This window comes from Ammodytes marinus (genome assembly GCF_949987685.1).
Source record: "Ammodytes marinus genome assembly, chromosome: 12".
Classification (NCBI taxonomy): Eukaryota; Metazoa; Chordata; class Actinopteri; order Uranoscopiformes; family Ammodytidae; genus Ammodytes; species Ammodytes marinus.
In genome coordinates this window covers 13,892,981-14,037,159 of record NC_137216.1, presented here as the reverse complement: position 1 = coordinate 14,037,159, position 144,179 = coordinate 13,892,981, and the positions used below count along the sequence as shown (strand labels likewise).

Here is a 144,179-nt window from a genome sequence, read left to right as displayed (position 1 = left end):
AGTGGACACGGCAGAGAGAAATCAATAGCCGGGACCTGTGTATGTAAATGAGACGGGACTGAAGCCTGGGAGTGTAGTAGGCTATGCGACGTCGATCGTGTTTAAAGCTCACTATTTGATATCCATTTAGTAATGAGGTAAAGAATGTCAGATGGGGTAAACAGGCCCAGCTTGCTTTAGCTGTATTTGCTGTGTATTGGGTTAATGATAAAGAAGGGGTTCATGAATGAAGACGTCAGGTCTAAATGCTCTCACACATGATCTCACATGGAATTAGAGCTCAATATGATCCAGCAGCTAGAGATGTTACTATTCTACAACAACAAAAAATGGCATGGTGATTATGTCAATGACAATCATTCACAAAAATGTGGCTTTAATTTGTGTGAGCAATTTGCAATATGACTCAGCACCTGTATTGCACCCCTCTCATTTTAATCATTTGTCAGCCTAGGTCAGGTTATCAATCACTAGCCTAATATCTTTCAAAATTGTCTTATCAACTATTATTATTATTTGTTTATTTTATTTTTTTACACAGTGACCTCATGTTATAGCGTTATTATCTAATCTCCCTAGACTAGACTGGTCAGCCTGGTAGCATTGCACTGCCACCGCAGCCACACAGGTTCCCGCAGTGACCGCAATAGGAACAGGCTTAAGTAGCACAATGCAGACATTATCCTTTCAACCCGTCATAAACAAAAAATCATTCAAGTGTGTAATTGGATAAACAATACCGAAAACCAAATCAATAAGGCTTACCTATCTCAGGAGATTTAGCCCCTAGATCTGTTGCTCGGCAGTGATTTCATACGAGAATAATTCCGCAACACAAAGCTCACCAAAAACCTGGCTGAAAAACAAGAGATGAGACAGCACGGGACTCGTCAGAACCCAGACCCAGTCCTCCTGTAGACGAACAATGCGTCCTTTCTCCATCCACACAGAGAGGGGCACCTCATCATTTCAGCCTCACCGCTTTCTCAAATGATAATTCGCTGTCGGGAGAAAGGAAGACTCCCTCTGACCGCCATTACCTCAAGCTTTTGTTGTCATTGCAATACATACACATTAATTTCTATAAGGCTGATAAGAGAAATTAAGAAGTAAATGTGTTTTTACCTATTCGGCGCAGTGTCTTTCAGTGCAACTCCGGGTCTGTCAGGCAGAGGCTCCGCAGCCTGCATTTACCGTAATGACGGTAATAGTCGCGCCGTTACATTGCTGCGGTGCCCCAGTAATTACGGTGCTATGCTCCATTATAGTTTTTCTTATTTAAGATTAAAGGCTGAATAAAATAAAATAAAGCATTATTTACATTAATCTCAATCTTGGAGTCAATTAGTATAATGGGAACGTAAATTCAACTAGCTTATTTTCACTTCAGCAGCAGAAGCCAGAAGCTCGCTAAATTATCCTGTTTTAACCTGATCCAAATTCCGCAAGAACAGTGAAACAAAGTCATGCAAGTATTCTGTCTGGTCCTGTTCAGCTTCTTGTTGGCCATGGAAAGTAAACCATGGCTTTTACATGATACCCCATGCTTCATTGTCGTTTAATAGTTGACCACAATGCCTAAATGGTTATGTTATTATATTATTGCTGTTAACTTGCGGTATAGAGTTAGCATCCAAATATAAGCTACACTAGCTAGCTCTTAGCATTCTCCAGGACGCCGTTCCTTCCTACTTTTGTACAGTTGTTTCGGCTTTACCCATTTGACTACGATGTTTACGTATTTATTTATTTGATATATTATCTTTGGTATTCATACATATTCTTCGAGTTTATTATTTTAGTTTTATGAATTAAGTATTATATTATTATTATTATTGGTAGTAGGCTAGTAGTAGTAGTGTTGTTAGTAGGCTATTATTATCAGATTTGTTTTGTTTTTTTGGGGGGGGGTGAAAAAAAAAATAGGCTGTTACTTTGGTAAAATGCCAAATGACCTGGCCAAAAAAAGAAGTTTTATCTGTCTGAATCATAGATAGTATATAAAATCTGAATGTCATTTGCCACCACAGGGGATTGTGTTTATGCTGCTCATATCTTTGAAAAAGAAAAAGTAATAGCAGTCTATTTCTCTCTCCGACAGTGAACTATTTCCATTGGTTCTACTCATATAAATTGTATTTCATTTTCCACATTAAGTGGACATTCCAAAATTGATGCAATTAACCTATGCTGGGATGCAAGGGTTTCTGGATTATTTAAATTGTAGTGTAGGCCTACTTTTAAGTGTAGCTTTTCATTTCACCTTCCATATCAACGTACCACTATTATTACTACAGTAATACAATGCAACAGTATACAATCACTTGTAAAACAGTATTGTAGTTATAGTTTTAAAAATTAATCTGCATCCAATGTTTGGTTAATATTTGTCTCATGTAAGAGCGCCCTCCTGAGGGCAACTGCTGTAGTTACATCCATCTATTCAAAATAATTTCAATTGAAGGAATACTTATTTTCCTACAATGTTTCACAATTGTATTGTGTTTAAGTTCAATTAATAATAATAATTGCTTGAGGGATATTCTGAGTTAATGTTGTTAACTGAAGCAGGCCTCTAAGGAGCATTATGGCCCCCATGGGCTAATCCTGCCTACCAGCCATCAGGATGAGACAGATGTGTCCTGGCATTAAGGTGGACCACCTACAGGAGAGGTGAGGCTGCTGGCTCAGATTCACACAGAGATTATATTGACCCAAGCAGAAGATGAGGGGAAGAAACCACCTGTTCATATAAGGTGTTGGCTTGTTGGCAGTATTGAACATTTACATCCCCCCCAGTAAATATGCATTTTCCAAGAACCCAGGAAATACGTACGTTGAATATGAACAGGGAGGGCATCCAGAACTGATTAGCTCGATTAACAGCCAAATCCTACATACTGAAATCAGATAATTACTATCTGCAAATTAATTTTTATATGATTGAGTTTCTAATTCTGTGCACCCAGTCCCTGATCACTGGTATAAAGCAACTGACACACATACACTGAGATGTGAAGGACGACCTTGACCACCATCTGCCCATTAGGCCTCCCGCTAGCTTTGAAGGATATTATAACAGGAGGTTATGCATACGGGACCAAAGAATGAGCTGCTTCAATGGGACTGTGGTGGCCCTAAAAAGCAGTGACCTCCATAAGCCTTAATCATCCAAATCACTGAAACAACCTTCCATTAGTTTGTTAGCCTGTATAAATGACATCTTAAATACACTTGGCATGGTGCTGCATTGGAATTGCACATGACCACAGAGCTTCTGACTGATGAGTGTCTTTGCTTAATGTGTGTAATTGTGTTGCATGTCTAAAAGGCACATCAAATAATATTATAATAATGATAGGCTTTAAATGTGGAACCAGCGATCCCGGAGAATGTTTGTTGTCAGAATCACCTTTTGTCCAAGCAGTTATCTCCTCACGATCCGTAACCTGTCAGTACGGTGTGCGCCCTGAAACGGTGTTGATACACCGCCTAGGGTCTGTAAACTGGTATGTAAAAAAAGGGGCCCACCGTAGCTGGTAACATACCAGTTTACAGAGCCTGGGCTGTATATTAACACTGGATTTAGTTTTCAGCGCACACATTTTTGACAGCAAGCATCCTCCAGAATTGCCGACTTCACCTTAAAGCTCCAATATTGTGCAAATGCACTTTTCCGATGTTTTTGAACATAATTATGGGTCTACGTGTGCCTACAGACTGCCAAAGTATCAAAAAAAGAAAGCTCTCTCCTTTTCTCACTCTCCCCTTTTCTGAAACCCTCCACCTCTCCACCCAATATACTCCAGTCAGAATTCTCCCCGTTTCTGACGTCAAAAACTGGAAAGCAAGAAGCTTCCACTGTGCAGTCCACCCCCCTATTTCTTATTGGTCCACGGCCCCGAGATCCTCTCGAAAAATATTCCTTCACCCCCATGTTGTTTGCTTGTTGCTAAGCGACAAGATGCCTGTAATATGGCAAAACATGATGAATGTTGCATAATCCACTAATTTATCTTAACCACAGCAGCCTCGTTTGGGAGCTACTTGTGCTTTTTTTCAAACAGTGAAACTGAAATAAATGTTTTTATTGGTATTTTTGCCTGACTGGTGTATAGCTATTAGCTTTGGGACAAGCATTCAGCTTTTGCTCATAAAAACATATTTCTATTCCCCACACCAGTCTGGAAATGCCTCGTTTTTAACAGGACAAAGGATTGGAAGGTATACTGAAGAAGTCTGACTTTGAGGATAATTTTTTCACTGATTTTAGTGGTATTGTTAGCGGCTAGCTCCCGAGCTAGCTTCGCAGTAGCCACCATCTTTTGCAGCATTTTTATTGTGAACATGCCGTTTCCATTAGCTTGTGGCTGTCAGTGCATCTGTATGAACATAGTCTTTCATGTAGACAAGGATAGGTCATGTCAAACTGTTCAAAGTGCGTTACTAGCACTAGACTTGGTTCTTCTCATGGGTAGGCTAAACCTAACTGTGCTAACAGGCTATACGTCATCATTGTTTACAAACAGACAGAGGGCGAGGCGTATCTGGCTTCGCTTCCGGACAGGGGGAGGGGGGAGCTCAAAGATTGTATATTTACGAGGGGAGCTGCAGCAAAATAGGCCATTGTGAGATTAGCTGAACATCAGCATAGTACAATAAATTATCTGAAAGTTGTTTTTAGCAAAAAATGTAAGAAAAACTTATTAGGTACCACTAAGACCAAATAATATGGTGTATAATAGAACCGAAAAGTGTATAATATGGGAGCTTTAAGACTTTCAATCATTTAAGCCGTATTCACACATATTTCTTCTATTCTATCCCCAATTTAAAATGAAAAAAGTCCCTGTACTGATGTGTGGAGTGCAAATAGCCTACTTTTCCAAAAGGACTGTCAAATAATCCCAAACCACCGAAATGAAGAGGGAATCAACACAAAAATAGGAGTCAAGGATGTGATCCCTCCAGCGCTTCCCCAGTATAGTGAAGATTTACACGATTGTTAGAGCTACTGTACGCACATGACAGATGAACGCTGGAAGTAATCAGTGGAGAGTGTTCTCACCCAGTGTCAGCTACTTGCCCTGTGCTTGTAACCATTTCAATTAGCAATCAGAAAACAATAAGGTATGAATTCAAGCCATCACATTAAGTGTACTACTGTCAGTGTTTACTGATCACTTTTCTTTAAAAAAACAAACAAAAATGACAGCGTCAACAAACAAAAACAAAACATTAAAATAAAAAATTCACATAGAGGTCAAGTAAAAGTAACATAAATATATGTATATTTTTCGATACAGACTTTTTTAAGACAACTGTGGTAATAAATAGCAACTAAAAACAGAATACAAACCTGAGACTACAATGTGTCTGTGCTGGTTTATGTGTTTTTACATACGGTACCTTTAGTACATTAAAAACCTGGAAACGTAGGAGAATCTACAGTAGTTAGTTTTAACTATTGAGACACAAGTTACAAATATTTAAAAAATTAACACTATTGCTTTACAGTATGGAGCAAATAACATCAAGTCACTGCACTCGTGGAATGTTTTCCCATTGAAGTTCTCCGGAGGACTTTTTTTTCTCTGATCTAGAGAGGAGATAATACAATAATGAATTCATTTAATTAGAACAATTTGAACTTAGGATCAAACACACACCTATGCATTGACCTTTAATGTTTGATTAGATTAAATGACTTAAATTCATAAATTACTATGACTGAACTAATTAATCAATGATGCTTTTGTTAACGACTAGTACATCAATCAATCAATAAAAAAAATATATGTCTCAAAATACGAAACCAGAAATCCAATAGCAAACCAATAAAAAGGGCTATGAATCTAAATAAACATATTAATAAATCACTGCTGGAACACATGGCACATTTACTTTTGGAAATTGGCTTATTAATAAATGCCTTAAAACTGATTAAATTAATAACTTTGAACAGAAATAATATTAACTAAACACTAAATGAATTATGAAAAATCCTCCTTTTCACAGCATCTTCAAGGACTATATATTGAACATACTAGTAAACAAGGAATTCACTGGATTTCCCAACTCACATGCACTGCAGTAAGACACTGCCTTCTCAGCTGCCGTTCGGCGTGGTGCTCTGGCTTTGTCCACCGGGCGGCAGTGTAGCACCAGACGGCCGAGCTGGGGAGGGGAGATGGGAGTTGGAGTTCTTTGATGTGAAGGAGACAGAGCTCCACTCAGACCAGCCTGATGGGACTCTTTCTATGTCCTCAGAGAGCATGGCATCTTCCTCATTCTCGTCCAGAGGAAACACTCGATGCTCCCACGGTGTTTGAGGCTGCCAAAGGACAAAGGGGGTATCATGATAACTGAGCATCTGGAAATTGAAAATGTCTGACAACAAGTGCGACGTGTTTTGGAGTTTGGAGTTCCAAACACGCCACACTTTATTTGGATGGTTGCACAGTTAATATCTGTGCAACCTTCTAAAGACACAGGGAATAAATCAATAAGTCAAATATTGTACTGAGCCTTACATTGACGTAACATGTAAAGCTATAGTGCGTTACTTTTTAATATTAATGAATGATGGTTACATTCAGGCCATTGCCAAATGAGATGACACAAGGTTGATTAAGCCTATCTGCTCCACAAAACTGTCTCTGTATTTCTTAGTATGACAGCGTTTACAAACTAGTGTCGCCCCCCGTCACTGGCGCTCAAGAAGCGCCAAGTAAATGTTTCAGTTGTTGATACTACTGCTAAGAAAAAACCTGGACGTAGAGTAGAAGAAATAAAATCCATTTGCGATCACCGAAGACTTACCTCTTAAATGTGCCAGCAGTGTTGTTGTAATTCCTCAGAATGCCTCATGGGGGCGACAGAAGTTACGCACTATAGCTCTACGCTACATAAAACATTTTACAAATACATAGAGAAATAATGTCTGAAGCCCTTCAAATTGTTCTTCCCATATCAGTCCCTTCAGTGAATGAAGACTTTGAAGCTTGTATCGCAGGTGTGCAAGACTCTGATGCTTGTTTAAATTATAAAATGTGCTTTGATCAGGGTTTGCATGGGCGCTGGAGTGCAAAAGAACTGCAAAGCGGTGAAGTAGCAGATATTTGTAGTGTAGAGAAGGGTTGATTAGGACGGTCTCATTCCTTCTCCAATCAAAGCACAGTGGTTCAGAGCACTGCACTCATAAAATCATCAACATCATCGACAAGTGTCTGTGTGGGCTCTTCAGGATCTAGGCTTACGAGTCACAACTCACCCAGCACTACTCTGAGAATATTGATTAGTCTGCGACCAATTTTGGCCACTGAATTCTCTGCTTACAGTCTCATATTTTTGACTGGAATGTTACAGGAATGATCCTTTTACGCAACATTGAAGGGTTGAAAACATTATCATCTAAGAGTAATATACCGGTACTACCCAATCTCCTCTTTATCATGACTGTAAAGAAAGGGAATTCTTTTTCTTATTTTCTTACAGCTTTGTAAGAAATCCTGCAATGGGTTATTCTGTTTCTCATTTGTTCTTACCGAACTTGCATAAATGACCATGTGAAATAGAGCCACAATGTTGGAGATACAAGTGAATCAATGGTTTGATGGTATTAGATAAGAGCCCATGGGAAAACTGCTGGTAGAGCACGAGTCCCCTCCAGTTATAGTCTATATATTATATTCAAAGTTTGTTTTGGGGGATGTGGGGTGCCAGCTGTGGTGCGTTTGATCTTACCAGCCACTCCTCCGAGCTTTGCTCTTCGTCAGCGTCCAGCTGAGCACAACTGAACTCTACAGAGCTCTCCTCTTCTCCTGATGAGCACATCCCGCCCCCACTGCCCGACAACCTGCTGCCAGATCTGGAGTGAGAAAACAAGCAGACCCCATGAAATTCAAGCAACATTCCACTTTCACACGGACTATATTTACATGCACAGAGGTGAACGCACTAAGTCTGCACTTTGTGAGTGCAGAATGTCAGTTTTGTTTTAAATATTGTTGTATTGTAATAACAGTACATTAACAAAGTAAGTAACAATATTTGGGGAAATGTGTTTGTTTGTGTGTGTGTTTCTACCTATTAGGTCGCCTGCAGCATTTCCTCTTTCCCCAGGATGACCAGCGCAATTTCTCTCTCTGCTCTAAAGCCAGGTGTCTCTGGGCAAAGACTTCAGCAGAAAGATCCTCCACCTGAAACACACAAACACGGGAATAAAAATGATATTTTCTTTATAAAACACAATGAAGTCCCAAAAGGGATGAAACCCTACCTGCTCTTCCTCAATGTCCTCCTCCATCTGTGCATCCCTGTCAATCAGAGATGATGTGTCAACCACCCGCCAACTGCAAAGAAATACGGCCATATAAAAATATATCAGATATGCGTTGTTGTTTTTTACATGAATAATAATTTGTCAATGACTAACTATACAGTCATACATGTACAGTCCTTTCTAAATCAAAAGTTGCTACAGATTGAACAACAAAATCCAAACTGGCTGCAGTAAATTGAAGTGAAAATGTGTGTGTTTCTTTCGTCATGTCATTTTGTAGCTCAAGTTAACACTGTACAAACTGGAAACACAATTCAAATACTTTCCATGTGCTTTAAGTCTGACAATTAGTTTTTGAAAGACTCTTTCACAGGCCAACGTACAAAGACCAAGACCTTAAAAGAAAACTATGGGGACTCCTTGAGAGGCCGTTTTGTTCCATACCTGGGTGTCAGGATGTCTTTGTACTCCAGCTTTTCCACTTTAGCCCCCGACATGGGGATGACAATGTTGTTGATGTTGTACACACTCTCTCCCTGGCGTTTGCGAACAAAGCCCTAAAAATGGAAACACAGCCAAGTTGTTGACAGTTCACACCAATGATTCCGAAGTGTTCACAACTTCTAAGTCATTCTACATCACCGCGTCGCACTGATACAAAGGTTCTCTGTAGAGTGACCAGCATTGAACTGTTGTTTAAGAATTTTTTTTTTTTGCATTAACATATGTACAAGTTTTAAGGCCTTCACCAAAAAAGCCAGTTTTAGGATCAAGGAAGGCTGGTAAGGCTAAGGTTAGGGTTTGATGGATATAACTGTTTATCAAAAGGTTTTCATAAGTATACAAATTCAAAAATACCCGTGAGGCCTGCTTGCGTGAAACCTGCATGTAGCTCTCCCGCAGAACATCATCTGAACTGTCCTCTTGGTCACAGAGCTGGTACAGGACATCTTCCTCATCTGAGTATAACACATACAAACAGGGAGGAGTCCATTGAATATATATATATATATATACAGTATATATATATGTGTTTAAAAAATACATGATATATTTATAGATGTTATTTTGATATGTTTCACCCATAGTAACTGAATGGAATATTTTAGGAATATAATGGTTTAGGATGGCTGTGGTTTACCCGTTCTACTCTTTAGGATCAAGAGCCTTCCCTGTGGCCATTTAATAACAGTGACTGATTTACTGTAAGCTGGGTGAACATACAGTCGCAGGGACACACCTTCTATGAGTCTGTTGATGTGCCTTCTCTTCCTCCTCCTCCGATTGGCTCTCATGTTCTGACTCCGAGCAGAGCCTTCCATCTCTATCGGTGACAGACCCATAACTCTGCTTTTATGATGCCTCGCACGCCGCTTGTATTTGTGACCTACAAAGCAATGCACACACACACACACACACACACACACACACACACACACACACAGTGAGTGAATACACCACAGGAATTTCCTTTCATTCCAGTCTTCCCTTCAGTTCCGCAGGGATTTTACGCTTTGGTTGAAGTTTACAAAAGCTAATCCTTAACCATCAGTCCTATTATTTTGGCAGGGGACTGCCTCTCAGCTTTCTGTTCCATGCTCGCAGCAACAGCTTCTTTCTTCTTTTTTTTATTTTACAGGAAATGACAAGATGAAACAATGCTGCAACCAAGTAAAGAAACTCAAGATTCAGATTATTACTTTTTTACTTGCAGCATTTAGGTTTGTTGTTCCTGTGTGGCAGCTTATCATTTAAGGTGACGTGTACTTGACAGATCATTCTTTTCTGCTATTGACTAAAAGGAGAACAAGATCATTCTAGCTGACAGGAAATCAACAAGAGTGCTGGGTGAGTGACGTCTCCATCAATTTCCAATTTGCCTCCTTTGTGTCTCCTCCTTTACTCTCTCAGTCCCCACTGCTGCTACATCAGTGGTTGTCTCTTTTGTTCAGGTCACCTCACTGTTGTATTTAACACAAAAAAGATTAAATGTCCATCTAAAAGTGGTTTCAGTCAACCCTCAACAGGTGAAAAAGGGACAATTCTACAATCAACTAATTATTGGTTGTTTTGGATCAGCCGTCTACATTTTTGAGTGAAAGGCCACCAAAGCTGCCAGAGGCATGTGAATGCTGGGATAAATGAGTATTAATGAGCTTCAGGCTAACAAACAAGGCTGCATATTGACATTGTTGATTTCAATTCCTTTCTGCTCAGCTGGAGGCCTCATACAGACCCAGCAGGGTATCTGACATGCCAGTTAGTATGGGGAGATAACAAGTAGACACAGCGGTCCATTTTGAAGCAGACATTTTGTATGTGGTGATATTGTTTGTTTTTCACTGAATATGACACACAATTAGATAATCGCCTACACAAGATTGTTATTTTATTATGATTATTCATACATGATGTATAGAAACAATGTAAACGTAAAAAGCCATACACCTATTAGAATTAGAATATGTTTTGAACATACAGTATCTCACAAAAGTGAGTACACCCCTCACATTTCTTCAAATATTTCATTTTATCTTTTCATGGGACAACACTGAAGAAATGACACTTTGATACAATGTAATGTAGTCAGTGTACGGCTTGTATAACAGTGTAAATTTACTGTCCCCTCAAAATAACTTGACACACAGCCATTAATGTCTAAAGTGCTGGCAACAAAAGTGAGTAGGCCTACACCCCTAAGTGAAAATGTCCAAATTGCGCCCAAAGTGTAAATATTTGGTGTGGCCACCATTATTTTCCAGCACTGCCTTAACCTTCTTGGGCATGGAGTTCACCAGAGCTTCACAGGTTGCCACTGGAATCCACTCATTCATGACGACATCACGGAGCTGGTGGATATTAGAGACCTTATGCTCCTCCACCTTCGGTTTGAGGATGCCCCAAAGATGCTCAATAGGGTTTAGGTCTGGAGACATGCTTGGCCAGTCCATCACCTTTTTAGCAAGGCAGTGGTCGTTTGGAGGTGTGTTTGGGGTCGTTATCATGTTGCAATACTGCCCTGCGGCCCGGTTTACGAAGGGAGGGGATCATGCTCTGCTTCAGTATGGCACAGTACATGTTTGCATTCAGTGATCTGTAGTTCCCCAGTGCTGGCAGCATTCATTTAGCCCCAGACCATGACACTCCAACCACCATGCTTGACTATAGGCAAGACACACTTGTCTTTGTACTCCTCACCTGGTTGCCGCCCCATACACTTGATACCATCTGAACCAAATAAGTGTATCTTGGTCTCATCAGACCACAGGACATGGTTGCAGTAATCCATATTCGTAGTCTGCTTGTCTTCAGCAAACTGTTTGCGGGCTTTCTTGTGCATCATCTTTAGAAGAGCCTTCCTTCTGGGACGACAGCCATGCAGACCAGTATGATGCAGTGTGTGGCGTATGGTCTGAGCACTGACAGGCTGACCCCCCCCCCCCACCCCTTCAAGACCTGCAGCAATGCTGGCAGTATTCATAGATCTATTTTCCAAAGCCAACCTCTGGATATGACCCTGAGCAAGTGCACTCAACCTTCGTAAAGGGGTGTACTCACTTTTGTTGCCAGCACTTAGACATTAATGGCTGTGTGTCAAGTTCATTTGAGGGAACACTGTTATACAAGCCGTACACTGACTACTTTACATTGTATCAAAGTGTCATTTCTTTAGTGTTGTCCCATGAAGAGATATAATGAAATATTTGAAGAAATGTGAAGGGTGTACTCACTTTTGTGAGATACTGTATACAACTAAGATTATAGTTTTTAAATGATATTCTAACAACATCTGTGAGTGAAAAATAAAAAAAATTATCTAAGTAGTTCCATTTATTCTCATTATTCCGTGCTATGCCAAATCAAATCAGGACAGAACCACAAGTAGCAGTGAGTCAGTATTAAATTACACAGCAGAGAGTAGTGGATCAAAAGCTTGTGAGGCTCCTATCCGTCACATGAACAACAACATCCTAAATGCAGGTGCAGTATTTAAACATCCTGTCATATTACTCATCAGTTGCATTGCTACAAAGTCAAGTCCATGTAGAGAAAAGAAAAGTAGGCTAAGCAGATCGGAACAGGGGAGGGTGCCATAGAACAGACCAGGGTGTGTGTTATGAAAATAGGCAAAGGGCAGGGGATCTTACTGTTGTGCAGTGGTGTGGAGCTGCGTCTGTTGTAGTGTGCCGGGCTGGATGGTTGGATGTTGACCATCAGAGGCCTTTGGGACCATTCTTCTCTGGCCGTGGCCCTCTTTAAGTGGTGGGATAGTGGGGTGTCTGGAAGTAGACCACTCAATTTTCAGTATTTGGCCAAAAATAATTAGACATTTCTTATAATTACTCAGCACGTTTCGAATACAACTACATACTCAAGGGCAACAAAAACCGGCAGTGTATGACGTGCATCAAAGCAACCACATGCATTTTTTTCTATGCAGGCCCACACTCCAGCACCGGGATTCACCTTTTATATCGACGATACAGAACATGGTGTGTGCCTGTGCTTTACTGTACAAACAGCTACCATAGTTAACTATTAATTAAGGTACGTCGACAGTCATTATTCTACACGTCATTTGTCCATATTTCCATTTCCTGATGGTTTCTTACTGTTAATGTAGTTTAATATTACTTTAACTGCAATAAGAGCTTTGACGCTGTGTGCCAGCTTGTTCTTTTAGGTGACGTTTAACTTGACAGACCGTCGTCTCCTGCTATTGACAAAAAGGAGAACAAGATCATTCCAGCTGACAGGAAATCGACAAGAGAGGCCAGCTGAGTGACCTCTCCATCAATTTTAAATCCACATCCTTTGTGTCTCTTCCCTCACTCTCTCCCTACTTCTGCTACATCACTCCAGTCAATTTTTTTCTATCTAACATTTAAAACAATGTAAGTGTTTTATTAAATTAAAAAACATGCTGATTAGTCATCCTTCCATAGGTAAACAGAGACAATTCAACAATCAACCAATTGATGATTGTTTTGGGGCAAATGACCCAACATGGCTGGTGTGGGTTGCACCTCAGTTAGTAGGTATACCATGGCAAATATGAACTACAGTAGAAGAATCAATGTTACACTGTTGTTTTAAAAGAAAGGAATACAAACAAAATGGCTTAGCAAACAAGTGTTTTCTCCTACCAAATGAGAGAGACAGCACAGGGTGAGGAGCAGTGCTAGAGGCCCTGCAGTCTGGACCAGAGCACAGGGCCACGGGGTCACAAGACGAACAACAGGAACAAGACGAGGAGGAGAGAGAAGAGCGCAGGGTACACGTGGACTTTCCAGAGTTCTGAAGCACAAAGCAGAGAGAGCAAGAAGGGAAATAAAAAGAAATTAGTTTTCACATGATACTGAATGCTCAAAGGAGTTTTCTTTAACTGCTTTGCTTTTCTCTTTGTGATCAGAGTTTGAGTCGTGTGTATTTGAGGGCCCTATTCTCGGCTTGATTAGAGTCATTATGTGGTAAAAAAAAAGAAAAAAAAAGCTTTCACATAATAGTGGTGGCTCTGTGTGTGCTGCCTCTTCGTATAATAGATACTATCCATTCCCCTTTAAGTTCTGTTTAAGTCTTTTCAATTGTTGCTAAGTTTGGATGTCTGATATTTGGGCAGCCTTTGTAAGAATTGTCACTAAGATGAACCCCTTTGACATTACACCAGGTGACGAGCCACTGTTAAAGATAGAGATGAAGAGGTCTCAAAAAGTGGTAATTTTGGTAATGATACTGTATATAATTTCATGAGATCATATAATTCCTTAATAGTGGAACTGCACTGCATAAAGCCAAGCAGTGCCAACCACTTGACACACACCACCTTCCCTGCCCCCTAATTCTACTGGCAGTAAGAACAATGTCGCCTGGCTAAATAAAGGAGAGGGATTTAAAAAGATCACATGCACTTGTTCATTTGAAGCAAATCCAAAAGATATTATAGTTTAATTAAAAGCAGGTGTTCGGCTTTAAACATTAATTCCCCTTTAAATTGAGGAACTATTTTTAGTGATATGGTACTCCATCACTGAAGCAGTTGCTTTGAAGCTACATTTAACATGAATATTTGATTATTTAACTAAAAACACACACACACACACACACACACACACACACACACACACACACACACACACTTTCATAAGCTTTTTAACCTTTATTATAAAACCCAAAATGGGTCTTCAAGTGGGATTTATAAGTGGTGAATTGTAATGTAGTCCACAGAAATACATGCAATTAGGCAAGGTGCTAGTCTCCTCTTTTTAAGTGTCCTCACTGTCACGTCTTCAGAATTTTTAGCATCTATCCATTATCTACACTCGCTCACATTGCAAAGGGACATGATGAATAGACACACATGTATTCCACCGGAGAAATTGATTTGTTTCAGAAGCACAGAGTGAGAGCAAGATAAGAATAATCATATAGTGAGAATTGAGGAGTAAATATAAGTAATAATAAAAACTGGACACACTGCAAAAGGATGTTAACATACAAGTTAATTACTGTTCAGAATATTCCTGCATCACAACCTTTACTTGAAGAGAAATGTGTAGAAAGTGAGCAATGAGCATGTCTCTAAAAACCTTGTTGAGCTGCTCGATTAAAGGACTGCTTTTTTTTAAATTTTGTTTAGAATTTTTATTATTTTTTATCTTATTATGTTATCATACAAGTTTATATAGAATATTCTATATGTTGTTGAAAACATAAAAAGATTGTGTTAAGCTGGGAACATTAGTTTTTAATTTTTTTTACCCAGACATTTCAAAATAACACATTTGAGAGCTGTAATTACAATACTGTGATATCGTGAATTTGCTTAAGGTTATCATACCCATGGCTAATAGGTCACTGCATGTTGGGCCTACCTGTGAAGTGCTGGGGTTGTAGTTAAACAGTCTGGGCTTGTGGTAGGTGACCAGCGGGCGTGTCCGGGCGCACACACACGACATGTCGGCTTTGAAGAGCCTCCTGGTCCCCAGTCTCCTTCTCTTAGAGCTCCCGGGAGCAAAGACATCGCCTCCACTCTGAGCGCTGCGAGGAAGACATGAGACGAGGTCATGGAAAGTGTCAGGGATACATGTCAAGATCACAAGTACTAGCAAGGCAAGTCTTTTCAGGGTGGTGTTCCTTTTAGAGCTTGTTGGCAAATAACTACGTACACATAAACAAGCAGAATGTTTGTTTGTTTGCCTGCTTGTCTTTCATGTGGCTTTCATCTTTACAGCCAGACAGAGAGTTGAGAAGGCAGCAGGAAGGAAATACATGAAGGGATGATTCAAATCAGGCCAGATGGTGGGGTGACTAGGCTCTTTCACTGGTTTATATTACAAACAGCCTCTTGCTTTCTAAGTGATTATCCCCCCGACTTAGGCCAGTGAAAACCACTGATCTCAAGAATACACAAAGAAAAACTGACTGGGTGAACTAATAATTTTTCTGTAACCTGTAACCCAAGACAGATGCGGAATATCCCATTTTAGTGTGTGTGTGTGTGTGTGTGTGTGTGTGTGTGTGTGTGTGTGTGTGTGTGTGTGTGTGTGTGTGTGTGTGTGTGTGTGTGTGTGTGTGTGTGTGTGTGTGTGTGTGCTCTACCTTGTGAAGGCCCTCTTGCCTTTCCAGGCTTGTTGTTGTTTTGATAGCGGGGAAAAGCTGAGAGGAGCCATTAGACTGTTGACAATCTGGCTGAGCTGAGCACTCTGCGATGGGAGACATGATTGAAATACAAGTCACTCTCTGAAGTAGAAGCAAGTGAGTAAGCACTACTACTAGGAAGCCTACCTTTAAACAGCACATAATTACAGTCAATGTATGATGAACACAAATGAAGACAGTCTGTGCTGTGTTGAATTAACAGACGAATATCAGCATGGTGTCACCCACTACAGCTGGAAGGATGAATAAGGTATTTCCCTCTTGAGTAGATTAAATATCCTTAGGCTTCATAAAGCAGCAGGAAATCATTGCATTCCATCTGCAGTCTAATTTAGCGCTATAACACACGGGTCAAACAGCTTGCATAATTCACGATTCATTAGGTTACTCATCTTAGTCTGGCACCTGGGTATAAGATAGGCAGCCTTGACTGATAAGCTGAACGGATTTAAAATGGGAATCCTCCTAACATGGTGTTGATTCTGGACTTTCCACACACCCCTGGTATTATAGAGCAGTAGATGTGTTTGAGTTGCTCCCTCCTACCTGTCTCTCTATGTTGTGCAGAAGGCGTGTGGGGCTGCATGGTTCAGCGTCTGCGTCGGAGGCCGTGCAGGATAACCCAGCCATCTCTCTGAACAGGGTCTGTTGGATCTGTCTGTCAGTCAGTGGCTGGGACTCTGCAAGCACCACACCGCCCTAAAACAAACACACACACACATACACACACACCTGAATTAAAGGAGCAGTAAGTGATATGGTCCTTTTAGCTAACTTCCTGTCAGTGACTAGTTAGCAATCCCCTCCCTCGTCCCTAAGTCACCACCACATGAACACACAGCCGTCTTCATCAGATAGTGTTGCGATGGAGAGCAGTAAGTCATTGTTCACGGGCACAGAGACCCGCCTCTCTATAGCGCTCTGTCTCCTGATTGGATAAAAAACAGCGGGATACTCTAAATTTTAACTGGCAATTACTGCCAAGCTGAATGACTGGGAGACCTGTGTTGTGAACTGTGCATACTGTTTAAGTGATTTCTGAATGAATATACAGTGATTTAACACGTATGTTAATACGTATAGTCGGCCATGCATGGTACCTTGAATATACAAAAAGTACATTACAGGCTATTTTTACTTAAAAATGACCATAATGCAGAAAGACAAGAAACTAATGCATATAGTGTTCACATTCTTGCATCTTTACTAGCAGTCCATGACAGATGTTGCTAACCCTTGCCAATTGGTACATTTAGATAACTGTTTATTGAAACTTTTTTTTTCTTGGTACCTTGTTGGAGCGGATGTGCTTGTGGAGCCCCACCAGTTGTTGCATCCTCCCTTCCAACTCTGCCAGACGCAGCTGCAACCAACTCCATCTGCTGCACAGCTCCGCTCTCTCCTCCAGCCATCGCCTCTCACAGCTGCTGCTGCTGCTGGCAGGACGGGCAAGGGAATGGAAGCCAGAGAGGCACAGTTAGACACGTTCTTTTTTTTTTTGTATGAAGTTGTAAGCACGAGAAACATTGTGTGTGTGTGTGTGTGTGTGTGTGTGTGTGTGTGTGTGTGTGTGTGTGTGTGTGTGTGTGTGTGTCATAGAGAAAAGGAACACAAAAGTAATAAAAAAAACGAGGAGGAGGACCGAGCTTTGACAGACCATTTGTCAATTCACACATTCGCACTGTGGCGCTGTCACCATAAGACCTATTTCACAAAGTGTGTCATTTGGTTAATAGTGTTCTTAGAGCACGGGGTACGGTGGGTTTGCTAAAGCACAAACGCTCTTTCTAGACCACTGACTAAAACACTGCTGTCTAACAATCTATAGTGGGTTCCCATGGCACTAGCCTGTGCAGTTGGCATTTATTTATCTTCTGTATTGTTTGTTTGTGTGTGTGTGTGTGTGTGTGTGTGTGTGTGTGTGTGTGTGTGTGTGTGTGTGTGTGTGTGTGTGTGTGTGTGTGTGTGTGTGTGTGTGTGTGTTTTGTCGGCTGGCCTCAGCAGGGCAATAGTTGCTATGGCAGTGCTCTTGGACCTTGGCTAGGACACAGAGGGACTCTCCCCACTTCAAACAATCTGCTGCAACACACACAGTTTACCGTCAGTGCCCTGCTGCCCATTTTGTATTACTAGGAAGTAATATCAGTGTGTTACAACAAATACAAAAAATACACCCAGACTGTGTCCATATGAAGGAGGACATTGCAAATGAGAACAAGGCCATTGATTGGTTAATGATGGCTTATGAAACAGAACGTTAGACTGATATCTGTCTGTGAAGGAGTAGTCTCCATTTGATTTCCTCCAGAGACAATGAGCAGACCTGGCTGCCCTGCGGCTCTTTCCGACTGTATAATGAGAACATTCCTGGCATACTTGCCAAGCATTTAGGCGAGTCAGGAGGAAAGTACAGGAGATAAAAAGGTTGCTTAAACTGTTAGAGTGCAAGTCAGATCACAAACCACATACTTGCATAAATATTTTTTTAATCAAGGTCTAGCAACCCACTGGCTCCCCTCTGCAGTGAGAATGTCGGAGTTTTTCCAAATCCTGACCGAATATAAGTCCAGCCCCAGCCCAGGGGTCCGGGTTTACAAATTCTCCTGCTTGAATAGCATTTTCTAGGCTCTGGCAGAGGCACTGGGATTTTTGGGCTTGGGTGTGTCCTGTACTTCCAACTTTCCAACAGACTCTGCCTTTCACAAATACTCCCATTCAGTATATTTGAAATTACAGACATACCCAAGGCTGAAAATGAGCAACAGCTGGGTGGTGTGAGTGAAGGACTGCTGCCGATGCAGAAAATGTGAGTGGACACGGTGGTTTCACATGAAAAGTCAAACCATGCCACTGATTTACAGGCTCGTAATAAGAATGTTAAAATGCCAACTGTTTTTTCACATTTTCTTAAAGGAGCGTGACGACCTGCCCCTTCTCCAACAAGGAGATATCCTCTTCAAGGAGGAACCTGCCATAAAAACTCCACGGGGGAATTGAACTGACCAAACGCAGAGCATTGTTCAACAGACGAGTACAAAAGGCAGGCTGACACTTCCAGGACAACTGAAGCTGGCCAAATACAAAAGACACACACACACACACACACACACACACACACACACACACACACACACACACAGCACATAAACACCCGTTCTCATTCCTGTTCTCTGTGCAAAGTAACACTTTTGTACATGGCTCTTAGGGAACCATAGGAAACAAACTGAAGTGTTGAAGAACTCTGTTTGGTAGAAATAAACAGTACTGCACTGAACTTATTAAACAGACATGAACTTATAAACCAGACATGAACTTGAGTCCAAAATGATTAATTGGGTCTCAACAGACTAAAAGCCAAGACCAGCACATTGCCCCTCCTGTGCTAAGGCTGAAGCCACACTGACGTCTACACATTAACCACAGAGCATCTAAAAGAATTAAACCTACCATTTACACAGGTCAAAGAACAGGCACCTTGACAATTGTTCTGGGTTCTTGTCTGTCCATCCGTCTATGTACATCTGTCCGTCCTGGCCATTCTTGTGAACATGATATCTCATGAATTGTTTAAGGGATTTTCTTTAAACTTTGCTCAATGTTCACTTTAATTTAATGATAAACTGATTAGATGTATTAGGTCAAAGGTCAAGGTCACTGTGACCTCATGACTGAAGAGCACTCATCAAATCAATCACAGATGCAGTATTACTGCAAGTATTACTTAACCACTGTCAACATGTTTGAAGTGTTCTGTCTTGTAGCTTGTTCGCACCCTTCAAAAAACACACACATTCAAACAAGATACATTTTTTCATTTTATCCTGTGGCTAAACACACCCCCTTTGAGGAAGGCCACAAGAACAGCAGCGCTGTCCATCCAAACCACGCACTGGCGCAGAGTCAGACGCACTTCAAAAGCATTTTTCACTGGGAAGAGGAGCAGCACAACAGCTCACAAAGCCTGGCATGTTACAGGCTTGCTGGTGTGTGTCTGTGTTTATTTCCTATAGCTAGTGGGTGTAAAGGAACTGACCAGCCTGTTGGATGTGCAACGGCTACAACATGGAAAAAGAATGTGTGTGTGTGTGTGTGTGCAATGGCTAAAAAATGTAATCATCCTCTCCACAGCTGGGAGGACAAGACTTGTGCTTATGACAGCCACACTGGAAACTTCCATGGAGGGCCAAGCAAAATACCGCAGAGGCACAGTGGACATCAGCGAAAAAGCACACACACTCCAAAACCAATAACGTCATCCTGAAATCAGCTGTGGATCTCTTGCGTCATCCTTGACATTTATAGATGTGTTTTAACGGCACCTATTCAAAGCATGTTTAACCTCCTTTAAACTAGTTCCCTTTTACTTTGTTTGTAGTGTCTTCATTGCCCTGAACTGAAGGTTGCCCAGAGAGCGATTATCAGTCTACTTCTTTGTGCTCCCCACAGCCTGAATTTAAAAACCAGGCAAATGGCACCAGCCAGCGTGTGAGCCACAGCTGGGTTCTGGCAAATAGATCCCCGAAAACTAAGCAAAGCAAATGGTTTGGCAGTAAGACAGACTGCAGAGAAGTGTGTGTTTTTTTATTGGTTGTTTTTCTTCAACAGTGGCTTGTAAACTTCAAACTTGAGACAACGTGTGAAAAGCTGTGATTCCCCTCCACTTGATAAGTAAAATACGAGGTTCTTCTGGGCATTTCTAAAGCCTTTCTTTTCGTAGCTTGTTTATTTAGCTGTAACTGTCTGTTGTGAAAGCTTCTGCGCACTTTGGCTCTTAGAAATACACAAAGTTCAAAATGAGAAACAGGCCTTTAAAAGGCAAAACCACGACTCAGGAACTCAAATTTTGAATGTAACAATAAATGAATTAAAAGGGTCTTTTCACTGTCTTCCTGTTCAGAATGTGTTTTGGAACAACAAGCAATACAACCCACTCAACAACCATGATGGGTTTATAAACAAGTGCCGCAAATCAGTTAATGGATGAGTCACACTAAACAGTATATGGCCGTGTCAGTTGTTGCCATTGTGTTTTGAAGAGCATTCAACAATGTTTTCTATAGCATTTGTATGCAATTACTTTCGTTCCTTTCACAGAACACATACAATATATTTAAGTGGCTACAGAGAAATTTCTGTTTTTGTTTATTCTAGCGGCACCATTAGAAAAAAGCAGTAGTGTTTAAGGAAGCAAGTGAAATAGAGAGACACAGGATGCACCGCGATGAGGTTATGTATTTGTATGTGACTAATATGTAAGATTAATAATGGTAATATGGCGATGGTGAACTGATCAAACCTTGATTTAGAACCGTTCGGGAAACACAGGATGCTCCGGTCTGCCTGCCGTAAATCGTTTTATATGTTCCCGTGAAAAATCCCTCCTGTGCAAAGGCATTCATAACAACAACTACATAAAAGTAGCGTTCTTTTCACTGATGGTCTCGTTTGCTGTTTACGGGTCATTTATAATCATCAAAGGAATAATTAAGACTGTTTCGGAAAGATTTAAAAGTTCCTCGTAGTAGGAGCCGGTTTAACTACTTCCACATGCTGTAAAATACTCACACAGGTGCATTCTTGTCTTTGCCTGCACTCCTCTGGTGCCCCTCTAGCTCTTCATCTGAGCTGCTGCTGGCCGTGGCCTCTGAGTCCAGAGCCTCCTGCAGGCTCCTGAGCACCGCCTGGCTGGAGCGGCTGAAGTCACGCAGCTCAGTGAAGGAGGACGACCAGGCTGACCAAGACTCCAGACCGGGGAAATGGGACTCGCTGAAGCCTCCCAACTGTGGAGGCGGCGGTGCACCGGCTTGAGTGGAGGAGTCTGCGGTGCCGCCGCCGCTGTGCCGACTAGAAAGCCCCCCCAGCTGACAGTGCCTCTGCAGCCCCTCCAGCTGCTGGTTGCAGTGCAGTAGAGCGTGTTCTCCCAGCACGGCCTGCAGCCTTCTCTGCAGCCCCTGAGCCCGGCAGTGCAACCCCTGCTGCCTGGAGACGCTCTCCTTCAGAGCCTCCCCGAACACGGCCCTGGGGACCGAAGAAGACGGAGGAGGAGGACGGCCCGTCACTTTGGCCTGTGTCAATGTAGGGTGGTGGTGGTGGTGGTGGTGCGGGGGTGCAAAGAAAGGAGTGGAGCCCTGTTGGTACTGCGTCTCCCTGTGGGAATATGAAGGAGGAGGAGCAGCACTCGTAAGGCCATCACCACCATCTGGCCCACGTCGGGGAGCGGCGCCGCGGCCGTGCAGCAGACAGGCCTCTTGGCTATTGTACTCGGGCAGAGGGACTAGAAACATGTCGGGTACACCTGGGAAGACCACCTGCTGATGGGGATCTCTGAGGCCCCTGTTGAAGGACAGGAGGCTGAGGAGGGAAGCCGGGCTGGGGAGAAGCAGCGTCTCCTGGCCGGCAGACGACGCCTGCAGACACGGTGCAGGGTTGAGGACAGCAGGGAGGTCCACGCCGCCGGGGCTCATGGGAAGACAGCAGTCCAGACCGGGAAACAAGGAGAGGTTGAGCCACATCTTCTGGAGGTCGGCTTCGTCCATGGTCGTCAACCGGCTCAGCTGCTGCGACTCCGAGTCCATTCTGACGGAGGCAGGGGGAGAGGACAGGTGGATCCCGTGGCCATCTTTCAGGATTTTGGTCAAGGCCGGGGCCATAACCTACCCTCTTTTCAGAAACCACTGATGATCCAGGAAGCCAAGGCAACAGAGCTCACAAACCACCTGACAGTGTGGGAGAGGGGAGAAAAAACACAAGATGCTAATTCAGAACCTTAAAAAAGTAAAGTTATCCTACACAGATACGTAAAATAGTGTTAGTCCAGGAACACGAATTAATTACTGAGACAATAGAAGTAAAACGTTGTAGGATAAGATATTTTTATTCTTAACTTAAAGGTAAAGTAAGTTTTTTTTTTGCCATATTTGGGTTTATAATTACCCCCCACCCTCACTTTTACTTTATTTTGCTTTTTACTAGCTATAACGTTTACCTAACTAACGGATAAACGCTAACCGACTAGTTAGCTAGTTGACGTAGTAGCGCTGCTGTTTTCACCGCACGTTCGTCTTTATAAAAGTCAAGTAATAAAACAGCTATGAAGGGAAAGGGCTGGAAGTTACGTTACTACCAATAAGTTGACAAAACAGTGACACACGTTGACTGACCAGGTAGGAGTCGGGAAACGGCGGGTTTTACACACCGCTATGCTCATTCATCACTGGTTAAACGCTAAAAGTACGCTTAGTTAGTTGAAATTTCACGGTCACTTAAACTGTGTGAATGTGGGAGAGCCAGACCAAGCCGTGTCCAGTAGACGGACGCAGCCGTGGTTAACGCTCCATAAAGTCCCCTCGAAGTGAATCTAACGCCATAACGTTGACATTTTAGCCTACTCACCTGACCGAGAGGTAAACCGTTGATTTGACATCGTTTATTCCAGTAAGATTTACGGATGGATATGTCAAATTAATTATTCTTCCTCTGTTGATCGTTTCAGAAGATCAAATCGGTTTGGTTTATCTGGCTGTCCAAGTTATTCAACGGTGACATTTTCTATATATTTTGCCCGGAATAACGATATAAAAGCTGCTGTCTCTCTCTTTTGTAACTGGTACTCTTCTACCTCCTTCACTGTCTCTTCATCAACTGCCGAGAAGACGAAACACATCTGAGCGAAGAGGGGGCGGGACTGGACTACAGTCGTGATGCCTTCAAGACCTCTGCAGAGACTCAGATTTGTGAGCTTCATTTCCCCAAATGCCTACGGCAAGAACAATACGGTGTGATTGTGCCTGGACCAGCCCATTTGTGCTCTAAATTGTGTTATTTAATGTTTCTATTTGGTTGGATACGTATGTTATGTAGGTGACAAGTGCACTGCATTGGACACATTGAAATAAATAAATAACTTGCAATTGAGCAATTAGGGACTTTAATTTCAAAATGATGGCAAAACAACTTAAATGTCAGACTTGCCTACTATATCTCGTTATCATGAAAATGCAGATCTCATTATTATGATAAGGGTAAGTCATCTCCTGGTCTCACTTTGTCAGACATAGGCTTTATCATAGATTTGTAATTCTTTATTCATTGTGTGTCATCATAATAACAAGATAAAGACCGTAATTGTGACATTTTTAAACTGAATTATGTGATAGAGATAACCTACGGTAATAACACAACACAAGAAGTCACACACAAAAAAGGGAAAAATGTTGAACAAGATCAAGGCTAAAAAGAAGCAAAAAACTGTAGCACTTAAGCCTACTGTATGTACAGCATATACAATTATATAAAACAATTGAAAAAATACCTTTGCCGCTTGTTCAAATAGTTTGAACAGATCAGCACACACACAAATTGTGTGTGCTTTTTTCATACATTCTGTGAGTTGTTGGTGACAGTTTAGTCTGCACTGCAACATTTCTGAATGATCATGAAGGTAACATCTTAGCATTCGACCTCTGCCAACATCAAAGGGCAAAATCATTTTAACATAACCTGAGAAGCATGTCGTCACAAATATATCATAAGTGTAAATAAGACCTAGATTAATATTATGCCAGAGTTAACAGAAATATGTCTCACAAAAATAGCAAACAATTATAAATACAGTAAACCAAATATCAAATTGTCTGTTGCAAAAAAGTTATGATGAGGAAATGAGAAAATGTACAGCACTTTGATTAGTAAAATTCAAAAGAATCCAAGCCTCGGTTGAATCAGTAACACCTTACCAGTTTCCTACTGTTCTGGTTAAGGCATCATTGTCATCCATTCCTACTCAGACTGGACTTTAGGTGTGTGTCAGCAGATTGTTACAGAAGCCAAATCCATCAAAAGAAATGTCTAAAAAGCTGGAAGTAATTCAAACAAACTGAGTCTCTCTGAAGTGGACGTACCATGCAAAATAATTATGTAAAATGCTATAGCCCCTCGAAATAGTGAGAGGCTCATCAAGTCAGACACATTCTTTCAAATGTATTCTGATTCACATAGCCTATTAAAAGCATAAATCAAGCGTTTGCAGAGCAAAGAAAATATATTGGGATCATTACTGGGATAGCCAATCTAAATAGTCAATTTTGCCCTTTTGAGTCCACCCAAAATAACATGATTAAGATAACTGAATACAAACAGAGATATCTGTTATTGCAAAATAATAACCCTTAGTGAGAGTGAAAAACAGTATTGTCTGCTATTATCCTGCAATAATTGCATCTTATGGAATTTATTCTTAATGATAATTAGATGAACGGTAGGACAAATTACGGTTACACTGACATAGTTTTTGTTGCGTCAGTCCGGCAGATACAAGCTCACAGTTTATCGTAGTTATCATATCAAATCAAATCAAAAACCTTTTTATTTGTATCGCGCTTTTCATACTGTAGCTCAAAGTGCCTTACAAAGATTAAAAACAACAACAGAAAAATAAAAACAGCAAATAAAGTGAAGAGAAGAAAATCAAAAGAACCAAACCCTCCCACCCCCACAGACATGCACAGAGACATATACAAATACATACACACTCATACACACACTCACACATAGACACGCAGACACACAAACTCACACACTCACACTCTCACATACACTAGCTGTCACTAAAGAGACATGGCTGGGCAGCGAGACCTGAGATGTGGAGGAAGCTTCCTTTGGGAGGCCAACCACACTGAGAGCGATCCCGGTCCAATTGGCTGCAGAGAGCGCCGCCACAGGGATATGTCCCATCTGTGTCCCCCTCTTATGTCAGTCATACTGACAGAAAAACAAATCCACATTTTCCTCTTGACCACATTTTGGGTTGATTGTAATTCATAAAGGGCAAACGGCGTACATTATGTGCCTGCACTGTTTTCTTGGTCCAAATCTGAATTTTCTTTTGTACGTATGTTTTTTTTTTGTGTGTTTTTTGTCCCCACATAGTATAACCTGAATCATGTGCACAGATTTATAAATCTGGCCCCTGGTTTCCTGTTCTAGCTTCAGTATCATCCTCCTTGCTCTGGCCTTTGCAGAACTGAGACGCTCTGAGCCAGAGGTCTGCGGCTCTCTTCCTGAATACACTCTGACCCACACCCAGGCTGAACGTGGTGCCTGCCATGTAGAAGTTGAAGACAGTGAAATCAAGGCATGACATCAGTACCGTAGAGGTAAGTTGCTCAAACAACGTATTTAAAGTCCACACAGCACAGATCACATACAGGACTCCCTGCAGGATGCCAGTGACAGTGACCCTCACCTGGCTCCTTAACTGTGGACAGGTGAGAGGCAGTCCATTTGCTGCCATGTGACGCATGTGTCTGCACAAATAGACTACAGTAGAACCGCTGGACATCACCATAACGCACAGACAACAAATGTATTGGGCCCTCAGCATGTGAGGTGCAAAGTCATACACAAATGGTGTTTGTGAATATACCGTGTCATCATGATGCATTGTGAAATTGTAACTGAAACCAACAACGAATGGATTTAAAATATCATTGAAATACATATATTCTGTTACCACCATACAAATATCTAACAACCTCTCACAAAGGCAAATGCTGTAGATGATGGGTTTGATATTTGTCTTAATCCAGATGAAGAGAGCTGTCTGTGCCGGTACAATCTGGGTGTAGTAGAAGAAGTTCAGCCAGACAGAAGAAGTCAAACTAGTGGACAAACACCAGGCAGACACCAAACTTATGGCTAGTATGAACCTCAAGTTGTTAAGATAGGTCACCAAGATAGCTGACACCATGAAAGTTATCGTGCAGCAAATCAAGGACCAGAGGAGAATCTTCAGAGGTTGCTTGATCCTTTCTCCATGAAGTGGTTGGACCATGCAACAGATGAAACATACATTAGCCACGATGTTAAGAATAACAAGAGGCCCGTTAATCAGTCCACATGTTAGATGGTCCATAATTGTTTTTACACTGATTCGTTCAGCAGTGATGTTGAAAAGTTGGTTTTGTTTGCACTATCAAAGGCTGCAGATCGGTCGGTGTGCCCCAGTCCTTTTTTTCACTCGACGTTTGCTGTCGTTGTTCTGGTTCCTTGCACTTGATTCGACTTCTCTTTGTTGGAAGATGCAAACAGCACAACAATTTTAATCCATCTTAAGTCTGTGTGCTGTGTCCACTTCTGTATCCTCTAGCCTTGTGGAGCTCTCACAGACAAAACCTGGGAGGTAATCCAACTTTAGCAAATCTGACGTATTTGCATCCCATGCAAATAAAGCCATATGAAACGCAAATAAAAAGCTATAAAGACATCACCATGTTTTCACGCCATGTGTTAATCATCTTTCACATCATGATAATATCATTATTTGGCTCAATGCTGAGTTGCTCGTGTGTTGCGCTTTTATAGAGTTGGGGAATTCACAGAAGATAGATTTGGTTAATGCATGGTCAGAATCAAAGCAGCAGAGGCAGAGATGTCCAGATGCCATGATCTGCTGAATACATTATAGAACTGTTTGCACAAACTGAGTTGGACTCCTCATGATTAAAAAGAAACTGATAAACTGATCTCCAAAGGAGGAGAAGAGGTCAGAACGGTGGAGACAGTTTATAACAATAATATATCATTTAGATCTGTACATATCGCATCCATTCTCCCAGTTTACAGTATTCTCCTTCATGTAGCCTACAGTATTTCACTTCTTTACAATTATATTAATTTTAGATTTTTTTTTATATAGGGTAGAACGGGGTAATCTGAGCCACTTTTTACATTTGCTCCCCTCTAAGGGAGCTAAAATGATTTATCACTCAAATTTACACATTTCCCATTAATTCAGGATGTTTCCTAGAAACGGGCATTAGCAGAATTTTTTAAAGACAAAGGGCAGTGAAAATATGATTGTTTTAAAAAAAGTTGTCATGTGGCTCACTTTACCCCAGCTGTGGGGTAAACTGATCCACTTACTTTTTCCACTCTGAAACTACCATAACAACACATATTGTAACAGTAAGAATCCTGAAAGCTAGCCACACATTCCAGAACTAATGTTGGACTAGTAAAAGAATGATGGGGTTTGGTCAATTAAGCAAAGCACATTTTCTAAACACTTGAAAGTAACTCTGAACAAAATCAAATACAATATATTATAATTCAAAAGGTTTTAATACGATTCAAATGACAGATAGAACCAGTTAGATTAGAACACAGTCTGGGGGTCAGAAAACAGGACCCTTAGAGCCAGCTAGTGTCTGGGGGTCAAAGCATAGGAAAATCAGAACCAGCGAGAACAGCCTGGGACTCAGAACACAGGAGAAGACCCAACTGGATTATAACATCAGCCTGTCATACTCTACAACTAGGCCTACTCTACATTCCAGCCCTGAAGGTTACAGGGAAAGATGAGAAGGTGCTCTTTCTGTGTGGTTGCCCCAGGTCGTCTTCCTGGTGTATTTCCTTGGCATGATGGCTTTTCTACAATGTGTATGACATTAAAATAAAACATATGTTATGTAATATTACATTAAAATATGTTTAAGACTAAACTTAACTTGTGCCTCATGGTGGGGGAAAGTGAGACAGTGTCTCACTTTCCCCCACAGCATTTGGCTCACTTTCCCCCACCACCACAATTTGAGAAAAAACTACCTCTCTTAGCATTTCAGGCTAATCTTCAGTTATCAGCATCACATGGTTTCATATGTTGGTAGTTCATCAACACGTATGATAGAAGTTTTTCTACGTGAATACATTTGCTTAGCACCATGAGGTCCTCTCTTTCAGGGCCAAGGGGAAATGAGAGGGGCTTGAAAACATATATCTCACATGACCACAAATGTTTTCCGTTGCCTAGATACAGGGGGTGGCTCACATTACTCGATGCCTCAGATTCCCCCGTTCTCCCCTATATTTTTTTTAAATATTTTAGCTTTACAATTTAAATTGTATTTGCACTATGTCTCTATTGTGCTATGTACTGTGTTGAGTTTATTTAGGATTCAGTTGGCTCTCTCCACTTCTGCATTCGTCTTCATACATTTTTCTTTTCTTTCTTTTATGTTCCATTATTGAAGGGAGCCGGAGACTCAAGAATGGCATTGCCGACAACTGCTCCTGTCCTTGTGCATATGAAAAATATTTTATTACTTTTGAAAGGGCATCTGACATTGTATAACATAACCTGTGTGAGGTATATTCTCTCTTATAAATCAGTTGTGTAAATAAGACCTACAGTAAAAATGTGCCTGAGTAAACACAAGCATGGTCAAATTAATTAAAAAAAATTAAATTGTTAAGAATGTTGCAGTTCAATTTGTGTCGGCAAGAAAAATTATAGGAAAAATTTACAGTTCTCTAATATGTAAATAACAAAAAAAATCCTGATTAAATTCATCATTATTTTATGTGTGCAGGTTTCAGGGGTAGCTTGCACTCATTTAGGTTCATAAGAACAGTTCTTGTATGTCATGCACAGTATTACCACTTTTTGAATCTGATCCAACTCTGAATGTATAAATAAAGCATTTTACTGTGACATTTCCCTTAATAAAATAGTGCAGACATTACTCTGTGTTTTTGATGGATTGATAATGTTTTACAGCATTATTTGTGACTCTTTTCACAAAATATGAAAAGTTAAAAAAATGCAAAAACAATTCATAACATAAATCAGTGAAAACTAACAATAGCAGAGTAATTTGAGTTTCAAGGGCCAACATCAGGCAAATGACCAGTATTTGGTGCCTTAGTCTGAGTGGTTTTGGCACCTAAAGGTGACAGGAATAGCAATAAAATAATAAAATAAATGTTGACTAAAGCAGGAGCTTGTAGTTATAGGTTTATTAAGTACACATGTAACACAAAAAATTGAACGTCAAAGAATGAGGATACATATGAATCAGACATGTTATCAATGCTAAGTTACATCTTATATGTTATCATTATATCCATTGCAATTTTTCCAAGATGTTGAAGGATTTTACGTGTTTGCATCAAAGGGTAAAACCATTGACATAAGGGTTTGGTATTGTTAGCATTCTTGATTGTTTACCCTTAGATTGCTTTAAATGTGATTTGGAGGATTTGCCAGCAATAACCAAGACCTTATGAATGATTATAAGCAGTGGAAGTCTGACTATTATGTCTAAAAGACATTCCGGTAACATTATTTATTCAGCATAAATAAGCATTATTCAAACATTTAATACAAAGTTTATAACACACTAGTAGTACTTCAGACATACAAGGTACTTTTAAATATTCACTAGTGTACATTATTTGTAAACAATTATAAAAATGAAGGAATGGTTTATATTGTTATAAATGTGTTAACTAAATTGTCCTTCATCATCTTCTACACCGGCTGAACTTCCATTCATGGATGCCCAGTTGAGGATTTATAGTTATTGACACATCAATAAAACATTTAGTAGCCTATATCTCTCTACAAATACATTACAGTGGGTTGGAAGCTCATTACACACTGTTTACAAATGCTAAAATACATAGCATACTTACATGTTATGGACCATCTACCTAACATTACACAATCACTCATATACATCTAAGGTGTAAATAATGAAATCACACATATTTTTCTGAGTAAATACAAAAATGGCATAGATAATGTGATCAACAGAAAGTGAGATAAGGTCAACATGAGTAAATATTTTAGATATATTAAATAAAAGCATGGTCTACAAAAACAACTATATAGATTTTCGTTGTAGAAAATGTACAGTATTTTATTTGGCAGTGTTTTTGGTTTTGACCTAAAGTACAAAGTACCAAATAATCTATGGTTATATATCATTTTAATAATAAAGCTAGTTTGACCTTCAAAGCATGAAAGCATAATTGTCTCAGAGCTACCATAATATGCCAAGTGCCGCCGGGATCCAAATTTACCCACTAGTGGATGTTTGCTGCCCTTGTCTTTGCTCCTTGCATCTGATTCAGCTGCTCTTTGATGGAAGATGCAAACAGAACATTTTATTAATCCATCTCCATTTTAAGGGGTGTTTCCATCTCTGTAACGCCTCCCTCTAAGATCTCTTACAAAGCCTATGGAGTAAACCAACTCTAAGCATTGTAGCAAATCTTACTTATTTGCATCACATGCAAATAAAAAATGCAATTAAAGCGTATTGGTGTGGAAGCACATAGAAAAAGTTATACAGACATTACTGTGTTTTTGTACAAAATAAAGAGATACATGATGATATAGATTACATATATCGACATTACCCAACTGTTTGCACAGACCGAGTAGTTCTCTTCGAGATAAGTAAACTGACCTTCACATTAAAACCACATTCGAATGCTCTTTTAAGGATACACAAACAGCATTTTTTTCACACCACCTCAATCAATCTCCACACCTGCTCACAATCTGATCCTCATCCATTTAAAAAAAAAAATTGATCCTGTACAATATATGTGTTTACATGCCATCACTGCAATAACTGTTAACTGCTGAGAATGTTTTTTCAAAATACAACATATTGGATTCAAACGTTAAAATGTTTTGGTTATTCCACAAACCATAAAACATATTAAAATGAAACTTCACACGGTAAAATGATGTCAAGAAAAACAACTTTTTCATACAGTCAGTACAGTCAGTCCAGTTACAATGATGACATTTGAATTTCAACAGTTTGAGCAATTTCACCTGATGTCGTCTGGCTGGAACGTATTCTCACATCATGTGTTACCCTGCCAACACCTAAGAGCGCTTTAAGTGTCTTCCAGATATGGGCTGCCCTTCGCCTGAATATTGCCTGACCGATGCCCATGTTGACCGTGGTGCCTGATATGTACAGCGTGGTGGCCGTGAAGATGACCCAATAGCTCAGGTAAAAGTGAGGGGAATAAAATAGGCTGAATGAATCAAACATATAGAAAGTTTCATAGAGGAAGTAGAGCACTCCTTGAGAGATCCCACTGATGGTGACTCTCATCTGACTTTGAATCCTTGGAGTTGAGAAGCACTTGCGAGCCTGTGCCAAACTTTGTATGTGTTTATGCAAGTAGTGCACTGTGGAAAAGCTAGAAACCGTCATTATACACAGACAGAGGAAGATGTGCACTCTGAGGATGTAAAAACAGATGATGTTTGACCAGTTCAGTGCATCGCTGGTTTGTTCAATCCATGTGCCATTGAAATAAATACCGGAAGTTGAAAATATTTCATACGCAATATTTATGGAAGTATTGAGGGATAAAAGCATCCCGTCAAGAATCAAAGCCGTGTAGATGACAGACCTGATGTTCTTCTTGATCCAGATGAAGAGAGCTCGCTGTGCAGGGACAATCTGGATGTAGTAGTAGAAGAAGAGCCAAACGGAGCACGTCATGCTGTTGTGCAAGAAGATCAGAACTATCACCAATGTTACAGAAAACATTACGTCGCTTGTCTGTTCGTTGATCGCCTGATAAATTAAAGACAAAGAGATGCAATACATAATTGAGCATGCGACAATAATGCCCAGTAGCATCTTTAAAGGCTGCTTGAGTCTTTGTGTGTTCCGCAGGGGGAAGATCAAGCATAACGCATAGAAGATGTTTGCAGCGATGTTGAGGAAGACCAGAGGACCGTTGATTATTAAGAAAGCCTGCTCACTCATATCAATGACTTGTCGTTCCATTGTTGGTTTAGAGCACAAAAGTGCCTCAGTGTCTGTGCTCAGGTCTGAGGTTGAGAAAAGCAATGAAAATAGATGTAATTGTAACCCAAATGTCCTGTCGCTTCTCCACACACCCTTGGACACTGTGAAGGGTTTCTTGTGTGATGGGGTGTTATGCCGAGTGTTTAGACGCCCCTGACACTTCATTGGCTCCTGTTTTGAACTCAAAACTCGTGCAAGGTTTTCTAAATTTGAGGGTACGTATTTCCATATTCCATTATGTAAGTATGCTTGTTAATGTTTTGTTTTTAGGAAAAGATTTCCAGGGTAACTGGAGCCAGCCTGCACTGGTTCGTACCCAAGTACCCAAATGTAGTGGTGAGCCATATGTTGCTTAGCCAATGGCTACACATCACCCTACACTGTAGGGGTGTCAAACTCATTTTCACAAAGGGCCACTCTTCGATATGATAATCACACTAAGGGTCAGACTGACATACCTTTTAATCGAAAAAAAAATAACATATCTAAGTATTTGTATTTGTATTTTATTGGGATCTCCATTAGCTGAGGCCATAGCCAAAGCTATTCTTCCTGGAGTCCACACAACACCTTTGCATCTATACACTGCAGTGCATAATTACATTAAATAATGATCACCATGACAAAACAGTGATAACGGAAATGGTAACAAAAGTAATAAAAATAACTCTACAACAGTCAAAATTAAATAAAATAAAAATAATACAAAATTAACAAAACACAGGACCTAAATTATTCACAGAAACATAGAGATAAACTTATATAAACATGACAGGTGTAATTGATGGTCAGACCAGACAAAAACATATATAAACAGAAACAATTAATGATGATTATACTGATGGGAGTGGCATCATTGGTTAGATATTAGCCACTGCAGAGAGCTGCTCGACTAGTAGATGTTTTTTAAGTAATAGTTTGAATCGATTTTTGCAATTTTCTTGAATAATATGTCCAGGCATGGTGTTCCATTTACTCATGGCTCTATATAATGCTGTACTCTTCGCTCTGTTTGTTTTCACCTTAGGTAGTGTGAATCTTCCTTCCATCGCATGCCTGGTGTTATAATTGTGTTTATCAGAACTGAAACTTAAACATTTATACAATACCCTCGGCAATTTAGTCACTGAAATTTTCCTCGTAAAATTAAGCAAAGAGGCAGTAAATCTATTCTTAACACTTAACCAGGATAGAAAGTTGTGCATTATTTTCACATTACTCCTATAGGAACACCTTAATAAACAGCGTGCAGCCTTATTCTGAGCAATTTGCAATTTTTTTATATGTGACATGGCAGCTCCTGACCAAACCTCTGAGCAATAGTCCAGATGAGCTAAGACAATTGTTTTAATGACATTTCCCATTATATTCTTTGGTAAAAAATGTGAACATCTCCGTATAACTGAGAGACCTCTGCCCATTTTAACTACCACCTTACCAATGTGTTGAGCCCAGGATAAATTACTGTCTACAATTATGCCAAGAAGTTTGGTCTTTTGAACTTGTTCAACTGCCATACCCTTAATGTACAAATTCAACTTGGGATCATTTGATAACAGATGTTTTGTCCCAAATACAAGGCTTTTTGTTTTAGAAACATTAAGAACTAGTTTGTTATGTGTTACCCAGTCCAATACTAACTGCAATTCATTGTTCAAGACATTATTAAGCATTTCAATTGTGGACTCTGACACATATATTGTTGAATCATCAGCATACATCGCTATTTTTGCATTTGTTACAGTTAAAGGTAGTTCATTTGTAAATACAGAAAATAGCAGTGGTCCCAGGCAACTTCCTTGTGGAATTCCACAGTTTAATGATTTGAACTCAGAGAAATGTCCGTTGAAGTACACTGTCTGTTTCCTATTAGCTAAGTAATTTCCTAGCCAGAGTATTGCAGTTGAATTGAAACCATATCCTTTAAGTTTTTGCAATAGCAGATTGTGATCAATTATATCAAAAGCTGCACTGAAATCTAACAGTACAGCACCTACTAAATTCTTGTTATTGATTTCTCTATGCCAATCATCAGTCATTTGAATAAGGGCTGTGCTAGTGGAATGCCCGCCTCTATAAGCAAGTATATAAACTGTGTACAATGGCTAGTTTTCGCTTCAACATTTTCGGGGAAAAATTATATGTGGGGGGTATGGGGTACTCCCCCTGAAATTTTTGAATGTCAAACACTTAATTTCCTGCATTCTGGTGGATTTTTATCCACCGATCTGTGCCTTTTCGGCATAAATTTATGGTGGAAATGTCTTAATTTTTGTAAAGGAAAAGACAAGATTCAGGTTCCTGGTGAAACAATTATAAAGGACTATAATGCAGTAAGGCTTTCAGGCATTCTGGATTGAGTCACAATATTTATTCTCCTGGATTTTTCAAAACTTTCTGCACATTCAAAACATATCACGTTTTGTTTTTTTTAGGAATCATGACGCAGCACCAGTGTTAGCTATTTATGACACTTTACATTGGTAATGAAATGCCAAGCCACCATTGGAAACGAAAGGGGCTAGCTCAGCAGCTAGCTAACGTTAGCTAGTTGGCTATATTGTAACTTAAAGCAAAAGTTAGAAACCAGATGATTTTGGCATTTATCCTTAGACACTTGACACAATCAGTCATCAATATTAGCATGCTATTTAGCCACATATATTGGCCTATTTACAGCCCTCAGAAAACTGACAGCTCTTCTTAGATGCAAGTTCATCAATTCATGGCTTAAAATCCTGAGCTGTGGAACTTTCAGCAGACATTCCTAGCTGTAAGCCATGTAAGTTTCCTAACAGTTGGGAGTGTATGCGACGTGCGGATATGGCACAGGCTCCTTGAATTTTTTTTATTATAATTTTTTTTTTCAGAATTGATTCAAATCGGCCGAATTGATTTGCGGGCCGGATCAAAACGTGTCGCGGGCCAGACAGGAAACAAATGTTAATGGTCCAGAATAAGGACACATAGAACATTGGAAAAAGCTTGCCTGGACTGATGACACTCGATTTCAGTTGCGACATTTAGATGGTAGGGTCGGAATTTGGCGTAAACAACATGAAAGCATAGATCCATCCTCCCTTGTATTAACGGTCAAAGCTGGTGATGTAAATGTGTGGGGGATATTTCCTTGGCACACTTTGGGCCCCTTAGTATGAGCATTGTTTAAATGCCACAGCCTACCTGAGTATTGTTGCTGACCGTGTCCATCCCTTTATGAACACAGTGTACCAACCTTTTTATAGCTATTTCCAGCAGGATAATGCACCATGTCACAAAGCTCAAATCATCTCAAACTGGTTTCTTGAACGTGATCATGAGTTCCCTGTAGTCCAATGGCCTGTACAGTCACCAGATCTCAACCCAATTAAGCCCCTTTGGGATGTGGTTGAATGAGAGATTCGCATCTTGGATGTGCAGCCGCCAGATCTGCAGCAACTGCGTGATGCTATCATGTCAATATGGACAAGAACCTCTGAGGAATGTTTCCAACACCTTGTTGAAAGTATGCCACAAAGAATTAAGGCAGTCCGGAAGGCCAGACGAGGTCCTAACTGGTACTAGCAAGGTGTACCCAATAAAGTGGCCGGTGAGTGTATTTGCCAGAGGTTAATTTTGGAGTACATCAAGGATCTTTTCTTGATCCTCTGTTTTTCTCTTTATGTATCTCACCTCTTGGACAAATTATAAGCATTTAATTTATACTTCTACGCCGATGACACACAGCTGTGCGCCTGTACAGCCAGACAATCATATTCAAATTGCTAATTTAGAGACCTGTTTGTCCGGTGTGAAATGTTATGTAACTTTCTGATCCATAATTCTGATAAAACTCAAACTTGGGTTATTCTTGGCCCTGCTCGACAAAGTACCAGTTTGATCAGCCAACAGTAACTCCTGCCAGCTGGGTTATACCCCTATGGCTGCATGGCTTTCTCTTATCCAGCTCATTTCCTTTGGAATAATGTACCTGCATATGTCTGCATTCTGACTGTTGAGATTGTCAAACCTAAACTTAAAACTCCTCTTTTTGCCTTGATATTCATTTAGTGCTTATTCTTTGATACTTGTTTGACTCCCGGAGGGATGGTCTCTGGATGTGTGTAACCACAGTACAAACATGATGACAATCTGTAACTTATCTGATTTTGATACATTTATACGGCAAGCTATGTGTGTCTATGATGTGTTTGACTCACTGGTTGTCCATCTGTAACAAAATAACAAATCATTTCCATTCATTTACCTCCTCTTATGAGCATTTTTTATATCAATTGCTCCTGTCCTTGTGCATATGACGAATATTTTATTACTTTTGAAAGGGTATCTGACATTGTATAACATAACCTGTGTGAGGTATATTCTCTTTTATAAATCAGTTGTGTAAACAGGACCTACAGTAAAAATGTGCCTGAGTAAACACAAGCATGGTCAAATTAATTTAAAAAAAAATTGTTAAGAATGTTGCAGTTACATTTTTGTCTGCAAGAACAATTATACAGAAATGAGAAAATGTACAGTTCTTTAATATGTAAATCAGAAAACAAATCCTGTGTTATGGTTACGATGCTGGACCCAAGAGCAGACAGAGACGAAGTAGGATTTATATAAAAAAGGTTTATTATATATATGGTGAGGGGAAGCAGGTAGTGGGTGAGGGAGCCAGGGGGAGACCAAAGCCGGGAAGCTGGAGAGAGTGGTCCGGATACACGGTAGCGCATAGGGCGATCCGGCGCCAACAGCAAGGAATCCACGGGTTATGAAGGGGAGTTGATTGGAGGTGAAGACCAGGTGAGCATGATTGCAGATGAGGACCAGGTGTGAAGTGAGACAGACAGGGGGAGTGGCAGATACAGACGAGGAAAACACAGCGGGCTGCTGTGACCACAACAGTACCCTCCCCTCAATGGACGCCTCCAGGCGGCCTAAGCTTCTCTGGATGAGCCAGATGGAAATCCCGGATGAGGGAGGGGTCGAGAATGAGACCCCGCGAAACCCAGCTCCTTTCCTCAGGACCGTAACCCTCCCAATCCACGAGGTACTGATGCCCTCTGCCCCGACGCCGAATGTCCAGCAACCGCCGGACGGTGTATGCTGGGTGGTTGTCAATCACCCGGGGAGGAGGGGGGGCAACGGCCGGGGGGGAGAGAGGGCTGGTGGAGACTGGCTTTAGACGAGAGACATGGAAGGTTGGGTGGACGTGCATGGCTGGGGGCAGCTTGAGTGTGACCGCAGAGGGGTTGATGACGGAGACAATAGGGAAGGGCCCCACAAAACGAGGGGTTAACTTCTTAGAGCCAGTCTGTAAGGGAAGGTCCTTGGAGGACAACCACACCTGCTGACCCACCCGATAGGCAGGAGCGGGAGCCCGGTGGCGATCAGCCGTGCGCCGGTTCTGCTCAGCGGAGCGCAGCAGAGCGGTGCGCGCGCCCTTCCACACCCTGCGGCAGCGGCGGAGATGGTGCTGTACTGAGGGAACGGAGATGTCGTCCTCCTGAGCCGGAAACAAGGGCGGTTGGTACCCCAGGGAACATTCAAACGGGGACATGCCGGTGGCTGCACAGGACATGGAGTTGTGGGCATACTCGATCCAAGAGAGATGGTCGCTCCAGGCAGAGGGGTTGCGGGCAGCCACACAACGCAGCGCGGTTCCAAGATCCTGATTCGCTCTCTCCGCCTGCCCATTAGTCTGCGGCTGGTACCCTGATGACAGGCTGACAGAGGCCCCCAGCGCACGGCAGAAGGCTTTCCACACCTGGGAGATGAATTGGGGGCCGCGGTCGGAGACGAGGTCCATGGGAATCCCGTGGAGGCGGAACACATGCTGCACGAGCAGCTGGGCAGTCTCGGTGGCAGAGGGGAGCTTTGGGAGGGCAATGAAATGAACAGCCTTAGAGAACCTATCCACAACTGTGAGGATGACTGTATGGCCATTAGAGGGGGGAAGACCAGTGACGAAATCCAGGCCAATGTGAGACCAGGGCCGACCAGGAACAGGAAGCGGGCGAAGCAGGCCGGCAGGGGGTTGATGGGAGGACTTGGCCCGAGCACAAACCGTGCAGGCCAGCACGAAAGCCCGGGTGTCAGCGTCCATCGCTGGCCACCAAAAGTACCTCTTAAGGAGTGACAGGGTGCGACCCACGCCAGGGTGACAGGCAAAACGCGATGTGTGACCCCACACCAGAACCTGGGAGCGCACCGAACTGGGGACAAAGAGGCGGTTAGGAGGGCCGTTGCCCGGGTCTGGTTCAGTGATTTGGGCCTCCCGGATGAGGGACTCTATCTCCCAGGTAACCGCAGCCACCCTGAGACAGGAAGGAGAGAGGATGGTGTCAGGGGGACCCGGTGTGTCCACAGTGCCAAACTGGCGGGAGAGGGCGTCTGGTTTGACGTTACGGGAACCGGGCCGGTAGGTGAGGGAGAAATTGAAACGCCCAAAAAACAGGGACCACCGGGCTTGGCGGGAATTCAATCGCTTGGCTGTCTGGATGTAAGACAAATTCTTGTGGTCAGTCCATACCACGAACGGCTGTTCTGACCCCTCAAGCCAGTGCCGCCATTCCTCCAACGCCAGTTTCACAGCCAGCAGCTCTCTGTTACCCACATCATAATTCCGCTCAGCAGGAACCAGCCGGCGAGAGAAAAAAGCGCAGGGGTGAATTTTCTCATCAGAGGCCGAGCGCTGGGACAGGACCGCCCCCACCCCAGTGTCAGATGCATCAACCTCCACAATGAACTGCCTGGAGGGATCCGGTTGGATGAGAATGGGGGCAGACGAAAAAAGCTCCTTAAGCCTAGAGAAGGCAGCCTCCGCTTCAGGCGTCCAGGCAAAAGGGCGGGCAGGGGAGGTGAGATGAGTGAGAGGGGCTGCCACCCTGCTGTAGTCCCGGATGAACCTCCGGTAAAAATTGGCAAACCCCAGAAACTGCTGCAGTTTCTTGCGGGAATCGGGGATGGGCCAGTCAGTCACTGCAATGACCTTCTCGGGGCAGGTCCTCACTTTCCCGCTCTCAATGATGAACCCCAGGAAGGATACAGAGGTGACACTGAACTCACACTTCTCGGCCTTCACATATAGCTTGTTCTCCAACAGCCGTTGAAGAACTTGCCGGACATGCTGGACGTGTTCCTTCTGATTGCGGGAAAAAATCAGGATGTCGTCTAAATAGACAAAAACTGAGCGGTTGAGAAAGTCCCGGAGGACGTCGTTAACCAGGTTCTGGAACACAGCAGGGGCATTAGTTAGGCCGAAAGGCATGACGAGATACTCAAAATGGCCGAGGGGGGTGTTAAAGGCCGTCTTCCACTCATCGCCTTCACGGATGCGCACCAGATGATAGGCATTACGTAGGTCCAATTTGGAGAAGACTGTGGCGCCCTGCAGTGGCTCGAATGCGGAACTGATGAGGGGCAACGCATACTTGTTCTTCACAGTAATGTTATTGAGACCCCTGAAATCATCACATGGGCGAAGTGACTTGTCCTTTTTGGCCACAAAAAAGAAACCTGCACCAACAGGAGAAGAGGAGGGTCTCATGAGGCCAGCCGAAAGAGAATCCTTAATGTACTTCTCCATGGCCTCCCTCTCAGGACGGGACAAGTTATAAAGGCGACTACTGGGCAAAGGGGCGCCGGGGAGGAGATCAATGGCACAGTCATAGGGGCGATGAGGAGGCAGGGTGAGCGCACGACACTTACTAAATACCTCTCCCAGGTCATGATAAATTTGGGGAACCAAGGAGAGGTCGGGAGGTTCCTTGGGCAAGAGAACATCTCCCACTGCCGGAGACAGGGCAGACTGTAAGCAGGTGGAATGACAAAACGTGCTCCAACTCACCACCTTGCCAGAAGACCAGTCAAATTGGGGATTGTGAAGCTTGAGCCAGGGGTACCCCAGCACCAGGGGAGTGAGGGGAGACAGGATGACATGAAACTGAAGTATCTCGTGGTGATTGCCAGAAACAATTAATTCAAGGGGCTTAGTACGGTGGGTAATAAGGGCCAGGTGACGGCCGTCTAAGGCGTTAGCATTTAAGGGAGAGGGTAATTGTTCCAATTTAATGCCAACCTGAGACGCGAAGCCCGCATCAATGAAGTTCTCATCCGCTCCAGAATCCACCAGGGCTGACACAGGAAAGGAATGCCCGAGGGACAGGAGAGTGGCATCCAGCAGTGAGCGAGAACAGTGAGAATCGGGGACGGAGGGGGCGTGGCTCAGCAGGGCCCCGAGCCTCACTGCCGAGCCCTGTCTTTTGGCAGTGACGGACAGGTGGAGATGAGATGCCCGGGCAGCGCACAGTACAGACACACTCCGGTCTTAATCCGATGAAGCCGCTCTGCCTGGGTGAGACGTGTGCGACCCAGCTGCATGGGCTCCTCTTCAGTGACAGCACGCGTCACGGGGGCAGAGAGGGCAGTCTTAGGGAAGAGTGGGGAACAGGAAGCAGCGAAAACCGGAGGCACGGAGCTGCCCGCCTTCTCCCTACGCCGCTCGCGTAGGCGATTATCCAGCCGGATAGAGAGGGAAATTATTTCATCGAGAGTGTCAGCTTCCTCCCTAGTAGCCAGCTCATCCTTGATTGTCTCACTGAGACCGGAAAGAAAAAGCCCACGTAGTGACTTGTCGTTCCAGCCTGACCTGGCTGCATAGGTCCTGAACTCAACGGAGAACTCAGCTACACTGCGGGAGCCCTGACGTAAAGAAATAAGCCGCTTGGCGGCGTCCCCTCCCTCTACTGGATGGTCAAACACTTTCCTCATCTCTGCTACAAAAAGGTCAAAATTGTCATTAGCTGGGGAATCACTGTCCCATAATGCTGAAGCCCACGCTAGTGCATTACCCTTAAGTGACCCCATAATGTAAGCGATCTTAGCCTTTTCTGTGGGATAGGTGAGAGGCTGCTGACTGAAAACTAGGAAACACTGAATCAAAAAGTCTCTGCACGTACCCATGTCCCCAGCATAGCGCTCTGGCGCAGGAATAAATGGCTCACGAGCTCGTGGCAGGTGTAACGGGGAAGTGAGAGCAGGCGGGGGTGCCGCTGGTAGTGGAGGCGCTGTGGTGGGAGGTACCAGTAAGTCCAATTGGTCACCCATCTGTGTGACTCGGGTAGCGAGATTCTTAAAAGCCTCCATAGCGTCCCGGAGAGCTTGGCTGTGCTCCGCCACCTGAGTGCCTTGGGCGGCGAGAGCTCCACGAATGTTTCCGATGTCCGCTGGGTCCATCTTGGCCGGATCGTTCTGTTATGGTTACGATGCTGGACCCAAGAGCAGACAGAGACGAAGTAGGATTTATATAAAAAAGGTTTATTATATATATGGTGAGGGGAAGCAGGTAGTGGGTGAGGGAGCCAGGGGGAGACCAAAGCCGGGAAGCTGGAGAGAGTGGTCCGGATACACGGTAGCGCATAGGGCGATCCGGCGCCAACAGCAAGGAATCCACGGGTTATGAAGGGGAGTTGATTGGAGGTGAAGACCAGGTGAGCGTGATTGCAGATGAGGACCAGGTGTGAAGTGAGACAGACAGGGGGAGTGGCAGATACAGACGAGGAAAACACAGCGGGCTGCTGTGACCACAACATCCTGATCCTGATCCTGAATTGATCATTATTTTACCGCGTGCAGGTTTCAGGGGTAGCTTGCACTCATTTAGGTTCATAAGAACATTTCTTGTAGTCATGCACAACATTACCAGTTTTTGAATCTGATGCAACTCTGAATGCATAAATAAAGCATTTTACTGTGACATTTCCCTTAATAAAATAGTGCAGACATTACTCTGTGTTTTTGATGGATTGATAATGTTTTACAGCATTATTTGTGACTCTTTTCACAAAATTTGAAAAGTTTAAAAAATGCAAACATTGTCCATAACATACATCAGTGAAACTAACAATAGCAGAGTACTTTGAGTTTTAAGGGCCAACATCAGGCAAATGCCTTAGTCTGAGTGGTTTTGGCACCTAAAGGTGACAGGAATAGCAATAAAATAATAAAATAGATGTTGACTAAAGCAGGAGCTTGTAGTTATAGGTTTATTAAGTACACATGTAACACAAAAAAATTGAACGTCAAAGAATGAGGATACATATGAATCAGACATGTTATCAATGCTAAGTTACATCTTATATGTTATCATTATATCCATTGCAATTTTTCCGAGATGTTGAAGGATTTTACCTGTGTGCATCAAAGGGTAAAACCATTGACATAAAGGTTTGGTATTGTTATCATTCTTGATTGTTTACCCTTATATTGCTGTAAATGTGATTTGGAGGATTTGCCAGCAATAACCAAGACATTATGAATGATTATAAGCAGTGGAAGTCTGACTATAATGTCTATAAAAGACTATAATTCCGGTAACATTATTTATTCAGCATAAATAAGCATTATTCAAACATTTAATACAAAGTTTATAACACACTAGTAGTACTTCAGACATACAAGGTACTTTTAAATATTCACTAGTGTACATTATTTGTAAACCATTATAAAAATGAAGGAATGGTTTATATTGTTATAAATGTGTTAACTAAATTGTCCTTCATCATCTTCTACACCGGCTGAACTTCCATTCATGGATGCCCAGTTGAGGATTTATAGTTATTGACACATCAATAAAACATTTAGTATATCTCTCTACAAATACATTACAGTGGGTTGGAAACTCATTACACATTTACTGTTTACAAATGCTAAAATACATAGCATACTTACATGTTATGGACCATCTACCTAACATTACACAATCACTCATATACATCTAAGGTGTAAATAATGAAATCACACATATTTTTCTGAGTAAATACAAAAATGGCTTAGATGATGTGACCAACAGAAAGTGAGATAAGGTCAACATGAGTAAATATTTTAGATATATTAAATAAAAGCATGGTCTACAAAAACAACTATATAGATTTTCGTTGTAGAAAATGTACAGTATTTTATTTGGCAGTGTTTTTGGTTTTGACCTAAAGTACAAAGTACCACATAATCTATGGTTATATATCATTTTAATAATAAAGCTAGTTTGACCTTCAAAGCATGAAAGCATAATTGTCTCAGAGCTACCATAATATGCCAAGTGCCGCCGGGATCCAAATTTACCCACTATGGACGTTTGCTGCCCTTGTCTTTGCTCCTTGCATCTGATTCAGCTGCTCTTTGATGGAAGATGCAAACAGAACATTTTATTAATCCATCTCCATTTTGAGGGGTGTTTCCATCTCTGTAACGCCTCCCTCTAAGATCTCTTACAAAGCCTATGGAGTAAACCAACTCTAAGCATTGTAGCAAATCTGACTTATTTGCATCACATGCAAATAAAAAATGCAAATAAAGCGTATTGGTGTGGAAGCACATAGAAAAAGTTATATAGACATTACTGTGTTTTTGTACAAAATAAAGAGATACATGATGATATAGATTACATATATCGACATTACCCAACTGTTTGCACAGACCGAGTAGTTCTCTTCGAGATAAGTAAACTGACCTTCACATTAAAACCACATTGGAATGCTCTTTTAAGGATACACAAACAGCATTTTTTTCACACCACCTCAATCAATCTCCACACCTGCTCACAATCTGATCCTCATCCATTAACTGTTAACTGCTGAGAATGTTTTTTCAAAATACAACATATTGGATTCAAACGTTAAAATGTTTTGGTTATTCCACAAACCATAAAACATATTAAAATGAAACTTCACACGGTAAAATGATGTCAAGAAAAACAACTTTTTCATACAGTCAGTACAGTCAGTCCAGTTACAATGATGACATTTGAATGTCAACAGTTTGAGCAATTTCACCTGATGTCGTCTGGCTGGAACGTATTTTCACATCATGTGTTACCCTGCCAACACCTAAGAGCGCTTTAAGTGTCTTCCAGATATGGGCTGCCCTTCGCCTGAATATTGCCTGACCGATGCCCATGTTGACCGTGGTGCCCGATATGTACAGCGTGGTGACCGTGAAGGTGACCCAAGCGCCCAGGTAAAAGTGAGGGGAATAATAATAGCTGAATGAATCAAACATATAGAAAGTGTCATAGAGGAAGTAGAGCACTCCTTGAGAGATCCCACTGATGGTGACTCTCATCTGACTTTGAATCCTTGGAGTTGAGAAGCACTTGCGAGCCTGTGCCAAACTTTGTATGTGTTTATGCAAGTAGTGCACTGTGGAAAAGCTAGAAACCGTCATTATACACAGACAGAGGAAGATGTGCACTCTGAGGATGTAAAAACAGATGATGTTTGACCAGTTCAGTGCATCGCTGGTTTGTTTAATCCATGTGCCATTGAAATAAATACTGGAAGTTGAAAATATTCCAGACGCAATATTTATGGAAGTATTGAGGGATAAAAGCATCCCGTCAAGAATCAAAGCCGTGTAGATGACAGACCTGATGTTCTTCTTGATCCAGATGAAGAGAGCTCGCTGTGCAGGGACAATCTGGATGTAGTAGTAGAAGAAGAGCCAAACGGAGCACGTCATGCTGTTGTGCAAGAAGATGTTAACTATCACCAATGCTATAGCAAGCATTACGTCGCTTGTCATTTCATTGAACACCTGATACAGTAAAGACAAAGAGGTGCAATACATAATTGAGCATGCGACAATAATGCCCAGTAGCATCTTTAAAGGCTGCTTGAGTCTTTGTGTGTTCCGCAGAGGGAAGATCAAGCATAACGCATAGAAGATGTTTGCAGCAATGTTGAGGAAGACCAGAGGACCGTTGATTATTAAGAAAGCCTGCTGACCCATATCAATGACTTGTTGTTCCATTGTTGGTTTAGAGCACAAAAGTGCCTCAGTGTCTGTGCTCAGGTCTGAGGTTGAGAAAAGCAATGAAAATAGATGTAATTGTAACCCAAATGTCCAGTCGCTTCTCCACACACCCTTGGACACTGTGAAGGGTTTCTTGTGTGATGGGGTTTTATGCAGAGTGTTTAGACGCCCCTGACACTTCATTGGCTCCTGTTTTGAACTCAAAACTCGTGCAAGGTTTTCTAAATTTGAGGGTACGTATTTCCATATTCCATTATGTAAGTATGCTTGTTAATGTTTTGTTTTTAGGAAAATATTTCCAGGGTAAGTGGAGCCAGCATGCACTGGTTCGTACCCAAGTACCCAAATGTAGTGGTGAGCCATATGTTGCTTAGCCAATGGCTACACATCACCCTACACTGTAGGGGTGTCAAACTCATTTTCACAAAGGGCCACTGTACGATATGATAATCACACTAAGGGCCAGACTGACATACCTTTTAATCGAAAAAAAAACAACATATCTAAGTATATAAACTGTGTACAATGGCTAGTTTTCGCTTCAACATTTTCGGGGGAAAATTATATGTGGGCGGTATGGGGGTACTCCCATACCCCCCCACATAAGAAATGTTTGAATGTCAAACACTTAATTTCCTGCATTCTGGTGGATTTTTATCCACCGATCTATGCCTTTTCGGCATGAATTTATGGTGGAAATGTCTTAATTTTTGTAAAGGAAAAGACAAGATTCAGGTTCCTGGTGAAACAATTATAAAGGACTATAATGCAGTAAGGCTTTCAGGCATTCTGGATTGAGTCACAATATTTATTCTCCTGGATTTTTCAAAACTTTCTGCACATTCAAAACATATCACATGTTTTGTTTTTTTAGGAATCATGACGCAGCACTAGTGTTAGCTTTTTATGACACTTTACATTGGTAATGAAATGCCAAGCCACCATTGGAAACGAAAGGGGCTAGCTCAGCAGCTAGCTAACGTTAGCTAGTTGGCTATATTGTTACTTAAAGCAAAAGTTAGAAACCAGATGATTTTGGCATTTATCCTTAGACACTTGACACAATCAGTCATCAATATTAGCATGCTATTTAGCCACATATATTGGCCTATTTACAGCCCTCAGAAAACTGACAGCTCTTCTTAGATGCAAGTTCATCAATTCATGGCTTAAAATCCTGAGCTGTGGAACTTTCAGCAGACATTCCTAGCTGTAAGCCATGTAAGTTTCCTAACAGTTGGGAGTGTATGCGACGTGCGGATATGGCACAGGCTCCTTGAATTTTTGTTATTATTATTATTTTTTTCAGAATTGATTCAAATCGGCCGAATTGATTTGCGGGCCGGATCAAAACGTGTCGCGGGCCAGACAGGAAACAAATGTTAATGGTCCAGAATAAGGACACATAGAACATTGGAAAAAGCTTGCCTGGACTGATGACACTCGATTTCAGTTGCGACATTTAGATGGTAGGGTCAGAATTTGGCGTAAACAACATGAAAGCATAGATCCATCCTCCCTTGTATTAACGGTCAAGGCTGGTGATGTAAATGTGTGGGGGATATTTCCTTGGCACACTTTGGGCCCCTTAGTATGAGCATTGTTTAAATGCCACAGCCGTATTGTTGCTGACCGTGTCCATCCCTTTATGAACACAGTGTACCAACCTTCTTATAGCTATTTCCAGCAGGATAATGCACCATGTCACAAAGCTCAAATCATCTCAAACTGGTTTCTTGAACGTGATCATGAGTTCCCTGTAGTCCAATGGCCTGTACAGTCACCAGATCTCAACCCAATTAAGCCCCTTTGGGATGTGGTTGAACGAGAGATTCGCATCTTGGATGTGCAGCCGCCAGATCTGCAGCAACTGCGTGATGCTATCATGTCAATATGGACAAGAACCTCTGAGGAATGTTTCCAACACCTTGTTGAAAGTATGCCACAAAGAATTAAGGCAGTCCGGAAGGCCAAACAAGGTCCTAACTGGTTCTAGCAAGGTGTACCCAATAAAGTGGCCGGTGAGTGTATTTGCTAGAGGTTAATTTTGGAGTACATCAAGGATCTTTTCTTGATCCTCTGTTTTTCTCTTTATGTATCTCACCTCTTGGCCAAATTAAATTATAAGCATTTAATTTATACTTCTACGCCGATGACACACAGCTGTGCGCCTGTACAGGCAGACAATCATACTGTTTGTCCGGTGTGAAATGTCATGTAACTTTCTGATCCATAATTCTGATAAAACTCAAATTTTGGTTATTCTTGGCCCCGCTCGACAAAGTACTAGTTTGATCAGCCAACAGTAACTCTTGCCAGCTGGGTTATACCCCTATGGCTGCATGGCTTTCTCTTATCCAGCTCATTTCCTTTGGAATAATGTACCTGCATATGTCAGACATCTGACTGTTGAGATTGTCAAACCTAAACTTAAAACTCCTCTTTTTGCCTTAATATTCATTTAGTGCTTATTCTTTGATACCTCAGTGCTTGTACATGTTTGACTCCCGGAGGGATGGTCTCTGGATGTGTGTAATCACAGTACAAACATAATGACAATCTGTAACTTTTCTGATTTTGATGCATTTATACGGCAAGCTATGTGTGTCTATGATGTGTTTGACTTACTAGTTGTCCATCTGTAACAAAATAACAAACCATTTCTATTAATTTACCTCCTCTTATGAGCATTTTCTGTAGCTGTCAACTGCATTGTCTTCATCACTGTGCAACATTTTTTTTTAAATTTAAACTAAAACACATAGGGGAGAGTGGGGTGAGTTGTGCCAGTGGGGAAGTTGTGCCACCCCTTGTTTCTATAAAACCATAGAAGAAATTGGAAATGTGACCACATATTTAGAAGAGCCATCCATGTGACTCATCCTGTAAAGAAGGGAGAAAAATGGAATAAGATGTTGCACATTTAAGCTCAAAAAACAGTTTTTTGCCTTTCAAAGTAAAATTTCCATGTTCAAGGTTTTTTGATTATTGTGTCTGAGCAATTATAGACACGTTTGAAAACATTTGACACATGTTTTAGTGCTTTAGTATGCTACACTTTGTGTCTAGATAGTTAGCACAATGTCAGCCCTAAACTGCTGCATCATGCTTGTTATCCAAAACTCTGGGGTTGGGTTGATTTGTGCCAGTTAGTTAATGGGGAGGAAAAACCAGGATGTACAGATGGGTTTTGAGCCTTGATTTAAAGGAAAAATGGAGGGGGAATCGCATATGCCAGGTGGCAGTTGGTTCTACAAGGGCGAAGAAGCTAGTGCAAAGTAACTTTCTGAGAGTTGTGCCATTGGCATGGCTGTATACGCTGGTCACCAAAAGAAAGTGATTGTCTACAGTAGCTCAAAAGAGACTGACATTTCCATTCCACTTAACGACACCACTGATGAGAGTTCAGATGGCCAGAAAGATGATGATGGTGACTTTGTCATTGTGAGCTTTGCAGGTAAAACCATTAAATCTGCTAGGCCTTGCTTTAAGAAAATGGTCCTTCAATCTTTGTAAAATATTTACTTTATATAAACCTTAAATAAGTGGAGTTGTCTTGCATTACAGTTTATGAGATATATATCAATGGCACAATTTACCCCATGGTATTCTCTCTTGTGGCACAACTTACACCACACCGGGGGCAAGTCGTGCCACAAGACAACTTTTTTTCCAAAAGCTATATTTCTTAAACAGTTTATTTCAGATCCAAAGTTATTGTTGCCAGGGATGCACAACACCCTGAAATATATGTACATATTTGAGTTGGAGACTTTACTGTCAAGGCCTCACTTTAAAGTCACTTTGAGTAAAAAAAGAGAGTTCAGATGGCCAGAAAGATGATGATGGTGACTTTGTCATTGTGAGCTTTGCAGGTAAAACCATTAGATCTGCTAGGCCTTGCTTTAAGAAAATGGTCCTTCAATCTTTGTAAAATATTTACTTTATATAAACCTTAAATAAGTGGAGTTGTCTTGCATTACAGTTTATGAGATATATATCAATGGCACAATTTACCCCATGGTATTCTCTCTTGTGGCACAACTTACACCACACCGGGGGCAAGTCGTGCCACAAGACAACTTTTTTTCCGAAAGCTATATTTCTTAAACAGTTTATTTCAGATCCAAAGTTATTGTTGCCAGGGATGCACAACACCCTGAAATATATGTACATATTTGAGTTGGAGACTTTACTGTCAAGGCCTCACTTTAAAGTCACTTTGAGTAAAAAAAGAGAGTTCAGATGGCCAGAAAGATGATGATGGTGACTTTGTCATTGTGAGCTTTGCAGGTAAAACCATTTTATCTGCTAGGCCTTGCTTTAAGAAAATGGTCCTTCAATCTTTGTAAAATATTTACTTTATATAAACCTTAAATAAGTGGAGTTGTCTTGCATTACAGTTTATGAGATATATATCAATGGCACAATTTACCCCATGGTATTCTCTCTTGTGGCACAACTTACACCACACCGGGGGCAAGTCGTGCCACAAGACAACTTTTTTTCCAAAAGCTATATTTCTTAAACAGTTTATTTCAGATCCAAAGTTATTGTTGCCAGGGATGCACAACACCCTGAAATATATGTACATATTTGAGTTGGAGACTTTACTGTCAAGGCCTCACTTTAAAGTCACTTTGAGTAAAAAAAGAGAGTTCAGATGGCCAGAAAGATGATGATGGTGACTTTGTCATTGTGAGCTTTGCAGGTAAAACCATTAGATCTGCTAGGCCTTGCTTTAAGAAAATGGTCCTTCAATCTTTGTAAAATATTTACTTTATATAAACCTTAAATAAGTGGAGTTGTCTTGCATTACAGTTTATGAGATATATATCAATGGCACAATTTACCCCATGGTATTCTCTCTTGTGGCACAACTTACACCACACCGGGGGCAAGTCGTGCCACAAGACAACTTTTTTTCCGAAAGCTATATTTCTTAAACAGTTTATTTCAGATCCAAAGTTATTGTTGCCAGGGATGCACAACACCCTGAAATATATGTACATATTTGAGTTGGAGACTTTACTGTCAAGGCCTCACTTTAAAGTCACTTTGAGTAAAAAAAGAGAGTTCAGATGGCCAGAAAGATGATGATGGTGACTTTGTCATTGTGAGCTTTGCAGGTAAAACCATTTTATCTGCTAGGCCTTGCTTTAAGAAAATGGTCCTTCAATCTTTGTAAAATATTTACTTTATATAAACCTTAAATAAGTGGAGTTGTCTTGCATTACAGTTTATGAGATATATATCAATGGCACAATTTACCCCATGGTATTCTCTCTTGTGGCACAACTTACACCACACCGGGGGCAAGTCGTGCCACAAGACAACTTTTTTTCCGAAAGCTATATTTCTTAAATTATTTAAGAAATATGTGTTTTATTAATAAATATATTTCAGTTTATTTCAGATCCAAAGTTATTGTTGCCAGGGATGCACAACACCCTGAAATATATGTACATATTTGAGTTGGAGACTTTACTGTCAAGGCCTCACTTTAAAGTCACTTTGAGTAAAAAGTGGCACATCTCACCCCACTCTCCCCTATTTAAAAAAAAGATAATTAACTCAGAAAAATCTTTATTTACTTTTTCCTTAATAAATGATATTCAAATCTAATTCTGTAATAACAGACTTAGATTCAGGCTCAAACTGTCAAATAAAACAAATTGTGTCTCAATTTGAAGAAGAATAAAAAAACTTCCAGGGATAGGTAACACTGTTGTGCAAAGTTTTTATTTAAATAAGCACGTCTGACTAAAACGCCAGAATCAACAGATCATATTAACACAAAGAAAGAAAAGAGTCACATAAAAATAATACTCCATGTCAGATAAAGCAAACTAATTATGATACATCTTTACATTCAAACAATCATTGGCAGTTAAGGTCCTTCTGGTTAGACAGATAGTTACTCCTCAAAACATATACACACACACCTCTCTCACACTCACACACACACACTTAAAGCCATAGGTTTATCCCTCTTACATATGCCAGAGTGTTTGCATGAGATGCATGAGTCCATTATGCTACAAGTCAAGAACTCGGACATACAGGGAATAAATAAACGTTGGCATCAGACTTCAGAGTCATTCCTCAGTTTCTATTGGCATAGAACTGAACTTTGTGCTTCCTACAGTGGTTTGCTATTGTCTTGTTCCATCAATACCTTATTTTCAAACTATTATCTATAAAGAAACTGGTTATTTTCAATAATCACAGCAGTGGCACGCACATTCATATTTCAGCACTTAAAAGGAACATATTAATGTGTTTTTTTGCATGTTCTAGCCTTGTTTTGCTCCAGATCACACATGATGTCATGGATGGACTACCTCGAGCTCGTTTCTGGCGTCCGCAATTTGTTTCTCGTCACACAATGGGGTAAACGAGGATCCGGTGCTGTGCGGAGAGGCACGAAAAAACATTAGCAAAGTCTTTAATGCATGTAATGTGTGAGCTGAAGCAAAAACATGCAAAAACACAGATATGGTCGCACAAGAAACACTGTCAGAAAATATTTTACTTGCAAAAATGGCCACATCCATAATATGCAGGCAAGCAGGCACACACACACACACACACACACACACACAAACACAGACGCACACACATTTACATAAATAATGTGCAGCCCTGAATGAAGATGGTCAAATGGGCTCTCCGAAACAGTGCGGCTCACACATTAGCATCTTCACTGTGACGGAAAAAGCGTCATTAACACATCACAGTTGTCAGCAGAAGAGACGGTAAGGCATGTTTGTTCACTTAGAAGTAGTCTCTTCTTCGTGAATCATCACTGATGAAGGAAGGGTTCCACTGGGCCGGGTAGATGCATGAGTGGCGAGAGCCCGGCAGGCCTGTGAACGGGTACAGGCCGTTCCTCTCCAGGTCTGAGTTCCGCAGTGCAGGCTAAAGGAAAGGACATTGGAAGAGAGAGAAAATGTATTTATCAAGATGTATTTCAATTAGCATTCTTCCACCTGCCTTACATAGACATGTTACACATAGAACACGGCCTTAGCGTGAACAATGAAGGACAAATGGAGGAGTGCATGTCTCCTTACAGAGTAGTAAATGTCAGTCATCTGCAGCAGGTTCTTGGTGCTGCCGTTCTCCTGCATCTCTATGGTCTCCCTGCCCCACTCCGTGGATATGCGGTTGCTTTTGGGGAAGTCTGCGTACGGGGACATCTGCAAGTCTCCGCTCTTGAAGATGATCTTGTTGATGTCATTCTTGTCCCTCCTTAGAGATCAAACATAAAATTAAATTTAAAAAAAAATAGTGAGGACATTGTGTTGGTGAACTGATACTTGCTCTTTAAATGTTCTGCCAACAGACAAATACATTTTTTTGTAGTCAAAGTTTATTTTTATTTTTTTAAGGATTACTGCACTGATACCAACAATAGCAGCAGCCTTACTTGCAGCAGGTGACAATGAGAGCGATGACGAGGATAAGGAGCAGAGCGCCCCCTGCAGGCGACACCACCACTGCGATCAGCTTGTAAACTGCAATGTCAAAACAGCATCAGAATCACAAGTAGCACATTTAGCAGCATATGTCTACTGAATGTGTCATTGTGTGAGTGTTCAGGTCTTTTTCATGGCCACTTACAATTTCCGCAGTTGAATCCTCCAAATCCAAACATGCACCTGAAAAATACAGTAGAGAGCGGATGTGAATTTAGAATGTCGTCTAAAACCTTTCAGTGTAGCTGGGTTAATACTGTAAGCAAGGAGGAAAAAACATATATAATTTTGTTGCACTTACGGAACACAGGTGTTATTTTCCAGCTTGTAGCCGTCCCCACATTCTGAAATTAGAGATTTTGTTCAGAAATTGTAAGACATTTGCCGTTAAATATAGAAGAAAATCTGCTTTTGGTGAAGGTCTTCTGTAACACCTATTATTTTTAATGTGTAAACATTTCAATCAGGTAATCAGTGGCTGCTGTATTCAGTCATTGGACAGTTGTCTGAGCCAGCAGCACCCTTTGCGAAACAAAACCACACACGTACCTAAGCAGGACAGGTCCTCAGGGTTGTGTTTGTAGTATCCTTGAAGACACTGGCAGTTGGCTGTGCCGCTGCTGTCTGTGCAGGTGGAGCGCTCTGAATCACACTGAGTCTTCTGGGCAACGCACAGACTTTCCACTGGAACACAGCGCGGACACAGTTAGTCATGAGTATAAAAACACAGGACTCTGGGTCATGACTTGGACAATATGATTAAATCAAGATGTCAAGGAAATGACAAAACATTTGTTTTGTTTCCCTCAATTTGCTATCAGGTTTTAATCTCAGTAGGGAAGAGGACTTTTAACTAAACTCAGGTTCACAACAGTAAAATCCCTACTGCATGTGCGTTCATGGTGATCTTATTGTAGTGTTTTAATGGAATATAGAGGCTTGATGATGAAGTTGTTGAGTTATGTAATGATGAAACTGTGTTATATTGTCACACGTCAACGCTGCACCTTTCATGAGGAAAGCATTTATGGCTAAATTGGGACCTCTAGTGGCTGTAAACAGAATCACAGCTATTTGTGTTAGTCTGAAAGTAGGTTAAAAACTATATTAAATTAGATTATTATGAGAGAAATAGACATGCTGACGTTCATTCTGATCCCTTGCTGTTATGTATCTACCATGATAAGTGAGCTGGTGGTGCAGGACCATGCGGCAGTGGGCCAACGAGGAGCTGCAGTTGGTGAGAGTCATCTGAATGCTGTTGTAGACCTCGGTGTGCGTCACATCGGAGGAAATGGAAAACATGTTGACAGCTAAGATGTGAGCCCCGTCCTCTCCTCTGTGAGGGAAAGAGGTCAGAGGTCAATAGAGAGGTTGACGCTGACAAAATGTCCATCAGCCTAAAGCGTATGGCAAAAAAAAAATCCAGCCCTTTTCACATTTAAGTTTTCTGTAAAAAAAGATTTTAATTAAAAACAATTGACGTTGTAGTGTGTGTTTTTTTACATGCTAGATATACTCTATATACTCAAAATGTGCTGTATCATGAGAGTAGAAAATATATAAATATACAGTATTTTCAACAACAAATAACAGGGAAATGATTAATTGGTTTAGTGATGGCAAGTTAACTTACTTCTTACTGAGCGTAGAGCGGCTGTAACCTCGGAGGACTGACAGCGAAGCATTGAGCTGAGGTGAACACAGGAAGAGACAGTGTCGCATCAGATGTAATACAAACTAAAAGGAGATTTCATAGACGGCACAGTGATGTGGACTGCCACTCACCAGCTGAATGATCTCTCTCTGGATCTCATGCATGGTGGCGCTCTTGAAGACAAAAGGGTCATGTGGCAGCCTGTTCACACTGAAGGTTCCCAGAAACGCCTTTGCTATTGAGGGGAGGGGGGACATAATGCTGCCAGTGACTCAAAGGAAGGCTTTTCGAGAAAACAACTGGGACAAGAGAATTTATATAAAGACTTTATGCTTGTATATCTTAAGAATCTGCTATTGAATAAATGTTCTATGGTTATGTATCATAAGGGGTTTTTACCTCTGGTGCAAGTGCGTCCGTCCTCCAGGTCGAAGCCAAGCGGACATTCACAGCTGAAGGAACCTCGCGTGTTCACACACCTGGACCCGACGGGGCAGGGGTCCCTCTCACACTCATCCATATCTGGACACACAAGTACATGCAGGTGTTAGAATTAAGAATCAATTCACTTAATCTATTAACCTGAACATAGAGACAAAACTATATTTAAAGGTGCACTATGTAACTTTGGGTGTGTCAGAGAAGCGAACATTTTCTAAGGTATATTCTCATAACTGAATAAATCTTTCGTCACAGGAAAAAAAATAATAAGTTACTGTTTCACTGATGTTGTTCACAGCAGTAGGGCTCACAGTTTTGTTTACAAACATATTCTAGTCTTACGTTTGGTTCCAGGTGGCTCAAAGTAATTTTGTTTTGATTTATGATGGATAGAATTATTCAATGCCAAGAATAACATAATAGAGTAAGTAAGTTTTGAAACTAACTGCAGGATCTGCTAATGGAAACAAATCCCCCTCCCCTGAAACTGCATAGTGCACCTTTAAATTTCAATATTTGTCATTGGTAGGTTTACGCTTTGGAACACAAAATGTAAAGTAGAAGCTCACCCTGGTTGCATGTTGGTCCTGTCCATGCCTGCTGACAGTGGCAGGTGTATTGATTCCCTTTATAGCTCACACACATCCCTCCGTTCATACAAGGGTTTGACACACATGGGTTTCCTGAAGTTCAGAGAGAAGAGCATGCATTTTACTACAACATTTAAAAAAAAATCTAATCATTAAAACAGATAGAAACGGTGCTATCATCTGGTAATGACAGATTTCCATTTATTATCCTCATAAATGTCACATTTTGTTTTGGTTCCAATGGCTACATTCACACTGCAAGCCTCTGTGCTTAATTTGGATATATTGCTCAAATCTTATTTTCTTTTGTTTGGCTGTTCACATCATATTTGTAAAGGTAAGCATCAGAGTCCAGTGTAAGTGTCCTGAGCTGAACTGACCAGCAAGCCCAAAAGAATAATTACAAATACGTCACAGGCAGCACGCTGTACAGTACCCCAGTAAACATAGAGGCCAATACAAACAACAAGAAAGATACAATTATTTTAATTATGGCTTTTTGTGGAGCAATAGCTGCTATTCTCTACGGAGTTGAGTGTAGCTGTGGTTTCAGACTTGGAACCAGGAGTGGTTGGATCGTAACCTGAGCTGTGACAGACTAAGATCACATTCCAAAAAAAAACATCAGACCTATAACAGATTAAGGACTGCATAAACAGAAGCCCAAATCAGAATTGTCAAGAAGAGATTCCATGCCATCTGGGCTGTTCACGCTGTCATGAATTTTTTTTTGAAAAACCTTTATGTAACCAAATGAAAGAAACAATATTTTTGTATACATTATTAGACATTCTTGGAATCATATTGGATTATACTGGAAAGATGATATTTCTTTTTCACAGCTTTGTAACTACCACAGATACCACTTTTAAAAGCAATAATCTGCTAAATGTACATGTCCCTAAATGTGTGGCTTGGTGTTGTCTATCATGCGATGACACAGAAAAAAAAATTGTCCAGTATTGCACTCACCAGTTACACTTTTACTTCTACTAAAATAAAGTAAGCATGATGAAGCACAAACAGCAATAGTCACTCACCACAGCTGAGCTAACCAAAGAAGAAAGAGAGAGAAACATGACACAACAGTTTTGCTTATCTATAGGGAAGATTGTAAACCACTGACCTGCTGGTGGTGGTGGTGGTGGTGGCTTGAAGTCAGAGGGTGTTGTCTTGGGCATCAGCTCTGTAGTGGGTTTTCCGGTGGTCCTCGGAGCCTCCGTACTCTTGGTTGAGGTTCTCTGGGTAAAGGTGGTTGTGATGTGCCGGCTGTGAGCTGTGGTGATCCCCATAGAGCCTGTGCTTGTTTGTATCTCGTGGGTGATGACGTCTGTTGGGTTAGCCACCCCGGTCGAGGGCCCCTGGGTTCTGCTGGGTGACACGGGGCGAGTTGGGTGTGCCTCAGAGGTCTGCAGGGCCAGAGTGGAGGCTGTGGCGGTGGAGGAGGAGGGTGTGGTGTACAGGGTGGTGGCCTCAGACAGTGAACCCGGAGTGGAGCTGCTAGCAGTGCTGATGAGCCTGGAGGACGAGGTTGCAGGTAGAGGAGGGCTGGTAGAAGTGCTGATGGTGGTCGTGGTAGTGGAGGCAGTGGCTTTGAAAGTGTCTGTTATCTGAGATCTGTTCAAGAGAAACATAATAGGTTAATTAAGTCTCACACAGATTTTGAACCATCTTTCAGAATGCAATTGGAAAAATGGATTATAAAGCTGTCAGTCATTCTGTCTGTTCTAAGATTAATATGTCATTTTACAGTTTAATAGACTTAAATATTTCATTTAAAAAGTTATCTTAACATACACAATGAATTGCCCAGGACCCAAACTCTGAGATTACAGCTAATGTTACCATGATCTTTATTTTCCTTAATTTATTTCTAAATAATAATAACATAATATAAACTTTATAATGATACATTCACACGTGCCAGTGGCACAGTGCATTAGTTTTGGAAGCCAGTGAAAAAGAGACCGCAGGATGCACTGCGATGATGTTATGTATTTATTAGGGCTGTCAAACGATTACAATTTTTTATCTGATTAATCACAGGGGAGCTGTGGATTAATCACGATAAATCACATTCGAAATATGCCTGAAAAATTCTCATTTTCTCTGTATTGTTTTAGAAACGGAAAGATAAATGACAAAAAGTGGATACTATACATTTAGCATTTATATCTTTATTCATGGCAAATCCAAATGATGGTGTTAAAGCTCCCATATTATACACTTTTCGGTTCTATTATACACCATATTATATGGTCTTAGTGGTCCCTAATACGTTTTTCTTTAATTGTTTGCTGAAAAAAACTTTCAGATAATTTATTGTACTATGCTGATGTTCAGCTAATCTCACAATGGCCTATTTTTTAAAAAAGAGTTGCAGGTCCCCTCGTAAATATACAATCTTTGAGCTCCCCCCGCCCCCTGTCCGGAAGCGAAGCCAGATACGCCTCGCCCTCTGTCTGTCAGGGCCGTGGACCAATAAGAAATAGGGGTGTGGGCTGCACAGTGGAAGCTTCTGGCTTTACGGTTTGTGAGGTCAGAAAAGGGGATAATTCTGACTGGAGTGTTTTTTGGGGGAGGGGTGGGGGTTTCAGAAAAGGGGAGAGTGAGAAAAGGAGAGATTGTTATTTTTTTTGATATTTTGGCAGTCTCTAGGCACACCGTGGACGCATGGATATGTTGGAACACATTTAAAAAGTGCATTTAGCATAATATGGGACCTTTAATACTGAAAAATAAAGTGTGCGTGTGTATAATAATGGTAATTTGATGAGTAAACTTTGATTTAGTATCCTTCGGGAAACAGGATGTTCTGGTCTGCCTGCCATAAATCGTTTTGTCTGTTCCACAGTGATTGGATCTGATCAAAGGCATCAATGAAAAACTATATAAATTGGCATTGTTTTCACTGATGGACTTGTTTGCTGTTACAGGTCATTTATGATCATCAGAGGTCAAATTTGACTGTTTCGTCAACATTTAAAAGTTCCTTGTAGGAGGTTTAAATAAATAAATGAATACCTTTCTGTAACAGTGACAGGTGTTGAGGTGAAGAAGACCTCAGTCACCAACGCAGGAGAGTCTGTCAGAGAGCGGTCCAGCTCAGATGTACTACTGCTGACCATAGGGGGCGCTGTGGTCAAACCCAAGCCCACAGTGTGCTCCCTGGTCTGGGACGAAACTCTGTCAGTGCCCTCCTGGTTCTGAGTGTTTGAGCTGTGGGCTCCGGTGGAAGACTCTGTGAAGGTGCCGACACTAGAGCCCGACCCTTGGTCCATCCCAGAGACGTTTTTAGGACCCTCTGCAGGTGAGGTGACGGGAGGTGTGGAGGAGGCCGACACTTCAGATTGATCAGTACTGGGCTCCGTCAATCTGATAGGTGGCGTTGAGTCAGAGGTGTCCTCCGATGTCGAGTTGTGCTGGTGCTGGGTGGCATTAGGTTGTCTGTTGAAACTTTGCGTTCCTCTGTGAGCCGCCGGGCTCCCAGTCTCTGAAAACCTCTCCTTGAAGGATTGGGTCATGTGCTGGTCCGTTGTGTCCCTGCCATCAGTCCTGGTGGACAGGGCGCTGCGGGTGTAGTCCTCAGTCTCTGCAGCCCTAGAAGATACACCCAAGGTAGAGGGGGGCTGATGGGAGTCGGAGTCCCCCGTGAAAGCAGAGGAGGTGCTGGTGTTGCTGGAGCGGGAGGTGACAGAAAGCAGGGTCCTCTCCCCAGCTCGGCTGATGGTGGTGGACGTGTAGGTGCTGTCGGTGTGGACGGCCGTGTGGGACATGGAGGCTGAAGGGTCTCCAAGTCGAAGGGTGGTGCCCGGGCTGTCCTGGGGCAGTAAGCCGTCCTCTGTTGACATCCAGGAACTAGCCTCCCAGGACACGGCGGGGGAGGCCACTGGAACCTGGTCGGTGTTAATAAGGTCCTTCCAGTCACTGCTGCTGCTACTGTCGCTGCTGAGACTGCTTGCTTCAGTGGTGGCTTCCACAAAGGTGGAGGAGAGTGGCTCAGTAGACAGACTTATGGCCTCTAGTGGTGTGCTGCTTGTTTCCGTGAAGGTTTGTGTCTGATCTGTATCTGTGAAAATAAAAAAAATTAACTAGTTTTAGCACCATGCATCCTTGCTGCCAATAGCTCCAAACATAGGTATATATTTTGGGGAGTAGGCAGGGGATATGTTCAACTTCAGGCCCGAGGCTGAGACTCAGTTCTCCAAAACAATGTGCCCACTGCCCTATAAGCAATATTCATGATCTTAGTGTTTTTCTGTTCTACTCCTATTGTAACTCATTTCCAGCTGCTGCCACTAGATTGTGCTCTCCAGGTTCTCTGTTGCCTGTACACAGCTCCAGAAAGGGGGGGTGGGGGGGTGTATGCTGTCATTAAGTACTGATGCCTGCTGCAGAGGCAATGATTTTGGGTGGAGAACAATTGTCAGCCATGCTTGTCTCCTCTAACAAAGGCATGGGGTCCTAAATATGGCCGTGACTGTCTCCGCCGGGAATAAGCCACTTCCTTCCTAAAGCTGAGCGAGCACAAGGCACTGGCAGAGAAACCGTCAGTGTGGATCTGGGTGTGTTTTCATGTTCAGTGTGAAGATTTTTTTTTTGTCTGGCTCAAAATTGTTGGGTATAGTCATGAACATGCATAGCATTAGTATTAGCCACCTGATTGATTTCAGAACCATAATTAATCTCCGATAGCTAGTTGCTGATGCTCTAGTCTAGAAGGTAGCGTAGAGATGGATTATCAGAGGTTTTTTGTTGTGAAAACTGCTGCCAGCTGGGAAGGATGCTATGAGAGTGGTTGCAATGAATCACATTAAGCTTCCCACCGCAGAGTTGAGGGGAACTGGCCCTGGGAGAATTATATTGGTTCATCATTGCAAGAGACATAGTCCTATCATCCATCGTTTAGATAAAAAAAAAATTGACGAGTTCAGCTTTAATTGCATAACAGCTGAACATCCAAACGAAATATAAAGCATCCACTGACTGAACCCACAAGTCATCTGTGCACTGAGTCTGTGTGTGTGTGTGTGTGTGTGTGTGTGTGTGTGTGTGTGTGTGTTTATGATGATGAACTAGCCTTTTCTCCTCTGCCTATCACTGTAGCTGTGTCTGTCTGACAGCCTGTCATCTGGCCGGCTTCCAGGAGCGCTAGGACTAGAACAACAGCCCTCTGAGGATGGCCGTGGGCACTGGAAGGCATCCTGACGGCCAACCACGCGGCGTCAAAAGCAGCCACCGTCCAAAAGCAACGGAGGGGAGAGTTCAACGGCAGAACAGAGCCGTCCGCTGGGAGTCTGCGGGGAGAGAGCTGGGCCCACTCCGGCTCTATTTTCCTCTCTCACTTCCTCTGCATGTGTCTCTCTCATTATTTCATTTTCTCTCCCTGCTGGATCCAGGCCGGGGCAACAAAAACTCAGACTGGAACGTGGTGTTGGCAAACGAACGGCGGACACTCCCAGATTCTCTTGCTGTTAATCTCTCATCTCTTCAAGCTGTTAAAGTAGCCGTTTGTTTTTTTCACTGCTATAAACTGAAACGCTTCGGCTGAGGCTCGCTTCCATATTAATTTAGGCAAGTGCAGTGCATATTAATGATGACGTAATGGCGGCGTAGCAGGGTTGTGAATGTTATGGTTGCAGTGACTGCCAACAGACCAAATAGGTCATTTGTTGTTGTGGGCTTTTTGTTATACTCAATATATAACTATGACCAAATCTTGAGGTGGTTTTGAAGGTTCACAGCACAGCTATAAGTCTATAGGTTTGGTCACCAGATGACTGAGACCCAAAGACCTAGTGCAGGACATTAAAGGTGAATCTGGGTGAAATCAGGAGGAAACCTCAGGGAATCAGTTTAACTTTATCATTCTTCAGTAGCAGCTACTCTTGTCTGTATTTCTTTTATTTTTATAAATTGGCTATAAGGTAAAGAATAGTAAAATACGTATTAGTACAGCAGTACCGATAGTGAATGTTAGTATCTATATGCGGCTGCATTGGAACTATTTAAAAGGTTATAATAACCTAAGTATTCATATGTTGAACTCTATGTTTTTAACTTAGAGAAAAGGTCCTACTGCTGTCTGTGTGACAGGTGAAAGTCCCAGCCATAATCGGATGTTTTATGGTACCTTTTTTTGTAGATATTGTGATTGGCAAGAATTGTTTCATTATGCCATTGCTTACAGATATTTAAAAATCAATTTCTGAAAATTATTCAACCATACCCCCAGAAGAAGAATATCTCATTCTTCCCTCAGGCAGGGGTCTTAGTTCAGATGCAGGGCTTCCAGCACCTTATTCAAGGAATACAATGATTAACTATACCTCTGTGATTAACTATACCTCTGGGCTCTTCGAATTAGATATCAATTAAAGCTTTTGACTCTGCTACGCGTTAAGCCGATACCACATTGGTGTATAGGGACATAGCACAGGCCATATGACAAATGTTTTCTCCCTATAGCGGGATTATGGATAAAGTGCCTTGTATACTGTAGCATACTTGGTTCAGATGGGTTTCCCTCAGCCCCCTAGTGCACTACATTTACTAGATAGTTCAGCTATAACATACAGTATGTATTGACTCAAAGCACAAGCATCACAATCCCATCCACTCTACAGGTCCATATATTGAACAATGTGTTAAGATACATTGTTTCAGGAAACTGGAAAGATGTCAAACAAATCTGGATAGGTGTGATACATCTGTGAAATAGATATAATAGTTCTTACTATATTACATTTTTTGGATCAACTTAACATGTTCACTTTATTTGCAAGGCTTGTCAGTTTTAGGGAAAATGTTTATTCCAGAAATCCATGTAATCTGCCTAATCATGGGTTCACCCTCCTATACCAGAACCTACCAGAGCCACTGAAGCACCAGCACCAAAGGTGTACTGCTGAGTAGCCTAGCCTACTTTGGGGTTTTGAAAGATAGTGCAGTTGTATGTGTCAACTTTGGCATTGGGAACTTGTGATGGTCCTTTCTTACTATTGTTAACCATGCATAGACCAGTCAATCAAGGAACAAAATAAAATGTGTACATCTTTAATGAAAATAATTAATTAAAGAATGAGACTAATTAGGCAGCCCTATGCTGAAGGACACAAATAGAGCGATGCACTTGTTTCGCAAAGGATGTGCATCACTTGAATTCAATGTTATGCAACCTGTGGCAGAGCTCTGTAAGAAGAACCATTTTATTTTAATTCATAATGTTCAGGTTACTTCACACGAGGATGCAACATGGAACACTTCAGTTTGTCATGTTCATAAGATGTATAAAGTTGTAATTAAGTGATGATTGCTATCCTACAAAAAACGTTAATATAGCCTATATGCATCTGCTTCACAAATGAGCCTTGCTGCTGGGTTTCTATTGTAGCCTTAAAGGATGTCCATCATAACTTTCGGTGTAACACCCGCAAGCCTATATAGACAGAGGTGTAGACATTTATAAGAACTTTACAGGGTTAATTAAGTTCTCCCGCGGGATAGTAGCCTACAGAGCACTTGCCGGTGCAGGCCGCATTGACAGTGATAGGCTACTTACCAAAGTTTCCAGCAGCAGCAGTGCGTGTGAGCAAGACGTTCCTCTGTGATGGTGATAAACTCTCGCTGGAGTATGAAGTTGAAGTTGCGCTGTTTTCCATGTTATCGAGTTCATTTGAGGCGGAGCTCGAAGAATAAAATCCCGCCGTTACCGGCTCCGTGCTGTTGCTATTGGGGGTCCCTGCCCCGAGGGGCCCCGGTAGATACAGCAGCAGGACCGACAGAGACAAACCGAGGACGTGATTCACAAACCACGTTTCCATGATTTTCAAGACCCCAAAACGGTCGCCGATAGTTTCCGTAAAGTCGAGTAGAGTGCGGGGAGTCTCCCGGGGACACCATGGGAGGAGCGCAGCGGCTTTTAGTGAACTTTCAGGAGAATCAAATAAATCCTGGTGCAGGTCCGGGGGAGGTCCGCTACTCGGGCGGCGGGGAACGGAAGATAACAGAGCCGAGGCAGCAGTGTGTTATCACAGCCCGGGCTCCTCCCCCTCCTTCTCCTGCAAACACATACACTCACTCGCGCACGCACAGACAGAAACACACGCACACACACGAGCGTCGAAGGTTTTCACTTGGTCCTGTTATTCAACCCTGGGGCTGCGCGTTTGCTGCCTTCAGGTAGGCCTATCGTCGGAAGTCCTGCGGTTAAGAAAGCAGCAACACACACAAAAGAAATCGAGGCTACAATCAGTTGGCTAAAAATCATATAGGCTAATTTACAACCAAAAATTACAATGAGAATCTCAAAATTGCAGGTTAAGTCAATAGAGTAATACATATTTTCATATTCCAGCTATGCCTAAATTATGTAGCCTAGACTGCGCATTCACCCCATGATTTCCTAAAGTCATCTGTTGTCATGGTGGGAATGGGCTGCTATATGGGGGGGGGGGGGGGGGGGGAGTTATTCTCTAATACAGTTAAGGAATAAGGCTATTATGCAAATGTAATAGAGACACTATAGCAATACACTCCAGAATCTAGAAATGAGTCTGAATAAATTCATAAAATTGCTGCAACAGTCATGTAATGCAATTATTTTAGGCTTCAAAGCAAAACAGTAGGCAATTATTATTGGCAATAAATTGTATAAATCACTGCTCTCAGTGACTAGCCCTCAGCCCTCACTGTACCACTGTGATGCCCACAGCATTAGCTCAGCACTTACTGATCTGGTGATGAGTTGATGATAAGGAAACAATTGAGGTAGGCTACCAACATTGTCACGTGGCTGTTGGTAGGTTGCAGTTCTGAAAAGCTATAAGCTAAGAGGAAGTGGTTTTCAAAGCTTTGCTGTTGAGCCAACTTTTTTAAACCTGTGGCAACTCACAATGCACCCAACATAGGCATTACTGAATCACACTTAAAGTACAATGTAACTGACATGCTGATCTTCCTCAAATTTGAATATCTGTATTAAAAAAATATTTGAAGGTGCTGGATCTTTGAGACAGCAGGATGATAGAAACACTGGACGCTCAAAGACTATTAACAGCACTTATGGGTTTTTATTAAACCCACTTTAAAGCTGGTATTTTTAAACAAGGCACATGTTGCTTTGTAATCGTCATCTGACATCACTGGTCTGATTTTGATCAAATTTAAAGAAAGCATCTTTGGCAAAGTGTTCCAGCATTAAAACAGTTACAGGTTAATGGATGTGCAATTATGGTAAATGTTAATAATCCCTCATGTAAAATCAACAAACAATCTACACATCAGTATATAGGGGGGAACTTGGGAGTATATAGGCTGTTGATGCATCTTTAACTAAAACATTTTAGAGAGATCTGACAAGAAAATTTCAAGGATAGTGATACTTCAAAGTCAAAGTTACAAGTACAAGGTACTGTATATTAAAGACAAGAGAAAGTATATTTTACTTTTAATTCAGTTTGAGAAGGATGAATGTCTCAAATACAACGTGCACAGTGTGGCAACCTAAGACACTGTTTGAGGCAGAAAAGTTTCAGACGGTCAGCTATGACGTGCCACAGAGTTAGTGGTGGTGTTTAAGTCACAGTCAGTGGAGTTGAGGTTGCACCATCTTGTCGGCCTTGATGATTGAGGATTGGTGATAGCGGTGACGAGAGGCAAAGTCAGCGTTTTCCTGTGTGAGCTGCTTGGTTTTCAGCCCGACCCAGGACAGAGAGGGTGTGACTATGATCTGGTCGCGAGGAGAGCCTTTTCTCCTGAAAGAGGAGGAAACAGAACAGAGAAATAACTTTCATGTGTAAATGGGGCATGGGACATACACACACACCTGCAAAAAAACAAACATTAACAGATACAATTTCTTATTTTACATTATATGAGTTGAGTTGGTAATGAAGAACAAGAACCAACAGAGTATGGTATGGACAATGGCCTTAAGTTCAGTCTGTGCTTTGTCAATGATGTTGATAGATAATTGAACTAAGAAATTGCATTCATGAAAATTATTTATTATTAATTATTTATCTGCAGCCCATTTGTTTATGTAAAGTGCTGCAACCGACCATAAGACATGAAAGCACACAGTACCTGCAAATGCTATTCACTGTTGATTTGAGCCACGAGAAAAAGCTGAATCTTGCTGCAATACCTGCAAATATCAAAACTAAAAATGTTATCCAAAGAAATTAGCAGAATGAGTTTATCAGCTAGAGAAAACAGGTAGACATGTTATAAATATAATTTTAAATGTACTATGGAGCCCCTTTTTATTGTGTCCATATGAAGTGCACGGAGTGTGTTGTAACAGCCAGCATCACCTCAACCACCTGTGGGACAAGTGTTTCACACTTGCAGAGCTCGTGCTCAGAACTGTCGTGAGTCAGACAGCCGTGGCACACAGTAATGTGGTGAGTTTAACGCACAGATGCTGAGCGTCTCATCCAGCTATTCTAGAAATCCTAATCCACAACAGCTGCCGGCTGGCCAGACAAAAGGGCCGCAAGCGAAACTCCAAGCAATGTGCCTTACGTACATTACGGGTCACATAGCGACTGACCACATGGGGTGGGGGGGGGGGACAAATCTAAACGATTAAAACTTACACCGCAAATCAGGACAATTTCTGTTGGAGATAATGGGACAATCTAAATGATCTCATACTAAATAAAGCAAAAACACAGGAATTGTGTTTCAGGCTATATAAAGGCCTTATGTGTAGACTACTCCTACAGTCATAAAAGTTTATGGAAGGACCTTGTAAACGTGCAACAAAAATAACAACAGGCTTAAATACGTATTCTCGTTTCAGCAAACAGATTCAGTAAATAACAAAAACAGAGACAGTGTATTGAAATATGTTCGTCAAAATTGATCAAATGCAATGTTTCTGACTGGAATTTGGTGATGAACTGACCAAACATGAATGCAGACCTGTCTTACTTTTTAAAATCAAACAGTTAACTGAATGGTGATCAACAATTTAGTGCTTACTTAAAGCTAATTCAAGAAGAGTCTTCTATGCACAGGAACAATTTCAGTTTTTTTCAAAATGACATTTTCGTATGTCCACTATTTGCCCTGGTCTATTTGGGTTAACTGATCACTGAACTTCAGATCAAATCAATCCAGAGCTGTAGTGGACTGGAATCACACTCATTCCATCATAGGAAACATCCATTGGTCACAACAGCAGCGGACTAACATTTGCTGTGAGCTCAGCGCCTGCTGCAGTATAGTGCCAAATTTTGCAACTGCGCCTGTGACCAAATCAGCTTATGTCCAAAGTTCACTTTCGGCATACCAATGCTGGCAAATGCTACACAGGTGCAGTTGGTGTATATTTAAAAGACAGCGAACTCCCGCTCTCCCAGATTATATAACAGAATTTAACCAACTTCTATTTTATCATTATTAATTTCTCTCTTGTTGTGGGTGTGAGAACAGTGGCTAAAAATGCGATACTGTCCTGACCAAGTCGGGCCATTTGATCTCCCTAACACAAGCTTGCCATGAAGTCCAAGCTAAGTGTCTCTAAAACATGAATTGGTAGAAAAGCACCTATATGTAGTCCAGGACTTGTTTTCCCGATGTAGAGGAAGAGCAGCAAAGCGACGACTATGTTTGCCAAGGCATAAACCCACTGAATAACAAACATGATCAATATGGAGGTCAATGCCTGTAAGAAAAGAGATGACATATTCACATTATTCATTCAACCCTGTCTATAGTATCTGTCAATACGGTCAGAGAAAAAACTTTGTGCTGGAATAAATGTGTAACCTACCCCGATGAGAGCGACCCAGTGGTTTAAGAACTTTGCGTAGATTGAATCCGGCACGGGTTTGATTTGAAAGCTCTGGTGCTCTGCTTTACCTCCCGCACCTGAAAGAATGAATAAAGCTCAGGTTAAGAATAACGTCAACTAGCGACAATGATCTCCTATCCTGTCTAGTGTTTGATGGTAAAAGCTGATCACCTGTGCTGTGACTATGGGAGTCAGCAGACAAGTCCTCATCAGCATGCTGTGTTTTAGAATGGCTTTTGTCTTGTGGTGGTTCTTCTCCATTCCTCGGCTCCCTGCCTCCGCACTGCTCCTCAACGTCCTCACACGGTGGAGCTGAACTTATCTGGTCTCCATTTTCCTCTGAGGACATGCTGCTGTTTAGGTCTAAGCCAAAACTATGCATCAGCTTCTGCTTGGCTGTGACATTAGCCTTTTCGCCTTTGCATCTACTGCTACCCAGCTCTTGAATGGAGGACTTCCTACTCTCAGCCCCAGCAGCGTCCACGTTTGATACCGGGGGAAAGATCTGGTCCATGTCCTTGGTGAACTCCAACAGAGTGCCTTTACCCTGCGGACTCTCGCCCCCGCTCCCATAGTTTGGTAGAGCGGTGTTGATCAGAGGCCTAGAGTTGTGCCTAGTGGTTGACCCGCGCTGGTTTCTTTTGTAGGGGATGAGGGTGTTTCTCTCCTCTTTGGTCTGCAGCTGGAGGGTCATGGCCACGCTGAAGTAGGAGTAGTCGATGAAGCTGTACGTGAGCATGAAGTTGATGCTGACGATGGGGGCCAGCACGTTGACCCCGCCGATGAAAATGAAGGCCATGGTCAGCAGGCTGGTCAGACAGATAGCAGCCACCGGAGTCCGGTTTCGGCCGGTCTGCTCCAAAGAGAGTGGGAGAGTGTTACGATAATGAAAGGGACAGCTGAACTGCACACGACAGTCATTGTTGTTCAACCTGACATGATAATTTGGCGAGTCAAAAAATGTCAGATAAATTCAAAAGGTCTATGCTCTCTTACATTGGTTGAGAAGTACTTATATCATTCTAAATTAACAATTTAAAAATCCACCGTTATCTGAAAAAGTTTGAAACAGAAATTTTTTTTTAATAGACTCAAGAAAGGATGATGTTTTTGTGATACTTGGGTCCTTAAGGAAAGTGAAGCTATGTAAAAATACACTTAGCATGTGCCCTTAAGCCCACACAATGCGGCTGGAACAAAGAAGATTGTCACTCCCTCCTAACTAAAACTGTGTCACTTATGGACACAATGGAGAAAAACCTACAAGGAGTGATGGTATTAAAGTGAACTTAATTGAGATTATTTACAGATATATCAAACCAAACCAGCAGAACGTTAGCAATCCATCTAGAGATCTCTTGCTTCTCTTGAGCCTTTAATTTTTTTTTTCAAATATTACCTTGACATGATATTTGGATTTACCAACAAGTAGCAATGGGACGATTGCGTATCCAAAACTAATTTTTCACTAAAACACAGCAAAATAAACCCTTCCACAAAATCTTCCCATGACTTTATCTGGCCTCTCTTCGGTCAGGGGCCCTGCTCAGTCATTAGTCACATATGCAAACCTGACACTGGACATCTGAAAGGCCCATTAGAAAGTAGGTTCCACTTTAGTATGGATGCTGTTTTCTTCATTAAAAGTATACGCCTACAGTACGTGTTCAACATGAAAGTTTCCTTTCCACAACAAAAGGTGATGGGTGATTTGGCTTGCCAATCTGATTATCATAAAAAGACTAAATGTAGTTGAGGTTGAAACCCCCCTCTGTAGCAGGAAGACAAAACTAATGCCAAAACAATAATCCCTTTCTCAAAATGGATACATTGTTTTAACATGTGGTGTGTTAAGCAGCTTGCTTTCACTTCCCAGGTCCTATCAGAGAGTTTAGGGAGCGCTGCTGTGTGCCTGGCGGGCCTCCAGAGCACACAGCGGAGCAGGGCCCTGCCCGTCGCCCTTCCTGCGTTTGTTCTGAAGCTTTGATTTGGGCCAAGATGTCTAGGGCCTCATTCCAGCCCGCTGAGAGAGGTCAGACACTGCTGCCATCCGGGGAAGTCTGAGGAAAACTGGGGGTGGACGGGGTCAGCATGTCAACATGACTTAGTGTGTGTGTGTGTGTGTGTGTGTGTGTGTGTGTGTGTGTGTGTGTGTGTGTGTGTGCTGGTTGAATTGTGAAGCAGCAGTGAGTCCCAACTCATTACCCGTATGCAGTCAGTTCACTCACTTCTATTGAGTGGAGTGCACTCTATAGTTAGGCAGTCCTTTAGCCGTTTCCTGTGGAGTTCACCTACCACACCCCCTATACATCCAGGATACACACACTTTCTTAGGTTGCAATACTCCAATTACTGCAGGTAATTAGAGAAAATACTACTATAATAACATTGTTGTAAACTTTGTGTCACTTATTTCAGTGATTATGCAATAATTTAAAGATTAAGTTCAGTTACTGGAAAATAAATAAAAAAAAAAAGTGTCTGGCTGCCCCTTTATGTCCAAATGCAGGGTGTAATTCTACTGAATGTTGGGGTTATTTTATATTATTCAAGTTACTAGATGTCTATGTTAATCATGCCAAAAATTAAAACAAGTATACAGAAAATCCTTAGTTTTATAGCAAATGTATTGTTTCATAATGACTTGATCACCAGAGTAATAGGTTTATTTGCTCCTAGGTGAACCATTCAAGTCCAACCAACTCCAACAATCAAATGGGCACGTTTAGCTTTAGACAGATTGCTTGGATGTGGGTCAAGTTTACTTATCCTGATGATGGAGGCAGGTTGTGTATACGTCCTGGGAGGTGCACTACCTGGTAAATTCATCTACATTTCTACAATAGATGCAGTTGTCTCAGTTGCCATGCCATTGGCATACTGTATGAGCTCAGCAGCTGTTTATGATTTCATCTTTTTGTGTGCTTAAGAGATAAGCATTATAGCTCAGTAAGTTGTTACTGTTAAATTGTTTTTTATCAAAATGCTATTTCCAAGATCAAAAAATTAATAAATAAACTCTCATACCTGATTATGTTGTTTAAAAATACCATGCAGCCAGTAATCTTGTAGAAGCTTTACAGCGTGATGCTCTACTTTTGAGAGAAGCTGCTTCTTGGTACCATAGACGTCATTAACTGAACTAATCTAGGCAAATCTCTCCAACTTGCCCAACTGAAAATAGCAACTATTTGTTTGTCAATGACCAGAGATGCAAACAGGTGCAAAAAATAAGTTCTCACTACAGTAGTAAAACGTCTATAAAAGTGGCGTGTTTACCAGGCTCAGCTTACTTTGATCATTGAATTACTGCAATCTCGGTACATAAAGTAAATTATGTCAATAGGACATTTTAAATAGTACTAGCACAGTGTCACTTCAAAAGGGTTTAAGCGAACGTCATTCTACTGGTGCATAAAGCACACACCCTCACTCAGTAATCTGCATTTACATCATAAGTGACGCCAGCTAATAATTTTCAAGTACACTGTCCATGTCAAGAGATCCCCTCCATTTATGGCTCCATGCATCCATCCATCCATCTATTTATTTATCCATCCATTCACCCACCCCTTGTCCGAGGAAGGCTAGAGCGGGGATGACCCTCTCTTGGGCGATGCACTGGAGGATCCTGGGTGCTCCGTACAGGCCGCCCATGCAGGAAGCCAGGGAGGAGATGTAGAGGCCCAGCAGAAAGAGGAAACCCACCAAGGAGACCTGGAGGAAGAAGGAAAACAAACAGAGGGTGGAAGAGGATGGGGTGGGGTCGGGAGCCGCACAACAGCTACACCCAGTTCAGTTCCGCTGCAGCCAGCCCCTTATGAAAACAATGAGAAACTCAGCACTGATGAAGACGTCAAGGATTTAGAAAGTAGTCAGTGATCGGCTAAAAATAAAAAAAAGTTTTAATACGAGAGTGAGTGAGTTAATAGAACGTTAAAACACTGGTTGTACACACAGTGTCATATAGTAAACACTTTGTTCTTAACTGGAGGTCCTTATTGCACCACCTGCTGAGTCCTGGTTGTTGAGTTCACAAGAACAATCCCTGATTCACATGTAGTTTAGCCCTAGAAGCAGATCTACAACACAGACTGACAACTGGCAGAGAGCTGCGCTGCATCAGACACCAAACTGATCTGATTCTCACCACAGGGCAATCGCCCACTCACACTTCTTATGGCACATCACAACGCTGTGAGCAGCTTGGGTGTTGTTGGACATGAAACTATAACCTCAGCTCTACTTTGCAAAAACTAAAGCAATCATTCCAAACATTAAATCGACATCACGTATGGACCCAAACCCGTAGTCAATTCGGCTGAAGGTCCAAATGTCACACCTCTGCACTATCTCTGTCAATGACGGATTTCTGTCACTTGACACAAGACAATAAAGTTGTTCTTATCTCGTCTTACCTCCATTCAACAGACATGTTGTGAACACTGTGTGTGAGACTGCTTCAAATAGACCACCCTCAAGGTATAATAAAAAACATGAGAAAACGATATTTAATTACTCATGCACCTCAAATTGAGTATGTGCTTCCAATTAGGAGTAAACATTTTTTTCTTTAGTCCTTCAGTGCTTCAATATTACATTTTCCAATGTTTGAATTCAACTTGAAACATGCCATGTTAAGAAATAAAATGATAAACTGAGTTTAGGAATGAGATTGTTATGCTTTTGAGTGCCGCTACTCCAGTTCACACATGTGAAAACTATTCTGTACACTCTACGTGATCAGTGGGACAAACTAATATATAACTTATCATTGAAAGGTAACGTCAGTGATCCATCCAAAACCATGTCTCTTTAACAGGAACAGATCTGAATACATTGCACAGACTGCTGGTGGGGAAGCCTAAGAACATCTCTGCTGTATACACAATGACTAAAATAGCTTCAGTTTATCTGGCTCTTTAGTGTTTGTCCTTTGTAAATACATTTTTAACCTATAGCCATTTTACCTTTCATGTAGTATGTACTTCACTCATTAAACTAAATACTTATAAACAAATATAGTTTTCATATCAGTAAATCAAAATGCATGGGTGAGAAAAGTTGAAAAACAGTCAAACAAATGATCTGCCTGACAAAGATCTTTGTCAACAGTAGGTCTGTCCAAATACTCAGGCTTGTGGTATTTCAAGAGCTTACAGAACTTGTGCAATGTATTTAGGTTTATCAGAGCTCACCGGGACATAATACAAATACAGTACATAGCAACAACCCAGCTACTAAGATTTGTTGGAACAAAACATCCAAACATTGTGCGTCTGAAAACACAATGTTCAGAACCTGAAGATTAATACAAGTAATACAGCTAATACATCGGGGTGATTTGAAAGCATGTAGAGTACTTTAGGGAGACCTGACATGATAACATTTTGAAAGATTTCTGCCTGATTATTTTTTGAAGGATGGAATATCTTTGATAAAATCTTGGATACATGTTATGAATTTAAACCTCATGTCTCTTGATTATTATTGGTCCTAAAAGCTTTACTACATACAGCTGGACAGGTGTGGGATTTCAGAGCGCAATGAAATATGGGAAACACTTTGTTTCCAAGCAGTGTTATTGTTAGTGGACTGTGTGTTAATATTTTTCCACACTTAACTTGTGCGTGAAAGTGCACTTAAGTGCTCAAGACTACAGGTAAGGGTTTTGGTGAAAACCCCAGTATTTCTCATTTACTTGAATGTGTACCTAAAGTAATTTCTCAGTATTTCTACTTGAGTGAAAGAAATGTTCAATGGATCGTCATCACCTTGAACCTGGGCTAACCACACCACCACATCAACTAAGTGAGCCAGCGTGGGGATGCCCCTTCACCTCAGCCCCTTCTGTTGAGAGCACCGCCTCTCTAACCTCTGACAGGGCGGCATGGAAACAATGAGAGGAGGAGTTTACCTTTTCTGCGATCAAGAAGTCATAGCGCAGAGCTTCTCTGGTGCAGATGGCCCCCAGGAGGAAGACAAAGACCAGATACAGGAACCACCTGTGGGTCACCGGCAGTACACCACGCAAAATATATTAACAACTGCAGCTTTCCCCACTATTAATAGGAGAATTGTGTCATGAGTCATGATAACTTCAAATGTGAGTGTGGGATAGGGCCGTGCGGGGAATGTTGGTTTATTCAGAGTATCTTTTTCAAAATCACCAGAGAAAACATGATCTGAGAGCACTACAAAATTGAAATCAAAACATTTGGAAAGTACCCTGTTGGTTGATTCATACCTCGAGGGAGATGCCCAAACTATCTTTGTAGAATGATAAAGCACTACTTGTAGGACATAAAATTATTACATTAATTCAAATAATTACATTTACTGACTTTTTTTTGTACAACTTGGTACTACAACACCTACTTCCACTGAAGCTCAGTCTGCATTATTTCCATATTGCTGTCTGTTTACATCTACAATCACATTCTGTTTGCTTTATTTGTTACTGTAGAATTAGCTTCACTGTTATTTGTTGTTGTCTTGTGGAATTCTCTTTTTATAATATTGTTGTGTGTGTGTGTGTGTGTGTGTTGGGATATTTTCATACGAGGTGAGGACAGCTGCTAGCGTTCCCACAGGGATGTTTTGTTCAGGCCGCTGAAGGTCTGAACTCATGTTGAAGCCTGCCATAACTCCTACAAACACACACACACACACACACACACACAAACCACAAAAATGTGCACAACATACTCCATGTATTTTTGACACTGCATATAGGGGTGGATAAGCTGTTCTTAATAAATACTGCATATGTGTACCACATGCTGAGAACTTTCACACTGTATTAAAAAAAAAGACGAGATGATGGGCGGCCTCCTCACCCGTAGCCGCAGGGAAGAAGACCCCGAAGACGGTGAAGAAGGTTTCTCCTGGGGTGTAATCTGGAAATATGTTACTGTTGAGCAGCCCGGATGAATAACCAATGAAGCCATGCTCTGAAAGGGGAGACAACGACACACCAAACACATCAGTGCCAGGTTCAGCAGCATGTTTTCACTGATTTTAACATTCAAAAAGCATCAACACTATAAACATATCAACTGCCAACATTCTTGCAAGTCAAACAAAAGGTCCAGTTTTTCATCCAATCTTGTTTTACAAAACACTGGCAAATGTAATTTATTACAGCACCATGTTAACAATTATTGTCTGCAATTATTACCTAACAGTATGAAGCACGCACAGATTGTTCTGCATTGGTGGGGGCCATTTACACAGCACAGTCTGACGGGCCCGCCTGTGTTACAACACCAGACATTTCCCCCTTGGTTATCTTGCGATGGGAAAGAATGTGTTCTCTCAGATTAATGACATGTTTATCCAAAAGGAAGTCACCACCCTTTTCAGAAGCTCAGCAGCTTCCAAGTTTGAGAGGAAGAATGAGAGCCAGTGAGCGAGAGAGGGAGACAGAGAGTGAAAGAAAATGCACACAGTTTTTGTTTGAGACATAAACCAAAACCATAAGGGCTGGATAAACTACTTATTCCAACTGTACTTGTTCTTGACGATAGGAATGTAGCAAGACTGTAAAAAAAACTGACATCAAATGAAACCAGGAGCCCAAAATCTTGTTCATTCTGTGACCCGGTGAGGCCGCCCTCTGTCCAAACAATCAGACTCTAACAATTCCAGGGCAGTCGGTGTCCATGTCTGCACCATGAGCTCCCCACCCATATTGCAACATCTTCCTCCAACATCCAACACTGCCTGCGAGTACACAGGGCGTTCACGTATTTCTAAGGCAAAACCATATGAACACAAATTCATTCAGATACACTGCTAGAGGATTTGATCACAAGAACAATGGACAACAACTGCAAACTATTTGTCTCGGTTAAGATTCTCTCACAGGTTCCTAATTTTCTGGAGGAACCACACACTCACATCCCTTCTACACTGCTTCTTTGTAAGGCATGGTCAGATTAGCCCAAGGGCAGACATTTACTGTTGGGGCCCCACTTGCCTTCAAGTAGAGTGTACACCAGCAGATCATAATAGGCAGCTTCATTATAATTGGCCAGGTATGTAAGTTAGTTAGTGGTGGTGATGTGATGAAAAACATCTGTATCTAGTTATATGGACCTTGTGAACGCATTGTGAAATGTAGTAATAAAAAAGTGTGCCTCAACAGATTATGTGATAATAATGTAAGCACCCTGAAGTTGTACCTTGCCACTTCCCAAACAACTTTGCTTTGGGGACCCCTAGGGGTCTGGATCCATGTTGCACTTGCCTGTTCTGACTGGTTGGTAATTCAGCCTTGAAATATAAACGTGGTATTGGGTTTTAGCCATAAAGTAGTGGCTCTAAGGAAGGGAATGCTGGTTTATACAGAAACTCAGTCTCCCATAGTCAACATTTCAATATGATGTATTAGCAAACACCTGCACAGCGGAGATTCCCATGAGCCTCAGCTGTACATTGTGTTAAGAGCTAATAAGAAAATGTTAGTGTGTTAAACTGAGAGAGTAAACATTGTTAACATGCATGTTTGTAAACTCTTAGTGTCATTTAGTAAAAACAGCTATTTAGTTACATGTTGGAGGTTTCTTAATAACCACAGCAATTTTACATAATGTGTTATGTTCATCATAAGTGTCTGGACAAAGCTGCGTTGAAAGAGTTCAGTATTTCAGTACGTTTATTGTCTGAAGAGCAAGTGTACAGGCGGAGTGGGGCTCCTTTCTGAACTCAGCCTTCCTCGTATAAAGACTGGAATGTGTAGTCAGATTACATGAGTGTCTGAGGCCTCTCCCTCCCTCTGTCTGAATGACCTCTTACTCTCCCCACAATAACCAGTCCAAAGTGCAGTGCATTGAGAACAGATCAGGCTGTGATGTTACAGAGGTGGGGCAGGTCCCACTGGGATGATTGATACAGCGCTATATATTAGAGAGCGGATCAGAGATGATGAGGCGCTCTCAGGGGAAGCAGCAGGCCTCAGATCTCAGTTCCGGCTTTCTCACTTTGTCATTTTCCAAAAATGTGGGTGAGTCTGGTTAACACCCTTAAACCCCAAACTCAAACAAACACATTATGGCTTCCTGGTCTTCAACTACAGGGACTGGGTAAGATTGTCAGATTGTATGTCATCCGGGCACCGCAATCAGAAAGTTTGGGGTTTGAATTGTTTGGCTGAAAGGGAAAATACGCTGGCCAAACTATAACATTGACTACACTCAAAGACAACAATTGGGAAATGAATCGCACTACCATTACGGTTATATTGGAAATATGTTGAGGTGACTTATATGCTGCAGCAACTGCAGGAAGGACTTGTCATACACAGTCACTTCTAGGTCATTCTTCAGATGCCAGTTGATATAAAATATAAATATACAATAATAATACCCCTAAATCTTTGTAAACATTAAGATAGTTTCAGAGAATGTAATTTGAAGGAGTAAGGTAGATGAATACCAATACATGCATCAGATTAAATGGCCATGACAATTTTTTTTTTCAACTTTTCATTTTTGTTAAGCTCTTTACACCGTTTTGGTTTGTATCCCAAATAAACAATAATCCAATCCTTCCCTTCAAATATTCTTGTTTTTGGAAATCAAAGGCCATTGAAACTGCATCAAAATCAGGGGAATGGTATCAATGAAACCCAGGATGATAGTGCCAACAAAAACAGAAATACATACAGATTCTTGCATACAGTATCTCACAAAAGTGAGTACACCCCTCACATTTCTTCACATTTTTCTTTATATCTTTCCATGGGACAACACTGAATAAATGACACTTTGATACAATGTAAAGTAGTCAGTGTACAGCTTGTATAACAGTGTAAATTTACTGTCCCCTCAAAATAACTCGACACACAGCCATTAATGTCTAAACTTCTGGCAACAAAAGTGAGTACACCCCTTAGAAAAAATTTACAAATTGGGCCCAAAGTGTAAATATTTTGTGTGGCCACCATTATTTTCCAGCACTGCCTTAACCCTCTTGGGCATGTAGTTCACTAGAGCTTCACAGGTTGCAACTGGAACCCTCTTCCACCCATTTATGACAGCATCACAGAGCTGGTGGATATTAAAGACATTGCGCTCCTCCACCTTCCGTTTGAGGATGCCCCAAAGATGCTCAATAGGGTTTAGGTCTAGAGACATGCTTGGCCAGTCCATAACCTTTACCCTCAGCTTTTTTAGCAAGCCACTGGTCGTCTTGGAGGTGTGTTTGGGGTCGTTATCATGTTGCAATACCACCCTGCGGCCCAGTTTACGAAGGTTGAGTGCACATGGTCAGCGTCGTACACAGAGGTTGGCTTTGGAAAATAGACGTATGAGTGCTGCCAGCATTGCTGAAGGGCTTGAAGGGGTGGGGGTCAACCTGTCAGTGCTCAGACCATACGCCGCACTCTGCATCATACTGGTCTGCATGGCTGTCATCCCAGAAGGAAGCCTATTCTAAAGATGATGCACAAGAAACCCCACAAAAAGTTTGCTGAAGACAAACAGTCTACGGACATGGATCACTACAACCATGTCCTGTGGTCTGATGAGACCAAAATACATTTATTTGGTTCAGATGGTGTTAAGAGTGTGGAGCGGCAACCAGGTGAGGAGTACAAAGACAAGTGTGTCTTGCCTAGAGTCAAGCATGGTGGTTGGAGTGTCATGGTCTGGGGCTGCATGAGTGCTGCCAGCACTGGGGATCTACAGTTCATTGAATTCTAACATGTACTGTGACATACTGAAGCAGAGCATGATCCCCTCCCTTCATAAACTGGGCCGCAGGGCAGTACTGCAACATGATAACGACCCCAAACACCCCTCCGAACGACCACTGGCTTGCTAAAGAAGCTGAGGGTAAAGGTTATGGACTGGCCAAGCATGTCTCCAGACCTAAACCCTATTGAGCATCTTTGGGGCATCCTAAAACGGGAGATGGAGGAGCGCAAGGACTCTAATATCCACCAGCTCCTTGATGTCGTCATGAATGGGTAGAAGAGGGTTCCAGTTGCAACCTGTGAAGCTCTGGTGAACTCCATGCCCAAGAGGGTTAAGGCAGTGCTAGAAAATAATGATGGCAAAACAAAATATTGACACTTTGGGCCCAATTTGGACATTTTCTCTTAGGGGTGTACTCACTTTTGTTGCCAGCAGTTTAGACATTAATGGCTGTGTGTCGAGTTATTTTGAGGGGACAGTAAATTTACACTGTTATACAAGCTGTACACTGACTACTTGACATTGTATCAAAGTGTCATTTATTCAGTGCTGTCGCATGGAAAGATATAATGAAATATTTGAAGAAATGTTAGGGGTGTACTCACTTTTGTGAGATACTGTAAATACATATGCAGTGCAACTAACTACTATTTTCATCCATGTGATTAATGTGATTTGAAATAAAAAACAAGTGAAAAAATTCTTATCAGAGAGTCCGAGGTGAAGACTTTAGACTTCTTATTTTTGTGTCATCAACCCCAGCTCACAAAAATATCCAGTTTACAATAATATAAAATACTAAATAGAAATAGAAAAGCAGCAAATGCTCAAATCCAGAACCAGGAATGTTTGGCATTCATCCATTACTCCAACTATAATTGACGATCAAGCGCTCTAAATTCCTTTTCAGAGAATGAGTATTGAATCAGAGTCCTGTATTATATTGACTTAGCATACTGACACGCTTATACATCCTAATAGGACTACGGCACTACAGACAAACTAAGGCAGTGATGCAGCATGATGTCTGAACTTGAAGTCTTACCACTGTGACAGCTTTGCCAAGTGCACAAATGGGATGCCTTATCAAACTGTGACCACGTGATTTCGGCAGTGGCTCCTTTTCCTTCAGGATGTGCGGCCTCTGCGTTCAGTGAGCAGTGCAGGCTAATCTGGGCTGTTTTAACCAGCTAGGGGACCTGCTGTTCCTCTGCCAACCATGAGGTCACCACATCACACACACACACAGCAACTCTTAATTGGAAAAACCTGGAGGAACCATTATGGCTGGTTCTCCCACGATTGTTCAGGACTTTAAACTGGCAAGAGGCTGGAGGTTGGGCGTGGTGGAGGAGTTAAAGTAAGGTAGGATTATATTAATTTTTTTAATTTGTTGTTATTTTACACTGGATTACAGGAAGCTTCAATGCCTAATGTTGCAAAAACTAGCAACTGCCAAAAGCTGGACCAGTTACACTGAATTCCCTGTGGTTTGCAGGGAAACAGTAATAACTATGTTGTGCCTGTGACGTCCTATTCACAAGACTGGCTTGATTCTGAAATGCTTTTTTCTCTTCCCACTGGACAGGACGTTGACAATCAGTGAGAACAGGAAATGGTGGGGAAGGACTTCCTGAAAGCCAGCAAAAGAATACAATCCACGCAAAAATGTCCTCACTCACCACAAAAGAGAAAAAAAAGAAAAATCTTCTCAATAAACACCCTGCCTGTCTCAGACTTGGCTTGAGCCACAATAGAAGGAAAACAGTAATTTACAGTGTTTTTTCTAATAAAACAAGCAGTGACTGACAGTAAAGAAAGAAAACAAGTTTATCCGGCAAACAGACATGGGTAAAGAATGTATCAGAAAGGCTGTTACATTGACCCCAAACTCATGAAGAAGTGAACTGTAGAGATGCAGCCTGGTTAGAATACTGGACTACTAGTGAAAATAATTAATTATACTACAGTGACACCTGCTGGCCTGAACAGGTCACAGACATTCCCAATCCGGAGCTTTTTTTAACGAAATATATCACATATTCCTCCATGAATAAAACATAACAGCACTCATCAACCTATTAAAATACTGGGGATAACCAGGAACAAAAGAAGCTGAGCTTAATTTTTAGCTACACGTTTCTGATGTGCAAATAGCCTGGTAATGTATTCCTAAAAAAAGTGCCATCCCTCCCAACTTCTCCAACCTGACTTAAATGAATTTACATATATATAATTCGGGGACGAACACTGAATAATTAGAGGATCATTCTGTCTTGAAAATATCCATAACGAGTATTATAAAAACAGTGAACATTGGCACTAATAAATGAACTCAAAACTAATTCAACGTTTCCCTACATGTCTATATTCACAAACCCCAGCCGGCTGTACCTGGGTCAAGGTGTGAGAAGGTGCCAATGACAAAGTCCAGCGTGGAGACGGCCAGCACGGCCAGCAACAGCAGCTGGAGTCTGACGATCCACTTGACCCCGGCCAGGTTGATCCCCAGCAGAGCCAGCAGCACTGCGATAGACATGCCCCGCACAGCCCACTGGCTCTGTAGACCCAGCAGCTCCGCCACAGACTCAGAGAAACCTGTGATGTACATGGCACCAGCAACGCACTGCAGCACGGTACAGGAGACAACAACGGAAATGTGTGGATCTGTATCAAATCCTTCAGTCGTATTAAAAAAGAAAAAAAAAGAAAAAGGATTTATATATCTATAGACGAGACATGGCAGCCAAAAACATTGTTTCTTACAAGCACTGGTCAATCTTGATTTTTTTTGTCCATTTTGCTTCCATAACATGTCTTCTTTCATGCTAGTATAAATGAAAAAGGTCCAAAGTTTACATTTACGTGTTTGTTTCACTAAAACCTCTATATTTCTTATACAAGTTTATAATGCTTAGTATACCATCATGGTTAACAGCCATTATCTCAAAATGTCTTTTAACTTTAACTCTTGCTTTATCCAACACAAAATATATTTATGTTGGAAAATAGATGCAAATGTATACATAAGTAGTTAGATATTTCCAAAGGTGCATATTTATTCAAACATGTCTGGAAGAATTGTAAAACAAAAAAAAAATATTACTTTAATCTTCAACTGGTAAAGTTTCATGATAGAGGTTCAAAAACCTGTTCACCTGCATTGTCTCCCCTTAATCAAAATGAGTCACAAATAAAGTGAAACTAAAAATATTTATATTACTCACTTGTCCAAAGACGTAGAGGAGGCCCACAGTGCCCCCTACCCTGCCACCCAGGACCATGGAGATCATGGAGTAGATTCCTCCGCTGCCGATCCCGCAGTGCTCACACACTCTGATGCCCGACATCACCGTCACCAAGGCAACCACCACCACCAAGGAGACCAGGAGCATCCCGAGAAGCACGCCCGTGTTCCCCTGCATGAAGGCAGGACACAAAATGACACACGAGTCATCGATACACATGTGTTCATCTGCAGCATGCAAGTTATCTACAGCTCTCGATTCAATATACTTTATAATGTATTACAGCTGCCTTGAACTAATACACGTCCTACTTTCTATACAGTACATGCTGAATGCTTTATATGTGATCCTTCACTGCAAACTTTGTATACATGCTTGTAGCTTTGCCCCCCCCCCCAACAGGTTTTCTGTTCATATATGTGTGCACATTTTTCTTTACTTTTCTCTGTCTGCACAATCAGTCCCATTAAACCAGGGAAATCTTGCACGCTTTGCTTTGCACAATTAGTAATGAGGGAGCCAGTAAGATGCATGTCAGTCTATATGGAAACCCTGTCTCCCACAAAGCAAACTACAATTTAGCTGTCAAGCTAAATCCAAATGGATGTTGTAATTAAGATCGCACACTGTGTCCCGTGATGACACATGCACATTAAAGTGTTTGGGATGAACTGACAGGCTGACACGTACTTAATGATGTAGCAAGAAATCAAAAGCTTCAATACAGCTAGATATTAACATTCAAATGAACAGATATGGGGCTGGATATTTTAGTGTAAGTCTAAAAATGAAAATAAACATAACATGCAAAAAAAAAAATTCACCCACACGCCAAGTCCTATCATCCACCAAAAATAGATCTTTTACATTACAATATCAAAATAAGTAGTCTGCAAGTGGTGCTCAGTGCCCCATCACTTTATCTCATCAATAAGACTGCACTGTTTTCATTGTAATGTAAATTATGTAGCATAGGCTCAGCTGCCCTACATTCCCAGAACTAAAATGACAACCATAATAGAGTTTAAGAGTTTGCTTTATTGATTAGTGGGTAGTTTGTGTGTAGATGGGAAAACTGTATAAATAGGAATGATTAAATAATTTGTTTACTTCATAATACTGCATGAATGCACCACTTCAAGCTTAATTTTCGTACATACTTTTTGTATCCACTTTCAACAGCTTTTCAACACACAATTGAAATAAGATATACTCATGCAAAAAAGAAAATAAATATCAGTAGAACACCATCAAAATCAGATTTGTTTTTGTTTTTAAAAAGATGACAGAGCTAAATAAAGTTATCAGATCTAAAACAATTGTTACAGTATGGAGGGACTAGTGTCACGAGATACAGCTCTGGGAGAGAAATTCCCGAATTGACACTTTTATTTCATATTTAGGTTCAAATTAAAAACGTCAGTTATGTTATTTTGTCTCTGCTTCGAAAACGGATTTCCTCAAATGTTTGGCTTTCGCATTAATGCATTTATGAAGACAAATACAAACACAGTAAGAAAGCAATTTCATCTACATATATGGATATGGCTCTGCAAATTGCCATAACAATCGCCGATTAACAACAGTTTCCCACAAGAAGGACTTGTTAAAGTGGTCTCGCACAGCCAGACCAAACTACAGCTAGTATGTTAAAGAAGGTGTATTGAACTCTGAGATCCTATGTAGTATAAATGTGCATGTGTATACATTTTTTAAATCGGTTCATCCTAGCCTGAGAAAAGGCAGAAAAGTGTTTTTTTATGGTATCACTGTCTGACCCTACAGTTTACAGATGTGACATCACTTCTGTAAAAACGGAGGGTTAGGATTAACAGGACAGCTGGGCCAAGGGAAGACTAAGGAAAGACTGAGGGAAGAAAAACCTAATTCATTATATTTTAATAGCGATTTTATAATGATAGAACGCCTGTTCCGTATGGGTGAAGTATTCCTTTAAAGAGAAGAAAGGGGAAATATTTAGGTAGAGAAAGCAAGACAGTGCATAGCCTACTAACCACCAGGTAGCCGGTACGTAGAAACAGCACCACGCCGAAGATGTTGATCATGCAGGTGGTGAAGACGCCATCCCAGGTACCGAAGAGCACCGGCTCCCACACAAACAGTTTGATCCTCCACCACGGCTGGCTGGACTGCTGGAACCCCTGACCCCAAAGAAACAGTAACGTTTAAAGCAATGGCTGATACAAAGACACTCTGTTTCAACATCAACAAGTCATTATCATATTACATTTTGTGACATCTGAAAAATTTCACAACCAATTACTGCAACAAAAACAAAAAAAAATCATTGCAGTTAATTTGTTTACAAATGTATCCATATAGGCAGAGGTTAACTAAAATCCCTCAGAAAGCTTAGAGGTGCACTATGTAGCCTAACTTTGGGTGTGACAAGTGAACATTTTCTTAAGGTATATTCTCATAACTGAATGAACAAACTTTCCTCACTAGAAAATCCCATTTAAAGTTAGAAAGCTTCCTGAAAAGTTGTTGTTTACAGCAGCAGGGCCAACAGTTCGGTTTACAAACATATTCTAGTCTTACCTTTGGTTCCAGGTTCCTCAAAATAATTTAGTTATGATTTTTCATGATGGAATTATTCAATGGAATCACATGTAGAGAAAATGTTTTGTAAACCATGTGCAGGCTCTGCAAATGTAAACGAATCCCACTCTCATGAAACTGCAGAGTGCACCTTTAAAAAAAAATCAGAAATCTATTTATCTTCTTTTTCACCCTACCTGTGCATCTTCATGAAACAGATCATGGACATGTGTGTTGGTGTTGGTGTGGGGGGATGCTGCTGCCGCTCCCTCCTTCAACCGTCCTGACTCGCCTCCCTCCTGCACAGTCCAACCTATTGGCGGGGATTCCATCGCAGCCTGCGGGGTTAAGCAGTTGTGTTTAGGCCCTGTGTTTGCTACAAGTTAATCATGAATGTAACTGAAAAATGTATCATTAAGAAGTGACCACATTATTTTGCCCTTCTGAGGATGTAGGCTGATTTTTTTTAAGCCATTAGGTCAATAGGCCTACAGTCTATGGACGTAACTGAGCATACTGGTCCTGCCTATCCCGGTTAAACAGCAACAGGTGCAGCACGAGAACACCCGGATACAGCAGGGTGTGTTGGAACGATGCTGAAATTTCCCCTAAAGCTAACAAAATTAATCCCTCGATGTTTACCTATGGGAGAAGGCGTCACAACAACGGATAACCGGTTTTTAGAAACAGTTTTACCCACGTCTATAGTTGTAAATGTAAATTATACTGCTTAAGCGCTGTCTGTTTCAAAAAAGTATATTTAGTTGTAGAAAGAGTAGTCGTGTGGTGTCACTCATTGACAAAACCTCGACGCTCGCGCCACTACAAACAGTCGAAACTAAACCTAATGAACAAACATATCAATTGAATCTTGCAAAAGTAGGCTACAATATGCTCGAGCGCCTTCTGTGAATTATTCGGACTCACTCTCATAAAAGGCAACTACTAGGTTAATATGGCGACTTTAGTAGGCCTACGTCTAAATTTGTATTACATTTTGCCAAGTTTATCAAAAATAATTGCTTGTTAGAGGGCTTCGTGAGCCAGATTGAAGGAGCACCTTCAGAAAAGGTCGCATTTAAAAAAGCAAATAGGCCTACTTGAAATGGCTAGGCCAATAGAAATGGACATTTTTAATTAGTTTTTTAATTGTTTGCTTGACGTCGTCTCCATTGCGCCCTCAGCCAAACGCCTGTGTCTGAGCTAAACCTACCTTTCACAGAGTCCCATATTATTCCATGCTGAGGGAGAGAGAGAAAGAAAGAGCAATAGCCGGCTATGAAAATGACAGTTTGTTATTCCATTGTGCCCCAGCGAGGACTGCAGTATGTCAGTGTGAACAGGACTCTCTCTCTCAGCTTCTCCAGTTGTTAGCAACTTGTTTGATGAAGACGTCAGCAGGTAGCTTTTGACAGATCATGGTCACTGGTTACCTTCCAGGGTGTGTTGCTGCTTTGCACAAGAATCCTGTGTTAGTTTTGGCAAGCCCTGCAGTAAGCAATGTTGACTAATGATTAAAGCCAATGAAAAAAACACGTAGCACTGAATATCCTTATCTTTTTATTTTGGGAATTTTTTCCTAAAACATGTTTTGACTCCAGGAAAATAGATTATGTTGTGGGCTGTTTGTAGGCCTATAAAAGGATGTTTCAAATGTGTCTGCCAATCTACAGTTTAAAATAATTGCAACCATTTAAATGTACAATAGCCTATATATTAAATAACTAATTTCAAGCAAAAACACCAGCTATTTTCTAATTCCACATGCTCCTATGTGAGGATTTATAGTTTTTCTCTATTTCATGATCTTAATGACATTTCTTACACTAAAAAAAGAAAAAGTCAATGAAATATGAACGAAAATGATCCTTGCATATCAAACACAATTCAAGGTCAAATACTGTGAATTATTTTATTTAAGGACATGACACACAACAATCAAAACAACAATTTCATCAGATTGTTTACAAATCATAATATATTGCAAAAATCTAATCGTATGGGTTACTTGACTGAAATTCATCAGCTACAATTAAAGCTGCACATTATTCATAAAACAAGTTCACTCGACCCAACAAGGTAGAAGACCATGCAACTAAACCTTACTGTCTAAACTGAAGATCGGCCTTACAGAGAAGCAGTACGGCTTTTCTCGTCGTGTTCTTTGAAAGTATGAAAATGCCAAAGGTCAAAAGGTCAGACTTGGGAAGGAGACTCCTGTCTGCATTTTGAGAGATCTTGACACAAACGACTTGTACAGAGATAAGCGAGTGTAGCAATAGTGACTGCATATGATATACTATACATATCAGTGCCTTAAACGACATGTTTCAAAAATAGTTCTTATCAAAAAATTCATTATTCTGATCTTTTTAAAACAAATATTTTTTCTAGCTTAAATAAAAGGACACTTATGGCCATGTTACTGACAATAGTTAATTGAAAAGGAAGCAGAAAAAAAAAACACCCTGGTACTGCTTATGTCATTCATGAATCTCCATCAACTGTGTTGCATTTTAAATTGCTTCAATCAATTTAAACTTGAACATAAACAATTCATTGGGTGAAATTTTTCTGTAGCAGAATAACCCATCTGCACTGTGCTTTTAACAATCGCCTACAACGAAATGGGTCACTAGTGAAATATTTCAACCACCAAATTAAGTTGTTAGTTGTGCTCCAGACTGACATGACTTCAAGCTGACCACGGCTGCTGAGGTTAAATATCTGATAAAAAAAGATATTCATGATTATAACTGTATAACTTTATCTTGGGGTGCAGACTTACCATTACATCATTACAAACAGTTGTATACAGTACATCATCTCATAATGCACCCTCAACTGCATACACTTACAAACAAAAAGTAAGAATAACATAAAAAAATTGCTTTAACCAGTCATCAATAAAACTGTAAGAGAGGTGTCAATGTCCTTCTGGTAACTGTGGCGAGTTATATACAAACATCAGAAACCCACATCTTGTCAGCAAGTGAAATGGATTCATTATTGAATGTATTAAATGCTGGACAAACTAATGAATGTGCCTTCCACTGACATAAAAAGGGTCTCCTGCACAAGACTAGTCTCTCTATTGACACAACGATCTAACAGTACTTCTCAGAACATAAAAATATACAATGTATTTACAGCAGGATAATTTCTATACATTCTAATGGGAATGATTAATGCGGGAAGAAAAGCATTGTATGATTAATGTAGGTGCTGTCTGTCCCTGATTGTCGGTAGATCTGTAACAAGAGGGAGCCTCATGTTGAGTTTTGAACATAATTTGATGGCGCACACAAAAACAGTGTTTTACACAATAGCACCTAAGACATTACAGACATGAACACATGGAAAACAATCAACAGTGTAATGAAATACAGAGGGGACCCCACTCAAACTATTTTTTCCCCCTCACAAGGTCTGGACAGATGTGGCTTACTACTGATTCCTATAGGCCATAATTATCAAAACTCTGAAACATGATTCTGTACTTGTGTGCATCTACTGTAGCACTGTCAATGACAATTTCCTTTCAACAGTATCTATATAATAGTCTGAGAACATACATGGTGCTATTTCTTGCTATATCTCAAACATAATAAAATATGGTTAAAATTAAATAAAGCTCCCAGATCTCAACATATTACAGACCGAATAGGTTGATAGCTTATGTGTTTTGCTGTTATTGTGCAAGTTAACTAAGTTGCCGCAGAGAAATACATATACAGGAATGTGTAAATGAAAGACTGGTGTTAAAAAAAAGAAGAAGAAAGGCACCGATGCAAAACCAACAAAAAAAGAAAAGAACCAAGAACCTCATTTCCACATGTACTGTCTTCCATAAAAGACTCAATAAAACTTTGATATTCAAATCAATACAAGGGGGTCCAATCACTTTGTTGTTTCCACCAAAACATGTGTATCTTACAACAACGACAACAATCAAAAGTACTATAAAACTTCAGCTACAAGTGCTGCATTAGAAGTGACTAAAGCAAAGGGCATCGTGTGCTATTTCAAATAACCCAAATCCGACACACTGTCTAATGGGTCAGTCCCAGAAATCTCTTTTAACAATACATTGCCTTTTAGGTAAAGGTGTTCTGTAATTCCTCCACTGTGAAAGTACAAACTACATTCTCTGTAGTGAAAAATGTGCAAATTGTGCAAAGGTTATGCACAATCCTCTTAAGTTGTTTCACTACAACTCACCTATACTTCTGAAGGAAACTAAGAGTTATCCTGCAAGCATTATATGTCTACAGCTATGGATCACCCAAATCTTTCTTTTTCATATTAGAAGGGGGGAGGGCTTTTAAAACTTGTAATTCTGATACAGCCCAGTGTTTTTGCTGCACCAGAGTTACAATAGTTACTGAGAGATAAGTGCCAATACATTAATCCACTAAATGTTATAAAATGTATGTATGAAACTATATGATGATTTTGGACATCATACCAACCAAATTAGTCCCCATCCGTAAATGGAAAAGTAACTAGATTCCATTTTAGACCATTACAATTAGCTAATCAGCTATTTTCCTGTAGCAGTCATAACATATCATGTGGAAACACCCATTTCAGGTGAGAGTAAAGGGACTTAAACATAAAGTGAAGAATCAGTTATGATCAAATAGTGGTGACATTTCACCAGACAATTTTACACAGCTGGAATAAAAAGAGAGAATATTTCAATGTCTCTTGCATTAAACTTTGGTCACTTCATCTCTCAATGTACATTCTAGAGCAAGAAATGTACCCACAATTACAAAGGATTTTTTTTTTCAATGGGGGAATTGCCAATTGTGATTGATCAACTTTCAGTAATTCCTTTCTATGAGGTTACACTGAACAACAACAAAAATATGTTAATATGTTATTAGAACAAAATGCTTTGAGAGAAAGAACATAGTTGCAATGCGACTCATTTTGGCAACAAAAAAAAAGGAGACATAAAGTGCCGCTGAAATTATTGACAGAAATGAACTTCTTCAGCCAAAGGTTTCGCTGGATGAAACATCAGGGGAGGAGTTCAGTTGAGACCTGGTCTCATTGACTCTGACTAAGGGGAACTCGGAGAAGTCTGTGCTGTGTCCCCGAAGACTTCCGTTGGCAAGGGTAAACTGAGAGGAGGATCCAGATCTTGACGTCTGGAAATGAGATTTGAAGTTCTGTTCGAAGGAGCTTATTTGAAACGTCTGCAGGATGCCTTGTGAAGGAGAGTCCGTCTTTTTGGAGGGCGAGACCTGCTCCAGAAAGTCTTCGTTGGCCGGGGACACCGCCGGGGTGGTCTCATCGCCTGAAAAGGAAAACGAGTGCTGGGAGTCCCCGACCAGCAATCCGAAGGGGGGCTTCTCTAAAGTGGACCTCAGCGGCGAGCTCATCCCTGATTTGAACCTGCTGGGGGAGGGAAACTGTTTCTCGGTGGAGAACAGGGGTTGTCCGGCTAGGGGGAGGTTTTCAGAGACCAGGCTGAGGCTTTGGCTGGTCAGGTAGCTGTCGTTCTGGCTGGTCCTCTCCAGGGCTTGCTGGAGAAACTTGGAGTATTCTTGCAGGAGGCTGACCTTCTCGGTGGCCGGCTGAGCCTGGGAGCCACCGGATGTCCCCAGAGCCTCCACGGGGCTGCTGTCCGAAACATCTGAGGAATTAATGGATATGCTTGAGGTCACCTCTGTGTCCGCCACGCTGAAGGAAATGTCTGACTGCCCATTGGCTTTGTTGGAGTAATGGTCCAACAGCGTCTGAAGAACCTCGTCCGGCAGCACGTTCTTGTCGTGCGTGGCTTTAATGATCTCGGCGGTGACGGGCTGGGGCTCCAGGATGGTGGCGGGGACGGTCTCGTCGATGACGGTGGACACCACGGTCTGTGTGACGGGCGGCTGAGAAGAAGAGATGCTGCTCGTGTTCAGGCCGTAATCCCGACTGCTGCTGTTGTTGTTGTTAGCCATGGCAGCCTGGAGATAGCGTTTCTTCTTGAGGAACTGCATGGCGTCGTCGTAGTTTGTGCTGCTGGCCGCTGGCTTGGCCGGCCCCCCCTGGAGAGCTTCCACGGACTCCAGCTCGGTGTTGCTCTCCACCTCTAAAAGGCCTTGCTTCTCCACGATTTCAAAGGTGTACTGCGTGACCTTTGTGTTTTCCTCAAAGGAAGACAGAGTGGACAGGCCGGGAGGAGTTGGGTCACTGGACTGTATGAGACTCCTCTTGTGGACTTTCTTCAGGAGCAGTTTAGGAGGAATGGTGTCTTCCGACGACACTTCTCCCTCTTGGTGTTGGCTGGCCGCCTCTTCCGGAAGCTCCACAGAGTAGTCGGCGATCACATACTCATGTTTGACTTTGGAGGACACAGCAAAGAGAGGTAGACCTTCAAGGTTATTATGTCTCTGCTCCTCCTTCTCCTCCGTTTCCACCACGGCGACAGTGTGTCCGTCGGTCAAGGCAGCAGTGGAAGCGCCTGAACACCTGTCGGCACACTTTTGGCGCTTTTTCTTAGGCAGTGAACACTCTTTGGCAAGAAAGGGGAGGCTTAACGAATCGGCTTCACGTAAAGGCCCAGCTTTACCAGCTGCCTTGTTGGTCTTTCTCTCTCGGTTCTCGTGACACATCCGCCTGTGCTTTAAAACCCGGTCTGTTCTGGAGAAGTACTGTGGACAGAAGACAACATTTATTTATTCTATCTTTTGTAGTGATGTAGAGTAACATTTTTACAGACAATTCAAGCCAAAGACTTTCCACTTTCCATTCTTTAAACTCTATCAACAGTGGTCAGGGACAATATTTACAATGGGCTCTTTTCTAAAAATCTGAATGCTCAGTTTGTTAGTGTTAATGCTGCAGCTAACCTGACCTGAGTTATATTTCATTACTGTGAAATACTGGGTTAAATATACAGAAAATGGCTAGTACATTCATCAGTTCCCTCCATACGTTCTATGTGCCAATACCCTAATGAGCACCAATAAATATGTTGTGCTGTCTTTAATACCTGATTGACCACCATGTTAAAACTAGCAAACAGAGACAGGGTTTACCTGGTGACAGTAGTCACATTGGTAGGGCTTCTCTCCACTATGCGTCCTCTTGTGTCTCTCCATGTGGTACTTCTGAATGAACCTCATCCCACACTCATCACAGCGGAATGGCTTTTCACCTAAACAAAGAGACAGGATGAGTCACTTGAGACCAAAATGACAAGTCAAATCCTAATGCGTGCTCATCGCATTCATTCTTCACTCACCGGTGTGGATTTTCTCATGTCTCTGGAGAAGATATTTCTGAATGAAACGCATATCACACTGGCTGCACTGGAATGGCTTCTCACCTAGAGTTTGAATGATATGAATAAACAAACATCACTGTATAAATATGTACAATATAGGTACTGCATTTCATCTGACACTCAAGGCTACTGTTACACTAGCATTGCCCCCACTGCGCTTTGATAGCTCATGTTTTGAAGACTGAAATATCATCAAATTTTCAAAGCAAAAAAAATCAATATAAAAAGGCAAGTCATACCAGTGTGAATGAAGACATGCCTCTGCAGATGGTAGTTGGTTCTGAATGCAGCATTACAGTGAATACAGACGTGACACTTGGGGCTTTGCATGCCCAATGATCCGTCATCGTTGATGCCGACGATCTGAAACAGCAAAGGGAACAATGACATAAACATGTGTTTCTTTCACTCTTACAATTGTCACTTTGGAAAATTCTCTCTCTCACACACACACACAGGCAGGTCAGGCCATTTAGAAAATGTGATGGTGTCTTAGGTGAGATTAACTCTCACCTTTGCTGGTGAACGCTGCTTTCTCTTCTTCTTCTTGGGAAACACTATCAGGTCCTGCCCTCCTTTGTTGTCCTTCTTTATCTGGGCCACTGGATCAGAAAGCTTCAGCTCCTGCTTGATGCTCAACTGTAAAAGTAGGAGCATAGGGAGGCAAGAGGTTTAACAAGGCACAAGACAAACTCAACAGGTGATGCTCCTCCACTTTTAAGGAAGCTGCTTCATGTGGTTTAAGCATCCTCTGAGTAGACTAAATGGACCAAAGGTCCTAGAAAGCCTAGGAAAGGCTGAGAATTCACATATTCAAGCTAACATGGAAGCATCTGCAGTGGTCCTTGTGATTTATTTAAAGTCATGTTGACACTCTCGATATTTCAACAAATAACCTGGCGAGGGTTGACTTCAAAATCTATGGAAATCACATCCAACTCCTATAATGTTTTATGCAGAGCCAAGCCTGACTTTCTTTGCTTTTGCACCAGATGATTCCTCATGACAACATATCCTTAAAGTGTATGTTATTTTAAATGATATCATATGTGGTTACAGGCTTACTTTTTATAATATGTCATACACTTTATAACACTGTCCTAAACTAAACAAACTAACATTTTCATTTCAAAGAGTTTTTTTTAACAAGAGCAAGTAAGTGGGCCAAGGTCGGTTTCCATAAATGTGTCAATTCTCCGGTGAATAAGTAGTGCTAAAAAGAACTGATGTCCCATAACAAAAAACACTGCATGGCATAACATTAAAAAAACAGTTATCCGTTATAATGTGGAGACTGCACATGTACAGTATCAACAACAACAACATACGTAATCATATCAATACATGGGCTACTACTCCTATCTCAACCAGCATGAAACTCACTGGCATATGAAGCAAGCAGGGCAACTTATTGGTGAGTTTTAGGGGGAAATGCACTCTTCCCACCTGGGCTCCTCCTCCCCCCTCATTCCTTGTCATCTCCTCCTGCATCATCATGAGCTGCTCTGGAGGGAGCAGGTCGTGTGTGACCACGAGCGAGCTCCCGGTCAAGTCATCCTCCTCTTCTTCTTCGTCATCGTCGTCTTCATCGTCCTCCGCCAGTAGAGGGTGGTGGGCCAGAGAGCGCTCCCCAAGGGTCATCACCACCAGCCCTCCTCCGCCCAACAGCCCCACTCTCCCAACCCCACCGTCTATGCCTCCACTGTTGCTGCTGCTACACTTCAGCAGCATGCCCTCCAGCTTGTCCTCAGTGTTCATCTTACATAGAGTTGAGTCTGGGAAGAGATAAAAAGACAGTCAGACATGAGCAATGTTGGCATACGCTGTTATCATGTAAATGATAGGCCTCAAACGTAAAAAAAAAATACTTTTGCATTTGTGTCGTAATTGTTACCATGTAAACAGGCCCTAAATGTCAAATATACTATATGGCAGGGCTATTCAATAGGCGGCCCGCGGGCTGGGCGAAGGAATATTTACTGGCCCCCGCCTTGACTACCGACCGTGTGGTGCACAATTAATGTACTAGCACGCGCGATGTGTGCTTTTGCATGGACATAACTGCGCGAAAGGCCGCGATCTGCAGTAAATAAATGTGCACATGTCTCCAAGCTGCTCTGTGTATGCAGCTTTGCGCTCGCGATTGTACCGCAGTGTAAGTGTATGGTCCATTATTTGTATTTAGTGTGTCTGCATAATATTGCACCAGTAGAACTTTGCTTTGTACTGTCTGCATGTTTGCACAAAATTGTACCTTCACATAGCAAACAAAATTGCACAACTGTAAAGTCAGTGTCTGTAGTTTTTTTGTATTCAAATAAGCAGTTGTTGTATTTCTGTACTGTGCATTGGCATCTTTGAGCAAAATACAGCCAACATTTTCACCGCGCCTCCCATGACCATGGACAGTGACCCCTTGACAAACACATTTTTGGGGGGAAACACTTTAAGGTGTTGCGCTTAGAGTAGCCTACATTTATTTCTAAGCTGCTGCACTCTTAGTAAACCTAGGCCTACCTGTATTTTGATAAGCTGTTGCACTTAGAGTACATTTATTTCTATGTATTTTGATAAACTGTTGCACTTAAGAGTACATTTATTTCTATGTATTTTGATAAGCGTTCAAGGTTTGAAGAGTTAACCTATTGTGTTTTCCTGAACTGATAAGATTGTTTAACACTTAAACAACAGGCAGCCTATGTTAATCAAATAGGGATTTTTTTTGATAAGCTGGTGAACTCTATTTGATAAAATAAAGACAATATATGCACTCCTATGTCGTTGTAGTGTTTTACAGTATATGTAGCTATTGATGTGATGCTCATCAATTTTAGGCATTTTTTTCTGGCCCCTCATTTTGGATCATTTCCACCAACCGGCCCCCATTCAAAACTAATTGAATAGCCCTGCTATATGGAAAGGGTTGTTTTTAATTCAGTAGCTGGTCTGACGTTATGTAGGGAGATCACACACACCAAAAAAATACCAAGTGGTCCAATATGTATTTCAATTGTGACTCTCTGAGATGTATGACTACTATGTCATCTCACACTTTTAGGTTTACCGTTACAATTTGTTTCAATTTCTGGCATAACCAAACCCAAAGGAACAGGTACCTATGTCTAGTCTGGTTGGCACGAGTTTCAAGTTCTATTTGTCAAATTTAGGTTGACACAGGGTAAACACAACAATGACATGATGCATGCACTGACTGAATACAATGAAATGTGCTGTGAAACACTGTACCCTATAAAAGGTAGTCTTTAAGATACTCAGCTATGTCTTTATAATTATGTTATATTCCAGACTCAGTAGATTTCATTCACTCATTCGTTAGTGGCACATACAGGATTAAGATCTTAAAGTAGGACTTGTTGCTACCTTGAAAAATAGACGTATGATCCGTCTCAGTTCCACATCCATCATCACCAAAACAATTGCTTCTTCTGAGGGAAATGTCAACCTTAGTAACTCGGTCAGTTGTTATTTCTGTAATATTATTTTATCAAAGTAACTTTACAGTGTAATATGACAGGCTAATTAATGAGCACTGTGGAACAACTCAGAATGTTTGGGGATTTTGAAATAATATGTTGTAAACATTTGCTCAAAAATAATGTAATGCAGCAACTTTACTCCTAGCCAGGCATATGTGCATTTGACGTCAGTCTGAGCTGACATGATTTTTCAAAAAGATTAGTTCGCAAACCAGCTATTTGTAAATTTCTTAAATGCAACATCACACTGATGTTGCCCTTATTTGGCTTTATACTTCAACCACACCTGATTAGTTCAACTAGCAACCACTTGATCTTTAACAGTAACGCTAGCTAACGTTGCTCTTGTGGACCGCTTGGGAACAGGTTTAACAATAACTTAACAGTAGCTTAAACAATATAACCAAGGAGGGCCAAAGCACGTTTCTGTCAACGTTTAAACACAAACAACCACTGTGCAAACACACTCACTGTGTCAGTCAGGTTAAGTGGGTTAAGCCTCTTGCTAGCCAGCAAACTAGCTGAGCTTGTCAAAGCCAAAGCTGCTACATCCCATACATCTGCAGGAGGAGGAATGCACCTTCAAAATAAAAGCTCGTCGAGCACTTAAAATTAACAGTGTGACAAAACCAGATTAAACTTCCCGAACCAACCAGTATCACACTGTCATTATAGCCTACATGTGCCATTAACCATACAAACGAGTATCTCTTACTCACTTAACCCTTTGGAAACATTCGTGGGAGTTCTAATGAAAGTTAATTTGAAACCACGTCAGGGGAAATGGAAACCACAAAACAGCTCAGGCTGCCAAACCAATTTTGACATGTTACCATAGTTGTGTTAACGATACTACAGTATTATTAAAACAACTGCATCACTGAAAAGCTTCACATTAAAGGCTGCGACCGGAAGTACCATTTTACTCGCGACTACTTGACAAAGTCTACGGCCTGTTTGAAGCTACTTAGCTATTTACTAGCAAGTTACTGCAACCATGGGCCTGTGTTTGTAGCTGTGATAACCGGTAGATAACACATTGTCACAGCAATACACGTGTCTACTCGCACGCGGTACTGAACGATACATTACAAAACACTACTTTCTTTTGCACATTTTACAAAACTTGTAAATAGGGCTAGTTAGCTTAAACGCTAGCGCCTCGAGCTTCCTCTCTAGGCCAGTGTTATTGCCTGCTAGTAAGCTACCCTTCGCTAACTAGCTAGCCTGTTACTAAGACAAACATAACTGTTGTTTTAGTGACGCACGAGTTATATGCCAACTAATGGAGCTGCATTGTTTGTTCTTACCTGCTACGCGCCTTAAACCAGTATAGCTGTCATGATTGTTATGCAAGACTACAGTGTAATGATGGTGTGCGGAATAATCAAATACACCATCACATTTCACGAAGGCATGAACATTCCTATTTGTCGCCATCTAGTGGTCAACACTGGTTAGTGAGAAACAACACGCTCCTCGCTGCTCATGTTTCAGTTTGGAGAGACCTACTCTATCTTTAAGAATAATCTAGGCCTATGTATTGCCTAATTGTCATCAGTCATTGCTCGTCTTTGCTAATATTATTCTTCCTATTAGCCTTTTGGATTAGTCGCTCAAAAATATGTAGGCCAGAAGGCTATGAACTTCCATTAGTCTAATAGAATGTATGCCTACAGTGACAACAGATGATTTGTGTGCATTTGATCAGAATTCATTCAGAAATGAACCCTATTCGTTGGTTATTTGCTAATTGAAAAGTAAAATCAATTTCAAGCGGTCATGTGATGTGGTGTTGGAATTTATGAATGAAGTAGCCTAACATATTTCTTGCCTGTGCCGGTTGATGGTGACCATACAATTTACTATTAAAGGTTTACCTTGTAGGTTTTGCAAAATGGCTCATTAGCAACCGCACTCTCATTTTGACCTTTCAAATGATCCTTGTCATGTTGACCACTGTTAATTGCAGCTGCACTATATTGACCATGGTTATCCATTATTTTGAGACCACCTTTTCCTTTAATATGGGAATATTATGAGATGACTTCTTTTGCGTAAGGGCAAAAGGGTCAACCTTATAAGAACAATGTAAAATAGCAATAAAGACGGATCAAATGGAAACGGCTTTAATAGGCTACCGTTAGGATTTATCTAGACCTATTCATCTTCTCTCTGACAGCTTTGCCACGGAAAAGGGATTTTTGAAAGACGTGATAAGATGAAAGCCACACACACAGACACAGACACACACACAACGAATACTAATTAACCTGTTTGCCTATAAGTGCAGCAGCTCGGCGCGCAATTTAGGACTTCTCTATTCTGCGTCTAGAAACGTTGCTGCTGGATTTAATGTAAACCTCCACCTGCTGAGTTTGATCGGGTTTTGGTATAGCGCAGCCTTTTTATAACGAACCGCGACCGACCGGCAGTTATCACTTCTGTCTCCCGTGTCTCCGTCTCTCCTGATGTGCGGCAGCGCAGCAGGCAGCCAGAGAGAGTGGACCAGGGGACAGACTAGCCCACTCCTGCGCCGCTTCTAGCCAGGGAAGCCCCCCGCACGTTGCGCACCTGGATCGCCGGAGTGCGCGTGTATGTGCGTGATGATCTAAATGTGTGAGTTCGCGCACGACAAAGCAGCCCCGGGCTCCTCCGTCTTCAACAGTTGCTACCAGAGCGGCGGACAGGAGAGGCGGAGAGCGAGAGAGACAGCAGACTGAGGACGGACGGACAGACGCGGAGACCCACGCCGCTCTGGCCGGCTCTGCTCCTGACATGCAGTCGATCATCTCTCCTATAACCAAGGCCATCCTAGTAGCGCTCTTCATCTTCGCCATACTCCTCATCCTCTATGTGATCCTTTGGTACATTTGCAGGGACGTGGACTGCGACCACGGCATTTGAGGATTCCGTTCAAACGGGGGAATAACGGGGGACCTCACAATGGGGCGCACAGAGGAGCCCGCAGAGCCCAGGGTCATCCCGTAAGTCCGCCGTCTTTCCTTTTGACTTGTCTTTACTGATGTGTGTGTGGTCTGTGGATCTGTGGGGCTGTGTATGTGTGCACGCCTGTGTTCTTGCCGTGCGTAATGTTAAACGCGCTCTTGGTCAGAAGATAGCCTAATGACCGAAGTGCGTCTCCACCGGCACATGGTATCCGGACCCTAACCACTAAATGAGCACAGCCCCAACATTCCTTTCCTTCCAACTTGTCAGCGACTCATCTACATATGAATACGGGCTAATCTATTTCAGACACGCGGTTGTCACCGACAGTGAATTCTCAAAGGTGATACAATGTCATCAGGAGGAATATCGAACTGTTGTCAATCGGAAGACGGTGCGGGCGCGCGTGTGTGGGCTCTAATCGAGTGCGAAGAGCGCGGCGGTGACATTGCGGTAGACGGCGGGGGTGTCCCTTAAGGTCAAGAACAACATTGTTTAGCCTACAACAGATTGTCAATTTTGTTTTTTTCGTCAGACCCCCCATTTTCCTCCTCCCCATGCCAAATATCCGCAGCATTAGTTTATATTCATATTGCTCTCTGAGGAGGCTTACATTGGCATTTCACATCCAACGAGATAACAGGATTATCTCTATTGGCTCCCGTGCGTCTTATTCCTAATCTGTTTTGTGTCATGTTTTTGACTCCTTTTCATGAATAGCCCTTTAATGCTTTTACGCATAGCGCATTTATATTCCCCTATCTTAGTTTAGGAAGAGGTTCTTTGTATTTCACACACACACACACACACACACACACACACACACACACACACACACACACACACACACACACACACACACACACACACACACACACATGCAGAATCTTTTGGCCATGCTTAATGAGGACTTTTCAATATTGCAGGCACGTGCCCTCAGGTTGTCACATGGCCCATAAAGGCATTAAACATGTGAGGTACGATTGCCATTATTCATCTAAATCCAACGCATTATGTTTTCATCTCCATTAACCCAGTACCATGGAAATGAACAAATTGAGCACAGTGTAAAGTGGATAATATGAAGGACACACCAAGGACATGTTGCTTGTTAAAGGTTGTTAGGACATTTGAGCAGCAACGTAGTTAAGGGGAACGCGGACCAAGACCCAGTTCATCTGAGTGTTTATTTGCACAAAAGAGTTTACTCATCTTTTTAGCTTCTTTATTACATACAGATCTTAATAAGACGGGTCTTTTCACAGGCAAAAAGCATTAACACTCCAGAGGATTTAAACAGCAAAGCCTCTCCCCTGACTGACAGAAAAAGTGCAACTTTAGACTTAACATCATAAAACCGTCGGTTTTTGCTACGTTTGCCACACTTCCATGTTTAAAAATCCATTATGCAGCCTAAATGCTGACGTTAGAAAGGACCGCAACCCCAGAAAATTGTTGTGTGTACCCCCCCTTTCCAGAAAATGGGAAGATATGTCGGCAGCCTGTGTGTCAACAAACACACACACACACACACAAACACAGACACACACACACACACACACACACACACACACACACACACACACACACACACACACACACACACACACACACACACACACACATAGACTGTAAATGGCAGCTACAGCAATGACATAAAGAGAGCAAAAAAGGTGTATGACAACCACTTCAGCTGGTAGTGTCTGTTTAAACCAGTGCCCTGAATTGCCTGTGTGTGTCTGTGCGTGAAGGTGGAAAGAAGGAGAAAAGAAGGGGGGGAACAAGGTTTAAGTGTCCATGTATGTTTGTGCAGTTTGTTGAAGACAAAAGGCGGTGTGTGTTTTGTGTTTGCCTGTGTGCGGGCGTGGGAAGGGGTTCAAAATTGACATACTCCAGAACGACAGATACAAAACAGATGAAAAAAAGCAAGTGGAGCAGGCAAGTCTCAGAATGGGAGACAGGTGTGTGTGTGTGTGTGTGTGTGTGTGTGTGTGTGTGTGTGTGTGTGTGTGTGTGTGTGTGTGTGTGTGTGTGTGTGTGGACTATGCATATATACATGAGCATGGGTGAAATTCAAGTCTATTAAAAATGCTTTCCCTCATTAAATAGATTGACAAACTGCTCTGTGTAGCGTGTGTCCTAAACAGTTAATTAATATCAACATAAACTCTAAGCATACACTCTTGAAACAAAAATACAACTGTTCCTGCTGTATTTCTTTTAGTTTCTCATGTTACTTATACAGCCCATTATCTCAAAAATGCAACCAGCTAATACAAGAGTTGTGAAGCTATGTTGGAGGCAGGCAGGCAGGCACTCCAGGAAGCTTGGATGTTTATACACATTGATAGATCTAAGTTCAATTGACATTTAAGTTGTGAATTATTTAGTGGTAAAAGTAAATTATTGAGGCTGGAGGCGGTTGTCAACCTACTCTGGCCTCAGAATGTCAATAAACTATCTGACAAAATGCGTGAGTGTTGCCATCAGTTGTTTACACTCACGCTAGGGCTGTGCCAAAATATTGATAAGGCAATATACCGTGATATTTATTTTCATGATATCCGTATCGTATCGGCAGCTCCAGTATCGATATTTTAGAGAAAAAAAACCTGGTTTTAAACACCAACCTACGCTCATCATGTAGATGTTGCAGTATGGCTAGTTACCTCAAATTGTCGGGGTTTGAATTTGAAATGAATAATAATAATAATATCCCCTGTATTGATTCACAAAACAAATCAGAAAACTGAACTTTAAATCGGCAGCATTTAGACTGATGCTATTTCTCTTTGTTAAGAGGTCATCTAAAAACAGTAACACCGGAGCTTTAAAGTCTGTAGCTTTATCAGGGACCCTTCAGTAGGAGTGGATACTCAATCATATCCATCATCATCAGGCAGGGTCTTCAACATGGCTTGTAATGTGTGCTAATGTGTAAAACAATGTTGAAATATGCATAGAAAAGTTTATGGATTACATTTTTTTAAATAGAAGTTACATTTATAAAAGTGAATTGCATTTTATTAAATTAATTTACTCATTTTAGCTCTGTTAAGTTAGTAACATTATTACCTTTAGGTAAATGTTTTTGGTTTGTAAGTTTCAGGATATATAGAGCAAGGCCACGGCCAAGGAATACATAATTATTTTATGTCTATTTGGAGCAGATCCAGGTTCAGGAATTCTAGGAAGACTTTCTCAACATTGTGATATGAGAATGCAAATTACCTACTACACTGAGGGCATGTATCAGGTTTATATCCTCATGCACGTCCAGAAGCCGATTTAAATTTCTAAACATTTGCCATAATTAACGGTGGAAGTATTAGTATCTCGTAGTGCTAGCTACTCACTGGAGACCAAATGATAAAATCAGCTGATTTTTAGTTTAGTATAGAAACCCTGTTGTGTGGTTTTCCAACTAGCAAGTTTATTTTTTCAACAGTAGCCTCTCAAGGTCACAATTCCACAATAAAACAACTTATTTCAGGGGAGCCTAATCAAAGGTTTTATATAACAATATTTATATACATAATGAGAGAATTCCTGGACTCGTCTTTGAAATAATTACCCAACCTTTCATGTGGCAAGCTCTGGTTTTCTGCACATAGTATTTGATCGTGTGCCTCATTTTCTACCTTAATAACCTATTTTTGATTTTTGAGCGCCCAGTTTTTATCTCTCTCTAAAGTACACTTGTTGCATTTTTTGGATCCAGTCAACCTACCACTTTCTCCCGTTTTCTATCAGCTCTATACTATTTCATAAAGCCAAACAATTACTCCAATACTACTTAAAAGCCTCCCTTAACGAAACGACCCTGCCAACTCCAAAACCTAGACGGAGCCTCGCAGGATGATCTGACGTCACAAAGATGGCCTCATTCTGAAGGCTTAAAACTCAAATTGGCCCTCAGAAAGACAGAAGCGCTTAGAACACTCACTCACACACACACACACACACACACACACACACACACACACACACACACACACACACACACACACACACACACACACACACACACACACACACACACACACACACACACACACACACACACACACACACACACACACACACACACACACACACACACACACACACACACACACGCCTCAAAGCCATAAAAATAGATTGGGAGTGACTCAGCCGTTATGTAAAGTCCATCTCTGATAGGGATGCCTGGGGCTGTTTATGTCAGTTTAGCTTGACGGCGCTGGAGCTGAGGTGACGCGTGTCTGCTGTGTCCAGAACTTATATACAGTAAGCATTCACACAAACACACACACAGGAACACACTCCCTTCCCAGAATGTGTGTGCAGCCTACTGGACTCCCTGCATCCCAAACAGCGGACGCTATAAGCATCTCAGCGTAGACTGGAAAGGGGAAACACCACGTTAGGCGTGAGTCACATCCGCCTTCCCTCTGGCCAGGTGGACAGTTCAATCGATGGTAAACATGAGCCAGCCATGAATTGAATCTGATAGCTTGGAGGAGCTTCCTGTTGTCTTTGGTCAACCTCAGATCTGGTCCTCTCTATATGAGCTACTTCTCCAACAAACAGATTTGATGCAGGGTGCTTGATTTTTTTTTATATATATCATGTGCACTGGTTTCCAATTGGAAACCTGAACTTGTATTAGTTGTAATGAGACATTTTAATCTTTCATGCGGATATATTTACCATGCTGTTACGACCCCGGCTCGAGGGAAGCAACATAGAGCACTCAAACAAGGTTTAGATTTAAGAAAACTACGTTTATTGTAACGAAAGGTAACGAAGTAAACTCAAAATGGTGTCTGGGGACAATGCTGCTGGTCCTGGCTGGAGAGAGAGAGTGAGTGCAGCCTCAGAGGCTTTAAAAGCCAGCATCAGGTGCCAGGTAACGAGAGAGAGAGAAGGAGAAGCTCCAGCTACACAAACAATGGCACAGAACAGGTCTGGGACATAACACCCCCTCCCATAAAACGGTTGCTCTAATGCAACCTAACAATGACCAAAATGACAATAAATGAAATGGCGCTACCATACATTACATTTAAGTCATTAAAAGGGAATCTGCAGGCACTTCTTTGTCTTCAAGGGTGTGCTTGATGTCCAGGGTCAACCCTTGTAAAAACAGACCGTTAAACAGGATGCTCAACCCTCCATAAGTCATCTTGAAGGACAATAGTTAGTTTAAACAGTTCACCCGGAGCAGCCAGAAAGGGAACACAAGCGTGCAGTCAGGTCCTCCAATAGCAACTGACACATATGTCCAAACAAAAATGACTATTAGGCTAAACAGGTGAGTCAAGGGGTATGAAATGGTAATGCCAAAATTCAGGAGGGCCCCTACTTCAGAGCCACTGAAACATACCTTCCCTATACGTTTGTCACTGACTGAGAGACTTTGTGCTGGACACAATAAGTGTCCTACTCCACAGAGATGGAAGTGTTCGGCCCAGAAGCAGTCTGTTCAACAGTCAACACATCTGAAAACACAGCCTGGCTCCTCTCACAGTACGGGTCCAACAGACAAGGATCTGGGTTCTTTACTAAACACTCACCCACCTGGCGCTCAATAGCAGGAATAGGATGTAAAGGCACTGGTGGGATGTTCTGGTTGGGCTTACCAATAGTTTGGGAAGTGTCAGAAAGAGATAATAACAGAGTGACAATAACAGAGTCAGAGGTTTTGTCTTGTCTTTTCCTTGACATGGTACAGGCAGCAACACAAACAGGAGACTTTTGGGAGAGATGGCTTTTATCAGAGGCCTTTATCATCCCATGGTTTTCTTACAGTCTTGCTCGTTCTGAGGCTTTTCCATCCTCACTATATGTATACAAAAAAAAACTCCAGGTTGTTGCTCTAACGATGGGGGAAGCCTTGGTTTTCAGCCCAATATCCTACACTGGCCCAGCCTTCATCTAATGTACTCTAATGTATCATTAGTGGAGAGACTCAGATCTTTGTATCGGATGCTGTAATGACCTTACTGTCACTCTACATTCAGATGGGTGACTGTGATTTCTGATTGAATATTGTACACAATCGCGAACCCAAAACAAAACGTGTGTGTGCGTTTGTGCTGCTGCACGACTGAGCACAGGCATTGGTGTTGTCCGGATGGGTTAAACGAAATGGTGAAGAGGAATGGCATGCACACACACACACACACACACACACACACACACACACACACACACACACACACACACACACACACACACACACACACACACACACACACACACACACACACACACACACACACACTCTCTTGGTTGTCCATCGACTGTCGATGATGACGTCCAGCTTTGAGATGGTGATTTTCACATGATCCACATCTATAAGTGAGTTTTGCTGTGGCTATACAATCCAATCCTAGATCTACATGCCCTCTGACAAGTAGGACATGTAAATGCATCACTAGCCACTGTGGGCACCACAACAGCTTTCCTCCTGTCCCTCCTCTGTTGAGCGTGATTTGTCGAGGAGGGTCCTAACGTTCCATGTAGCCAGTTTTACCATGTAAGCAGTCTTTACATTTGTTTTAGTTTTTCGAACGCAGAAGTGGAATGACCCAACAGGTGCGTTAACCTGTTCAGGTACATGTTGAGTGGGCATTTTTTAGGCCACCTTTTCTAGGCCCTTCCCCATTCAGGGTGAGCAGTGTGGTCCCTAAAAAGGGGCTGCTCAGTCGCACAGGGGTCTGCCCAGCTGCTAGCGACCTTTAGCCTGTGCCGCTGCCGTGCAGGGTTCTGACTAGAAGCTCCCGGTCCATTCAAACCTGCCCCCGTCATCAGACGCCCCATCGCCGCCAGACTTCAACCAGATGTGGATCAAGGTAATACTCACCGTGGTCAAAGGTGGATACCTGCGCAGTGAAATTTAAAGTGGTGATGTAAAAGGAGGCGCGCCATCCCCAGTAGCACTATCTTGGTCAGGAACAGGTAAACCCGGTGGCATGGGAGGTCCCACGACGACCAGTCCTATAGCTGACTGCCGACGGCTGAGGGTCGTCCGGGGTCTTTATTGACCCTTCTATTGCGCACCGCCAGCACACGCTTTTCTGTTGGGGTGTGCTCCCTTAGCCTTTGTCTCAAAAGACTATCCCATAAGGCAGTGGGGCTATTTGCCCATAGCTGGGGCAGTGGTTGATGGGTGCCAGGGCGTGTCCACTGCATGGTGGGCCTGCACACCGCATCTCTGGGGCCCACTGCTGCTCCCAGATCCCCTACCAGTTCAGCCTGGTGCCGCAGGACACCAGTTACCGTGTGTGGCCACGAGGAGGCACAGCAGGGGTCTTGGTGAAGAAGAGGCTATGTACTGACCTCAGAAGACTTACGCACTCGGCTTCCTTTACCCAGGACTGGGCTGGCCAGCGGCAGGGACTAAGGGAGGGAAGTCACATGCAACGTCTACCTAGCATGCTGCACTAGACGCATCACAGCACCCTGTGAGCAAGGCCCACACACACACACACACACACACACACACACACACACACACACACACACACACACACACACACACACACACACACACACACACACACACACACACACACACACACACACACACACACACACACACACACACACACACACACACACACACACACACACACACACACACACACACAGCTCTGGAGTGTCAGACATAGAGAAAGAAGCATAGGGAGATGGAGAATAGTGAGGGAGACGAAAGGGTATCCTCACTGTCCTGTCTCAGTGACAAAAGGTTTCAGACAGGAACAGAGGAGCCGCACACACACTGACTCACAGACTGTTAAATTAAATGTGCTAAGTACTGTGTGTGTGTGTGTGTGTGTGTGTGTGTTGCACAAAGCTAATGACAGGTCCTAATTGGTGCAAGCAAATATCCCTCCCACTGCTCCTCATTCTACATCTGCTAATGGGAAGGCATCCGCTCCCCGAAGACAGCAAAGGGAAACCTTGTTTGGATGTATTTGATGAACATGAGCGTGCACGTTCACATACAGATTTTTGCCCGCACAACATGATGATGCACATCTTGCACACACAATGAAAACAATCACTTTTCTGCAGAAGACTGCATCCACAGAAAAATATATCTTCATGCAAAACACATTGTTTCCAGGAGTTATTACATTCTCACACACATAAAGCTCATGCTTTGCTAGAGATTTCTTTAAGCTTTAAAACATTCAGTTGAGCGTGATCAGACCGATGTTGGAACCGTCCAGAGTATTTAATTAATGCTTTTAATCTCTATCTGTGCTAGAAATATAAAATGAATCACGATTCTGCACCTGCATGGTCTATCGATTCCTTGCCACAAACGTAATTTCGTTTTGATATAAATGACATTTCCATATCTGCTGCCTCTGTGTTTATAGCCTGAATGGAAAGCAAATACCAATTTAAGTTAAAGGAGGGGTCCTTCCATTTGGAAGGAAGTTAATATTAATGACTTGTGTGAAGCTGGATGAAGCTCATATTAACATTGTAATAGGTATAAGAAACCCTCACTGGATTTAACTTTCTTTCTTACTTTAATGGCTAAAGGATGACCTATGATGTATTTATTAGAACCTTGAAGCCAATCACCACATGCATAACTATTATTAACTGATCAATACACAATTAGTAACACAATTATGTGTAAGACAAGTATGAATCCTGTGTGGTTACCATTTTTTGACAATTTTTGTTGACAAAAGTCCCAGATTGGATGTGATTCCAGGATGTTGTTATGTGGTGTGTGCAGTTGCCCACTGCAAACACATGCACAAATCTCAGGATTCACTTTCATGTTGACGGCCTGGCCTTTGGGCTTCTCACCCAATGGAAAGCCTGTGGCGGCTGCAGCTGGGGCAACGCAACAATTAACAAATCTGTCAACGTTCAATCAACTGCCTTTTCCCCAACCGCAGCTCGGAGTGCACATCCGGCAATCAGTGGGTGTGTATGTGTATGGGGGGGGGGTTATTCCACCCTGAATTGCTTCTCATCTCATCATACTTTATGTAAGAAGATCTATACCACTATCATGTTTGTGTTGTTAATATGTAGCCGGGGTCAGCAAAAGATTGGCTCAGCTCAGGATAAAGACTGGAGTCATAATACACCCGGTTCTTTGCAAGAAAATAAATAAATAAATGTGCCTATCACCTCTAAATTTAACTTTACAGGGAAAATATCATGACTTGTCAAAGCAGGAGAAGCACAGGTGTAAATGATAATTTTAGCTATGGTTCCATTTCAGTAAGAGCCCCAGCAAGCTGCAGGAGCCATATAACATGCCCTACCTAAGGGGAATGCAGTCATCATTAATGTTGTTAATAATATATCTCATATCCCCAGAAATCAATGGTGTTACTGACTTTTTTGAAACTTTCTGTACATGGACAGTGATATACAGAGGTGGTGGTTTGCTTGAAATACTTCTTCAAAGCATTTCTTCATCTTCCTCAGCACACACACCTGCTGTTATTTACACGCAACAGATAGTCTGGTTGACTCCAATTTAGGTGTTCACAGACCTTTGTGTTTCAGGGTTGCAAATAAAGGCTTTCCCCGCGGGTTTGCCCTTCCTACAAATACATTTGGACGTGTGCTGTCTCATTAGGGGCCGGGAAGTGTGCAGCCTAAAGCTCTGGCCGAGTCACTGAGCTCTGAGTCCATCCTTGACTGTCTGCCCTTTCAGATGGACGAGGCTTCTGCGGAAAAGCCCTGAGAAAAAAGGCAAATCAAACTAAAAGAAAAAGACAACATCAGTTAGTTTACACAAGCTATTGCACTTTATAGGCCAAATTGCCAGTGACACACCTGGAAAAAAACTTTTTTTCACAACATGACACTTTACCTGCCATCTCCTCTGGGTGGCAGTCGATTCAGTAACACAAACAAATGCAGGGAGACGTGTTAAGGAGCGGCGCGTCAAAACTGTCCTTTTTTAAAACTGTTATCTGCTAAAAATATCCAATATCCTCTTCCTCCTCTTGACACCAGGAGAAAAAAAAAGCTACATGAAATAATAAATACATTTGAACTGGCAGCGTGCGAGCGCGCGCACACACACACAAACACACACACACAGCAATATTCCGTCAAGCTGTTGTCAGTCTGGATTTACTTAATAAGACAACTTGCAGCCAGCCAGTGGGCCAGTGGTAGTCATACTGTATAAGACTAGGTGATTGTTTGTTGGAATTTTGATGCTCTTCACATGTTGTTCACATCACACACTCACCCTGTCATATCCTGTTCCCGGCATGTCTCGTGTGCCTTCATACGTCTTCAATTGTGTGTGTCTGTGGGTGTGGGTGTGTGTGTGTGTGTGTGTGTGTGTGTGTGTGTGTGCGTGTATGTGTGTGCGTGTGTGTGTGTGTTTACGTGTGTAAAGGCCTATCTTCCTGATGTTCCATCATCCCAAATAATCATCCCAGAGTCATGCGTGAGATGCGATTTTCCTTTAAACAATAGCAGGCCGGCTCGCCTCGCTGACCTCTTAACCTCTCAACAAACACTCACGCGAGCACGAACAACACACACATATCCTCTCAGCTCGTATTAACGGCAATAGTTGCACATTTACACACACACACACACACACACACACACACACACACACACACACACACACACACACACAGAGCTCATCCTCCATCAGAGCAGTGGTGATGACACGGTCTCTTCATATTGCTGCTCATTTGTATCCGCTGTAATAACTGGGGCCAACTGCTTGTCAGTGCCTCCGTTCGATAGCGGGCCTGACGCGAAATAATCATAATGATTTCCCTGCCAAGAGAAAAAACGGGAAGTGATTGCAAAAGCCCTAGAACTGTCTTTATCAGAAATGATTGTAATTGAATTGATATGAAGGACTTGGAGACTTTGGTTGGCCTACTTTGAGTGCCAGTGATAATTCTGACCTGGTAGCCAAACACAATCCATCACGGCACTGGACTGTCTGTTCAAATCTGTGTTGCACAGACACTCAGACAAGGACATACACCCCACTTTATTCTGCCTTAAAGCTTTTGTATTGGTAAAATATAACAATGTTCTGTTTTTGCCTCCACCTTCAGGGCCAAGCATTCAGTCCTGTGTTGTGTGTCCCTCACCTGTAAATCAAACTGTGCGGCCTTGTGCTGTGACAGGATTAACTGTTGATATTATAGATGCATGTGTGTAAGTCTCGTCTTCACCTAGCGTGGCTCTAATGGCTCAAGTACTTCAATCCGCCTTTTTTTTGTCGGATAGGGTGAATGCTATCATTTAAAGTGGTAAAGTAAAAGTACCAATGATGTAAAAATACTCCATCGCTAGGGTAAAAATACCCCTTCACAAAGCCATAGTCCCACATTTAAAATCTCAGAAGGTGTTATCAGTAAATGTATATAAAACATCAGAAAGACTCAGGGGACATGCGGGGAAATGCCCTAGAATCTATTATTGTGGTTCCCAGCACATGCCAGTATAGTAAAACAGCGACAATAGATTAAGCCATTAATCCATTTCCATTCTCATAAAGGTCTTACCAATTGAATTGATTTAGTGATGGCCATTAGGAAATTAACATTTTGGAAGGTGCATTTTGGAGCAGGTGTCCTTTCACGTTTTTTTTTTTCAAATAGACTATATATAAACATTCTTTCAACATGAACAGGTTGAATGACAACTTTTCTCTTTTAATTAGCCCATGCTGGCTTCATTACCGTCACTTACACACATTTGGGCATTCATGTAACCACTTTCAGTTTGTAACCACAATCACCCGAGCATTTGAGGGAGGAAATTATGCCCCACTCAAAAGCAGGTGGATGAACGAATTTCAATGATTTGGTTGAAAAGAAGAAGAAGAAAACCAGACTCATATAAACAAGGGTGCTCTCTTGAAGTCTGGCTTTAATTGGTTGCTCTTTGTATTTGATTTAGATGAAAATCTGTTACTTCATTCTGTAATTATCACTGTCATTAAGTTATACGTGGTCAGCATTTCTATTTGGGGTTATATACGCAAAAAATGCATATATTTGATTAATTATTGTTAACCCATGACATTTTGTGCAACACACTTATGCTTCATAGTTATGCATCATATGGTCTTGCATCGTGTAGCCTATATTGGAAATCCCACATTGTGTAATTTTCTTGCCTCTTTGTTAAGGGGAAATGTATGAAAACACAGAATCAGTGCTCAGATGGCATATAAAAGATCAGATTTTAACAGCTGAGCTCCTATTGGACAGCTCCTTATCACAGCTGCAACACTAGCCTATAAGAGACTTGTGTGATGGATTCAAGGATCCCAGGAGAGGAAAAAACCTAACATCCACTAGTAGACTAGTCAACCAAAGTGTGGCTTTGGTGCAGCACTGCTCCAGTCTCATGAGTTTAAAGCCTATCTTGGGAAATTATGGATCAAACTATTGTGCCGTTGCCATGCCTCTGTTGCTCCTGTTGTGTGTGACCTCTCTGGCAGGAGTTAATAAGATAGTCAGTGAGCTGAAGGGAGCAATATGCTGCTTTTACAGAGAGGGATCATACGGCACATCAGGCAGCCAAGCCGCAGCGACGGATCCCCTCCATCATACTTTAATTCCACCTTTACAGATAAGGTTTGGCCTACAGATAGATGATAAGTGATAGACAGCTCCGAGAGATCTTTCTTTTTCCTTCTCAAGGTCACCGATTCAGTGAGCTGTTAGAACATTTAGGATATGCAATCTCAGGAAAAGCCTATAAGTAAATTAAAAATAAATTAAAAAAGTCTTCAGTATGAGTAGGTTTCTTAAATATTTCTCTCTTAATCCCATTTGTGTATCTTATTTGTAGCTATGAGAGATTTTTTCCCCATTTTTTTTACTCAAGGTCACCAATTCAGTGAGCTGTCAGAACAATTAATATAGGCAATCCCTAGCCTATATAAAAAAATATATTTATATATTTTTTATAAAAAAATAGAAAATAAATAAAAAGTGGCTTCAGTATGAATAGCTTTCTTAAATATCTCTCCTATTTGTGTAGCCTATAGCACATATTCATTCAAAGATACCATGGGGAAGGAAGCGAGGAGAATGCACAACTTCATATTGGAACGCGACCCATAGACGGAACTGCACATTTCCCCGGCAGCTCGTCCTCCTCCTCCACACCGGTCACCTCATCACAGAAGCGGACAGAGATGTGGTCTGCTACCCGGTCTTATCTTCTACCAGTTGTCAGACTTTACCTACTTGGTTTGAAGGTTCTGTTGGTCCAGCTGTTCAGCAGAGCTTTCAGGTTGCCAGGTGGGTTCAACTCCCAATAAGCTAATGCGCGTCACCTGTGTTGACAAGTGCAGCCCAGTGTCACATGAAGTTAACGGGCTGACATAATGCTCGCGCGAGTTGACTAGCAACGAAAGGGACCTATTATCAGGCTACATAAATAACAGTTGTAGCACAGTTAGGTAGTAGGCTGCTACACGGACTGTCATAGTGGTGTTACAGCTAACGTTAAAGTAATGCTAACGTTAGCTAGTTGTTACAGAAAAACTTAAAATTTGAAAAAGTGAGTGAAAACATCTTCTGTCTTGTGTATTATGATTGCCGAATTCAGCCGAAGAGCGTAGTGTTCCCCCTTTTATTAAGTTATGTTCTTTAAAGCGTCTTCATTTGTCGCCAGGCTATGTGTTTATTTTTTCCAAATGTTTTAATAAAGCAGTTTGGTCTGGTGTGGGCGTGTGAATATTCTCAAGAGAGCAGAGGGTATCTTAGGTCAATGACAGCAGGCTGCAAGCGACCTTCAGATAGACCTGCAGTAGCCTACATTGAAGTGCAGATACTTCATTAGGAGTTACGTGGAAACCTACATTTAATCAATTAGGCATGCATTACAAATGACAAATCCATTGCCATATCAATTGTGGTGGAAATGTGACTAGGCTAACCTTATTGTGTTTGAAAAAATGCTTGAAAAAAATATATAAGGACGTTTGCTCTTATTGGGGTAACCATTCTGCTTATTCCTGTAATTCGTTTCAAGGACATCAACCAACTTAAATTTAAACACATTTTTATAGCCCTATGCACCATAGGAATAAAAGAAAAACTAGATAAAGTCTGTCTGAGTCTCACAGGCCATCTCCAGGTCCAACTACAAGACTTCTCATGTCATGAAAAGCATCTTTGTCTTGTATCGTCTTTCTTATCAAGTGACATTCTCCCTGATATCCTGTGTGTCCTCTTCTGCCTCTGCCAGCGATGCCCAGACAAGATGGCAAGGTTGCCATAGTGACAGGAGGAGGCAGGGGAATCGGTTATGAGGTAGTCCGCCACATGGCCAGCCTGGGGGTGCATGTTATCATAGGTACAGTATCAAGCACCACAACACTGTGACACGCTAGGGCAGGACTGACTAACACTGCCCACACACACACACACACACACACACACACACACACACACACACACACACACACACACACACACACACACACACACACACACACACACACACACACACACACACACACACACCTGATACAGAAAGGATGGCCTCCATCTGTTTTAATACTCAAATGTACAACAACAAACACAACAATAATGTTTATAACAGTATGCTTTAAGTGTTTTTCAAAGTTCTAAAATGCTTTACGGTTTAGCCCGCAATTCAAGTAAAAACATAGGGCCTACCAGTAAAAATGTAACTAAAAAAATTAAAATTAGAAATAGACAAAATTATACAATGAAATATTTTTCTTAATAATAATAATAATAATAATAATAATAATAATAATAATAATAATAATAATAATAAACTTGATTTGTAAAGCACATTTCCTATAAGCAATGCAGCTCAAAGTGCTTTACAATAAGGACAATCACATGCACAGATATATATTTTTTTAATAAAGAGTATTTGTATTACACAGGGAACAAAACCTGCAGATTTGAGGTGCCAGTCAAATGGAAGCCATCCACTATGTGTGTGCCTTCTTAAAAGCCTGTCGCTCTCTCACTTAGTGTCCCTCACTTAGTATCGGAAGGACAACAGCGCATTCAGATGCCTCTTGGCACCCCGTTGATCCGTCTTAAGGTTTGAAAGAACACAATACCGTTTTGTTTTTCACCATTAAGAAATAAGTGTGATGCTCTGCTGCTGTGAGAGCACATAAACACTCTCTGAACTTTCTTGGGATTAAAAGGCTGTTATCAAACCAAGTGTTAAATGCAAACATAGGATTAGGGGAGGCTTTAATTATTTTTTGTTGTTGCACAAAACAAGGTCTGGTATTGTTTCATTCATCTATTCAGTAATTTACTGGTGGCAGATGCAATGCCAAGCAACAAAGTATTATAAAGGAAAAGGTTAAAAATGCTCAACCTTCTTAGCCATGTATATTATGTGTATGTACTGTATACAAATAGCCAGCTATCTATTTTCATACCTCCTTTTCCTCCTTCCTTTTCCTTGGAGTGCCGTCTAGTACCCACTTACCAATGGGAAGCACTTCAAAGATCACTCACTCATTCTGTATCCCCAAGAGCCACTTACGTATACCGCTGATGTCTTCCCTCACTTTCCTCCTTAATGTGATGCCATTAAAGCTTCAGCCCCTTCACGTTGCTGAGGCCTCCGTGACTCTATATAGGCACTCAGTTGTGCTCATTGATGGAGCTTCAAAAAAATATTGCGTCTTTTTGACCAAGCAACGACCACCATATCTGTGCTTGCATGGTCTTTGTTGTTGATAATACCAGTCAGTAATCCCGTCATTTTCTCTGCACCTGTTTAGACTGTAGCAGGAAGAAGATCCTCTTGCGGTGAGAGAGTTTTGTATTCTGGGTGTAGTGCGTGCGTGCGTGCGTGCGTGCGTGCGTGCGTGCGTGCGTGTGTGTGTGCAAGAGTTAGTTGGAAAATATCTGTTAAGCTCTGTGTGGGCATTTGTTATGATGTGTTCAAGAAAATAACCCTGTCCCTAACATATTCCCTGGCCCTGCAGAAACCAAGCCTCATGTGCAACGCTACTAACTGCATATCAACCACTCAGCTGATCTGTCAGTGATGATGGGTCTAATGCCAATCTGCTTGACAGTGTCTTTAGGTTGTTTATATCCTGACCTGTTACATCTGTAGTTGTTTTCCTCTGTGGTAGGCACACAGGAGTGGACAGATGGCATAGTTTGTAATTGTTTGGAATGTTTTGCTTTGCTCTTTTGTCTGGAGGGTTTTGCTGGTGATTTATGGTTTGAGGAAGCACATTTTCCTTTTCATCCAAGCCAGCCACGACTGGCAGCTGAGCTAACTGCCATTGGCACCTCCACAAATGTACACTCCCATGGGGCTTGCTGTCATTTCTGCTTTTCCCACTAAACTAACAGGATGGAGTATTACCATTTCGTCTATGTTTGTAGACTGCAGGAGGTGTTCATTTCTGTGTAGCGGTTCATAAATAATTCAAATGATTGAGATTTTGACCCCTAACACGATTGTCTCCACTTCATACACTGAATAAACTCCTAAAATGTCCCAGCAGTATAGCCAAAAAAGGGGAAATCCAGTTGAGAATTGAATGAAGGGTGCTTGTACCAAATTAATCTCCTGATAATCTTTCTGTTTTTATATATCGCAGCTGTTGACCATGCAGATTCTACATTTGTTTAAGGATGAAATGTTCTAATTTGACCGTTTTCACAATACATAATACAATGACTTGGACTAATTACAAAATTCAACAATAGGTGAATACCTAGTATATGGCTGGATCGCAATTATGTTCAAGTAGCCTATGTAAGTTAATGTAAGTATCAGGCTACTGTGCAGTGGATTTACGTACATTCTAATGCAATGTGTCAATATAAAAATAATAAGGTTGGTGAAAAAAGTAAAGCCCTCCCAAAATAAGTTCTGTTTTGTCTTACATCTGAGGTCATTTATGTTACCACATTATTTAACCTGATGTCTTTTAGTAAGGCTATTTTACCAGGTCGAAATGTAATTCAGCTTCTTGGTCAGTAGTTAAAACATCAATTTCAGACGGGCTTTGTGGTGTCCCTTATATCGGCTGTGTTGGTGAGATAACTTTATATTTAGCTGAATTTGGTCACTCACTCACTCACTCACTCACTCACTCACTCACTCACTCACTCACTCACTCACTCACTCACTCACTCACTCACTCACTCACTCACTCACTGACTCACTGACTCACTCACTCACTCACTCACTCACTCACTCACTCACTCACTCACTCAGTTAGTTCATGAGCTTCATAATTTGGAAGGAAAGTCTGCTTTAGTCATTCAGTGTGTATACTGCAAAGTCAATACCAGAGTCTCCTTGGAGACGGTTTGAACAGAAAATAAATGAGACTTGAGCCCGACATGTGATTACCCTCACAGAATCGATACGTGAACAACTGTTAAGTGTATTGAAGAAGACCCCACAGGACTCTTTAAGTAGATATCTACACCACCTTGAGATAATTCATGAAATGAGAATATTTATGCTCAAGTGGGTCTCTCTCTTGTATTATGGAGTGGATGTGTATTTCAGGTGGTATCAGTGGCATAGTGCGTATGTGAGGGGCGGTAATGGTTTGAGCACTGTCAAAAACCACAGTTGGATATTGTAAAATCTGTAATTGAGCTTGAATATTTTTTTTTAAGTGGGATTTCAATTTAGACAACTGTTGGTGTATAAAACAATGAAAATGACCCCAAATCAATTTGCGTTAGGAAATGTTTTAGGCATAAAAATAATTAATAATAGGACAAATGATGTTGTTTTGAATACAAGATGAACATGAACATATATGACTTAGAGCATGCGTGCATGTTGTGTCAACTTTGGTAGATCTCAACCAGATTAAAAATCAACTAAAAGAAGGAAGATATAAAAATCGGAACTGCGCAGTATGATGCTGCCTATCTTCTTGAGTAATTGTTATACAAAGCTTAATTTTTTCATCATGGATTAAATCACGATAACAGATTTATCAAGGAAACCGGAGCGAGGAACAGCCTTGCGTTTTGAAAATTAAAAGAATTTGTGTTTTCATTTTTGGCGAATTGAACATCTGCCACCTTCTGTTTGGGTTTTTCTTTCACAAGAAAACACCGCATTCACCTCCAAATTCTGTTCAGCGGACAGCCCCAAGTCACACACTGGTTATCTGCACGACGCGATCAAACAGATGCTGATTAGCAAAGCATCGATCGGAGAGCCTGACAAACAATTGCTCGGCTTATGACAGCAGACGTGTATGTGAAGAAACACGAGCTCTCTGTCTTAACTTTTAGTCTGCTGTTTTTGTCATTTATCTTTCTCTTGGCTCAACATTTTAAATCTGATTGAAATGACACAAGATACTATCGCTGTAGGTCATTGTTATGGCAGGCCTTTTTCTTAGTGTGTCTCAGCTTTTTACATGTACACTCTGATAAATCAATTTAGTGATTCCTGCTGCTTACTCCATGAATTGTCATTTGCTCTTACCATACCCTCTCAATTGTACCATTAATACACATCTTTTGCTCCACGTCAGTGCACAAAATTTAAGAAAGCTGGTTTAACTTAACTTTAATTTTCATCATTATATGTATGAATGAGATTTAATGGTGTCTGGAGCTCAGTCGTAACACTCAGAAATTAGATTGGTGTTGAACTTTACTAGTGTAGCCTTTGGGTATAATTAATAATCAAGTTTGAGGTGCAAGTCTTTCAACCTTCACACTTTGTGTCAACTTTCTCCATTAGTTCCACTGCAGCAAGATTATTTAAGGGTATTAATTACTAGGTGACATCTGTAACCCCATTCCTCCAAAAATATTTAGTAGGCAATTGAATACCTCCTGGGCATATTTTTAATCAGTGGCTATTTTAGTGAAAGGCTTTGGCTGAAAGCGGAAATGTGTGTTTTAATGTTGAACTGCTCGTGCATAGGTTGCCTGTTGAGGGGCAACGACTAGCCTTAAAGAAATGTGTATTGATGTGAGATAACTGTGTGCGTGCCCTGTTTGTGTGACCCTTGTAACAGCCAGAGGAGCCGCTTCCTTCTACCAAGCCTGCAACGCAGAGCATCAGGGTAAATGATGCTGTGTGCCCTTGAAAGGGCCTGCGTGATAATCCAAGATTAGTGTGTATGTGTGTGCAGGGAGAGAATGAGAGGATGCATGTTAGCTGTTTGTGTGTGTACTGAGTTTGAACAAATATTTGTGTAGTCATACAACGTAGTATGCTGAAAACAAGCACATTTCAGAAGTGGGAGACAGTAAATGTTCAAATAACATTAGTCAATGATGTTTGGTCAATGTACTAATCACTTAAACAACTATTTAACATTAATACATAAGCAATGCAAGAGACTTTGTGTGTGTAGGTTATTTTGTAAACAAGGGTCAGTAAATTAGACAACGGCCGTGTGTTTCTTCTCTTTTTTTGTCGAAATGCTTTCTCCTCTCTTTTATAGAGGCAGAGTTCATTTGTAAGCAGACATCCCCCTGCAAACAGAACAGACTGTCCCTAGTCAGAGAAACGTTGGCCCTCATTAACAAACAGTGCATATGCATAAATATGTGCTTCAACCATGCGTAGGAATGTTTTACATACAATTTGTGATTCGGCAATATTTTCTTACCTGAATTTGATTTTACCCTAAGGACATCTTTAGAGCGGCCTCAGACCATGATTGATTACCCACCAATGGTGAAGCCTCGGCAATCTTGGAAAATGTAAAACACACACCTTTTAACTAAACGCATATAAAAGCTCTATTCATTAAGAAAGACTTTAATTGACAACAATCTTTAATTCATCTTTAAAAACACCTTTAATATACTAATGCATTGGTCAAATGTGTTAAGTAACTATTAAATTGACCCCCCTTCATCCTAATGAGTAATTATTGTGATAAAATATTAAACTATTACTACTATAAAAGCTCAGTACCAGTCCTATAGCTTACAATGCAAATATCCTAAAATTCTTCAATAAATCACCTCCGGGTAAAAGTTGTTGTCTGTCGACTCGCGGCAAATCTCTCATCTCTCTCTGACTTATCAGATCGGTCCTTGGCCTCATCATGTTCCCTTCCTTTTCTTCTGATCTGATTTCTTTTTTTCAACATCAACCTAAATGTCAAGCCATTTCTTTTTGACCCGAGCCACATTCCACACTCAGGGGACTCAACATTCAACGCCTTGGTTATTGAAGCCTATAAGCCACATGTGTCAAACTCAAGGCCCGCGGCCCTCGACACGTTTTGATCTGGCCCGCGAATCAATTCGGCCGATTTGAATAAATTCTGGAGAAAAAAAAATCAAAAATCATATAGGGGAGAACAGGGGAATCTGAGGCATCGGGTAATGTGAGCCACCCCCTGTATCTAGGCAACGGAAAACATTTGTGGTCATGTGAGATATATGTTTTCAAGCCCCTCTCATTTCCCCTTGGCCCTGAAAGAGAGGACCTCATGGTGCTGTGGTAAGCATGTTTTTTTCACCAAAATAGGTATTTTGCATGTAAAAGTAAATTTTCAACTTAATCAACTGTTGTGCCAAAGCAAATGTGTTCACGTAGAACAACTTTTATCATACGTGTTGATGAACTACCAACATATAAAAACCATGTGATGATATTAGCCAAAGATTAGCCTGAAATGCTAAGAGAGGTAGTTTTTCTCAAATTGTGGTGGTGGGGGAAAGTGAGCCAAATGCTGTGGGGAAAAGTGAGGCACTGTCTCACTTTCCCCCACCATGAGGCACAAGTTAAGTTTAGTCTTAAACATATTTTAATGTAATATTGCATAACATATGTTTTATTTTAATGTCATACACATTGTAGAAAAGCCATCATGCCAAGGAAATACACCAGGAAGACGATCTGGGGCAACCACACGGAAAGAGCACCTTCTCATCTTTCCCTGTAACCTTCGGGGCTGGAATGTAGAGTAGGCCTAGTTGTAGAGTATGACAGGCTGATGTTATAATCCAGTTGGGCCTTCTCCTGTGTTCTGAGTCCCAGGCTGTTTTCGCTGGTTCTGATTTTCCTACGCTTTGACCCCCAGACACAAGCTGGCTCTAAAGCCCCTATCTCACTGGGCTGCGACTGTTTGCGACAAGTTGGAGACTTCATTCGCAAACGAGTCTCTAAACTGTCTCCAAACGTTCGCGGAGGTCTCAATTTCCTCGCATGAGTCGCAGAGCCGCGCAGTCCTGTCGCATGAATTTTGAACATGTTCAAAAAAAGTGTGCGACAAATCTGTCTCAAAATAGTCTCAGAGTGGTCGCGGGTGTGTCACACGCGTCGCAAACCCTTCTCAATTTAGTTTCCACGAGTCAGAAAGTGCGAGCAATGTGAGACAACTTTGCGAGGGGTTGGCGACATATGAAACTAAATTGCGACTGATTTGAGACAAAAATGAGACGGTTGTGAGACGTTCGCGAGACATAAATGCGACCTCCTGGCAAGTGCTGGGCAGGACATTCGCAAACGTGTCGTGAGGAACCAACTCAGTGAGACTGCAAGTGAAATTTGTCGCTAATTTGCATATTTTGTCGCAATTTTGTGTCTCCAACTTGTCGCACACTGTCGCAGCCCAGTGAGATAGGGGCTTAAGGGTCCTGTGTTCTGACCCCCAGACTATGTTCTAATCTAACTGGTTCTATCTTTCATTTGAATCTTATTAAAACCTTTTGAATTATAATATGTTGTATTTGATTTTGTTCAGAGTTACTTTCAAGTGTTTAGAATATTTGCTTTGCTTAATTGACCAAACCCCATCATTCTTTTATAGTCCGACATTGGTTCTGGAATGTGTGGCTAGCTTTCAGGATTCAAACTGTTACAATATGTGTTGTTATGGTAGTTTCAGAGTGGAAAAAGTAAGTGGATCAATATTGTCTTTTCCACCATAAATTGATGCCGAAAACTCACAGATTGGTGGATAAAAATCCACCAGAATGCAGGAAATTAAGTGTTTGACATTCAAAAATTTCGGGGGGAGGGGGGCGCCTTTAGCTCAGTCGGTAAGGCGTCCCCCTCCCGGGCCGGGCCCAGCAGCAGACCCGGGTTCGATTCCCGCCCGCGGTCGTTCTCTGCATGTCACTCCCCTCTCTGCCCCATTTCACCTCTGTCTCTCTGCACTATCAATAAAGCATAAAAATGCCCAAAAAAATATCTTAAGAAATAAAAATAAAAAATGAAATAAAATTTCGGGGGGAGCACCCCCATACCCCCCACCTATAATTTGTCCCCGAAAATGTTGAAGCGAAAACTAGCCATTGTACCCAGTTTATATACTTACTTAGATATGTTCTTTTTATTTTTCGATTAAAAATAAGGTATGTCAGTCTGGCCCTTAGTGTGATTATCATATCGTAGAGTGGCCCTTTGTGAAAATGAGTTTGACACCCCTGCTATAAGCCATTTTTTCCCCGTCCACAGCCACACAGCCAAGGAAACACTTCAGAAAAAAGTGTGTATTTTCTGACTTCCACCTTAGACCCCTGTGAAGTTTCAATTTCCTCAGTTGTGAAATGACTTTGCCTCTTTGCTTTAGGGGCCATGCTTCTCACTTTCTGATAGGCCTCTATAGGCAACTTTTTATGTAGACAAATAGGAATGTGACAGTATACTGATTGAAAATATGGGGGCACTCGCCTGTCAGTTTAGATGAAATTCTGATTCAATAACATAGAAAAGTTGGGAAGAAAAGAACTGAACGATGAATCCGGCTGTAATAGCCCACACATGTTCCATAGTGTAATAAATTACTTCACTGCAAACCAGGGTTTGAAACGAGCCTCAAGGGCTGAATTACTGTTTCAGGAAATCTTTTCATTTGAGGAACTCTTCGTGGAAATACAATTGTATAAGATGAAAGACTGCCAAGACTGTAAAAAAAAAAAGAAAAAAAAGAAAATCACTATTATTTAATTTCAAGCCTCCAGGGGCTTGTCTGACATTGCATTAATCTGTGTGTGTGTGTGTGTGTGTGTGTGTGTGTATTCCTTTATTTCAGGCGGGAGGGATGAGCAGGAGGGTCTTTCTTCCGTCAGAAAGATCTGCAAAGAGTACAGAGAGGCCAAAGGTAACATTGCAAACATGTCTGCGAAAACACACACTCAGACAAATGTGTGTGCACATATGTATTTGTTTTTGTTTGCCATTGTCAGAAGATAAAGGGCGGAACTGCAGCAGTGAATCCCCCCCAGGCTTGTTTTTTATGGTCTTTACGAGACACACGCACACACACAGGCTGTTGATGCACCGTGAGGAAGAGGAGGACACAAGAGTAGGAGGAGGCAGACGTGTGTTGGAGAACATGACGTATGGGCGAACGTAGTATGATAACACAGGGGGAAAAGAGAGAGAGACCAAGTGGAGGAGGGGAAAATGGAGGTGCAGAGAAGGTGATGGAGATGGGAGGAGATAAATGATAGCAGCGAAGAGATTTATTACATCCATTGACTAAAGCTTACAGTGTTCTCTGTAACTCCCATGTTGAGAAATTGATTTCGGCTGACCTTCACCGCAAACATAAATTCAACTATGGTCTCCCGAGTAAGAGCCCTCGTAAGTTATTGTTGTCTGTACTACTAGACAGCCTGGAGTCTTTTCCACCCTTCTTGCAGGGCTTGTCAGTAGCTGCTCACATTCAGAGATTTGTAATAATGCAATGTAATTTGAGTTTACGGCTGTGGTCGGAAATATTTGAAGAAATGGTGTCCAAAATGTTGCTCAGATCAACACACACACACACACACACACACACACACACACACACACACACACACACACACACACACACACACACACACACACACACACACACACACACACATAGATTCAGCTAAATGAGAGCCCAGAGATGGCCAATTTAAAACCGGAGCTAGAACATCGCCTTTAGTATTAGAAAAATTTGGCAAAGTGATATGATAAACACACATTTTACTCAGTTAAATTACTGTACGACATCATCTCAGTACATAGAATGTATGATCACTGATACAGGGGGAAATGTCTGTTTATTTTGATCATAATTTGGTTCTGATATGCATCTAATTTCTCCTCTCTTAAATGCACAATTTCCTTCTTGTGTAATTGAAAATCAATCAGTTGTCCAGCAGAGGAAGTGAGATCCATTAACCGTCAAATTTGACTTAGCTGAATACGAAAATAAATCTGACCTTCTAATTCGGCATGACAGAAATTGTAATTGCCTTGCGTGAATATGTTAATACAAAAAACAGTTTTTGATGCCTTAACAATATCATTGTAATGCATCTAAATAAATCGTCTTTTGAAGGTTCAGTAAGCGGAATGGTCAGTTTAGCTAACTTCCTGTCAGTGACTGCAGATAGCAGTCCCCTCCCTCGTCCCCACGTCACCACATTAATGCACTGCAGTCTTCAAGCACCGAGTTATCTAGCATCATCTCAGATCCCAAAGTGTGATAAAACATGATAAAAACCATCAAAACAGACATTGGGAAGGATTTTTACCTTCTCCGCCATTGTAGGCGCATACACATTCACCTATCTGTCGCTCTGCACGTCCACCGGCAGTGAGACGGGTGCCGGTTTGTAGCGTTCTCTCTTCTGATTGGTTATTAGTAGTGGGATCCCTGATTTAACACTTATATTAACATAAATAAATTGCTTACTTCATCTTTAATGTTAAATGTACACTCAATTCATTTAATGCTCTTGTTTAATTGATAGTATTTGATAGTATTAGTAGTATTTGATAAGTTCTGATTGGTGGAGCTGACTTGGGGTTCATGTGTGATACTAAATGAAGCTCAGCCCTGGTTGATCTTGCCCTGCCTTGCAGCAGACAGAAAGCCGTCTAGCTGGGTCCATGCTTGTGTGTCAAGTGGCTGTCAGGTACAGAGACGACGGCTGTGTAGCTGGTGTCATTGAAGTCGATTTCCCTGGACGGGGGCCGTGGTGGAATTGATTACTTCTTTGTAATTGGCAGGCACTGAGGCATAGGGGAAAAAGGGAGGGGGGGGGGGGTGTCTGAAGCCAGATGCTTGTGCATTGAATGAGAATGTGTTGATGTGTGTGTGTGTGTGTGTGTGTGTGTGTGTGTGTGTGTGTGTGTGTGTGTGTGTGTGTGTGTGTGTGTGTGTGTGTGTGTGTGTGTGTGTGTGTGTGTGTGTGTGTGTGTGTGTGTGTGTGTGTGTGTGTTGAAAGAGACAGTAATGGATTCTCATTAGTATGTGAGGCAGGAGCCTTTAAACATCTCCGTCCAAATGCCCTTTGGCATCATTCCTAGTGTTCCCACATGTGTCTGCTCTGAGAAAAGGGGGACAGCTCATGATATACATGTAGGCTGCAGAGGTGCTTCTCAAACTGGCGACCTGTGATCAATCTTAGAGGTCCATAGGGGATTTTAAGAAGTCATCAGTGACAAAGATTTTTCTTTATGCACTATTAAAGATGTGTGTGTAAACAACTGTCAGAGTCACACTAATGAATGAATGAATAGAAACATATTTTATTACACTAAAATTAGCAACCATAATTCACCAGAGATGACTCCGTGAAGCCATTGCTTCCTTGATTTGAAATAAAAATTTCAGTCGAAATGTATGCATGATTACTGTATATGTATTACATAATTCAAATTGAAGTATAAACCACCATAAAATCACTTTGCAATCATTTGCAAATATAGTATATGTTTGGATGTACTGCATGTGTATTTGTTTATTTTCATATTTAAATATTGAAAGGTGTATTGGGTCCCATTTGTTATCATGCTGTAGTGTATTATCTGTTTAACAAAGGTACTGTCCCTACAAAACCTTTAGCGCATTCCTGTGGATATAATATGCTAATGATTTTGGACTGCAAGTGGGCTTTAGTCAATGAGGCTTAGGGCCCACTCACACTAGGGCCGTTTGCCTGTTCCGTGCTGCAAGAAGATTCAGCACGATTCCCCCCCCCCTCCCCACTCCCCCCGCTGGCCCGTGGTCACAATACAATATTAGAGCAACGAGAATCCTTAATCTATTGTTTTTTTTTTTAAATGTAGCCTTGACGTAATAGGTCACGGTGGACAGTCTCATATGTGTGCAGCACGCTGTTTATTATTAATGTAACGGCCCGTCATCAGACCATACGTACCGGATGGTTTTATACACATCGATAGCTCCATCAAGTAATCCAAGTCAGAACTTTTTGTATGGGCAGAGATCGTTTTTTTAAGTGTCTTTATAAAGTTTCTTGTTAAACCTTAGTGTAGGCTACTGTTTCCTTATCACCGGGCCGCGGAGTCCCGTTGTGTGTTGTTTTGTGTTTGTCTCCACCGCCATGCGTAAAGACAGTATTATGACAGCTGACGGGAGGAAAAATAAATTTTATGTAGCTACAGTCCAAGTGGTGGGCAATTATGGTGCCGACTTGAAAGGCAGCGGACGTTAACGGACAATGCATCCTTAATAAATTCACGTCAGGAACGCCGCCTGTGCGCTTGCTTGTGCGCTTCCTTGTGCGTGTGTCATCTCATTAGCATCTGTACTTTGGCCACGGCACACCTCTCCCAAGTGTGCCGTGGCCAAGGGGCTGTTCCGTGCTGGAATACGGATGGCGTGGTCACACTAGCCAAACGTTCTAGACTTTAGTATGCAAATGAGCTCGGGCACGGGGCCGCGGCCCTAGTGTGAGTGGCCCCTTAAAGGATTTTTTTGGAAAAACACTCACACAAATGTACACACAGATACAGGGTATTTCTGTATGTTTGCCACCGGCTGTGCTGTCTGTCCACTAACTTTAGTCACGGTGCACTTGAACATGACACTTTGTGCCTCAAACCATAGGCCTAGATTAACAGTGTGAAGCAGGGGAAACCTGTGTGTGTGTTTGTCTGCTTAACACACATTCAATTTTCCCTTGCTTTAGGTAATCCAGCTGCTCCCTCCCTCCAAACTGCTGTTATTTTACAATTTGTCTTTGTTTTTGTATTCCCCTTTGTGTTGTTTTTCGGATCTTTAGTTCAGTTATCAAAGTTATCGACCCAGCCAGCTCTAGGTTAAAAACTTAATAAAAGACTGACCTTGTTGGTGTGTGTGCCTCAACAAATATATTTTGGTTTGGCCTAGGCCACATAAAAGCTGTGGTGTTGCAAATGTTCTGTTTATTATTTGGGAGCAACCACATGTGTATCCAAGATATGTAATATGTGAGTGTTTATTTGTCATAGTGTGTAATGCAGCCTTACAACAACACACACTGGATTCCAAAGCTGTCATGACTTTTGATTATCATCCCTTTAACACTACAAGCTGGAGTTACCACCTAGCCTCCTCTCTCCCCCACAGCCGGTGCATTAGAAATCACTGTGGAGGCGCTTACACTGGCACAGCGCCCAGACTTAATATAGTTTGATATCACTGCATTGTTTATCAGACAGCCCCAGGTGAAACTTCTCATGCAGATGCTTTCTTGTCACCCAATAAGAGGTGGTTTCAAAGGGGACACTCCTATTGTATTTTCACTCTTTATTAGACGAGAGGGTGGCAAAAGATTCACTCCACGTTAATCCTTTACTGTGTTCTCTTAGCCTTTTTAAAGCATGGGAGTAATGCAAGATCTCTGGCCTTTAAGCAAGCAGGAGAGACATTTGATGTGTTTACCAGCGATACATTTTAATATCCGATTTAGGTGTAATCCAGCTAAATAATATCTACCGTCGTATAGTCACAATCAGGACACAAGACGCGTGTTACAAACAGGTGGGAAGAGGGGATTTATGGTATGAGAAGCACTCGGTCCTCCCTTGACGTTTTATTTATTGCATTGCCCTTTTTTTAAGAAACCTAAAATACAGCAGAAGAAGGCCAGACATTGAACTATTGTTCTATGAGTTGTTAGTGAGTATGAGGTATAGAGGCAGTGAAGGATTTACATAGTAATGACCTGCTGTCCAGGACATAGACTGTTCTCTTGTTTGTTAGGCTATAGTTAGTATAACTGGCACTTCTGTGATGAAAGAGCTCTACTCTTTCCTTATTTGAAAGGGAGATTTTCAGGGACATTGGATGAAACAGGATTCGATATGGAGAAAGTGGCACAAGATGTTTTTAAGGCCACTGTCTAAACGGTTATTACAATTGAAATATACAGTATGTTTAAACTCTTCTGTGACTCTCAATGCATTTTTCAGGCAAACCATCAGTGCGCACAAAAAAAAAATGCATGAAGTTTAGTGAAATGTTGTATTTATTGAAGTACTAAACAGGCTCCTTCAAATATTTTACTTAATTAATTCCCTATTGTAGTTGTTCTCTTTTCATCTAAAAGCTGAACAAACGCTGTCAATTGAGAAAGGATTTTCAGTTGCTTTCATGTTTTCTCAATTTTGGTATACCAGTGGGGAGACTGTTTATGCAATGATGTGGGAAGAACCATATATTATCTAATTTAGTTTAAATAACAGACACAATTGTATTACAGTTACACATGTGTTCTGCTTCTCAATCCACAAAGAGCAACTGGTGGAGGCACAGGCTAAGAGCTGATTGTGTGGCAGAGGAAAGGGGAAAGGGTGAGACGGAAGGTGATTTTCTACCAGCTCTCGAGCACAGTTGCAAATCGCTGCTGCTCTTCCATGAAACCATCGTTTGAACTTTTGCCCCCTTCAAGATTTCACAAGTAATAAGATGTGACACAGTGCATTCAAGTGTCCTTGCTTGGACGTAATAACAAAAAGTAAACTCTGGCAAAAAGCTCTTGTTTCGTCGGCAAGAGGAAAGTAGTAAGGGGAGGGATAAAACAAAAATGGCACCTTCACCTTTCACCTGCAATAGTAATTTTTCACTGAGATATAGATGGAAAATAACACTGTAATAGCTCTGCTCTGTTCCCAGTGTTTCAGTAAGCACTAGTGAACAACACCAGGAACCAGAGGTGTGGACTCGAGTCACATGACTTGGACTCGAGTCAGACTCGAGTCATGAATTTGATGACTTGAGACTTGACTTGACAAAATGTAAAGAGACTTGCGACTTGACTTGGACTTTAACATCAATGACTCGTGACTTGACTTGGACTTGAGCCTTTTGACTTGACAAGACTTGCTACTTTCCCCCAAAAATATTAAAAAGTAGGCTATATTTTTTAAGTAGGCTACCGTATCTTTCATCATGTAGCCTAGTGTAGCGGAGGAAACTGGTGGCTGTGCCGGTGTAGGTACCATATCTATGGTGACAACGTCAAGAGTCGATACGTCATCGGTAGGCGCAGGACCCCGAGTCAATCTGGCAGCCCGAGTCGATCTGGTACCTACACCGGTACCGCGCTGATCTGCTTATCACTGGTTTCACTTCAGAAGTGTCGGCCAGAACACCAAAGGCGTCAGACTATAAGCATGAGACTAGGAGAGGAGGAGTATGGTATCCGCTCTTTATTTTCCTTCATTCACAAGGACAGCAGCATAGATCGCGGGAAAATAACAAAGGTTTAAACTCCGCTCGTGAGGAGACGTTACAACAGCTGTTGCGACCGGTGTTGCACCGAAAACTGTGACCTGTCAGAATGTGTGACCCTAGAGGGCGCTGTTCTTATTGATTAACCCAGTCTCATAGTGAAATATAGGCTATGTAAAAACGTTGGTCCATTGCGCAAATTGTAGAAGTTTCTCAAAATTGGCACTGAAATGGTCAGATTGTGTTTTTTTTAGGGTAATAACCAACCTAGTTACCCATCACAGTGAAATGTGTAGGCTAATACTCTTTCCACTGCGCAATCATTTTAAATTGGAAGCAAACAACTTAATAATCTCTCAATTGCAGGGCTGTTTTTGTGAGACTATGTTTTCAGGTGTGGGCCAACATAATTAATAAAACATTTCACTGTGAGACTGGGTTGTTATATGCCTACAGTCTATTGAAATCAGTTAAGAAATAAGAACAGCGTCCTCTAGGGTCACACATTCTGACAGGTCACATATTTCGGTGCAACACCGGCGAATCGTGGACATAAACATGCATAAACTATAACGTAGGCTATAACAGCGATCGAGACTGCATGTCCTTACTCACACACGGGTGATTCACATTTAAACTCAAATAAACACGTTTCACATGTGGAATGATCGACTACTGCGGCAACATGCACGTTGCTCACACATCTGACCGAGAGAGAGAAGAAAAGGAAACTTTGCCTACTAAACAGACCCTCCGGCCGACTGACGTCACGGCCACTGACTGACAGCTATAATGTCGCACTGAACAAAACACATTTTAACACACTATAAGAAATAACAACACTGTAACCTATAAACTTTGGGGGCTTTTCTACATGTAGCCTATGTGTGAGTGTCTGTGTATGTGCTTAATATGAGTTAAATGTTAAAAATCACTGGTAAATAGTGCAATTGGGAAGTGCAATGTATGTAAAAAAAAAATCAACAATTTCAATTGCACTTGTTTTAATAAATAAATATATATTTTAAAAGCGTACATGATGGGTAAATATATTATTACTTTTTGGTTAAAGGACTCGAAATGACTCGAAGCTCAAACTTCAGGACTTGTGACTCGACTTGAGACTTGTCAGCATTGACTTGAGACTTGACTTGGACTTGCCTGTCTTGACTCGAGACTTGACTCGGGACTTGAGGGCAAAGACTTGAGACTTACTTGTGACTTGCTAAACAATGACTTGGTCCCACCTCTGCCAGGAACCCATACAATAAGTAAATGCATTTGATCAAATCTGAATTCTGAAAACAGTAAACAACAGTAAAATATCAATATTTATAAAATATCTATCCATCTATAATTCACAATTAACCTGCAGTTCAAATGTGAAGAATGATAGATTAAATAGAGAGCATCAATGAATCAAGCGGGAAGTAGCGTTTGTGTCTACTAAAGGCCAGGACAGAGTCGGGAGGGCTCGGAAACACGAATCTGTTTGGTGTGTGCCGTGAAATCGGTCGACGTTGATGTCGTTTTTTTTTTTGCCGATTATGTTCAATCGGCGGCGGACAGTCTTTCAGTTGGAGCAATTTGATTTGTGGAGGGCTAGCGAATCAGTGAAGCCTGGAAGTGAGGCGGGTAGCACAAACAGCTAACAACAGTTAGCCATCGTTTTAATATGTTTGTTTGTTTCGTTCAGCGAGTACTCACATGCTTCAACCCTTGTTGACTGCTCGACACCATGCTCGACACTCTCTGCTAATAATGGTGCTCTTTATGGTCCATAAATATAAATACGTATTTCTATCTATGGTTGCGTTCCGAATCGCATACTCTTTCTTTTTTCTATTCTATATACTACATCTGACGATAAAAAGAATCTAGTTAGGATGCAGTAGGCATACTATTGGGACATACTTTACTCTCTTATTTCATCATAACATTGCGCCTTGATCTTGCCCCTTGCTTTTATATCTGTCGCATCCCCGTTTGTTTTCATATGGAGGCTTCGTCGATGTTATGTCACTTCACGTGCGCACTGGATTGTGGGTCAGAATCGCCCAAATAGGATGCACTTTTCAACACTAACAATCTTGGCCGCATGAAGTAGGACATCCAGGTACTTCTAACCATCCTAAATATGGCCACAAGAATTGGGACATCCTAAATCTTTTTTCTACATACTATATAGTAGAAAGTATGCGATTCGGAACGCAACCTATGTTTATGGTCTAGAGAGCCGTCCCATCATTTCCGGCTTCCGTATTTTTTCGGGCCACAATACAGATTAGCGCCGCCTGCTGTTATGGAGCCATTACGTCCCGCGCAAGCGCAGAGCGTACGGAAAGGCAACAGTCGGTTTGGTGTGTTCTTTGCACTTTTTCGGCCGCGACGGGAAGACTGGAGCTCCCTGAATCGGCAGTCACCATTTTCGGATAGTCGGACTGGTGTGTCCTGGCCTTAAGGCAGTAACTATCGTCAGTTTCAAGTAATTCCTCAGTGACAGAAACCTGGTCAGTGTGTTTTTATGTGATATTTGGTGGATGTCAAGCTTTACAGAGGACTCCAGGGGCTTGATTGAGGGCTGGCAGCAGCAGGCCATCTCGATCTCTTTACTCCCAGTGGGCTTTCTAGATATGAATGGTCTGTCTGAAAGGATCAAGCCCCAAGGGAGCCTACTCAAGAGGACAGGAGAGGAGTGACAGATATGACACACACACACAGACATGCACATGCCTGTTTTCTGGCTAATGCACAGGTGCACACATGCATGTTAGTTTGCTTGTGCAATGAAAATGCATGCATTGAAATAAATGTGTGTCTACAGTCATTCAAATGAACACACTTGCGATCTGCTCCTGTTTTCATTTATACCACCCTTGCAAGCGCGCGCACACACACACACACACACACACACACACACACACACACACACACACACACACACACACACACACACTGAGCAGGAGGTGAGTGGCATGGCTTAGAGATAAGGCTGCTATCAGACCTTCATCTGGGGATGGCTGCACTCTCATCTGTCACGGTGGGCTTTTTTCTCAGCTCCCCTGCCTCTTGCTCCCCTTTCAGAACTCTTCCTGTCTCTGTCCATTATATTTGACCTCTGTGCTGTTCAACCAAAAAAGGATTTGTAAAATGCTGAAATAGTATTACGGAGGCCAACAAGAACCAATGATATTTACATATCTAGTTGCATTTTGAGGGTTTGTTTGGCTGAGATTGAGGCCTCATTCTTCGTGCAGCTTGAGGTATAGGCTTCTTGTCATAACGGTAACGGATGACCTCATGGTTCTTCGTTTTACGTTCTATGTTGTCTGTGTGTATTGTCTTTGTTGACACCAGACTTACTGCTCTCCCTGATACTGTGACACAGAATATTGGCCCCTCCCCCTGCCCATCCGGAATGTGTTAAAGAAGAAAACCATGTGTATTAAGAGAGTAATTTTCCCTGCCAACCTAAGGATATAGATAATAGATACACATGTCAACCAGTTGCAGTGGAAAACATTGCTCACATTAGCAAACCTGATACCTGATATTTATATACTGTATACATTGAACTACATCATTCAGTAGATAATACCACATTGTTGATGTTTGTAAATTGTTGCACTGCATTTTGATGAAAGATTGGAAGGATAACTAGGATTGCTGTTTTAAGTGCAACTGCAAACCAATGCCATTGGTGTTGGAATTGTACATAGAAAATAATTAAAGTTACAAATAAGACAGTTAATCTTAGAATATATTTTTTACTGTTGAATTGACAGCCTGCGATGCGCATGCACAGGATGGATGAAGGGTGGAGGTACAATTTTAAGAATTTCTTAAGGAGATGAGATTTCAATTGAGCTGTTAAAATAAGAAGTGACAGCAGTCCTGTGGACTGAGAAGGTCACTCTGCTGACGGCGAGCCTCTTGGAAAAAGAGAAGAACATTTTACTTTAATTTGATTGCAACAGTAAAATAAAGGAGAATACAGGGAAGAGACAGTGAAGGACCAAATACAAAGTCAAAGCTTCAGACCTGGCCAGAATATAAAAACTAAATAACAAGTTTTTCAAATTAATTTTGCAAAACTCCTTCTGACCTTCTGAATTATTGATCTCTTGAAGGTCAATAGCCGAGTCAGTAGCAATTTTGACATAGCTTGAATGTGATATCTCACCAGTTACATCACTTGTGAGCTCTGTTCTATTCTGTGATGTTTTACCATGTTAGAATTGCACAAGCTGACGGAATTATTTATAGAGGGCACTTGCTGATGTTCTTGATTAGCCAATATGTGAGTATAAAAGAGCAACATGCCTGGCAAACAGGGTCAACTTATCATTAGTTCAAAGTTCCTCTTCACTTAAAAGTTGCTCGGAAAAACTTTCTGAATCACTCCTCAGCTGGGGAAATGTGCTGGATCATTTTAATTGTGTAAGTGTGAGTGTGTGAGTTTGTGTGTCTGCGTGTATTTATGTGAGTGTGTATGTATTTGTGTATGTCTCTGTGCATGTCTATGGGGGTCGGAGGGTTGGGTTCTTTTAATTTTCTTCTCTTGATTTTATTTGCTGTTTTATATTTTTCTGTTGTTTTTAATCTCTGTAAGGCACTTTGAGCTACTCATGAGTATGAAAAGCGCGATATAAATAAAAATTGATTGATTGATTGATTGATTGATTGATTGAATGTATTTTTTATCGAGTTCATACTATCGCCTTATACCTGTGCAGTTATTAAAATGCTGCTTGAACATGAGCAATATTCGTACTGTAAGTAGATGTCCTCCAAGACTCCATCAAGGTTTTGGAAGTACTGTCATTGTTCCGCAGTCATTTATCATGCATGCGTATATACACACAATCTTACACTTAAGAGCACAGAGTCACTTTCAAGCTCCGATGAAAACAGCTCCTGGAACTTTTTATTTCTTACCTGTGTCTTATTGTACATTAGGCCTGATAGAACAGTGCGTTAAGCTTTTGATTGAGCTCAGGGAAGAAGTATTAGGTTTCGCTATAATGTGCTGGAGCAACAGAAGCGTAGCGCTGCCACTATTGTAGTGTAAGAGCCCACCGAGCACGCTGTAAGAGATGATTAATACACTCTTTGATGTCTCACCGCCGAAACGGCTTGGAGAAATAATCCGTTTACAATGGCTCTGGTGGGTGTGTGTGTGTGTGTGTATGTGTGTCTTTTACAGTGGAGTTTGCCAAACTGGACCTAGCGTCTTCGCAATCTGTCCGTCAATTTGTCAAGAGCTTTAAGGAGCGGGACCTGCCACTTAACATTCTGATCAACAATGGTGAGTGCTGGGGATTTGGTGTTGTTGCCATGTGTGGGTCTGTAGGCTATTCTGTCTATATGTAGAGTAGTTCCTGTAGAATTTAGTGAGACAAGTAGCAATCCTCTGCACAGCGTGTGCAATTTCAAAGCTGTCAGCCGGATGAATTTAAAAAGGATTTAAAGCATTAAACTTAGCTTACTAGAAAATATTTCACATAGCCTATACAGTATATTTCTGTAATTTAAAAGCACTGGAAAATCAACAATTTGTCATTTGCATGGGCTCCGTTTGGCTAACTTATCTAATAAGGCAGTGGTTCTAAAATGTATTGTTTGCTTTTCTCCATCTATTTCAATTACTCTTCCGGTTTCCATACATTCTCAATCTCAGCACGTAGTGTTCAGGCCTCAGGTGTGATATGTCCCCTTCTTAATGAGCCAGCCACTGATGAGCCACTACATTTGATATATTGTGTTCGATGAGAAAAAGCAGTGTGAGCCCTAAAGATTCCTTCAGTCGCAGGACATACCATCAGTAAACATAGCCCTTTGAAAAGCAGTATAAGGACACATTCATAACTGTAGGGAAAAGCTGCTTTACAGTAATATAAACTAATGGCTATAGGAAGAGCGACATGCCAGTCCAAATGAATAAATTAAGATGTCTGTGTGTGTGTGCGCGCGTGTGCGTGTGTGTGTGTCAAGCGGGTGTCATGCTGGTTCCTGAGGGCCGTACTGAGGATGGATTCGAGCGGCACTTTGGCGTGAACTACCTAGGCCACTTCCTGTTGACCTGGCTGCTCCTGGACACACTGAAGGATTCTGGGAAACGTGGTCACTTCTCCCGCGTGGTCAACGTCTCCTCCTCTGCCCACCGTGTCGGCGAGATCAGACTAAACGACCTCAATAGCTGGTAGGCTCAACCACACACACCCACACAGACACACACACACGCACACACACGCACGCACGTACGCACACACGCACACACACACACCCTTCCCTTAACTCTATTGTTTGTTTGTTTGTTTTCGTTTGTTAAAGAACATTTCAAGCCCCAAACTCGTCACACTCCACTGCACTTCCTCTGTGCTGGCATCACCAACACATGTGTCTCATTTTCTGTTGGCATTAGTTGCCAACTGCTGGCGCCAGTTGGATCTGCATAATTCCAGCTCGCTAGCACATCACAGCTGTCCAGAAGAATTAGCAGCCTGAATATCTTCATGGTGTTGTTATCTTATCTCAGCGTAAGGATAAGACTCGTGTTTTAAAATGTAAAAATCTAATCCAAAATGATAAAGCACAAATTGTCACACACATTTCAAACAGAAATGTTATCATGCACATCTTAATCATTTTGGTGATACTTAAATGTTATCACAATGGATTTGCTGGTTGAAAACGTGAGCTGTAATCCCACCAGTTTGTGTACTCACATACACGAACAGCGGATCTGCCTGGCAGGTGTTAGACTTTCAGATTCCCTCAGCATGTGTACTGTACATGTGTAGGTCTGAACTGATGCGTCTCGTATGTGTATCGCATTGTCAATTTTTGGCTCTGCGATACACATACTCAGAAGGTTGTTGCGAGGGCCTAGTTTCAGAGGCTTCACATACATGACTGTGTGCGTCCCTGTTTGCCAAATTTGCCACGTTGAGCCTGAGGATTTGGAGCGATCTTATTAAGTTTCCACTGTAGGAATAACTCGACCTTGGTCATTCCTTAGTTATTCCATGATAAAAAATGCTCCGTATTGAGGCAACAGTTGATTTGACCGAACATAATATATTATATTACATATTTGAACAGAGGACAAGTTCATGAATCAGGATTTCATGTAACCGTCTGACGATGTTTTTCTTGCTTTCTCTCTCCTAAGCCAGTGTTATTCAGCCCATGCTGCCTATAGCCATAGTAAGCTGGCCCAGCTGTTGTTCAGTTCCCACCTCCAACATAAGATGCAGCGTGGAGGTTTCCCAATGAGTTCATGTGCTGTGGATCCTGGCATGGTGGATACCGCTCTCTATAGCAACCTCTGGACGCCCCTCCGCCTGGCACAGAGCCCCATCGCTCGTCTGCTGTTCAAGGTAAAACACTGTCGCCACCTTTATCTGCTTTGTTCAGACAGATTTTTATTTATAATCTTTTCCAATCTATAAATTGTAAATATAGTACATCAAATTGTACACATATTTATATATATATGGATTGTTTAAATATACAAATTATAGTATATCAAATTGTATATATATATGTATTGATTGTATAAATATATACATTGTAAATATAGTTATGAGCTATGGAAAAGGGGTAGGATTAAATAATACTTTTTCCTACTCCCTTCCAGGCATATTAATGCTGGTAAATGGAATATATGTTGTAATATGCTTTTGTGTTATTACTTTTTATTATTGTTTGTGAACTCATTTGAACATTGTTTTTTTTTCTGTGCTTTTCGTTTTGTTTTGCATTTTTGATATGTCTGAAATAAATATATTCAATTGGTAAGAAGGAAAACACCACCAGATGTAAATATTTCAATCAGATACAACTGACCTGTGGGCCAAGTGTATTTTTCTAGATCACTGCAGGGTGATTTTCTCCCTGAACTTACTCTCTCTCTTTGATTCACTTACTATGTTTACAAGGATGTGTTAAGGACACTGAGGCCAGTCTTGCAGTTTGTCGAGTGGAGACACTGTACAGGCTTGTATTATACAAGATGAAACACAGACACTGTTACATGCATACACATAGTCTATCCACGTCACTGATAATGGAAGTGCTACTAAAACTGAAGGCAGGCTGTTCACTCACACTGTGTTATATTATAAAAAAAAACTTCTCACACAGCCTGCAGCACTGGCCACAGGCTGCTGTTAATGTCCCTGGGATTTAATGGAAGGAGACATGTGCGTGTTTGTGCCCCAAACTGCAATTGTCACAGGCGTTTGCCTCGGAGCACAGCATTTGGGATGGTTCTGTCCAACTCACCCAACAAAACATTAATCACACAAACTCATGCATGTAATCATTAACAGACACCCACACATTACTGTGATTTACGGCTTTTTTTATTATCATCTTAAGCCATAACATTTCAGTGCAGGCAGAGCCAAAGGCTAGAAAATAGATGGAAAAAGATTGAGAACTCTTTATAAATCACAAAAGAAACAACGTGACAAGAATCACAAGGCAGATAAGATAATAAAAACTAAGGCATGAATAGTAATTATCTGAAATCCCTTACTTGAAACAACTAGACATAAATTAGCGACATACTCTAATTCTGAGTATAAGGTATACAGCGATAGTGTCGATGATGTTCTGTACATAGTAAATGCAAATCTGCAAATGCAATTGCATTCAATAAGTATTTTGAAAAATCTATACAATGAATTTACTGAAGTGAAATATGGAGTGTTGTGTTGCTATGGGTGCTCTAAAAGACTATTTGGTTTACTCAGTCTCCAGTGAGTAATTCTTTATTGAGAGAACATGCCAGATCAATCAGTGTTTGACTCACCCGTGTTATTGTTGGCATCATTTAAATAATACAGCGTTTCAGTTCATTAAATTCATTATTGTCATCAAGTGATTTGCAGAATGTATTCACACTATTAAAGATCAGTTTCCCCTCCAGCTGGTAATAGTGGGTTCCTCCAAATTGGACAGAAAGGTAAAAGAGGAGACCAAAATATAAAGACGTCAATATATAGCTATTTAGCTATGTCACGTGAATGCAGAATGAAAGGGGTTACTTTAATGTGTGGTTATTTAAGAGTTGTTCATAATTGCTGCTTCAAGTAATGGTAAGCTAATCATAAAGACATTTTCTAGTAAGAATTCAGTATGATACTTGAGGCTACTTGAAGGGGTAAAATAGGATCAAAAGTAACTAATGATATGGAATAAATAATTAGTTTTAGTTTTAGCTTTCAGAACTTGAGGTGACTCTCTTTTAAGTCTAAAATAAGAACCAGAGACAGAGATCTACTCAGAATAATCTCACATGAGCAGGAAAGATGACGTTGAATATTTCAGGATAATCCCACTTCCTTTTTTTTTCAATTATGTTTTATTGAGTTCCCACTTCTTATTGCAACTAGGGGAGAATGGGGTAAGTAGGCACACTTTTTACTCTAGTGAGAATTGCTCATCACCTAAACATCTTTCAATAATAGTCATTCCTACATTAAATTGAAGCTTAAGGTGTTGGCTGGAAATTTGAACCCCTCACTTTTTCTATCTTATTGTAATAAAGAAGAAATTAATCATCAAAGACACCCTTACACATTGTGACAACCATCCCCATCAAGGGGTCGGTTGTCACACACTATGGGGTTGTTAGTCACAATGTTATCTTAATGGGAATAATCTTAAAAAGAAGGCAAGAAAGCAGAGCTAAATTTGAACGTTTAATTGCATTGTCAATTGCTGGTCTAGTTTGGGATGCACTTGGTTGTTTATATTTTGTTGCCCTTTTTTCTTTTGCATGCTAGCTGCCTTTTCCTGCTCTATTCTTTCCTTCTCTGGGGTGTCAGTGAGGATACAGCTTGACAATTTCTTTCGTTATTGGGTTCCTTTTCTGGCTGCAGCCTTTGGATAACATGTGACAACCAACCCCCCAAAAAATGAGACGACTAACCCCGACTTGAATTTCTTGCTAGCATCAAGGCCAACAACCATCTGACAACTAATTAGCTTGCTAACCACAATCTAAACTATAGTTTACCCTTCACACTTTTTATGGGTAACAAGTGTTTTGTTATAAACCCATTGTGTAAAAGCCTAGAAGAAAAATACTGAGGAGCTAAATATTTTCAATTTGACATGAAAAACACAAACAGTCCTCTCACCTCAAATTCAGCAGTCTAACTCCAAGGAAGACTATGTAGGTGACCTCTGATCCCAATTCTGGATATTTACATACCTAAATTTCACAGACAGCGCCTTCTGGTTCCGAGATATAACGATTGTGACAACCAACCCGTTTGACATATTACGCCGTTCTCCCCTACTCTACTATTAGAGTAATACTTATTTTAGACCCATAATGCAGTGCGTTATACAATTAAACTTTGTCAAATGACAGACACTTAGACTGCATACAGCAACGTGAATAATAAAGCACAAGTTGTGTTTGCCTGTGTATTGTCGCTTGTACTGAAAACTGTAGCCCTGCAAGCAAAATAATAATAACTTTAGACAGGATTACAATTCAAGTTTGGAAAACACTCACACACACACACACACACACACACACACACACACACACACACACACACACACACACACACACACACACACACACACACACACACACACACACACACACACACACACACACACACACATTGCCTCCACGCTCAGATTCAGATTCACACACAACGTACTGTTGATGCTCGCAGGAAGTGATCCCCTGCTCTGCTCTGAAACCTGCTCCTGGTCTCACAGCTGACACAGCTGAGATCATTGTTAAAATGCATGAACACTAACACTCACACACTTATGCATGCACACACACACACACACACACACACACACACACACACACACACACACACACACACACCTAAGCCTTCCTTCCACTGATGCTAACATAACGTGACATCAACCCTCCTCTGGCATTTACACACACACACAGACAAGTTATGTGTCTGTTACAGAAATAACTTGTTGAACTTAATAACAATAATAATAATACATTTTATTTGTGGTGCCTTTCAAGACACCCAAGGACACCTTACAAATCATTAATAAAAGCACAACAAATTCAATTGTCATCCTGCAGTCACTCATGTATAAATTGATGTAATCTGTGTGTGTGTGTGTGTGTGTGTGTGTGTGTGTGTGTGTGTGTGTGAGTGTGAGTGTGTGTGTGTGTGTTTATGTGCGTGTGTGCATGTGTGCGTGTTCTCAGACCCCCACAGAGGGCGCTGCCACTGTGCTGTACGCGGCTCTGTCTCCGGCCCTGGAGGGGGAGTATGGAGGAGGCTACTGGGTCAATGGGCGCAGGGAGATGACATCACCACTGACCTTTGACCCCCAGCTGCAGCTGAGCCTATGGGAAACCAGTGTGCAGCTGCTTGGCCTGCTGTAGTATGGGACACCCAATGGACATAAACATCAACAGATTGAGACCCTTCACTCCGACTAACTAGCCACCTTCTCCTCCTCCCCTCTTTCTCTGTATTTTCCTTCCCCGCCCATTATACCTCTCACATCAAGGTGTTTGGAGCGACTTTATGTTGACAATCTCACAATCCACCGCTGGACTATGATTGGTTATTATGGGGAGTGAGGATCTCCTTTTAGTTCCTGAACCGCCAAAGAAGGGCTACAGGGGAAGGGAAGACCATTTTTTTTTGTTTTTCACTATGAGCAAGCAAACATATTTACGCACATGAACAAACACACCCATAGATACTGGGCAGTTGCTGACATTTAGTCATCAACCGATATCATTTTCCATCCACCTCTGATATGACAAAAGTCTATTCACTGATCGTAGCTAACCTCAAATGTCTGGCCCGGAGAAATGTGTGTTCCACAGTGTCGCATTCAAAACACCTGCAATGACACCTGCCTCACTTTGCCTTAATGTCAATAGTCTATAAAAAATATATATTCCAGACGAGCTTTGGGTAGAAATAGTTCAATTCATGAGCTAGATATTGGTGTAGCATACTGGCTTATAGCAACAGGTCAAACAAGCCCTTTGGTACACAAATGTAAACGCACACATTGATGCATCGTGAGAGTCAAATCTGAACCCTGAATCTGAATGTGACGTCATCAGTCTGCATCGGCACATTACAATGATTTTTCAGAACGTCTTGCCATCCCCCTAGTTTGACTAGGAGCACTTTGTTTTTTTTGTCTGGTTACTACTGAATCCTCATGTTAACTGCTCGATGTCCATTAAGCTGGGAATTCTGCTGGAAGAGAACGCTATCCAATCCTCTTTTCTCTCACTCTCTTCCACGCAGCAATCCAAACTAAAGACGTTCCTCCGTACTCACAATGGGATCTGGGAAGAATACAGAGAAAAGGAAGATATCCCATGTCATAGTAGGCCTAAATTGGGAATAATTCCCCCCTAAAGACCCAAGAGTGATGAGGCATTCAGTTTTTGCCAGGATTTCCAGACGTTTGCTTTTGTCTGCTCAGAAACAAAAGGGAAAGGATGGGGGAACAATCCGACACCTCACTCCATTCCCATTTTCCTTTGTGATCTTTGTTAATCGCTTTCACTGTGTCAGTGTGTGTGTTTTATGAACATGAGTTGAGAATGAACTCTTGCTATACACCCAATTAATGTTGATGGGTAGCACAACAATGGCCCCGTCCTGGAGGATCATCAACAGGAATGAGAGAGGGAGAGAGGGAGGGAGAGAGAGAGAGGGAGAGGAAAGCACGTTTTTTATTCTATTAAAACTGTGATTGGCTCCTCATTGCTACTGCCGCTTACTCTTTTGGCGCAGCTCCCAGTGCATTGTGGGATTGAGATTTCCCAGTGGTGAGAATCAAACTCCATCTGCTGGGCTGACACACACACACACACACACACACACACACACACACACACACACACACACACACACTCATTGGAAGCTGTACAGTACATCCAGGCACAGACTTATCTAAACAAGCACACAGCAAACAAACACGTCTGTTACTCACGCAGGAATATACTCACACACACACACACATTGCGCCATAATGCCATCTCCACTGTGATAAACCATTTTAGCTGTGAAGATGAAACATGTTATCTCTTATTAACAAGTTTTGTCTAAACATCCTTCCCTAAAATGCCATCCCATGGCTGTATGTGAATATTTTTCCTTTGAACACTGCAACAGAAGATTCCGCATTTGTTATTATCCGCCATATGTAAAGCAATAGTATCACTGTGGTAGCTCATTCAACCAGAATCCCAGAGCCGACATTCAAGATAGGAATAAACCATGATTAAGAAAATAAACCAACTTTAAATAACCTTTTGAACTGGGATTTTAAAATGATTTCATTATGTGGCCGCTAGCAGCCAACAAAGTTTGCAGTACAAGCTGTTCGGTTTAATCACACACAATGAACACCAGGCAAATAGTGGACAAGGTTAATGGTAAATACATCCATATTACTTCCATTTATTTGTTAATGCCCTGTAGTTAACATTTTCAGGCTTCAAATAGTGGAGTTATTGTTGGTTTAGTGTATGTGCTAAGATTGCCAATGATATATCACCTTAAGCCCCTGGTAAATGTGACATTATCATGTGAATGCATGGCTCAACAAAGATTCACTGAACAGTCCATCAGCATATTATGGACTGTTGAATAACATTTTGGGTTTAAAAAAAAGCCCCATTGTTGGCCTTTTCTTGAAGGTGCCTTTGACATGGGACAGGCTTTTGTTGGTTCATTATGTTGAAATGCAGAGTCTGGTGCATTCCAATGCCACATTCTGGTCATATGGGATGGATGGTAGAGAAGGAGAAGATTCCCAAGTTAAGGACTTGTGTGACTTGAGTTGTCAGGTGTTGAGATCACCTGACAACTCAAGAATGGCTTGTCTGGCAAAGAAACAGTGTTACAAAGACATTATATCACTATCCTTTACATTTACAGTAGTTTTCATTATAGTTGAATGACAGACTGGCTGGCATGGGGCGTCCATGTTTAATTGGTCTTCAGGCATTTGCGTATTAGGGAAAAATATCACAATCCACAACCTTAGACAAAAGTTAATCATGTTAGAAATGACTCAAAGCAACACATCTCTTAAAATGTGATGTTCTCTAGTGGAGCAGTTGTTTGGCAGAATTGACTCTAATTGACGCAATATTCCTTTTCTTTTTTGACATCCTCTAGCCCAGTGTTGTCAAACTGCTTGGAAACAAATTGTGTATCGCCCCAGGGCTTCCTTGTTAGATTGCAGTTCGCCTGAGGCAATTGTCAGGTGCCGACTGATTAACAGAATAACAAACAACCAAATGCAGTCCTATAGTTAAAATAGATGGTGCGCCTGCTGCCCGCTTCCCCATAACACAAACGACAACACCAGCTTACTAGGGTAGCCTACTTAGCAGCACTTACTTCAGAAGTAGCCTACAAGGCCAAAGTGTGGGCTTACATTCTGTCAAAGAGCTACCGTGTTTTTCACAGTGTGGCTGCTATAGCACAAGGTTGTTGGAAAAAAAAAGTGCCCAGAGGGAGTGTGAGTACTGGGATTACATTTATATTAAATGTTTGGGTCCCAAGTTCTGCAAAGTCTTAATATGTGTATGAATAGGAAGAAAGATGATCTAAAGATGTATACAGGAAAGTAACCATATGAACTGAGTCCTTACTCTGGTACTAGTGCATCTAGTCGAGGAAAACACTTTCACTTTTTCGCATATCCCCCCCGCCATCCTCTGCTTTGGTGTGAGTGCAAATGGACGACATTTTAACACCTCAAATCCGGTGTAAACATTCATTCCATCTGGGCCCCTTTTTATGAAATGTGTAAAAATGTTTTATTTTTTAATCAATATTTTTTTGTTGTTGAGATACACATCTTATTGCTTTTGCTGTGCCTAAGAAGAAAAAGCTCCCTCATAATGTGTGTAACTGAATTTCTCATGTAGAACTGAGCTTGTAGAAACTGTGATTAACCGTCTTGTCCTGTGCATTGCTGTACGTTTTTTCTCTCTTTGGAATGATGGGAGAGGTGGTGCTGGAAGTATTTGTACGTGTGTGAGTGTATGTGTGTGTGTGTGTGTCTGTGTGTGTGTCTGTGTCTGTGTGTTTGTCTGATTGAGTGAGTGTATCTACGTGTCTGGGTAAGGGAGTTCATGTCCATGTTTTATGTCAATGGTTGTGACATTCCAGCAGCAGCCGCCAACCTTTTCTATTATCCAAAGCCTCTCAATAAACATATCATTGTGCCAATTTCTTTGCTCTCCTTGCTTTACGATGTGTGTGTGTGAGTGAGTGAGTGACTGTCAAGAATGATGACACACAGCAAAAGCCTTGAGCAAGAGCCTTGAGCTTGCTCTGAACTTTGAAAATATTCTCAGATACAACAGTGAAACACACGTTCAAAAACACACACTATGTATCATCAAGTTACAAACTCTTTGCCATCATAAATATCAGATTTGATCTGGTAAACATGTAACCACCTTTAGATACTATCCAATGACTAATGCAATACATTCATTGTAGGAACATGTTTTTATATGAGAGCATAAATGCATAAGCATTAACTAACCGTTATGCTTAGTTAAATAAGCATTAGTTAACTAAGCATGGTTAATGATTAACCATTAATAACTAAGCATTAACAGTTACTTAATGCTTAAATAGCATTACTTAACCGTAAATAGCATTAAATATGCATTAACTAACAGTTAATTAATGTACCCCTATGGTCAAGTGTTACCAAATCATGTGTCACTCTCCCAATATATTCATAAACCTTGGACACGGACTAAGTGCAACACATGAATCACACGTGTCGCTTTGTGCAAACGTGACAGTTAGAGTTTCTTATTTGAAGAAGCAAAGGAGAAGAAGAGCCACTGTCATCTTCTTGTGTCTCAGAATAGGCCCATTGGGACACTCAGCAGATTAGGCAGCTGAGGCAACTTGACTGAGTGGCAGAAAAAAATCTAAAACAAGCCATCAAGGAGCTTTTGAATGGCAGGCGAGCAGAGTTGCGTCATATTTGCCGAAGAGACGCCGTCTTTCTGTCGCTCCTCAGCTCTTTGTAACGCGAGGACGCATATCATGCAGCCTGTCTGCTCTCCAGAAGCATGAGCTCACTCGGGCAGAAAATACACGGAGGGAGACAGAGAGCAACCTTCCTCATTTATGTCCCAGGTAATTGATGCTCATATACTGGGGACAGATTATTATGGTTTATAACGACGAGTATAATCCACACAGCATTATAAACACACTAATAATAGGTCCCTTTATTCAGCCTTTAAGTGGCAGCTCTCCCTCCATAAATTCCTTTTGGGAGATTTAATGAACTCATTGCACCCAACTCATAAACGAGGAAGTGGTGGGTAATAAGCATTCATTGATGTAATTACTTTCAAATGACTGAGATGACATTATTATTCATAGACGTATTCAAGAGGGACCTGGTTGTACACAGTCACTCACCTGTTCTGCCCGTGCTATAGCACTGTCTTGTATAGTCCATTCACTGCTGTGCAGATCTCCATTACCAGGTTCCTCCTATCCCAAAAGTAATTTAATTATGTCACTTACTGCATCGTGCCAAATGGGCACTATTTAAATACCCCCGTTCGTCAAATTACATTGCTATTAACATCTCAATAATTGGTATGAGCTCTGACAAATGATCATAAACAGCATGCACTTGGCAAAAGTACTTGAAACCCTAACAATGTCTGCTTTCTAATACTGTCAGACCTCTAATCGGCTGTGCTGGAAGTTGAGTGGGGGATCTATGCTGGACAAAATGTACTTATGTCACCAAAACTATGAATGGGACCGTGGCAACCTACGGGATAAGGCGCTGACCATGAACCACAACATAAGTTTAAAGGGTAAGGTCAATATCAGTCAACCAAAGAGTCTACCCCGTCTTATTACTTTCAGCTGTGATTTGTTATTGGAAAGGTACAATGACATTACATTGCGTTACTGTTCTGAGTCACAGCCCACGGCCATTGGGCTGGGCACCTTGCCAGTAGTTGCTGAGGGACAGACGAACATAACTCATCCACTCATTTACTTAATGTAATTTCAAAGATTCACATCACGGACCCTCTAATCACATCGCCACCTCCAACCTGTTTCCAGCATAATTTATGACACATCATTTTTTTCCCCTGCCTGATCTGAGGTCAGCGTGCTAAGCAGATGTTTCCAG

At 41.6% G+C, this 144,179-nt stretch overlaps 5 protein-coding genes across 6 annotated transcripts; 1 reads left to right on the top strand and 4 right to left on the bottom strand.

Annotated features, from left to right (window-relative positions):
• Positions 1–5,320: 5,320 nt before the first annotated feature.
• On the bottom strand, positions 5,321–23,533 carry kansl1l (KAT8 regulatory NSL complex subunit 1-like). The gene is made up of 16 exons (XM_080038432.1): positions 23,336–23,533; positions 21,509–22,659; positions 17,235–17,373; positions 16,490–16,642; positions 15,884–15,987; positions 15,157–15,322; positions 13,432–13,582; positions 12,433–12,564; positions 9,525–9,671; positions 9,143–9,243; positions 8,729–8,841; positions 8,282–8,354; positions 8,089–8,201; positions 7,747–7,870; positions 6,084–6,334; positions 5,321–5,599 (listed from the first exon to the last, which is right to left on the bottom strand). The coding sequence occupies exons 2-15, from the start codon at positions 22,591–22,593 to the stop codon at positions 6,110–6,112; spliced, it is 2,826 nt and encodes a 941-aa protein (XP_079894558.1). The 5' UTR covers positions 22,594–22,659; positions 23,336–23,533; the 3' UTR covers positions 5,321–5,599; positions 6,084–6,109.
• A 27,577-nt stretch (positions 23,534–51,110) lies between these two features.
• heg1 (heart development protein with EGF-like domains 1) lies at positions 51,111–63,497 on the bottom strand. The gene is made up of 14 exons (XM_080037641.1): positions 63,097–63,497; positions 58,560–59,604; positions 56,662–57,152; positions 55,515–55,628; positions 54,904–55,026; positions 54,636–54,739; positions 54,484–54,539; positions 54,026–54,186; positions 53,397–53,531; positions 53,149–53,191; positions 52,993–53,030; positions 52,799–52,886; positions 52,443–52,620; positions 51,111–52,287 (listed from the first exon to the last, which is right to left on the bottom strand). The coding sequence occupies exons 1-14, from the start codon at positions 63,356–63,358 to the stop codon at positions 52,144–52,146; spliced, it is 2,982 nt and encodes a 993-aa protein (XP_079893767.1). The 5' UTR covers positions 63,359–63,497; the 3' UTR covers positions 51,111–52,143.
• Positions 63,498–63,689: 192 nt separating this feature from the next.
• Positions 63,690–85,192, bottom strand: slc12a8 (solute carrier family 12 member 8). Its single transcript, XM_080037696.1, has 15 exons — positions 85,062–85,192; positions 84,046–84,186; positions 83,302–83,448; positions 81,266–81,457; positions 80,433–80,664; positions 74,178–74,291; positions 73,901–73,988; positions 73,256–73,343; positions 70,909–71,055; positions 67,510–68,191; positions 67,318–67,415; positions 67,092–67,209; positions 65,622–65,682; positions 64,982–65,290; positions 63,690–63,737 (listed from the first exon to the last, which is right to left on the bottom strand). Exons 2-14 carry the CDS (start codon positions 84,178–84,180, stop codon positions 65,122–65,124), a joined length of 2,271 nt encoding a protein of 756 aa, XP_079893822.1. The 5' UTR covers positions 84,181–84,186; positions 85,062–85,192; the 3' UTR covers positions 63,690–63,737; positions 64,982–65,121.
• A 663-nt stretch (positions 85,193–85,855) lies between these two features.
• On the bottom strand, positions 85,856–92,891 carry znf148 (zinc finger protein 148; the record flags this gene model as incomplete). Of its 2 annotated transcripts, none has more annotated exons than XM_080037658.1 (6): positions 85,856–90,498; positions 90,886–91,004; positions 91,092–91,175; positions 91,373–91,496; positions 91,647–91,772; positions 92,517–92,891. In XM_080037658.1, the coding sequence occupies 6 exons, from the start codon at positions 92,889–92,891 to the stop codon at positions 88,849–88,851; spliced, it is 2,478 nt and encodes an 825-aa protein (XP_079893784.1). In that variant the 3' UTR covers positions 85,856–88,848. The 2 variants fall into 2 exon arrangements, with proteins under 2 accessions (XP_079893784.1, XP_079893785.1); XM_080037659.1 differs by having other exon boundaries at positions 92,580–92,891.
• A 17,834-nt stretch (positions 92,892–110,725) lies between these two features.
• LOC307258322 (polyprenol dehydrogenase) lies at positions 110,726–140,413 on the top strand. Its single transcript, XM_080037827.1, has 7 exons — positions 110,726–110,853; positions 111,806–111,913; positions 120,570–120,638; positions 132,190–132,291; positions 132,978–133,185; positions 134,158–134,365; positions 138,202–140,413. The coding sequence occupies exons 1-7, from the start codon at positions 110,748–110,750 to the stop codon at positions 138,379–138,381; spliced, it is 981 nt and encodes a 326-aa protein (XP_079893953.1). The 5' UTR covers positions 110,726–110,747; the 3' UTR covers positions 138,382–140,413.
• The last annotated feature ends 3,766 nt before the right edge of the window (positions 140,414–144,179 follow it).

Excerpts from the sequence above, each read along its gene's own strand:
- kansl1l (XM_080038432.1), bottom strand. The coding sequence starts at position 22,593 with ATGGCCCCGGCCTTGACCAAAATCCTGAAAGATGGCCACGGGATCCAC. Across the intron at positions 12,565-13,431 it reads TGTGCTGTCTCTCTCATTTG|ACACCCCACTATCCCACCAC; the intron begins GTAGGAGAAAAC and ends GTCTACTTCCAG. Across the intron at positions 9,244-9,524 it reads CATCAACAGACTCATAGAAG|ATGAGGAAGATGTCCTGTAC; the intron begins GTGTGTCCCTGC and ends TGTTATACTCAG.
- heg1 (XM_080037641.1), bottom strand. The coding sequence starts at position 63,358 with ATGGAAACGTGGTTTGTGAATCACGTCCTCGGTTTGTCTCTGTCGGTC. Across the intron at positions 59,605-63,096 it reads TGCTGCTGCTGGAAACTTTG|ATACAGATCAGACACAAACC; the intron begins GTAAGTAGCCTA and ends TTATTTTCACAG. Across the intron at positions 52,887-52,992 it reads AGGATTCAACTGCGGAAATT|TTTACAAGCTGATCGCAGTG; the intron begins GTAAGTGGCCAT and ends TTGACATTGCAG.
- slc12a8 (XM_080037696.1), bottom strand. The coding sequence starts at position 84,180 with ATGGAATCCCCGCCAATAGGTTGGACTGTGCAGGAGGGAGGCGAGTCA. Across the intron at positions 81,458-83,301 it reads TACGTACCGGCTACCTGGTG|GGGAACACGGGCGTGCTTCT; the intron begins GTTAGTAGGCTA and ends GCCTTCATGCAG. Across the intron at positions 74,292-80,432 it reads CTTCTCACACCTTGACCCAG|AGCATGGCTTCATTGGTTAT; the intron begins GTACAGCCGGCT and ends CTCCCCTTTCAG.
- LOC307258322 (XM_080037827.1), top strand. The coding sequence starts at position 110,748 with ATGTGGTCTGCTACCCGGTCTTATCTTCTACCAGTTGTCAGACTTTAC. Across the intron at positions 132,292-132,977 it reads TAACATTCTGATCAACAATG|CGGGTGTCATGCTGGTTCCT; the intron begins GTGAGTGCTGGG and ends GTGTGTGTCAAG. Across the intron at positions 134,366-138,201 it reads TCGCTCGTCTGCTGTTCAAG|ACCCCCACAGAGGGCGCTGC; the intron begins GTAAAACACTGT and ends GCGTGTTCTCAG.